The sequence below is a fragment of the Pinus tabuliformis genome, chromosome X, assembly GCF_031772625.1.
Source record: "Pinus tabuliformis cultivar Carrire ecotype Pingquan chromosome X, CPIR1, whole genome shotgun sequence".
Lineage (NCBI taxonomy): Eukaryota > Viridiplantae > Streptophyta > Pinopsida > Pinales > Pinaceae > Pinus > Pinus tabuliformis.
In genome coordinates this window covers 483,253,052-483,397,230 of record NC_142308.1, presented here as the reverse complement: position 1 = coordinate 483,397,230, position 144,179 = coordinate 483,253,052, and positions in this window count along the sequence as shown.

Sequence of the window (144,179 nt, the reverse complement as noted above, 5' to 3'; positions counted from 1 at the left end):
GGAGTATGTTTTAGAGAAAGTGAACATTCACTTGGAGAAGCTATTGGAGAAGGCTAATAGGGAAAAAGAAATGCTGAGGTGCATGACTTACCATTACATGGCCCGAAACATGAGCTCCAAAGTGAGAATCAGGAGCCTAAAGGCGAAATTGAGGAAGGTGACAAAAAGACAAAAGAGGCAAAAAGAGAAAGAGCGGCTCCGAATCTTGGCCGAGGCCTCTTTGGCCCGGCATGACATGTGATGGAGAGGGTACAGCCCAAATTTCAAGAAATTTGGAGCACATTTTTGCATTTTGAAATTTTTTGCACAAAAAACAGCGTTTTTCTCCCTGTGCGTCGTGCCACCTGGCGCGCGCTTTTGATAGGGAGCTCCAAATCACAAAAATTTTATATTTTTGGATTTTTCATGAAAAATCATGACTTCTAGTGCATGGCCAAGAAGTTTGGGCAAGTTTAGGTCAAAAACACCCAAAAAATGACCTCTTTGCCCCTTTTTTGACACACAGGAAGCAGTCTTAGGAAATTGAAGTTTTGGAGGGGCAAATGGCATCCAAATCCAAAAATTCCACTTGTATTGGAATGTAGACAGGCTGTGCTTTCCAACAAGCACACGTGGGCTCAATTTGGACTTCAGGAAGTGCCTCAAAACCATCTCCAAAGTGGCGCAATGCATACATCTTTTGGCGCAGCGCACAGAGACCCAAAGGCCAAATCACTTCCGCTCTGCGAGAATTCGATTTGTTTCAGTGCGATTTTCTCCAAGTAACTTTTTCAAATCATGTTCAAATGATTTTTGGCTATGGTACTGTGGTTTAGAAGCGAAGACAATTGAATGTGAATATTGGCGCATGGGTGAGTTAAACGAAAATTGCAGGTGGGCCCGTTCATTAACAATATATGTTTTCTCTTCATTAAAGGCGCATATTATTTAAAAGCCATGTTATTAAAATGATAGTTGTTATTCAAACGGCCAAAAGGAAGGTGAACAGTTGCCCCAGAAGATCTACGCTACATTTTTGTTTTTTTTATTGGTCATCAGAGAAATTAAATGTAACGTTGCTCCTGTTACTGATGGTTGGCTTTTCATTTCCGTTTGTAATGATTAAACAATCCCCCAACTTTGGGTCGATCCACTTTCTCATGGAAAAGCTTATTTATTGTATTGAAAGTCATTTGTAAAGGGTTGGAGTTTCTGGGAATAGCGTGGAGAAAAACTCAGCACTTTCATTGTACAGTTTTGGCTTGGAAATTAATAGAATGATGCAGCTCTGATTCATGAGATCCCTGTGGTGTGAGTTTAGAAAATGTGTTTTTCTTTCTATGTTTCATATGTATTTTGTTATGTTTACCATCCATTCATAATCATTTCTGGTTGAATGCTCTTAAGTAGAAGAGGTAGAATTCAGTTTATGCTCTGCCTTGTAAAGCATTCATATTTTGTATATCTTCTTCTGTCTAAAAAGGATTCATGTGTATGCCATTTTTAGCTTTTCTCAATAGTCTTTCCACTCCATTTTATTTAAATCTGATTGCTAAACCTCCCGCCTATCTTGCCTCACGAAATATCCTGTGTCTTTGATTTAATTTCCCAGCTTATGCGGTCCTTTGGTCCCACACAGTCCGGAAAATTCAGTCATTCAAAAATCGCCTTTTTCCATATCTATTTACTAGCCTAAAATTAGTATTCAGTTTAAGTCATCTCAGACCATATTGTTTATTCCTCACTGAGCGTGACCTGGAGAGAGCCCTCTCCTATTCTGGTAGGGCTAGCTACCAGTCTGAGTGTGGTTTGTGGTTACCCTGAATTTTGCCTTCTTTCAGCCTAAGGCAGATTTAGGCGCTAACATAGTGGTGACTCCACTGGGGACGAAATTCTTTGTTTGTTAGTCTTCTTCATTGCGTAAACGGCAGGCTTAACCTACAAACACCCCAATACTTCTGATAATTCTAAGCTTCCGGATGATGAGTTTAGAATTTGATAGGCTGAGTAAGTTGTTCATGTCCTTTTGGTTTTTTGAAAATAGCGCTCTGGCTTCAAGAAGATATACCAGAGCTAATCCAGATCCAGATCCTCCTCATATCTACGAAAATCCCAATTTGATTCCAAGACTTCTTCATCAAGAGAGCTCTATAACTCCCGTGTTCAAATCCCATTCATGTCCTGAAGAGCTTGAATTTGATGAGCAGTTTGAAATATCATTGTTTGAGACCAAATCCGAAAGGGCTGTTGACTCTACCGTCCCCAATCCGCAGTTTCTTGTAGACCTAGAAACTGAAAGGAATAGCTAGTCAATTGATGATTATATTGTGACACAGCTTCAAACTCCAATTGTTAATTCCCTACAAGCTGCACACACTTCTCCAACACCTCAAAGACCAAACCACCAAGAGTGATGGCTGCTCGTTTTGCACCTCTTGTGCTGCCTCAAGTTTTAGATGATATGCTCACAGATTATCAAAGCAAAATCCCTTTGTTTGATGGCACTCATAACAGCATTACCGCTCAGCAACATGTGGAAAGAATGGCAGATTTCTGTGACCTTCATGAAATCGATGTAGAAAATGTGACAATGAGACTCTTTGTACAAACATTTGCGGGTGAAGTTAGGAAATGGTTCAGAGGTTTGCCGGATGCACGTATCACTACCTTGGCCAACCTGCAAAGACAATTTTTAGATCCGTGGGAAGTGAAAAAGAATCATCTTCAAATTCTGGCTGAATATGAGAAAATCAAACGAAACGCTGGTGAGTTGGTCCAAGACTACTGCATTAGATTCAATTATGTTTATAATGAAATTCCCGATCATCTAAGGCCACCTGTGGGACTAGCCATGATGAAGTTTCCGGATGGTTTTGATGCTGACATGGCTTATCAACTAAGAGAGAGAGCCGGCCACAATGGAAGACATGCAGAAAATCGCGGTCAGCGTTGAAGCAAATCTGCTGACCAAGAGGGCTAGAGCAAAAGCAGAAAAGAAGGTCACAGTAAAAGAAGAGTCTTCCTCGATGGATCAATTACTCTGGAAGGTAGAGCAGATGCTTGAAAGGGTGAAACTTGACAAACCTGAGCCACAAGTTAGAAATCCTAACTTTCGTGGCCAGCAGCAGCCACAATATAGAATAAGGCAAAGAGATCAGCGAGCCTAAGATCAGACAGCACAACAGCCAGTACAGCCACCTCTGCAGCAAAATTTTGTGCATGGACCGGAGTCTGATGAGGAAGGGAATGTAATAGGGGAAGAGAACCACTTCTTTACTCCTGATGATTTGCCTATTTACATTACTGAAGATGAGGAGTATGCAGAAAGTTCAGCTACACACAAAGACACAGATTTCATTCTAGCAAGTGACACAGTTTTGGAAGAAGAATCAGATGAGTATCAAAGAGGCTATATGAATGCTCTGTCTGCTCAGCAGCGGCAATATTCACTTAGAAATAGAGATGTGTCGGTTAACCCAATTCAGAAGAGGAAGGAAGTTTCAGCATCAAAGAATGATTCATCAGTTGCACAAAAGAAAGGCAAAGAGGCACTTGATCCTGATAGCAGCAAATCACCATCAGTAGAAAAATCAAATCAGCAAATTGTATCGAGAGAAACAAAAAAGAAAGAAGTCCTAGTCAAAGAGGTAGAAAAGACTTCCGCTTTTAGTTTAGAGAATGAAATTTCTAAATTGAAGGTATCCATTCCCTTGACTGAAATAATGAGGAACGGCAGTTATAGAGGGCAAGTTTCTAAAATTTTGAATTTTGATCCAATGTCTGATATGGTGAATGTCGAAGATGATCAACCCGAGATGATTTTTGGGCCAGCATTGAATGGTGAGTCTCCAAATAGTGATGTGCCACCTTTTTATATCAGTTTAAGATTGCATGATTTTGTGTTACATAATGCCATGTTCGATTCTCGAGCTTCTCACAATCTCATGCCAACGGCTATCATGGATAAGCTGTTTGGACGTCACCCGAAAATACCATGATCTCTATTCGTTTGATTCCAGTAGAGTAAGATGTATCGGGCTCATCAAAGACTTGGTTGTGAGTCTGGATCAAATCCCAATGAAGAATGTTTTGATGGATATTGTTGTAGCGAATATTCCTCCCAGGTTCAGCATGCTTCTTTCCAGGTCTTGGGTAGCAAAATTGAAAGGGACACTACAACTACATTTCTCCTATGCAACGATTCATGTGTTTGGCCAAATGAGGAAACTGTATCGGGAACAAAAATGAAATACATGATTACAAGCAAGGAGAAACCCATTAATCGTCCGATTAATTATGTACATACAGATCTAGAGTCTTTTGTTTTGTATTCAGATAGTTTCAATGATATTGATAGTCAGTTAGTAGAAGCAGAAAGTATTCCAGAAATAGCAGAAAATTTCAGAGAAGTTTTGAAGAAAGAAGGACAAGAACAGCAAAACACCGTTGAGAAATCAGCTGAAGGTAACGGACAACAAGCAGGAAAAACAGAGCCAGCAGAATTTTAGCACTTGGAAGAAGAGGAAGAAGGTTTGTGGACCATGGATTTCGACAGTGCAGTGGGAAATGATGGTGTTGGAATTGGTATTTGGGTACGCAATCCTTTCTCTGCCCCGAACAAAGTGCCTAAAAATGTGTGGGTATGTTCTTACAAGTTAGATTTTGATTGTTCAAACAATGAAGCTGAGTATGAAGCTTTGATTGCTGGCCTAAAAATTCTAATAAAGTTGAATGCTAAGAGGATTGCAGTATATGGCGACTCCGAATTGGTGATCAAGCAGGTCAGAGACGAATATCAAGCAAAGCATCCTCGGATGCGGGCTTACCGGAATGCAGTTCTAGACATCTTGAAATTATTTTCAGAATATACCTTGACATGTGTGCCTCGTGTTCAAAATAGCATTGTTGATGCTCTTGCTAAGGCAGCCAGTAGTTTGAAGATTCCAATGAACTCCAGTAATAAATTCGAAATCCATGTCAAGCATCGTCCGACTGTCCCCGACAATCAGAGATATTGGCAAGTTTTCCAAGATGATGAGGAGATTGATGATTTTCTGCAAAACAAAGGTAAGTTCAAAGAAACCTCAATTGATGTAGAAAATGATGATGGTAAAGATGATGTGCAGATCAATCAAATGGATGTGTTGCAACTAAAGGATAACATTATTCCTAAAGGCTTGATACCTTTAGAAGAACTCTTTGATCAAGATGACGTAGCCCGCAAACCAACATTGCAGCCAACAGAGAAGGGTGTTGAAGAGGTCAATATTGAAACAGCTGCTAATCCTAAAATGGTAAAACTGTCTAAAGCATTTCCACAAAAGATAAAAGCCAAATATATCAGTTTGTTGTCTTCATTTGCCGATGTGTTTGCTTGGGACTATTCTGACTTGAAGACATATGATACCAATATAATTCAACACACTATACCCATTAAGCCTAATCAGAAACCTTTCAGACAGAAGTTGAGAAGGCTAAATCCAAAATTGTTGCCATCAATTGAAAAGGAGATAAACAGGTTGTACAAATCAGGAATCATTGTTCCCATCAGATTTTCGGACTGGATCTCTAATATGGTGCCCGTACGAAAGAAGACAGTGCAGATAGATCCGGAAGGAAGACGAGGCAAGTGGATTGCAGCTTTGTTGGAGTATGATGTGGAAATAAAGCCCACAAAGCTTGTTAAAGGATAGGGATTGGCAAAGTTAATGGCCGAATCAAACTTGCACGCCTTAGACATAAATCTGATCACTGCTATGTCTGATGAGAATGAGGAAAGTTCGTCAATTCAGGTATCTGAAATGTTTGCTCTTTCTTCGTGGTATTCAGATATCATATATGTGCTTCAAAATTTGTCACCACCACCCGGCATGACTAGAAAAAAAAGTAGAACTCTCAAATTAAAGGCTGCTAAGTTTTGCATTCTAAATTCTACACTTTATTGGAAAGATCCCAGTGGTGTTCTTTTGAATTGCTTGGTGGAAGAAGAGGCAAAGCAGGTCATGGAGGATTTCCACGAAGGAGATTGTGGTGGTCACATTTTTTGGAAAACAACAGCAGATAAAGTTCTGAGAGTGGAATACTATTGGCCGACATTGTTTTCTGATGTATATAAGGTTGTCAAGAGCTATCATAAATGTCAGATTTTTGAAGGAAGGCAAAAATTACAGCCTTTGCCGCTTAAGCCCATTGAGGTGAGTGCCCCTTTTCAGCAATAGGGGTTGGATTTCATTGGTGAAATTCATCCCGCTTCTTCCAGTCAGCATCGGTGGATTCTCACGGCAACAGATTATTTCATGAAATTGATCGAAGCAATTCCCACCAGACAAGCTACAGATGCGGTAATTATTTCATTCCTTGAAAATAACATCTTGTCTCGCTTTGGTTACCCGAATAAGTTAATCACTGATAACGCTGCAGCTTTCAAATCAAAAAGGATGGTAGAGTTTTGTCATAAATATCACATCATTTTGGGTCACTCAACTGCCTATCATCCGCAAGGCAATGGGTTGGCAGAGTCTTCTAACAAATCTTTAGTCAACATCATTAAAAATTCTATTACTGTGAATTCTCCGGTCAAAAATTCAAAAAATCATTAAGAAGCTGCCGGAAATCAACAAGAAGAGCTGGCATAAGAAGTTGGTCAATGCACTTTGGGCAGATCGGGTCAGTCAGAAGAAATACATTGGTATGTCCCCCTTTGAGCTTGTGTATGGAGTTGATACAGTTTTTCCTACCTCTCTCGCAGCTCTAGTAGTCAAACTTCTTCAGGAGGCCAGCAGTGAAGACAATCCTATGCAGAGAAGATTGAATCAAATGGTCCATTTGCAGCAGACTAGAGAAGAAGTTTTCCAAAACACGTCCAAGATGCAGGAGAAGATTAATAAAATTTATGACAGAAAAGCAAAGGCGGACAAATTTCAGTTGGACGATGTGGTGCTGAAGTGGGATGCAAGGAATGAGGAAAAGGGTAAGCATGGTAAATTCAAGAATCTCTGGAAAGGTCCCTTCAAGATTGCAACATATCGAGGTCAGAATGCCTTTCTTCTGAAGGAAATGAACGGGGAATATTGTCCAGGAGGGCCAATCAATGGTCGGCTACTCAAGCGGTACCATTTCTAAGTTGTTTATGTTGTTTCCATTGTCACTGTAAATACCATTTTATTTCAGTTTTGGTTTGAGTTTGTCTAGTCAGTCTTCGAGTCATTTTAAGTCCAAATTTGAGTCAGTTCGAGTCAAGTTTCAGTCAATAAATGAGTCAAGAGTTTTGTGTTGTTTGTCGAAATAATGACTCCATAGCCCAATGGACGAAGGCACTGTCTGCTCTCCCAAAGATCTGTCGTTCTTGGCACCTCTAAGGAGCTACCATCCCCCATTGGAGCCAATGTTAGAGTCGGTCTTGTCAGTCCTCCGTCGAAGATCAAAACTCTTTCTGCATTTCATTTTTAGGTGTCTCACTCAATTCACTCAGCTGCATTCCGCTAGGGGCATGCCATAATCTGACGGAAGGGTCTTGTCAGTCATTACCCCTCATGCTTTGTACCTATTGGCTCAGGTCTATTCATCAAAGTTCATTAAATGGCAGTCAATATTTGGTCTTTTGATGGGCAAAAAATCATGTCAGTCATAGGTCTAGGGTTTCATAAGTTGTGTTTTCAAAGTACCCATGTTACACTAAAAAATGTCACCATGACTATTTACAGTTAGTATGGCTCAATCAACAGTCATGCTACCCTCTTAGGCAAGTCTTATGCCTCTGCTCTCCATGTCAAACTCCAAAAAAGAGAGAAAGTCTTGTATAAATGTATTTATCTCTGGGGACGCAGGTTCTCTCAACCTTACCTGCGGGGACGCTCCCAATGTTCACAAAAGCTGCGTCCAAAGACGCTCTGTATGTAAAGGGACAGGTGCGTCCCCCTGTAAAGGTTAGAATGCGCAAGTTTCATCTTTAAAAAGTTACTTGTGGTCATTTCTAGAGCATTCTAGAAGGTTGTTCGACGTGTATTGGGCGCCTCCAGATGGTTCATGCACTCCTATCAAAGAGGAACTTATCCCATCAATAAGGGAGCTATCCCACCCAAAGAGGGGATTATCCCATTGATGGTGGACCTGATTAACCTCCTCTTGAGCACTATAAATACAGGCATTGGGCCAGAAGGAGGAGGGGTTGAAGCTATACATTTTCTAAGGGTAAATGCTGCAGGAATTAGGACTCCCATTTAGAAGCTTGTGAGGAGAGATTGCCATCTTTGCTTGTTCTATTTGGAAGTGGGTGTGCTTTGTCAAAGTAAAGGAGAACTCTTGACGGACCCTGGGAAGGACTTGCACAACACCAAGGCTCAGGTTGTATTTGTTCTTTTTGTTACCTATTAATGCAAATGAGTCCATTCTTCTCAATAACTTGTTGTTTATGAGTTATTTCATGTGCTCCTTGGTCTACATGTTGAATATGCTTTGTTTTATGTTATAATCAGGTGCTATTTAATTGTTTGACTGTTGGTGATTACAGGTTTTGGAGAAAAGGAGGAGCTCATCCAGATCAAAAAAGCTTGGACTTCTACAACAGCGTTTGGACAAAGGTAAGAACAAAACACTTGATATCTCATATCATAATGCATGTTTAGAGAAGGATAGATCTTGTTTGTCTTGTTTGTCACTAGAGAGTCTTAGGCTCCTAGGGAGGTTGGTTGTGTCCGCACAATCAACTCTTTCCCCCTGACAAATTGGCGACTCCACTGGGGAATCCATTAATGTGAAAAGTCTTTTCCTTTGTATGAACTTTGCTCTGCGAAAATTAGTTTATTTTTCTGGTTTTTGGCTCTGTGACTTTGTCTTTGGGTGGGTTAGCTTAGAGTTAGAATCCTTTTAGTTTTTCTTGAGTTTTTCAGTAGGACGCACCCTCTGAGTGCTGCACAGTGCGTCCCTGGACGCACTGTTTCTGTGTGCACAGAGCGGGCCCGCACCTGTTCTAACGGGTCGCCTGCGTCCCCCTGCTAAAAGTTGAGAAAACTCCATTTTTTGCTTTTTTACTCTTAGATTTTGTTTTTTCTTAGTTTTTACTGCCCAGATTCATTAGTCCCTTGTCAAAGATCTTCACCTGAACTTGTTTCTATAGCATTGAGTGTTTTAGTGGATTTCATAGAAGTTTAAGCCCTAGGGTTTGATTTTTGAGTAGGTCTTGTAGTGACTTTGGCGGTAGAAGTTGTCAAGCCTTAGATCTCTCTGGTTTTGTCAACATTCTTAGAAGTCAGACCTGTCATAAAGTCTACCTGTGTGAGCAACTTACCATTGAGTTGTCTCGTTGGCGAATTTCGAAGTGCTTGTTGATTAAGTCTTGAATTCCATTTTACAAAAAGAACAAAAAGATTTGAGTTTTGTTTTGACTAGTCTTTTGATTCTGCATTAGCTAGTCCTTGATTTGATTTTGATCAAGTAAAACAACCTAGAATCATCTTTGTGAGCTTTTGCCTTGTTAGGTTTGTTTAGAGTAATTTCTCTTTTGATTTGCTTGTGAGTCAAGTTTTCATAGTTTTTGTAGCTTTTGAGATTGTTTTGTGTTAAGATAGGTTTATATGCTTTATTAAAAAGAGAAAATACAAAAATATCTCCTTTGAAAAGTTTTGTTTCAAGTAGCTTTGAAAGTTTTGAAAGAAAAAGAGTTTTTCGTGCAAGTAAAGAGTAGTCATGTTTGTGTGCTTGAAAAGAAAAAGAGAATTGTTTCTTTGATTGTCTTTTCTAAGGAAGTTGTTTTCTCTAAAATTTGCATTCTCTCAACTCTCTTAGTTAAGAATTTCATTGAAAAAGCAAAGTAGCATAAATCATCTTAGGTGCATCTTTGTAGTGGTTGGAGTCGAGTCTACACACCGTTGGTTTCACTTCCACTACCTTGTGACTTTAAAGAACAACCATAAAAGTAACGCTTAAAGTAAAATCGAAATAGTAATTTTATTTACTAGGGCTCTGAAGCACCAATTTAGATCAGGCTAGTGTCTTGGAGTAGGTGAGTAATTAACTCTCCAAGACAACAAAACCAAACAAGTAGCTTATCTTGTGATAGATTAAATCCAATTGTCTCATTTGTACTCTGGGAAAGCTCCTCTTAAAGGAGAAGCACGAGCTCGTGTCCGAACCAGTGAGGGGATCATTCCCCCCTCGTTGGGAACGACGCCAGACACGCACGTATTACAAACGGTAAACCTCGGATTAACCATTGTCGAGGAGCCAGGGGTCACTTGTCGGTAAACCTTGGATTATTGTCAAGGAGCCGGCAAGGGGATTGAGCTTGCTACTCTGCCCTTGCGTGCTGTCGGAGTTTAGACTGTTCCCCCAGGTGCATTTGTTGCGGTTGGTAACCTTAGTGGCCATTATCTTTAGGATTCTACCGAGGTGACGGTGGAGGGAAGGTCCCACTGTACCTGGAGCAGACGTCGGTTATACTCACTTGGATTTTCTGGGGGGTTCACTTCACTCGAGACGGTTAAAGTGGAGGAACTTGGTCCAGTCTATTCATTAAGCAGGTTGCTGGGGTAACTGTTCCACCCGCCATTTCTGTACTGAATCCAGCGAGGTTGGGCTTCATCACCAACTAGCGCTTTTGGTTCGGAAGACTACTGTTTGTTTTTGGTTTGACGCCCTAGATTCTTTAGGCGTGTGATTCAAATTTGTTTGGTGTTTTAGAGGCTTTAGGTGGTTTGATTTGAAATTTTATTTTGTTTTCGTGTGTAGTAGTTAAAAGTTTTTAGCTGTGGCGGAATTACCGAGACAGTCCCGTAGACTTCGGGGCAAGTCTCCTGAGATTGTTACTGGAATAGATTTGTTAAGAAAACTCCGTAAATCGCGGGGTGAACCTCCTGAAGATATTCCGGGTCAGTACGAAGGGTTAAAGGTCCTTGTAACTCCTCCTAGTGACAGTAGAGTAGGTTCACCTGAAGAAGGAGAATCTTCCTTGGTAGTCCATCCAGATTACCAAAGTTTAGAGACAGGTTATAATCCCGAAGCTGTTTCAGTTTCTGAACTTGTTGGTAGTTTTTCGTCTGCTAGTGATACAGGCGAAGAACCTAAAATATCTGAACCTGTTACTCCAACTTCTAGTGTTCCAGATTCACCGAGAATAGAAAGAATTATCACCGAAAATCTTCCTACTGGTTTGATTGCTATAGAAGAACTTGCTCCAGAGGAGGATATAGGTGTCTCTAACCTTGAAGGTCAACTTACTATTGATCTAAGGGAGCGTGAATCCATCTTTTACAGTCCTCCTAGAAGTACTACTTGGTACCTTTCGTTAACCAATTATTTAGACAACTCAGGGGTAGGTTTTTCTCCACCTCGTACTCCTTTTCCACCTGGAGGTATTTATACTCCTGTAAATATGTCTGGTCAGTCGTCGGTGTTTACTCAAAGTCCTGAATCTTTCTTACACGGCGGTCCTTCTGTCCCCACTGGGTATCAATCTCTTTCTGGTACCTTTGCGGGAGCATCTCCTCAACCCGTTGATCATGGGTTATTAATTGGAAACAGTGGTAATGTACCATTGGGTGTAGGAGACATTTACATGATGTCAGGTTCAGTTCCCGTTTCTCAACCTCAAGGTGGCCAATTACCGCCTGGGGGGCAACCTCAAGGTACACAAATCGTGTCTGGGGGGCAACCTCAAAGTCAGTATGTACCTATGGTGCAATACGCGCCTCAAGGTCAACCCCAGCCTCAATATGTACCCCAGGGTCAACCTCAGTATCAATATCAACCTCAAGGATGGCAACCTCAAGGATGGCAACCTCAAGGGTATCAACCCCAAGGTTATCAACCTCAAGGGTACCAACCTCAAGGTCAAGGTCAACCCCAGTATCAGTATTTACCTCAAGGTTATCAACCTCAAGGTCAATACTCGAGTCAAGGTTATCAACCGCCTCAAGGTCAGTCATATGTTCCAAGTATGGGAACTGCACCTTACAATTATCAATCCTACCCTCAATCCGGTTATGGATCTCAGTATCCTCAACCTGTTACGGGTCAATACCCTGGAATGTTAGTGTGGGATCCATCACAGGGTCAACAGGTGTTGCAGCCAAGTATACAGATGGTTCCTCAAGCTGGACAACCCGTAGTTTCTGGTCCAACCCAGCAACCGCAACCTGTCCAGTCAAATGTTCAAACTTCTGTAACTTCGGTAGTTACTCAGCCGCCAATTGCACCTAGTACTCCATCTCAAACGGCTGCTGCAACTACCGCTACATCTACCATACTTACTTCTGGAGTATCGACGGCTCCAGTTTCTACTGTCCCTGTTACCACACCTCAGACATCTTTACCGTTGTCTGGATCTACGATTCAAACCACGGTCCAGATGCCTGTAGGTCAGCCTGGTATAAGTACGGTTGTCACTACTCAACCTCAATTTGTTCAACCTCCGTACCAGGGACAGTACCAACATGGGCAAGCTGTCCAACAACCGGTTTACCAGTATCAACCGTATCCTGGGTACACTTATCAACAACCTCAACAACCCCAGTACGGTCCGGTTAATCCTGGTTTTCCAGGAGGATATAATATCCCAAATGCGACTCCTGTTCCTAGTTATCCTGGATATCCTCCTCCTGGGGCTGGTATTGTGACCCAGAGTTTTAGAGATCCTAACCGGCAGTTACCGTTTATCGCAACTTTGGATTTACCAGACTTGACGCGCCTAACGAACGATCCAATTCAATATCTTCAGTTCTGGCCGCCAATGCCAAATAAGTTGCCCAGTGATATACCCAAGTTTGAAGGTAAGTCTGGAGAGGATCCGTCCAATCACGTGATGACTTACCACCTCTGGTGTGCTTCAAATTCTATCTCGGATGATTCGATCCGCTTACGTCTTTTCCAGCGTACACTCATTGGTCTCGCGGCCAAGTGGTACATTGAGTTACCACGGGCCTCTTTTTACAACTTTAGCCAGTTAGCTACCTCGTTCTTAACTCACTTTCAGTTGCCGGTCAGATACGATAACGGAACGGAGTTATTAACTTCACTAAAACAATCGACGTCCACGTATATTTCTGATCACATTCATGAGTGGAGACGTCGAAGAAGGCTAGTGAAAGTTTTTATCCCGGACCAAATCTTAGCTGAATGGTTTGTCAAATCATTATTACCGAAGATTACTGAAGATGTAGCTAAGGCCGGAGTAGTTACTGAGGAGCAAGTCATTGCTCAGGCACAATACCTTGACTTAGTTTACACTCAGTCGGGTACGTTACACGAGAAGATTCTGGATCTTCCAAAGTCGAATCAAATCGCTGCTGCTCCTTCGGGATCTCATGCCGCTGATGGTATGATTGGTATCGTGAATACAAAGAGCAAGAAGAAGTCTTCCAAGGCTTCAACTACTCCAATTATCACTTTGCCTGATTCTCCGACAGGAGAGTCTTCTCCTGAACTTACCGCCGATATTCACGCTGTAGAGTCATCTACGGCCAAATCAAAAAACGGTGGAAAGAAGAAAGGAAAGAAGAAGGCTAAAGCAGACAAGGCTCCGAAGGAGAAAACAGAAAAGTCGGAAACCAATGACGAAAAGCGCAAACCTCGATATCCTTGTCTTATTTGTGAAGAGGATCATTTTACGAGAGATTGCCCTCATCGGGCCGAGGTTGTGAAAATAGTCAAAGGTTCTCCCACTCCTGCTGTGTTAAAAAATCCATTTCCGGAGCAGGAGAATAAGATGATAGGTTCTTCTTCGAATGCCAGTGAAGAACCCATTTTGATGATGTCTCATGTGAGGATTGCGACTCGATCGCAAGATTATGGTAGTAAGAATCCTGTTGATGGTAAGGAAGCAGAATCTTCTCATTCTAATCCATCAACCTCAGCTCCTGGTTCCGATCCACTACAGATCGAAAAACCTAACCCGGACTTAGTAATTAAACCGCCCGCCAAGGGTGTACTTCGAAGGTCTGCTTTCAATCCACATGCGAGAGCGGCCCAGAATTACAACATTGTTGAGGACTTAGCTGTTTCACCCTCAGCAATGTCGGCGTTAGAAGTGCTGCAATCATGCCCAGCACAACGAAAATTGCTTTTGTCGGCTATCGGAGCTGTTGATGTTCAGGATCCGAATCTAATGATCTTCGATCTAGAAAATAGTACACCACGTCTCCCCCATCAAATGGCTTTCCAAATTCCAGTGATAGTCAAAAACAGGCCTATTCATCGGACTGTGATTGATGAGGGAGCTTCTACGTGTATTATGTCGATTCAATGTTGGAGATCCCTTGGTTCTCCTTCGTTGAACCAATCCCCCACCATCCTTAAGGCCTTTGATGGCCGTGGGTTCCGTCCGTTTGGTATTCTACAAGAATTGCCTATAGGGGTAGAAGGTAAAACCGTTAGTCTGGATGTGGAAGTGGTTGATGCCCCTCTAGACTACAACCTTCTTTTGGGTCGAAGTTGGTCATATGCTATGACAGCGGTCGTTTCATCGGTCTTCAGAGTAATTAAGTTTCCACATAACGGTAAGATCGTGACTATTGATCAGCTGACATACTTTTCATCCGACCCAGCCTCTTCAGAGAGTATCCAGCATGTCGGTAAGACGACAATCCCTTATAGGGACGTTGGTGTAGGTTTAGTTAAAGATTCCGGTTTACTGGGAACTTTTCCTCTCCCTCCACTCAGCGTAGATCCTTCGTTTGCAACAATTCATATGATTACATCAGAAAACATTATTTATGATGATCCTTGGTTTGTCCCATCTGACTCTGAGATAGACTCATTCGGTAATGCTATGCCCTTGAGTCCATATGAAATTGCTTATGAAGCTCTCATGTCTTTTACCGACTTTCATTCAACCGAGGTCGACCAAATGAATGTGGTCAGTGAAGAGTCACTTTTCACCTCACCCTTAGAACGGATAGCGTTTCCCGAAGTCGTGTCATCTGACGAACAACTTCGCGAAATCCTAAGTGTAGACGATCTACCATGGGAGGATCTCCATCACAGATCTTCGTTTTTACCTAAGAGTGATGCTTTTGAAAATGATTTTTCATCTATCTTTACCGCTGAATATGTCAAAGACGCTCAGGATCCAACGAAACATTCTGATTCAGAGTTGAATTTAGGGAATATTTCTCGTACTATTCCCATTGATATTTCAGTGAAGCCCGGAATTGAGGAAAACATTCATATAGGTGCCGCATGTACAGAAGAAGAAATCCAAACTTACAAGGCCCTATTCCAAGAATTCCGCGATGTGTTTGCCTGGTCTTACGAGGAAATGCCGGGAATCGATCCTGCCATTGTTGTTCATGAAATAAAGACCTACCCGGATGCTAAACCCGTCCGGCAACGGTTGCGTCAGATTCACCCTCGAAAAGCGGCTGCGATTAAAGCAGAAGTCGAAAAGCTGTTGAAAGCAGGTTTCATATATCCGATCCCGTTAACGGATTGGGTATCGAATATTGTTCCGGTCAACAAGAAACAAGGAACAATAAGAATCTGTATCGACTATAGGGATATAAATCGAGCTTGTCCAAAAGACAACTATCCTACGCCTTATATCGATCAAATTATTGATGATTGTGCCGGAAGTGAAATGTTTTCCTTTATGGATGGTTTTTCGGGCTATAATCAAATCAATATTCTACCTGCCGACCAACAAAAAACGGCATTCATTTGTCCATGGGGGACATTTGCTTATTGCAAATTACCTTTTGGGCTTAAGAATGCCGGGGCCACTTTTCAACGGGCGATGTCTTATGCATTTCATGACATCAAGCACATTGTGCAACCGTATCTCGATGATTTGCCTGCTCATTCTTTACATCGAGCTGATCACCTTGTCCACCTACGAGCAATCTTTATGAGGTGTAGGCATTATCGAATTCGGTTGAATCCCCACAAGTGTGTTTTCTGTATAGAAACAGGTCGATTGCTGGGATTTGTTGTTTCAAAAGCCGGCATTCGCGTCGATCCCTCGAAAGTCGAGGCTATCATCAAATTGCCTCCTCCTTCGAGTTTGCGCCAACTCCAAAGTTTGCAAGGGAAAGCGAACTTTTTACGCCGATTCATCCCAAACTACGCCGAGGTCACTAAAGGTTTTACACGGTTGTTGAAACAGAACGCACAATTCTTTTGGGACGAGATTGCTCAACAATCTTTTGATGCACTTAAACACGCGTTGACCCATGCACCGTTGTTGCATCCTCCCAACTACAACCAGGATTACTTCTTATACCTCGCAGCTTCGCATTCCACCATTGGAATGGTGTTAGTTCAAGAAGATGAATTCGGAGCGGAACATGTGATATATTATCTTAGTCGAACCTTAAATTCCACTGAGTTAAAATATTCGCATGTGGAGAAATTGGCCCTGGCAGCCGTTCAAGCTGTCCAGCGTTTCCGTCACTACATTCTTCTTCGTAAAACTACAGTTATTTAGGATTGCAACCCTATGATTTATATTTTGACAAAACAACTGTTAGGGGGCAAGTACTCTAAATGGATGGTTATCCTGCAAGAGTTCGACTTGGAGTTCGAAAGTCCAAGTCTAAGAAATCCTTAGTTTTTGCGGAATTGATGTGTGATTTCCCGAGTGCTGACACAGAGACTGTGGCAGAAGAGTCCATTGCGGACGAATCTTTGTTTCTTATTAGTACTGTAGATCCGTGGTACGGGGATATAATCATCTATCTCCAAACCCAAACCTTTCGGCCTGAAGCTTCCAAAGCAGAACGTCGAAAAATTCGGTTTCAATCCCAGCAATACAGAATTATTGGAGATACACTTTATCGTCGGGGGGCAGACTTAGTTTTTCGACGTTGTTTAACTCACGAAGAGGCTGAGAAGGTTTTGATGATTGTCACTCTGGAGCATGTGGCGGTCATATGTCTGGGTATGCCACAGCTCAGAAGGTGTTGCGCGCTGGCTATTTCTGGCCGTCTATGTTTAAAGATTGTATCATTGCCGTCAGGAAGTGCCACAACTGTCAAGTGTTTGATCGCAAGATGCGCGCTCCACCTGCTCCTCTCCACCCTATAATTTCCGTTGGTCCATTCGCCAAATGGGGTATCGACTTTATTACTTGTAACCCTCACTCGGCCGGGGGGCATGCGTATATCATCCTCGCGGTTGATTATTTTACTAAATGGGCCGAGGCGATGCCTACATTCGACGCAAGCGGAAAAACAGCTGCAGTTTTCGTATTCAATCATATCATAACTAGGTTTGGTGTCCCACAAGCAATCATTACTGACCATGGGAGCCATTTTCGAAACATCATGATGACTGAGCTTACAAGCCAGCTTGGTTTGCGCCACGATAGCTCTACTCCTTATTATCCGCAAGCCAACGGTTTGGTTGAGTCTATCAACAAAGTTCTGGTTATCATGATCCGACGAACCATTGGTGTTCATCGGTCGAATTGGCACAACATGTTATTTTCAGCGCTATGGGCATACCGAACTTCAGTGAAGAATTCAACAGGGTTCACTCCTTTCCAGCTAGTTTATGGCTTGGAAGCTGTGTTACCCATTGAATGCGAAATCCCATCACTTCAAATGGCTGTCGAATTACTTCCAGCTACTTCCGAAGAGGAGAAACGTTTATTGTACTTAGCTAAATTAGATGAGACTCGACGTGACGCTACATTGGCAATCGAGACTCACGCGAAACGAATGAAAGCTCAGTATGATAGAAATGTAACCCCTCGAAGTTTTTTGGAGGGAGACCTAGTGCTATTATATGATCAAGCTAACGATAAGCTAGGTGCTGGAAAATTCGTTCCTATGTGGCATGGACCCTACATTGTAAAGCGAAAGCTAGCAAAAGGGGCTTATGAGCTGGTTGATTTTGATGGGGACTCTTTGGGTAAACCCAGAAATGGACTTTACCTAAAGAGGTATTATGCTTAAATGGTGGGTATGGAGAAATTTTTAGATAGGATAGATTTTCTTTCTAGCTAGCGTGTTTGTTAGTTTAGTCAGTGTGCTTAGCTTAGAAAGTGTGTTTTTCGTCATTATTCTGGCTTATCTTGGTTTTACTCTTGATATTGCAGATGTCAACGCCTCTCCAAACATACATTGAATTTGCTGATGGTGCTTGTCGTAGTACACGGAATATCTCTTCCGCAGCTTGGGTTATCTATTCGCCCTCTGATGAGTTAGTTTCTATGCATGGGGTAAGCCTCGGTCAAACAACGAACAACATTGCAGAATACAGTGCAGTGGTTGAATTATTATCCGAATCTATTTCATTTGGAATTCGACGTTTGATAGTGAGGTTAGATTCTGAACTTGTTGTATTACAGCTTGATAGAGTTTATGCCATTAGAAATCCTGTGTTATTAAGGTTGTTTTTGAGAGTGCGTCTCTTGGAACGTGAATTTGATTACATTGAATATCAGCATATTCCAAGGTCTTTAAATACATTAGCAGATGCAATTGCTTCTCGAATGTTGGACAGACATTTACGATAATCATGCAAGTAAATTCAAAAACATTTCATCACATATGTTAAACAAGATAAGCCGGTAATAGTGATATATATATATATAGATAGGAGTGTGCCAAAAAAATATACATCGTCTTCGATCATAGGTTGAAAAACACCTTATGATCGGCAAAAATGATAAAGTACAAAAAGCCAAAAATGTCATATGTGTCTACAAAAGTGACTAGTCAATCACTGGTGGTGCTCCCTATACGACACCACTGCATGGGCTACCTTACGCAAAAATCTCCTAAACGGTCCAGGGACTGCGACTACAAAGTGCTGAAGCCTGATAGGAATGTCATCCATAGTAGTCTCAGGCACATCTGCTGTCAGACGCTCTAGATCATGCTCCAACGCAGCTAGTACTTCTGCAGCCGCGTCCTGTGGGGCCGGTACCGGGGCAACTGGGTGTCTCCTCTCAAAAGGCCGGAGGTTGGCTGGGCGCTGTGGACCAACATCTGCATTTTGAAAATTTTTACTGTCAGTTTTGAGACGATATATATAAAAACAAAAAAATACATAATTTAAAAACTTGTGAAAAATAAAGTACCTCTATCATCCCATTGTTCTCCCTGTGGAAGAACCATGTCCGGATCATGTCGAAAATCTACTCCGGCGTACGGAAAGTCCTGGATCGAGAAAACATGGTCTTCCAACCAGTGAAAGTAACTATCAAAAAATCGAACAACTGCCGCGCCCTCGTCAGGATGCCGGGCCATCACCGCAACCCATCGTACCAGCTTTGGCTCCCGAGGACCCAAGATATCAACAGTGAGTTGCTGAGGGATCAGCATCGGAACTCTCTCTAAGGCAAAGCTCACGACTAAAGGCCCATATCCAAAAGTTTTCAGTCGTCCGTTCTTTGCCTTAGTCAGTTGGCTCTTCACATTAGCCGACACAGCATCACACCAGTTGAAAATGGTGCCTTGGTAACAGTCAATTGCCATCCGCATTTGGGACCCAGAAGCAATGTGTAAAGCGGCTGCGCCGCAAATTCTGGTAACCGTGAACGCTATAACTTTGAGCTCACGCAGAGAGATGTGTTTGATCTCCACGCCTTTCGAATGGTGTGCACCAGGTGTGCACCAATCTTCCCGGAGACTAACAAGGGATTGGCCACCCGGCCTAGTCCCGGCTAGATTGAGTTGCTCGCCTCTGTTTGGCAAGCCAGTGAGAAAGTATACATCCGAGGGCTCTATCTCGAGCTGGTGCCCTCCTATGTAAAAGCATTGCTCTTGAACGTTCCATCTCTCAACCAGCCATTCTAAGAATCTTACCTGAGCCCTCATGCCCGGTATGGCCCAGTATTTGTATAACCCGCATGCTTTTAGGGCATCCAGGGAAGGTTGGTGTTCTATTGCAGCTTCATCAACCTCTTCATGCTATCTTTCTCTCCAATCCAACATGGTGAGTGTCCTACACACCAAGAAATAATGATTAGAATTAATTTGGGGAATTTTGAATGGTTATTTGTGAGGATTGAGGTTTCAAATTCCGCGTTCCACGGAGGACGCACCCCGCGTTTGGAACACAGGGCGTCGGGACGCAGCTGGTCTGAAGGTGGGCTGCGTCCCTCGACCATTTTCCTGTATAGGAAAAAGTCGGGGGACGCAGGTCACCCGAAGAGCACCTGCGTCCACCGAGGAGCGCATTTTGAAACCTAAATCCTCCCAAAAAAACAAAACTAAAACCTAAAAAACAATTTTAATCGGATAGAAATGAAGAGTAAGATGTTGTAAAATACCTGGAAGAGACGGCGTTCGATTCTGACGGTCGGATTTTCCGCAGCAACCACGGGAAGTTTCTTGCCCAAAAGCCCTTTGTTCAACCTCAACAGTAAAATGGTAAAAATGACATGGTAAAAAGTCTTTTTATAGGTTTTTTGGATGAATTTGTTCATTTTTCACCCCGAAAAGATGTTTTTCGATGTATTTTTGCCTATCTTAAACAGGTATGAGTAATGTGTTGCTTTTGTGCAGGACAAAGGGATTTAGAAGGAAAATTGTCATTTTTGACGAACCAAAATATCAGAGTCATCTTTTAAGCCCTTTTCTGACTCCTAAAATATGAAAAGATTGCCGAGCGTTTCTTTTACACTCGTTAAAACGGAATTAAAAGGCGGTCCCCTTATAGCTCTTTTCTGACCGTAAAATCAGGAAAAGATTGTCGGGTTTTTGTCGTTTCAAACTCGATACGGAAATAAAACGACGTGTCCTTGATCGCTTTTTACTTTTCAGGTCAGTGGCACTAATTATGAAAGTACTCCTTGGTCGCAAGATCAAGCGGTTCCCCCAGGTATTATTTTATACTTTTTCGGGCTTGAGGGACACAAATCTACGAAAAAGTTCAACTTGGAGTCTTCTTAAGTTTTTCAGACTCTCTAAAATTGAAAAACACCGAGTTTCTCCTGTACTGGGCTCGTTAAACATTTCACAGTAAAGGACCTGTTCAATTACAAACAGGAACGAACCACTCCTTCCCAGGGTTCGAATCAAAACTAGGTTGGACTCATCCGAAGGATGAGCTTATAATCAAGCATATGTTATCCTCCTCAAGCTTGTTAAAAATAAAGAGGTACTTGCCAGAAATGGTGGGGGAAAAGAGAGAAGAATGAACCTGTTTGTTACCTTTTGTCTCAAAAGAAACTTTATTACCACTCTTGAACACGACACTTTTCATTCACCTGGGTTGGGAAATCTTTTACCTCACAGTTGATCAAACCACTTTGAAAGTCTTTAACCGGGTTCCGGGGATTAACTTTGAGTTATTCGTCACCAAGCCATCTGTCGTGTCGTTATGTGTTCAAGAGGTCTGCAAGCAAAACTTTCATCTGCAAAATACTTGTCATCCATTTGACCATCCCTGAGTCAGTCCTTACAGCAACATTTCTTCAACTTGAACAATGATTTCGTGTTGCGGGCTTGCCTGCAACGAGTCGCTTTCTATTGACATCAGCACATTATCTAGAGAGATGACTTAGAAATCGTCAGTACCTTGAAGTCTGCATGCATCAATGGCAGGTTTCTCGCCTTTGACGTCAGTTTACATCATTGACTTTCGATCGAAGGATTCCGTGAAATGTTCGACATCAACTCATTCATTCACATCTCATGGATTGTACTGGGTACTTTGAGAACCATTGACATTACTGGTGGTCTCTCTCACGCTTGTTAACAGTTTACATCATCGACTGGTAATCAAGTGGTTTCTACCATGTTTGACATCAACTCATTTATTCGCATGGCTAGAATCGTACCGATTCGGGAAGTAGAAATGAAGACCCTGAAGACATATTCTGACTTGAAGACATATGATACCAATATAATTCAACACACTATACCCATTAAGCCTAATCAGAAACCTTTCAGACAGAAGTTGAGAAGGCTAAATCCAAAATTGTTGCCATCAATTGAAAAGGAGATAAACAGGTTGTACAAATCAGGAATCATTGTTCCCATCAGATTTTCGGACTGGATCTCTAATATGGTGCCCGTAGAAAGAAGACAGTGCAGATAGATCCGGAAGGAAGACGAGGCAAGTGGATTGCAGCTTTGTTGGAGTATGATGTGGAAATAAAGCCCACAAAGCTTGTTAAAGGATAGGGATTGGCAAAGTTAATGGCCGAATCAAACTTGCACGCCTTAGACATAAATCTGATCACTGCTATGTCTGATGAGAATGAGGAAAGTTCGTCAATTCAGGTATCTGAAATGTTTGCTCTTTCTTCGTGGTATTCAGATATCATATATGTGCTTCAGAATTTGTCACCACCACCCGGCATGACTAGAAAAAAAAGTAGAACTCTCAAATTAAAGGCTGCTAAGTTTTGCATTCTAAATTCTACACTTTATTGGAAAGATCCCAGTGGTGTTCTTTTGAATTGCTTGGTGGAAGAAGAGGCAAAGCAGGTCATGGAGGATTTCCACGAAGGAGATTGTGGTGGTCACATTTTTTGGAAAACAACAGCAGATAAAGTTCTGAGAGTGGAATACTATTGGCCGACATTGTTTTCTGATGTATATAAGGTTGTCAAGAGCTATCATAAATGTCAGATTTTTGAAGGAAGACAAAAATTACAGCCTTTGCCGCTTAAGCCCATTGAGGTGAGTGCCCCTTTTCAGCAATAGGGGTTGGATTTCATTGGTGAAATTCATCCCGCTTCTTCCAGTCAGCATCGGTGGATTCTCACGGCAACAGATTATTTCATGAAATTGATCGAAGCAATTCCCACCAGACAAGCTACAGATGCGGTAATTATTTCATTCCTTGAAAATAACATCTTGTCTCGCTTTGGTTACCCGAATAAGTTAATCACTGATAACGCTGCAGCTTTCAAATCAAAAAGGATGGTAGAGTTTTGTCATAAATATCACATCATTTTGGGTCACTCAACTGCCTATCATCCGCAAGGCAATGGGTTGGCAGAGTCTTCTAACAAATCTTTAGTCAACATCATTAAAAATTCTATTACTGTGAATTCTCCGGTCAAAAATTCAAAAAATCATTAAGAAGCTGCCGGAAATCAACAAGAAGAGCTGGCATAAGAAGTTGGTCAATGCACTTTGGGCAGATCGGGTCAGTCAGAAGAAATACATTGGTATGTCCCCCTTTGAGCTTGTGTATGGAGTTGATACAGTTTTTCCTACCTCTCTTGCAGCTCCAGTAGTCAAACTTCTTCAGGAGGCCAGCAGTGAAGACAATCCTATGCAGAGAAGATTGAATCAAATGGTCCATTTGCAGCAGACTAGAGAAGAAGTTTTCCAAAACACGTCCAAGATGCAGGAGAAGATTAAGAAAATTTATGACAGAAAAGCAAAGGCGGACAAATTTCAGTTGGACGATGTGGTGCTGAAGTGGGATGCAAGGAATGAGGAAAAGGGTAAGCATGGTAAATTCAAGAATCTCTGGAAAGGTCCCTTCAAGATTGCAACATATCGGGGTCAGAATGCCTTTCTTCTGAAGGAAATGAACGGGGAATATTGTCCAGGAGGGCCGATCAATGGTCGGCTACTCAAGCGATACCATTTCTAAGTTGTTTATGTTGTTTCCATTGTCACTGTAAATACCATTTTATTTCAGTTTTGGTTTGAGTTTGTCTAGTCAGTCTTCGAGTCATTTTAAGTCCAAATTTGAGTCAGTTCGAGTCAAGTTTCAGTCAATAAATGAGTCAAGAGTTTTCTGTTGTTTGTCGAAATAATGACTCCATAGCCAAATGGACGAAGGCACTGTCTGCTCTCCCAAAGATCTGTCGTTCTTGGCACCTCTAAGGAGCTACCATCCCCTATTGGAGCCAATGTTAGAGTCGGTCTTGTCAGTCCTCCGTCGAAGATCAAAACTCTTTCTGCATTTCATTTTTAGGTGTCTCACTCAATTCACTCAGCTGCATTCCGCTAGGGGCATGCCATAATCTGACGGAAGGTTCTTGTCAGCCATTACCCCTCATGCTTTGTACCTATTGGCTCAGGTCTGTTCATCAAAGTTCATTAAATGGCAGTCAATATTTGGTCTTTTGATGGGCAAAAAATCATGTCAGTCATAGGTCTAGGGTTTCATAAGTTGTGTTTTCAAAGTACCCATGTTACACTAAAAAATGTCACCATGACTATTTACAGTTAGTATGGCTCAATCAACAGTCATGCTACCCTCTTAGGCAAGTCTTATGCCTCTGCTCTCCATGTCAAACTCCAAAAAAGAGAGAAAGTCTTGTATAAATGTATTTATCTCTGGGGACGCAGGTTCTCTCAACCTTACCTGCGGGGACGCTCCCAATGTTCACAAAAGCTGCGTCCAAAGACGCTCTGTATGTAAAGGGACAGGTGTGTCCCCCTGTAAAGGTTAGAATGCGCAAGTTTCATCTTTAAAAAGTTACTTGTGGTCATTTCTAGAGCATTCTAGAAGGTTGTTCGACGTGTATTGGGCGCCTCCAGATGGTTCATGCACTCCTATCAAAGAGGAACTTATCCCATCAATAAGGGAGCTATCCCACCCAAAGAGGGGATTATCCCATTGATGGTGGACCTGATTAACCTCCTCTTGAGCACTATAAATACAGGCATTGGGCCAGAAGGAGGAGGGGTTGAAGCTATACATTTTCTAAGGGTAAATGCTGCAGGAATTAGGACTCCCATTTAGAAGCTTGTGAGGAGAGATTGCCATCTTTGCTTGTTCTATTTGGAAGTGGGTGTGCTTTGTCAAAGTAAAGGAGAACTCTTGACGGACCCTGGGAAGGACTTGCACAACACCAAGGCTCAGGTTGTATTTGTTCTTTTTGTTACCTATTAATGCAAATGAGTCCATTCTTCTCAATAACTTGTTGTTTATGAGTTATTTCATGTGCTCCTTGGTCTACATGTTGAATATGCTTTGTTTTATGTTATAATCAGGTGCTATTTAATTGTTTGACTGTTGGTGATTACAGGTTTTGGAGAAAAGGAGGAGCTCATCCAGATCAACAAAGCTTGGACGTCTACAACAGCGTTTGGACAAAGGTAAGAACAAAACACTTGATATCTCATATCATAATGCATGTTTAGAGAAGGATAGATCTTGTTTGTCTTGTTTGTCACTAGAGAGTCTTAGGCTCCTAGGGAGGTTGGTTGTGTCCGCACAATCGACTCTTTCCGCCTGACAACCCAATAATGCCAGCAGGCCAGAGGGAGGTTCAACATGTTTCATCTCCAGATTTTCATCATCCATAATGCTCAAGGGTGATTCCTCTTCAAAACTCTGTTTTGAATAGGAAATCGTCAAATTAATGTTTATGATAAATATGTAAAGTTCTCCACCATGAAGTACTTCAAAAGCAGATTCTGATCATCCTTTGCCAAATTCCATGTCAGCTACCCCTGCAAAAAATTGCCAAAAATTTCATAATTTTAGTCAAAAATACAAAAAGGAAATGTGAAATACAGAGTTGCATTAAATTGTGGAAAAAGTGCCAAAACAAAACATTGCAAAAGTGGGTTTTGAAGAAACAAAAATCAAAACCATGTCTCCATGTCTTTATATAGATTTTCTCATAAGGATCAAGGTCATTTTAAATGCCAAGGTCGGAGAGAAGCATTTCAAAGTGAATTGGGTGAGCCAGCGCACGTTTTGGGTAAAGTTGGAGGTGTCTTGACAGGCACGGCGCATACAGTAGGTGGCGCGGCACACTAGGCCAGCGCGGTGCATTAGGTGTGATCCTCTAGTGCAATTTTGAACGGGCGCGGCACACCGGTAGCGCGCGGCGCATAGAACAGGCGGTGCAGCGCATATAGTCTAACACCCAAAAAACGCCCGAAATTCCTCCAAATCACCATTGAATTGCTTGGACGTGCTAGGTAAGGTCGACATCTCAGTGGTTCATCCATTTTTGTGTGTTGTGTGATGGTGGTTTATGGTTCCAAATGTTTGAAACAAAATTTCCAAACCCTACCTCTAAAAATCCTTATGTCAATTGTTGTTAAGGGTTGCAAATTCATCATTTTGTTACCAAGGTTCCCCTTCCATCCCATCTGTCCCTTTTTCCTTCATTCCCTTTTTCCTTATACCATATCCCTTTGAATGTCATTGTTCCCTATCCCCTAAAATTACTAAACCCTTATCCCCAATTCCCTTTCACCCATTGCCCAATGTAAAACCCCAAACCCTACCCTATGCAAAGTTCCCAAACCCTCCTACATTGCCCTAAATAAAATCTATCCTAATACTCCTAATCCCTTCATATTTTCCCTCCCTAACGGTCCCTTGTTACATTGCTCCCTTGGTGACAGATTTCAACCATATTACCACAGTAGTCCAACACAGTCTTGCGACCAGCATTCATTTCTCCAAGCAGTTTTCATAGCATCAATTATGTCATCTGATCATTCATCCGACTATGAGGTGGAAACTCAAAGTGACTCACCCACGGAAGAACATGCACCCCGGAGGCCTCATAAAAGTGGCAGACATGTTAGAGAAGAACCGACTACCCTCACAGAATTGCAGGCCTGCCCTCTTGCTGTCTCTTGTTTTCAGTTTCAGTCATGCTATGAGTTTTGTGAAAAGGTTGCAAATGTTCAATTTCACCATGAGTTGGCTTCCCTATTTGTTCTACATTTACATGGTGCTCAAGTTACTTTGGTCGGTGTTACTTTCACACTTACACCGGACTCTATCTCATCAGCTACCGGCATGCCTAATATTGGAGAGCCATGGAACAAGAGACAAAAAGTTGACCGACAGCATTATGAGCCATATGTTAAACCTGGTTTCTTGAGGAGCTTAAGAGGATGTTTCCCTTCCGATATCTTAAAGATGAATATGCCCCTCTAATGAAGCTAATTATGAAGTATTTCAGTTGTGAAGGCCGTTTCTCCCGGTTATATGCTTATCACATCAGGTTGCTCATGCATTTCACCCAGGTATGCATGATGAACATCCCATATTTCATATGCTGAAACATAGAGAGGATGACCGCCCTTGTGCAACACAAGACCCCTGAGCAGCAATTCAACAACATTTGTCATTTTGCTCTCATCAAGATTTTGGTGGTGCATCAGCTTGATTTACAGGGTATCACTTGGGAAGATTTCATCTCTCGTGAATTCTTCTGAGCTTCACAGGGACCTTCAGAGACTAGATTTGAGACATGTAGACCTTCTCATCAGCATGAAAGCCATGACCCACACACTACTACTGTGCCGATTTTCATTACCTACCAGAAGGGCACCAGGCAGTTGTTTGCGGTAGCCAAGCGAGTGTTATCTCCACCCGGGGTGGAAGGGGCCTTGCTTTTGACATCAACACCACAGGTACAGGACAGAGGCAAGATACCAATGCAGGATGAGGGGCCATCAGGTGAACGAGAGACCGACTTCATTCTCCTTCATGATGATGATCCAAATATGGGTCCGCAAAGTGCGCAGCTTAAAGAGATCATCCAGGAGCAGCAAACAGAGATCCAAGCCTTATTCCTTGACTTGGAGAGAGCTAAATGGAATATGAAATACCTAGATTAGAGGAACAAACAACTTGAGGATCGGCAAGCTGAGATAGAGTTGCACCTGATCAAGGAAAACCGGCAACACATCATGGCAGCACAAGGTAGACCTATGGAGCAAAGAGATGAGGACCGGGAGTATGTTTTAGAGAAAGTGAACATTCACTTGGAGAAGCTGTTGGAGAAGGCTAATAGGGAAAAAGCAATACTGAGGTACATGACTTACCATTACATGGCCCGAAACATGAGCTCCAAAGCGAGAATCAGGAGCCTAAAGGAGAAATTGAGGAAGGTGACAAAAAGACAAAAGAGGCAAAAAGAGCAAGAGCAGCTCCTAATCTTGGCTGAGGCCTCTTTGGCCTTACATGACATGTGATGGAGAGGGTACAACCCAAATTTCAAGAAATTTGGAGCACATTTTTGAATTTTGAAATTTTTTGCACAAAAAACAACGTATTTCTCCCTGTGCGCCGCGCCACCTGGCGCGCGCTTTTGATAGGGAGCTCCAAAGCACAAAAATTTTATATTTTTGGATTTTTCATGAAAAATCATGACTTCTGGTGCATGGCCAAGAAGTTTGGGCAAGTTTTGAGTCCTCAGGAGGTCAAAAACACCCAAAAAATGACCTCTTTGCCCCTATTTTGACACACAGGAAGCAGTCTTAGGAAATTGAAGTTTTGGAGGGGCAAATGGCATCCAAATCCAAAAATTCCACTTGTGTTGGAAAGTAGACAGGTAGGTCTTTCCAACAAGCACACTTGGGCTCAATTTGGACTTCAGGAAGTGCCTCAAAACCATCTCCACAGTGGCACGACGCATACATCTTTTGGCGCGGCGCACAGAGACCCAAAGGCCAAATCACTTCCGCTCTACGAGAATTCGATTTGTTTCAGTGTGATTTTCTCCAAGTAACTTTGTCAAAGCCTATTCAAATGATTTTTGGCTATGGTACTGTGGTTTAGAAGCGAAGACAATTGAAAGTGAATATTGGCGCGTGGGTGAGTTAAACGAAAATTGCAGGTGGGCCCATTCATTAACAATATATGTTTTCTCTTCATTAAAGGCGCATATTATTTAAAAGCCATGTTATTAAAATGATAGTTGTTATTCAAACGGCCAAAAGGAAGGTGAACAGTCGCCCCAGAAGATCTATGCTACATTTTTTTTTTATTGGTCATCAGAGAAATTAAATGTAACGCTGCTCCTGTTACTGATGGTTGGCTTTTCATTTCCGTTTGTAATGATTAAACAATCCCCCAATTTTGGGACGATCCATTTTCTCATGGAAAAGCTTATTTATTGTATTGAAAGTCATTTGTAAAGGGTTGGAGTTTCTAGGAATAGCGTGGAGAAAAACTCAGCACTTTCAATGTACAGTTTTGGCTTGGAAATTAATAGAATGATGCAGCTCTGATTCATGATATCCCTGTGGTGTGAGTTTAGCAAATGTATTTTTCTTTCTATGTTTCACATGTATTTTTTTATGTTTACCATCCATTCATAATCATTTCTGGTTGAATGCTCTTAAGTAGAAGAGGTAGAATTCAGTTTATGCTCTGCCTTGTAAAGCATTCATATTTTGTATATCTTCTTCTGTCTAAAAAGGATTCATGTGTATTCCCTTTTTATCTTTTCTCAATAGTCTTTCCACTCCATTTTATTTAAATCTGATTGCTAAACCTCCCGCCTATCTTGCCTCACGAAATATCCTGTGTCTTTGATTTAATTTCCCAGCTCATGTAGTCCTTTGGTCCCACACAGTCCAGAAAATTTAGTCATTCAAAAATCGCCTTTTTCCATATCTATTTACTAGCCTAAAATCAGTATTCAGTTGAAGTCATATCAGACCATATTGTTTATTCCTCACTGAGTGTGACACGGAGAGAGCCCTCTCCTATTCTGGTAGGGCTAGCTACCAGACTTAGCGTGGTTTGTGGTTACCCTGAATTTTGCCTTCTTTCAGCCTAAGGCAGATTTATGCACTAACACAGGTAAGAACTAAATTAAGTCAAGTATTTTGTAATGAAACATTGTAGCTTGTTATAAGCCCTAATTCTTGATACTATCTATTCATAGGTTAAAATGGGAGAGACCAATATGTTCAAATATCTTTTAGGTTCCCATTACCCTTGGTAAATATTCCTATTATAATCACTCTCTCCCACCCCCTTAGACTTCCCAAGACATTGTGGGAAGTGTTACTTTGCTTTAACCCAACTTCAATTGTCTTGTCATGAAGATGGGGTCATACAAATATTTTTTTTACCAACCTCGTTGAAACTTAAAATAAAATCCACCATCACATTCAACTCATTGAGAGCTCTCCGATGATATAAATTTGATCAAAATCCAATCCCCATAACAAAAGTTATGGCCATTTAAATTTTGACCATTAACCCTTATCACATCATAAATAAGCAATTCCATGTGGTTTTATGTGGCTTATATTGTGTTTCCACACCATTTGTGGTCCAACGTAGCACCCACCACATCACTACACCATATCGCCACTATGCCCTAGCGGTGTTCCTTCATAATTTGTCTGGCTTGACATCGTGGTGTGAGGATGATTTTCACATAACTTGCCATGGAGATTTCCTGTCCATGTCTCCCATCAACAAAGGCCTCCACTGTTAAAACCATCTCTACTATAAATAACCTCCTTGGCATTATGGTAATATCGTTATCAAAAGATTAAGATGACTTCCCATCTCAAGAGACAAGGGAACCCACTTATAAAACTTCTCGTGATCTAAGATCCAGAACAACGTGTCACCAAACCACATTAGCACTATGTAGCACCTTCCCATCTAGGTGATTCCACAAGAATTACACCAAATGTCTCCTAGATGCCACCTCATAAATTTCCCATGCCCATAGGTCCAAGCCAAAGCCTATAGTGTGGAAATTTCACATTATAATAATTTTTTGAGTATATGGACCAAATCTATGTTTTATTGCTTGAACAGGGTCTGCACCTTGGGCCCTTGGATATCATCTCATGATACGTAGATTCTAGCCTAACCGACACCTGAGCCCGAATATCTACATTTAGAATTTCTTTACCAGAGTCTAGAACGTCAAGACTTCGCATTATATTGACACTGTGGTGATCTTAGAATTGGCCCACATCTAAGCATTCAAACCACTCCACTTGAGTCCATCCCTACACCTACCTCTCACTACGAGGGTCCCACTTTGGCCTCCATTTAGTCAATTCCACCTAGCAGTTTCCTAAGGCCAAGTAAAACCCATCCATATTTGGTCCAAATGGTGATGCCCCTCTTGCCAATCATTCTGATGGCCAAAACCTCTGAACCTTCCAATCTAAACCAAGTTTGTCCCCATTTTATAGGAAATTTCTACCTATTGAACTAGAATTAATTTTCTAGGTCTTTCTAAGTTAACTCTGGGAATTAACCATGCACTCGACCAAGACCTGGTTCTACCCATATCTTGCATAATTTCATGAATTCACATCCATTCATAAATATAATTAAATACAAATATTAACCATGTGTTAGAGTCGGTCTGGTCATCCCTCCGTCAAAGATCATTTCTCTTTTTGCATTTCATTTTTAGGTGTCTCATTCAGCTCGATAATCTGCATTCCGCTAGGGGCATGCCATAATATAATGGAAGAATCTTGTCATTCATTACCCCTCATGCCTTATCATTGATGGCTCAGGTATGTCCGTCAAAATCAAGTTTTAAAATCACTTACAGTCCTGTTTTAGTCTATTGATCAGCAAAGGTCATTTCAGTCATTAGGTCTAGGGTTAGTCAATTTGGTCTTCAACAATGTCTAATAATGCCAGCTGACTAATGAGGGAGGTCCTTAATAGGTTTTCATTTCCAATATTTTCATCATCATATGCTCGACTATGACTTTTCTTCAAAACTATGTTTTGAAGAAAATTCATCATTTCACTTTGTAATAAATTGTCATGTAATTTTCAAAAAGTTTTTCAGTTGTTGAAATCTCCAGGCACAACCCTGGTCTTCCTTTGTCAAGACATGCCACTATCCCTGCAAAAATTGACAAAAGACTCATCACTCAAGCCAAAAAATCAAAAGGGAAACAAAAAGACAGAGTTTTATTAATTGTGGAAAAAGTGCCAAGTCAAAACATTACAAAGTGGGTTTGTGAGAAGAAAAAATCAAATCTATCACTATAAGATGTTCTCATGATTTTAAAACATTCATTTGCATCTAAGAGGTCAAAGAGAGTTGAATTTTAGTGTTGAGAGGGAAAACTTGCAAAGTTTCAATCCAAAGCTATATTCAAAGCCAGCACGGCGCACTGGGGAGGCGCGGTGCATTGGGCGCGATCAGCCAGTGTAAATTAACACGAGCACGGTGCACTAGGACGGCGCAACGCGTTGGGCAAGCTGCGTGGCGCACTCAGCTGTCTAGCCTGAAAAATGCCATAACGGTCTCCAAACGCCAAAATCATGCCAATTTCCTTTGTTTCAAGTAGGTGGAGCTCCATTTCTCTTGTTCATTAAAGTTTGGTAGTTATGCTATGATGGTTGATGTGTTGAGATTCCAAACAAACAATTAAACCCTATTATTTTGAATTCCTCAAATATAAGTTGTTGCCTAGGGTTTCAAAAAATTGTTGGCCACCAAGCTTTTTCTTTTTCCATCATTTATTTTCTCCCTGATTCCATTTGTTCCTTGACTTCATTGTTCCCTGTCCCCTAAAATTACTAAACCCCTATCCCAAATTCCCTTTCCCAAACTTTTAAATGTGAAACCCTAAACCCTATTCCCACACATAAATCCTAAACCCTCTCCCATATTTCCCTAACAAATCTATCCCGATAGTCCCTAATCCCTTAATATTATTTCCCCTTCCTAACAGTCCCTGTTTCATTTGTTTTCCCCTTGGTGGCAGAAATTAAACTCATCACAAAAGAGCAGTCCAGCATAGTTTATATACAGCAGCATCTTTTTCTTCAAGGTATTTTGTACAGCAGTCATGGCATCTGAGCATTCATCTGATTATGAAATGGAAACCCAAAGTGACTCACCCATGGAGGAACATGCACCCCGGAGGCCTCATAGAGGAGGTAGACATATCAGAGAAGAACCAGTCACCCTCACTGAATTACAGGCCTGCCCTCTTGCCATGTTTTGTTTCCAGCATCAGTCATGCTATGAGTTTTGTCAAAAGGTGGCTAGTGTTCAATTTCATCATGAGTTGGCTCGTCTATTTGTGTTGCATTTACATGGAGATCAGGCTACCTTAGCCGGTGTCACCTTCACACTTACACCAGAATCTGTCTCACTAGCAACCGGCATACCAAACATTGGGGAACCATGGACCAAGAGGAAGAAGATTGACCGACATCATTATGAGCCATACATTAAAACTGGTTTCTTGAGGCAGCTCAAGAGAGTGTTTCCATTCCGATATCTAAAAGATGAATATGCTCCACTAATTAAATTGATCATGAAGTATTTCAGATGTGAGGGACGGTTCTCTCGTTTATATGCTTATCACATCAGGTTGCTCATGCATTTCACCAGGGTACGGATGATGAACATTTCGTATTTCATTTGCCGGAACATCGAGAGGATGACCACCCTTATGCAGCACAAAACCCTTGAGCAGCAACTTAACAGTGTTTACCATTTTTCTCTTATCAAGATTTTGGTGGTTCATCAGCTTGGATTGCAGGGCATCACTTGCGATGATTTCATCTCTCGTGACTTCTTCAGAGCTTCACAGGGATTATCAGAGGTTAATCATGAGATAGGTGGACCTTCTCATTAGTATGAGCACCATGAGACCACTAGTGTGCCGGTATTCATCACATATCAGAGGGGCACTAGACATTTGTTTGCAGCAACGAAGCGAGTGTTATCTCCACCCGGTGTGGAAGGGGCCTCGCTTCCGACATCAACACCATAGGTACAGGACAAAGGAAAGAGGCCAATGTAGGATGAGGGGCCTTTAGGTGAACAAGAGACTGACTTCATTCTCATTCATGATGATGATACAGATACGGGCCCACAAAGTGCACATCTTAGAGAGATCATTCAGGAGCAGCAAACAGAGATCAAAGCCTTATCCCTTGACTTGGAGAGGGCTAAGTGGACTATGAAATACTTGGAGCAGAGGAACAAACAGCTTGAAGATCAGCAAGCAATCATGGAGTTACAAAACATCCGCGAGAATCGCCAAGCTGCACAAAGGAGAAGGGTTGAGCTCACTTCATTGGAGCAAGAGATTAATGATGATCGAGAGTCTTGGCTCGAAAGAGTCAACATCCACTTAGAGGGACTGCTGGACAAGGCTGATAAAGACAAAGCATTGCTGAGACACATGGCTTTCCACTACATGGCGCGGAACAAGGTCTGCAAGGCACGAATCAGGAATCTAAAGGCAAAATTAAAGAAGGCAATAAGGAAGCAAAAGAGGCAAAGGGAGCTTGATCGTCTTCAGATATTGGCCGAAGCCTCTTTAGCCCAGCATGACACTTGATGGAGAAGCTCCAACCCAAATTTCAAGAAATTTGGGGCATTTTTGGCATTTTGACAAATTTTGGCACAAAAAACAGGGTTTTTCTCCCTATGCGTCGCGCCACGTGGCGCGCGCTTTTGCTAGGGAGCTCCAAATTGCAAAAAGTTTACATTTCTGGATTTTTCATGAAAAATCATGGTTTCTGGTGCATGGCCAAGAAATTTGGTCAAGTTTTGAGTCCTCAAGAGGTCAAAAACTCTCAAAAAATGACCTCACTGCCCCTATTTTGACACACAGGAAGAAGTCTTGGGAGATTGAAGTTTTGGAGGGGCAAATGACATCCAAATTCAGAAATTCCACTTGGGTTGAAAGTAGACAGGCAGGGCTTTCTAGAAAGCACACTTGGGCTCAATTTGGACTTCAAGAAGTGCCTCAAAATCAGCTCCAAAGTGGTGCGATGTATACATATTTTGGCGTGGTGCATAGGGGATTTTTGCCTATTTTTCACTGTTCAACTCAGCAATTCACCCAGTTTTGACCAGTTTTGCTTCTTGATATTACTTTTGACCTTTCATGATGTAATTTGATAACCATGATGTAATATTGGCACATTTTAACTTGTTCTAGAGGATTCATTCACTAAAAGGTGAAAATTGAATGAATGAATCAGTTTCCTAGCATATAGGGGTAAGTTGTTTGACTACCTAGATTTCAGTTCCTTGTTTAGAATTAGTTCAAACAGCTCCTAGAATGATGAGCTCGACCCCTAGAGGCAAGGGAATAGGTTTGGCTTGTCTATATTATGTAATTTCTAAGTAATTTTCAGGGTTGGACACTTGGGATTGCTTAGCAATCTATTGTACATTTCATTTCTGCAATTTTGGCAAAGGAAAGACCCGGGTTTTGCAGCACTTGTTGGGATCCATGTGGCTCTATGTTTTGATGGTGTTTTTCTCTAAGTAATTTTAAGTTCATTGATGTTTATGTGTATCATTTTCCCTTCTCCTTTCTTCTGCAATTAAACAAAAGAGTGATTGAGGTAGAGTTCATTGGACTGATATGCTATGCATGGATATTTTGTTTAATTCTTCAAGTTTTCATCTGTTTGAGGAGGACTCTTGAAACCCTCTTGCCCTCCTTAGCTTCTCACCAGTCTGATCCATCCATTCATTCAATTCAAAGCATCAAAACGATTTCCTTCCTTGCCCCAATCAGAACTCTGCAAAAACTAGGCCTCATCCCCGGACCCAAAATTTGCCTGTCCCTTTTTTCCAACAAAACCCCCAAAAACTTAAATCTAATCCTTGCACTTCATACCTAGCCTAATATTAGCTTTTATTATAGTCATCTCGAGCCCCGTCGATTATATTTTGCCGATATTGACCCGGAGAGAGCCCTCTCCTGTCCTCGTAGGGATAGCTACGAGGCTGAGCGTGGTTTGATGTGGACCTAGAACCTTGCCTTTTTAGCCTGAGGAAAATCTAAGATCTAACACCATGAAATAAACAAATTAATGTAGATATAAACCTACCTACTACCCAAGCATTACAATCAAGCTATATCCATGGTTATTGTACTTTGTAGCTCCGCTAGACTTATCTAATGTGGGTCCTAGACAATTTCCTCATGCCTCTTGGCATACTCATGTATAAAGCATTTCTCCAAGCATTGATACAAAACAAGGAAACAATAATCAATAAACAACAAGGATTCATGTTGATTTATAATAGGAAACATCCATCCCTAAAAAAATATCCAAAATTAGGAATACCCAATGCATAGATCCCCTGAAAGAATAATAGTTAAACCATGACAACAGTCTAACTAGATTTTCAATAGACAAGATAAATCATGTGAATAACCATGCAAATTAAGAATTATATCAACATACATAGGAAGCCTCAATCCCCTAACATCTTTGAGTACAATCATTCAATATATGTCGTTTCAAAGTTATATATGAATACCCATTCCTTTATTGATAATGTTGACACACATCCAACGTTATACTACAATAACATTCCACATTCAGCGGTATCAATTATATAATTAAACACTTATATTATTATCTTTGAATGGATGGAAACTGAGGGATGGAATTCAAATATCCACCCAACTATAGGCCAAATACACTAAAATATTTCTTGTAGCTGACCACCCCTAAGCCATATTTTCAGTCATAGTAGGTAAGTGATCAAGGGAAATAACTCGATTCCAATTAGTTGACTACATAGAAATCCATAGTCCACTCCATCTCCACCTACCTAATTTAGGATTCATACCCCCTAGTGTCTCCACTTGATGACCTAGGAATATAGAGAAAACCGATAACCATGTACTATTCTCACAGATAACAAACACACAGGGCTTTCCCTTGCAAACTAGAAATCTAGAGAACACCAAGTTTCCACTTTCCTAACTCGGCAGGAAACGAAAACACATAGTGCCTCCACCTGTAATATTTCTATAGATATTAATCACTTAGGAGTCCAAAGGACACTAAGTTTCCACCTTCCTAACTTGAAAGCAATCTAGAACACATAGTGTCTCCACCTAATATCCTTATTCACCCATGCCTTTTTGCCAATCCTTGTATGCCTAAACTGGAACATAGGGACACATGTAAAACTACAACCTAGCCTATGTTCTTTAGTATATTAGTCATGGTAAATCCTAGCATGTTGTTTCCTGGTCTTCAGTTGAACGTAGAGCCCCTTCGTTCATCAACCAATCTTGCAGATGAGATCATTGTTTCCCACAAGAAAAAACATGCATTTTCCAATTTGCAAATGAATGGTCTCTGTTAGAATGAACAAGTCTTTTCTTCTTGTCGACTCTCTTCTTTCAATCCCCTTGTGACCCCCTGCTGGTTGAGTTGACATCACATACCATGAGGTGTGATAGAGAAGAAGTATGGGCCGTTTATCCACTTAGGAAGCCCGTGATATACCTACTTGCCTACTGTCAAGCTATTAAATTTTTGGTCAGAGGCTAGTGGCCATTAATGCACACCCATTATTCACCAATTTCCCAAGAAACTCCTCCTCAAAACTATAAATCCATGTCTAATTCTCACAACTAGTCATTTTTTTTACCACAATATTTACATGATTTCATAGTTCATAAGGATAATTACAAGAGGGTAAAAAAAAGGGTTGTTACAAATTCTACCCACTTAGAGGAACATCATCCTCGATGTTCTATGACCAAACACAAATACAAACATGCTCTATACCGAGAAAAATAATTCAATATGATATTTATAAACACATCTATTTACATTCATTTACATTTTCTCAGCCAACAAAAAAAATGGGCAATGATACCCTCATTTATTGATCCATATCCCATGTGGCTTCCTCTGGTCAAAAGTGCCTCCACTATACCTTGAACTTTTTAATTAGTCAATTCTAGAGTGTGATCTACCTTTGATATAGAATTTAGATTGGTTCTAGTTGGAATTCCCCCAGATTCCACATGTATCATAGATTATTCAATAACATGATTAGCACCATGTACATACTTTTTAAGAAAAGAAATATGGAAGATAGCAGACACATTCATTGTGGGAGGTAATGCTAATATTTAGACCACTATACCCACTCTTTCTAGAATTTGAAATGGCTGACAAAACCATGGTGCTAACCTTGCACATGACCCAATCCTTAAAGAAATTTCCTTGTTCTGATTTAGAGATAAACACGATCCCTCACTTTGAATTCCTTATGCATGATATGTTGATATGTATATCTCTTCTACTTGTCCTAAGTTATTTTCAATTGTTGTCTAATAACAATTGTTTCTTGTTCCAACTCCTTCAGTATATCAGGTACAATATGTACCATGTTCATTGGTTCACACTAGCTAATAGGTATATTACATTTTATACCATAGAGAGCCCCAAATGGACTCATATTTAATGACTCTTGGTACTCATTATTATAGGCAAACTCTACCAAAGCTAGAAACTATTCACACCTCTTTTATTAGTACATGAAATGAATTCTTAACATGTCTTCCAGAAATTTTCTTACCCTTTTAGTTTGTCCATCCATTTGAGGATGATACGTTGTAGTGGATTCTAATTCTATCCCAATACGAGAAAACAATGCTCTCCAAAACATAGAGGTGAACTTAGCATCCCTATCTAAGATGATCTTCTTTGGCACATCATGCAATTTCACTATCTCCTTTATAAAAATCTGGGCAATGTCACTTACCTTATCAACGTATTTAACAACTATAAAGTGAGCTACCTTGATCAACTTATCTACCACCACCATTATAGCATCATGTTTCCTAACTCTCCTTGGTAGATCAGTAATGAATTCCATTGACATGAATTCCCATTTCCATTATGGAATGGGGATTGGATGTAGCAATCCTGCTAGATGTTTACATCCCACCTTTACTTTTTGGCATTCCAAGCACTTGGAAATGTACTCTGCCAAATTATTTTTCATCCCTAACCAATAATATGTTTTTTTCATGGCTTGGCTTGCTGGGGCCTGACCTAGGTTCAATGTTATCTGCACCAACCAATAAAACTGTAATTGTTGGTCCTTTCGGCAACAACATGTGTAGCATAGGCTGCAGCCTCACCTGAAGTAGTATTGGGGGATGACAGAACCAGGTTTCTACATCCATAGGTCTGTGTGAAGGGTTCTTATGGTTCATAGGGCTTAGATCTATCTTCATGAACCCTAACCCTTCTGAAACAGATGATTGCCATAAATTTACTTAAATTATTTTTAGATCTTCATGAAGGCCTTCAATTATTCATAACATGCATAAATTATATAGATCTGCTACTTTCGCGCACAAATTAAGCATTTTTTCATATATTCTCAATAACAGAGCGAACATATAAAATTGTAGAAAGAAACACAAAGATGCATATACACATGATAGGTCTTCAAAATAGTATTTTTATTAGATATTCTTCAAAGTACGGACTTCCTTTCCTTACACACTCAGTTGCAGGGGCCTACGCACTTAGCCTACGGACTTACCAAGGTCTTCGTGCATTCAGCTGTAGGAGCCTTCCCCTTTCACCTAAGTACAGGAAACAAACCTTTCCTTCCTTAGTTCCTTGTTGAAAGCAATGATATTCTTTCTTACTTAATTCTCTAGACTCATCTATATATAACATTTCGCTTACAATACCATGGTCTGTGGAACATGGGCAGTTCTCAAAACCTTTCTATCACTTACCCACCTAAGGGACTAAAGTCCCTTTGACTTAACTATCTTCGTGCTCTGCTTCCATATTTCGTGGAGACTTTACATTTTATACAAAATTTGACCAAAACTTAACCCAGGGACCCTGTCCCAATAGGCCCCCAACATAATTTGGGTGACTCATCCTTGAGTCACTCGACTGCTGCTACAATCTTATCTTAGAGTTCACAGAACTCCAGCTTTAGAACCTGTAAATCAATAATACCCTGCATTGCGGCTTGATGTACTTATTCAACAAGCTTCTATGTGGTAGGTCCTTCCACCGTGAGGCCCATTGTTCTTTGTGTTTGTTTAATGGTCTTTAACTTATCTTGAACTAACAGAGTGAGCTGGCTTGCTTCCTCCACCCACGATTGTGTTTTATTCCTCAAGATGGCCACTTTATGACACAGCTCTTCAATTTCTATTTGCAGCTTCTTCCCTTCCTGTAGTCGTTTGAAGTGATGGACTGACACCAAAGTGTGCACAATCAACCATATTTCATCAAACTGTTGTTGCTTCTCCCTAATATCAGTACCGATCTTATGCAAAGTGGATTCCTCCTGTAGAGATGTCCAAAGTTCCATGGCCTCCTCAAATAAGTTGGTGAAGTCCTTGACTGCTTTGCCTAATGTGGCCATCCCCTCCTTAATCATCGCTCTGCGCTGCTCCCAGACTTCTCGCAGATTGGTTGGCTGCAACCTCAACTACAACTATGAGATTTGTAGTTGAAGTTCAAATTGGACTAGGCCAATTTCATCCTTTGATTCCTTGACTGCTGCAACCAACTTCTGAATCTTCTCTGTTGACTCTGCCTTTGCGGGAATGTTGAGCTCTGGCAGTGTATTACATTCATGTGTAATTGTTGCTTCCAAGTTCTCATTGCACGTGGCCATTTATTCCTTCTCCTTCAGCGTCTGTGCCTTTTCTGTGAAGATCTGCCAGTTGTTGGTTTTAACTTCAGTGATTAGCAGCAACGCGCTCTGTTCCCTAACCCTTAGCTTGTCAGATACTCCTTGGAGTAGTTTGTCGAGGGTCTGGATAGGGAGTGCCGCGAGATTGACACCCAAATCCTTAAGCTGTGACAGTTGGGCGTTCACTTTTTATGATTGGGCGTGCATGGCCCCATCCAGCAATTGAATGACTGCGAGGTCCAGAGTCTAATTTATATCCAGCACGGTCCCCATAGTGCAGTTACCTTGGTGCACCTCATCTTGGCACCCTGCTTTCCTCCATCACGCAGCCCTATTTCTTCTTTTGTTCGCGATTTGGGCAGATTAGTTTAAAGTCTCATACCTCCTTGCAGCTTCTCGGAGTACATCCCACCATCATATAGTCATTGTGCAGTGCAAGATCACCCTTGTACAACTTTAACTAGTTGCCATTAACTTTTCCTAGGAACATCTCTCCATTCAGCTTCACGAGATGAACTACACCACCATCTGTAATTTCTTTGACAATATACAACCCCAACCAATGCATTTGAAATTTTCCAGGAAACTTCATGAATTTTCTATCATAAAGTAACACTAAATCATTTACCTGGAAGGTGCGCTACTTAATATGTCGATCGTGTCAGGACTTTCCACACTCCTTTTGCACCTGCTGGTGAAATCCTACCAAAAACCAATCTTCCTTCAATTCCATTAGATGCACGAGATGCTCCTCCATTGTGTCACAATCAGCCATATCAATGAGTTTTTTAATTTTGTGGAAAAAACCTGTGAACAGTTTATGAAACCAACTTTTTAGACTAACTTAGTGAGTCCATCATTAGGGCAATGTGATTTATCTTTTAGAAATGTGAGATTCGATAGATATCTAGCTCTAGAAATTCTCATCTTCTCAAAATTTAGGACATTGTTCATTATGTCCCTTCCATGGTGGGACTTAATGGTGTTAAAGAGAGAGTCCAAACCAACCTGTATGGACTCTCTCTTTAACATATCAATGAGTGTTGCAATCCACATACTCAGCACGATATACTCCATAGGCATCAAAACCTCTATCCCATAGACCAACCTACAGGGAGTTTGGCTTGTCAACTTTTTACACGTTGTCTTATATGCACATAGGACTGCTAGTATGTGTACATCCCAATCATTCATTTTCATGTTGTAGACCTTTGTCAATGCGCTCTCCAAGATATTATTGAATGCTTTAACCATACCATTAGGTTTAGGATGATAAGCCATGCTCTTCTGGTGATAAACTCGGAATTCGTCCAACATCGCAGAAATAGCTTCATTTAAGAAATGCGTACCCCTGTCGCTCATCAATATCTTAAGGCAACCAAACTAAGTTAAGACAAACTTGAAAAGTAACTTTGTAGCTATAGTAGCAATATAATCTTTGACTAGTTGTGCTTCTTCCCATCTCGTCAAATACTCAGTCGCATTAATAATGTATCACACTCCCATTTTTCCCTGGTGGTTGTATCAGACCCACAAAGTCAATCACACATTTTTCAAACACATTCAAAGAAATATGTGGGTTTAAGGGCAGTTCGTCCCTCAGTGAGGGCTTCCTCATCCTTTGACAAGCATCACATGCCCTGCAATATGCCTTAGAATCATTATGCATTATCATCCACCACAATCCTGCACGCAAAATCTTCTGCACAGTTTCTCAGCTTGCATATTGTCCTCCCACCACTCCTCCATGTGCTTTGGCGAGGATGCTGGATTGTTAAAACTCCAGAACATATCGGCGCAATATTTCATCGGAGCCCATCTTATACAAGTGTCTAGCGATCACAGAAAAATCAGTCACATAGACCACCAATTCCTTTTTCTGTTGTGTAGAATATTCCTCCAGGGCTATTCCAATGGTTAAAAATTGGATTATGTCAACAAAGTGATCATTTGCGACATGTACAACAAAGAGCTGCGCATCCGGAAACCCTTCTTCCAAACTAGTGGGCTCTTCGCCTGTCTCAATTCTGGATAAGTGATCTGGTCCCACATTCAATCGTTTGGGCTTCACAATCACCTCAAAGTCATATTCTTGAAAAAGAAACAACCACCTATAGATCTTCCCCCCCAACAGGCTTGTTGACTAGGTACTTGAGAGCGTAGTGATCTATATACATTTTGAAATGCGCACCTAATAGGTAATGTCTAAATTTCTATAGCGCATACACCATTGCCAACCCTTCTCACTCTGTAGTTGAGTATTAATTCTCGGCCTTTGGAAATTTCCTTCTCATGAAGGATATAGGATGATCAATTTCACCTTCGCCTGGCTGGCTTAATACAACACCTAACACAATACAAGAGGCATCCACATGAACATGAAATTCTTTCTTCCAATTTTGGAACACCAAAATGGGTGCAATCACCATCTTTTCCTTTAAAACATCCAAATTGTTCTGACACTTCTCATCCCAGCAGAAATTCACATCCTTCTTTAGTAATTTCTCCATTGGCACAGTGATCTGCGCATAAGCTTTGATAAACTTCCTATAGTATCTGGTGTGGCCCAGCGTTGCGTGCAATTGCTTTACATTCTTTGGAGCCTCTAAATTGACAATAACAACTATCTTCGTAGGGTCATACCATTAATCCCTACTTGCATACCACATGGCCTAGCAATATCCCATAGGGCACACAAAAGATACATTTCTTCAAATTCAGGGTAATCTAGTATCTACGACAAATATCCAACATAAGGCACAGACTTGCAACGTGGTGCTTTGCCAATCGAAACATAGTCTAGTCATCAAAGTAAACTTCTAAGAATTTATGGATGAAGTCCTTAAAATTTGCAATCACGACCCTTGAGAAGATCATGGGCGCATTCTTCAGTCTGAATGGCATCATTGTGTACTAGAAGAATCCCCACTCCATCACAAAAGTGGTCTTGTTGCGGTCTTCCGGGGTGATCTTAATCTGGTGGTACCCTGAGAACCCATCAATGATTGAATAGGTTTGCTACCCGCCAACATTCTCTAAGACTTCATTTGTAAATAGCATTGGAAATTGGTCATGAATGCATGCATCGTTGAGATTTATCAAATCTATGCATATCTTGATTTCATATTGTTGCTTCTTCTTCTGAACAACCATAAGGCTCACCCAATCAGACTCTTCCACTGGCTCAATGATTCCAGCCTCCAACATTTTGTCTAGCTCTTTTCACACCTTCTCCTTATACTTTGGATTTAGATGGTAGGGTCTCTGTTTCATGGGCTTCACATTGGGATTTAGGGTGATCTTCATTACACCTAGATCCCCTATTATTCGCTTCAGGTCCAAGAACTTGGTAGGAAATAAGTCTTGGTATTCGTGTAGTAGTTCCACAACCTTATCAACTGTATCTTCATCCCAAAAATTGACCATCTTTGCAAACTTAGGCTACACATTGGATCCAATGTTCACTTGCCTGGTCTTCAAAGGTTATGTTATATCAGGGTTTGCTTCTTTGGGTCCTTCAACCTCGCTCTATGCTTCGGACTCTGGAATGTTGATATTTCGTGGATCCTCTTCTTCTTCTTCTACAGTCACGTTGTAGCATTCCAGCACATAGCACAGTTGTGTATTCCATTCTAGTTGAACCCATTCTGTCGATTCCTTAGGCATCTTGAAGATTGCAACCTTAATTTCTTGAAGCACTTCATCAATACACGCAAATCCATCCTCAAAGATGAAAGTTAACAAGAAAATTTCCCTCAAGATATCCCACGCAGTCATCCCATCGTGTAGCTCTGTTTCTAAGTACCAGTTCATCGGAATAGTATCTAGGGTGTGACAAAAGATATGTACCCATTCAAGTTGAGTCTAATCCCCCCAAGCTTTAGTCCATCTGTGCCAAGTGCTCGTGTGAATCATCCTTTCCTGAGTATTTCTCTGTCAGGTGGGTATTCACGTACCCAAAACTTAGCTTCATCATTCACTTGTACTCTTTCCAGTTAGTGAAGCTATCCTTATGCGTCCCCCACCATCGTGAAGGCATAGCGTGTAGCGCCAGATCCAGCACCTAGAACTGATAGTCCTCTGGCACTTATTTTTGAAACTGATCCAAAAAAAATTTGACATCATTCAGACCATCATAATGAGGTAGATTTCATACTTCTGTAGACACATAGTGAAACGATTTTTTCATCATATTGCAGTGTAGCATTGAGACTTCGTGCAACCTATTCTTCTAATGCTCGAGTTCTTCATCTAAATCTGAGGTACAGGAACTATCTCTATCACATGTAATTCACCCACCTGTAGTGAAATTGATCCAATCTTCATCACACGTAGTGATCTTGTATATTTGATCCAAATCATTTTCTCTTCATAGTCACGGACTGGTTCAGTGTAGCATGCTCCTTCATGGTATCCAATGGGACAATAACCCAGAGTGCCTTCTTCTCAAATGTCATCCTTCGATTTTTCGGATTAATTACCGCATCCATATCGAAGGCCCAATCAATTCCTAACAGCACAGGGTAAGGATTATTGGCATCCACTATTTCAATTACTTCAAAGTCGGCCAAATCACTTTCCCCCTTAATGTCTATTGTTACCCCATACAGGCACCCCATAAGAATGATCTTCTCTTGATTGGCCATGCGTAGTTGTATAAGAGACCATTGTAGCATAGGTCTCCCCATGCTTTCCCATATCTTCTTAGGCAACATGTTCGCATCAGAGCCCAGATCTAGTATGACTTGATCCATTTCATACTCTCTAATCTGCGCGGTTAGCCTCCTTTCGTGCCCTATCCTCTTCTTATATTTACCTAATTTCCTCACAACTTTTTGTTTTGGAGGAGTCTTTATTTTACCCGTACAGTTGTCAATTAGCTCTTGGAGCCCTTCCACCACCTTCCTATCCCATAATAGCTTCATACAGGTTTGCAAAAAAGTAGCCAATAGCAAGGGATCCACATCTCGTGCTTCATTGCTTTCAGTCGATTTCTCCTGACTTCTTAACATAGAAGCCTCAACGAAGTTCTTCTTGGCTTCGATAAAAGTTTCTTTAACCTTGTTGAGATCAAATTTTACCTCTTTTTTGGTAGCCTTGTGCATCCATCCTTTAGTTTCTGGTTGCTTTCCTTTATCTTCTCCTATGGAAATGCCACTTCGCGTCACGATATTAATTCTATGGTCCTCTTCACAAGGCTCCGCCCTCATCATATGTATAATTTTCATGGTTGGTTGAGTATTTTTCTCCTACATTTTGATTATTAACACTAGGTAATCCTTTATCACATGATAAAACTATTTGCAATACCGACATAATGGATGCAATGGGTTATGACAGTCACGTGAAAAATGTCCTACTTCTCCACAGTTTTAAAAAATAACTTGTCTGCGACCTCTTCCATCCCCTCCTACTCTTCCTCTTCCATGGCCCTATAATCCTCCACGCACTGCACTCGTGCCCTGATCCCGAGGTCGAGTTTCTGCTTGCATTTGATATGTGGGCATCCAATCCATCATAAATTCATAGCTTGAGCAATTTCGGTCATCATGCACAACTAATTTACATAAGGTACAAAAAAACTGTTGCAGAGTCTGTACAATATTTTGCAAGAGGTGACAACGGTCAGTCACTTGCTTCCTAGATATCTTGCTGATAGCACACCATAATAATACTCCTGCAATGTTCTTAGGCTTAAAAGGAATAGGGCCTCCTCCAATCAAGTAATTCTAATAAACAGGAGAATGATCCTTATCATGTCCCTTATCTTTACATTTTATGCACCAAACTTTTGTACGCACCTTAGGCTGAGCTTCCTTTCTTGTCTTCAAGCTCTGCAACTCCATGTGCAGGCTTGCTAGCTGCGGCTAAATCTGTTATACTCCAATGTTCGTATCCTACACTAGTAAGGCTTCCAACCTCATCGCGATCTCCACAACATATTCTTACGTTCCTATTTTCTATTGTGATAATGGCAATCTCAAATGAGGTAATAGCGAAGCAATGTACCAGTCTCTATGTTGATCAATCGTGATCTTCATATTAGCCTTCCAAATCATGAATTTTAGCCTTTGATCGAAGTCCAATGTGGACTCATTTACCCTTTGTTGTATTTCCTTAAACTCTGTTACAGATTGCTCCTGAGACTTAGGCTTTTTAAACTCATTACTTAGTGCATGATGAGTCTCCGTCATCGTTGCACCAAGTTTATTCGTACAGAACTTGATGTACCAAGTCTGTAACCAGTTGCGCTTTCTTCATATTATCATCAGTAATTTTTTGTGCCTTCCATACAACATCTTCAATGAACCAGAATTGTTCGGGGCCCTCACTTCCCACCCCTTTAAATATTGGCATCTTCATCGTGTTCACCATATTGAATGGTTAATGCAGAGGTGGATGTGGAGGTGGAGGTGTAGGTGTATGTGGTAGAGGTGGAGGCAGTGGTGGAGTTGATGGATGGGGTATCCATGGGATACCCTGGCTTACTATCTGCAGCGTGCTTCGCGGTGTTCTCAGAATAGTTCCTTCGTCGTCGCTATCAGGAGATCCGAATAGCAAACTGTATTCTGAGCCTGATTCTTCATTTCTTCTGAAGGGTTTTCCACTTCGCGTAGTCCTAAAAACCAATGTAATGGCATAACCTGCTTTTCACACAACAACGTCTTAATCCATGTCTTCAAATAGTTTAAGTACTTACCTCTTGGCCCCTTGAAGAATCTACGCTCTCCTTCACTATAGCTGATGTTTGTATTGATCATGAACTCAGTTATGAATCCTCCTAAGATATGATCGATCCTGTGATCACTGACCTATGCGATATTATTTTCTAAAGCCTCCAAGCGCTTCACCAGTTCTGGGGTCCACCCAATAGGGTCATCAAGCTTCCACGTACCCTAACTATCTACTAACCTAGATAGCCACTCGTGCAATTCATAAGGAGAAGAGCAAAAGAATATTTCAAGCTCATTTGTGTATAGGTATCTATTTAGCCACTCTTCCTCGGACAAGCATGGATTTCTGTTTTCCTGTGCTGCAAATGCATGCAATTTTTGATCAATCCACTTTTCAATTTCTTTCTTCGCCGGGAGCCATTTATCACACATCCCTTTAGCAAGATCCTGGTCCCAGCAACGAAACCATTTGTTGGCTTGGTGGGGCCTGACCCAGGTTCAATGTTATCTACGCCAACCAAAAAACCCTACCTGCTAGCCCTTTTAGCAACAACCCACGTAGGTAGGCTACAATCTCACATGATGCAGTATTGGGGGATGATAGAACCAAGTTTCTACATCCATAGGTTTGTGCGAAGGGTTCCTGTGGTTCCTAGGTCTTAGATCTATCTTCATGAACTCTAACCCTTCCGAAACAAATGATTACCATAAATTTACTGAAATGACTTTTAGATCTTTGTGAAGGCCTTCAATTATTCATAACATGCATAAATTCTACAGATCTACTACTTTCGCACAAAAATTAAGCATTCTTTCATATATCCTCAATAACTGAGCGAACATATAAAATTGTAGAAAGAAACACAGAGATGCATATACACAGGATAGGTCTTCAAAATAGACTATTTATTAGATATTCTTCAAAGTAAAGACTTCCTTCCCCTATGCACTTAGTTGCAGGGGCCCATGCGCTCAACCTGTGAACTTACCAAGATCTCCGCGCACTTAGCTGCAGAAGCCTTCCCCTTTCGCCTAAGTATAGGAAATAGACCTTTCTTGCTGTTATCACTCAGGTTGTCCTTCTGGTTGGCAACAAAAGGATACGGCCGAGGTAACCACAGAACAATCTTTGGACTGCAGGTTCTAGCCCACCTGCAATCAGAGAGGGCTCTCTCTTTCGGATTTAGCTTTGTTGATAATTTTTTAGGCTAGTTATTGAGTTCAAGGGGTTTTGTTGTGTTTTTGGTGGGAAGGATGATGCTTTCAAGTAAAGAGGCAGGGATAGCATGAAAGTTTTAGAACCATTGGGCGTGGAGTCAAGGAGTATTTTTCCTGGTCACAAGAAGGAATATGGAGCAAGCTAGCTGTATATGAAAAAATCATTCAAGGTAAAAGAGGTGGATTAAAGGCTAAGGAATGAGGGGAAATTAAGAATCTCTCATTCAGGTTAGCAAAGAGAAGACAAATCAGCCCTATCTAGGAGCAGTTAAGAATTCCTAAATAACAGTCATCTATATGTGAAAATAGGTCAAACATGAGCCATAACAGAATTCATATTTATGCCTAATTCAAGAGGAAAACATTAAGAAGCCACAGAAACTGAGCATAGAGTGCAACCAAGCAAATTCTAAGCCAATCCTTTGTTCTGTGACTTGAGCATATGTGAAATCGAAATAACAAAGGTAAGGAAAACTTATTGATTCATATAGCAGCACAAAAATTCCGTATTTAATTCTTCAAACCATTAGACACAGAGCAAACAGTCATTCCTCCAAAGCTTTTCAACAATCTTTGATTAAGTAAAACATCTCATCTATCCAGTGCGAGTCTCTAATGAGGATTATCAACCAACCAACCCTTTAAACAATACAGAGGGTCGGTATATATAGGGAAAATTATCCAAAAATTAATCTATTACAGCCGACCTAAACAGGTCTGAAAGAAAATGATTACTTTAACCTAATCTTATCCAGAAATAAATGCATGAAAATATCTTTGAGCTACGCTGAGGGCAGCTGTATCAAAACTGAGTTAATGTCTGTCCTGGGTGGCTCGGTGCAGTCCTCCTGTAATAATTGTGATTTGTCCTTTATCTCCACCTCTAACTTGGTTTTGCTGCTGTTTTGCTGGCATTAATGTGCACTAATCCCGACCAGATAGGCTTTTAAATGGCCTTAACTGCTTTGCTGACTTTGATGAAGGTTTTTAATTTTCACCTGATTTGATGTTGCTGAACTGATACTCTTTGCCGCTTCTTGATACTCTTTGGCGCTGATCCTGGAGTCTTTAATATCTTCTGAATGGTTTAGACTATCCCATCGATCCTTCATGGTAGTTGTTCAGCCTTCTGTTGCTTTAAAAAGTTTGTTTGCCCCTTTCTGAATGCCTCGCGAAGAAAAATGGGTCATTCTGCGCCTTTCAGGCTTGCTGGGGGTTGCGCGATGAGGGGCTTTCCATTTTGGCCCATTTCCCGTAGCCATGCGCGATTAGTGCTAGGTGCTAATCGCGCATGAAAAACTACCTCAAAATCTGAATTCGGGCTTCCTAAGCACAATTTTCACCTTTCGCGCCTCTTTGAGTGATGACGTCAGCATGACATCAGCAGAGGGTCCCAGTACGGAGGTGACGTCAGCAGATGACATCAGCGGTACGGCCGGGTGACGTGGCGGTATGGCGGAGGAGCTGACGTGGTGGTACATGGTGGCAGTGATGTGGCAGTGACGACTTGGCAGGAGGCCTGACGCAGGTTGATGACGTAGCAAGATGACGTCACTGGGCGAAGGCGGTTTTCGGTTTTGGGCGCACCGCCTTTGGGAAAAAGTGGTATTGGCAGAGGGGGCTCCGCCACAGCTGAGAGGGTGATGCGTGGCGGGAGTACAACGGTAAAACCACCGATTTCCCGGGCATTAACCCTTGGCGGCTTCGCTGGGGAAAGGACCCGCCCACCGTTGATCTGCGGCGTACCAGATCTAACGGTTGGCGGCAAAGATGAGGCAGCGGAGGTTTAGGGATGGGGCCCACGAATATTTGAATCTTAATACAGCGCCGCGGGGGTCCAAAACCTTGGGTTTGCGGAGTTTGGGGGGTTTTTAACAGGTTTTTAAGGCATCGGAAGGGATCCGAAAGCCTAGAAGGGTGGATTTGTGTAGTTTGAGAAGGGTTTTAAGGAAAAACGAGGGGTTTGTGCCTTGGGAGGGTGAAAATAAGTGAAATAAGACGGTTTTTATACACATTAAAGGAATTTTATGCTGTGCGGTGGAGTAATATGCATGAAGAGATAGTTTGAGGGTGGAGATGAGGGTTCTTGCTGAGTTTCAGATAAACTTAGCAATTCCCAATGAACTTATGGTTATGTTTCAAAAAGGGGGAGGGGATAAGTATATAGGGGAGCTATTAACATAATTTTAGTAGGGGAAGGGGAACACAGATAGGGATTTACATAATAGAGTCAGTAGTTAATATGGAAATGACAAGAAAGCGCTAAGTATGTGGATCTTAGGCTAACAAAAGGGGAAAAATGACTCATAGAGGAAGAATGGAAATCTTTGAGTGAAGCAGATCTTCACCAGGCAAATGATATGGAAAATGATGAAACTAAGAGGAATGAAGCAGATCTTGACCTCTTCAGGGAAATTAGTGAGTGATTTTGGGGAAGAGGAAGAAGGGGAGGTTAGAGATGTCCAGTTTGAGCTCCTCCAAATGAAAACTGCCTTGTACCTGTGATCTAAAGTACAATATCACTTTAAAACACAAAACTGATCACATATCAACATTCTGCAACCTCAAAAACTACCTACCCGGCCTACTTACCTAGCATTTTTTCTTCTTTTTGTTTTGGGTGCACTTAGACTTGCAGACCCTGCTTTATAATTTTTCTTTTGACTGCCCTCCTATCTAAATTTATCCTTATTTCTTCCAAGGGTCCAGATTAAGCAGTTGGACTCCTTTGTTTCTCTACCTATCTACAAATCTGTCAAGATTAAGTTGTTTGGACAGATATCAATTCTCTATATTCTAAAAAAAGAAATTGAAACCTAGGGAAGCCAAGATTAAGCTGTTTGGACTTCCCTTAACAGAACATTCTTCAAAAATGGTTAAGTCATCAAAATTGGAATACAGCAGTGGCATTTGGACTGGCACACTTTCATGGCCTCTTCTTTGGCCTTTTTCTGGAAATATGGAGCATTGCAAGATGCAAAGTACGACATATTTGGCATGTAAAACTGTCAATCATGAAAGATGAACACCTGTTGCAACAGGAGGCTAACACTTGCCTTAGCTCCTTGCCCAAAATAATGATATTATTTCTTACTTACTTCTCTAGACTCGCTATGAGTCATCTATATATAGCATTTTGTTTGCAATACCATGGTTTGCGGACCATGGATGGGTCTCAAAATGTTCCTATCACTTACCCACCTAAGGGAATAAAGTCCTTTGACTTTAACTATCTTCGAGCTACGCTTCCATATTTTGGGGAGACTTTACATTTCATACAAAATTTAACCCAAAATTTGACCAAAACTTAACCCCAGGGACCCTGTTGGCTTGTTGGGGCCTGACGCAAGTTCAAAAGTGTTTTAGCCAAACAAATCCCGAAACTACCGTCCCTTTTAGCAACAGTCCGCAGAGCGCGGACTGAAGTCTCACCCGAGGTAGTATGGGAGGGTGCTGGAACCAGGTTTCCGCACCCTAGGGATGTCTTGATGAGGTCTAGAAGGGTCGAGAACCAGTCCAGTACGCTTGCTCTACTCCGCGCAGCTATCTGACCTTCGTGTAGCTCTGTACAGAGCATGAAGAGGTGTTGCCTAGATCTGTTACCCTTACGGTGTTATTATGATAGATCTGACTTAATTTTGTGGGCCCAGTATTCTTATTTACTCATTTAACATTTATAACTAGTGTGCACAATCATAAACTATAAAGAGATGCATAAACATATAACAGAAGCATAAACATACAAATCTGCAAATAGATGCACAATATTTCAGAATCAACTTATCTCTTATTAATCTTATGTTCCAGTACAATCCAATTCCACCCTGCGCACTCAGCTACAGGGGTCTGCGCACATAGCTGTGGACTCTATCATGCCTCTGCGCACAGAGTTGTAGAGCCTCTTTCTATTCCTACAACCCAAGACTCGGACTTACAGACTCAGAGTGAATATCACATTCAAAAACCCATAATACTCAAGATCAACTCTTAACCACTAGTTCGGGGACGGATGGCATGCTTCCTTGACGATTTGCTCCAATTGTTGAGTCTGCGCTACCACATCATCGTGTTGGAGGCTCAGCTGCTCGATGTTGATTCACTATTCACTAAGCATCTGTACTGTGTGTCATTCCCTAGCACGAAGCTCTGTCGTTGCTCCATCCTGTAGCTGGTATAATATCTCGTGCAGAAGGGCAGCCAAGTTTAGGGCCAGTCCCTTGAGCCGACCTACCACGGCTCTGTCTTCCGCATTGTCCACTGTCAGTGCTCCTTCTGGCAGTGCGATGGTATTAGCCATTTTGGCCCACAACAACTGCTCGGTTGCTAATGTACCCATAGCCCCATAGGTGGCTATCATTCCCTGTTGTGGAGGCCGCACCTGAATTTCCTGGAGTTGCACCCTAAGCGCCCCCAACACATTTTGTGGCTCTGTCATTGCCTCCTGGAGTGCCTCCTTGGTGACTTCACGCACTATGTTTCTGATGTCATATAGGTCACCCTCGGTCAGTGTAATAGGGTCCCCATCCAACTTGGAAGCCTTGGTCTTCTTCCGTGGCCTTGTTCGTTCTGTCACGTGTGACCTCTTTAATTTTGTAGAGGTGGTGCTCGAGTCCGCACCTTCCGTTGTATCATCTGTGCTAGGCCATGTGGTCACATTCAGGCCTCTTTCTTCTTGTCACATAGCGGCCCCTCCTGTTGTTGCCTTTTTTGCGGCGGCCTTCGCTGCCTCTCGGGATGCCCATACTTCTTCAGCTAGCTGTTCGTTCTGCTTCTGTTGTGCTAGCAGCTTGGCGGTAGCCTTCTGTCTTTGAATCTCCATCTCATCGCGCACCACCACATCTGGTGCCCACCATTCTGGTAGCCATGTGTCAATCACCGCAAACACAACGTCATCTATTGCGATGAAGGGGAGTGTGGTCCACTTCTGCTCCATATCCTTCCACGCTCTGATATACACATGGTGCATATCTGCTTTAAAGTCTGCAAAGTTCTTCACACTGTCGTATACCGAGGCGGATAGGCACGACCATTTGTTGATCCACAGCCGTATGATTGCCTCTATCAGTACCCAAAATATCTTGGTTTCTCGAATTTGTGTGGCATCCTTTGTCACCAATAGCGATGCATATTTTTCTACCTCTCACCAGTCCTGGTCAAGGGAAGGAAAATGACTATCCTCAGGCAATTCACTTGTAACCGACAGTATGGATAAGAGCAACCACACATAGTGGAAGATCTTACCCTATTCTTGGGCCTCCCTACAGTTTGTCAGGAACTCTTCACATAGGAACTGCATTGCTTGGCCAGCGCGATGACCGTTGCTAGCACCTCATTGCCTCGGCATTTTCTCATCACCTTACCTACCAACAATTGGGTGGCGACGCGGACCCCTTTGTCTTGAATACTAGTAATAACGTACCCCCTCTACTTTTTCTCAAACTTATATTTCTTTTTCATGGCCTCCACAAGCGCAAAGTCTCCACTTGTGCCAGTTATTTCTGCGTGGTTCCTTCCCACACATGGAAGCCGATAAATCCTATGAATGAGCTCCGCCGTGATGAGAATGGGCACTTCTAGCCACAAGTACCCATCGTGCACCAAGAAAAGTAGTTGCCTAATGAAAAATATCGTGATTGGGGCCCAATGAAAGTGTGGAATCGATAGGAGGTGGAGTAGCCCAGCCTCCTCCACCTCGCATAGCCATGACCGTGGTTGCAGTGTTGTAATGGCCCCCTCCGTGCTTTGTTCCATCAACTGACTAGTTTCCAAATGAGGAAACTTCTCGCTATCCACGAGGTCCCAGTCTTCAAACTTCATAGTGGGAATGCTACCCATAGCCGAGCCTTCGAACAGAACTCGTGTGGGGAGGAACGGGATGTTGAGTGTGCTCTTAACGAAATCCAAATCTTTAGGTACCTTTACCCTCCCTTTCCGTGGAGGGACATACTTGGGCAACTTTGTTGTGGCGCATACTAGTTGGATGTCTTCTTCCATCTCTTCCTCTGGTTCCATCTCTTCAACAAAGGTTAGAGGATCCTCTTCCTCATTGTCGCTCTCAATATTAACTATTTTTCCCTTTTCTTCCATCGACAGTTTGCCGAACCGCAGATTTTGCGAAGACATACGGACCGGTCCTGCTACCTGTGGGTCCTTCTTGGGCTTCAGTGTTTGGGGTGATTTGGGGATTTCTGGTGCATCCCTTACCGGTGGCATAGAACTTTGTGTGGCTCCCTTTGTTGTTGACATGATTTTGATCAGGGACTCCTGTGTATCCTTTGACAACGCTTCAAACCACAGACTCGCTCTTACAACCTCCTCATTCATCAGGTTCATGCCTACTTGATAATGCAACAACTTAATTTGAAAAATGCCAAGGGTTGTTCGATGGAGGGCCACCTGTGATTTATAGGCCCTTTTGAATTCAAATTTGATCGTTCCCCTCGGATTCGGCTCATTAATGCGAGATTGGTGGCAGATAGTCGCAAATCTAGTTCTGATTCTATGTCTTAATTACCCACCGTCTACTCCTCGTTGTCTTAAATTGGCCATCTTGTCATGAACAGTGACACCAACGGTCACTTTCTAGCTTATACATGTGGCAGCGCAGTCCCTTGTGCGCGAATGTGACCTATGCAGCATACTAATCCTACGCGCAACTTCCGTGTCGCACAGCTCCCATACAGACTTGTTTATAGTCCCGCACCCTCTTTCAACTGCTTGGAGCGTTGAGACTGTGCTTCCTATGGATAGTCAGGTGGTCGCACTACTGGTGCGAGGCTTCAAGTCACTACCCGACCCAGTCCACGAGCCTTCCTTAGTTACCCTTGAGCCCATCAGCGCCTCACATTTTCCCTTATGCGAAGTGCTTCCTTGGTTGCTTCGCCTGATAAGGTGCGGTCATAGCCATGGTAGTATAGCCAATAACTCCCGGCAACAATGTTTTAGCGCAGTAGTGGGGTAGCCCATACATGGCCCTGTCTTATTATCGTGAGTAATTCTTGCGAGATTTTGGTTTCCAGTTCTCTAATATCCTCGTCCATTAATAGGATTTTTTGCTTCAGTTGTACCTTATCTTCTTCAAGTTCACGAAGCTCATCGTCCCCCCGCTGAATGGCTTCTTGAATCTACATATGTTTTTCCTCGTGCATCTACGTAATTTCTTCATTCTAGTCCTCGCGTGTTAGCACAATTATGGGAGTGATTGTGTAAGGTTTCTTTTCCAAAACGATGGCCTTGACTCTGCTCGTCGTCTTTGAAACCCTTTTCACGCCCCGGGTCCCACACATGGCCCTATATGCCCATCGGACCATTGGCATGCACAAGTCCCATTCAGTTTTTCCTGTCTAGTACACTCTGTTCATGATCCCACATAGCTTTGTGAAGGCGCTGACGTGAAATTTTTGTGGCATGCGTCGCATTCCCTTATTTTCGATCCCTAGTCTGGGAGGTGCTTACACAGCACACGTTTGCACCCATCGACACAAGTGGGCACACAAACTGTTGCATTCTGACTGCCTGGCTTGCATTCGGGGACTTCTAAATCATAAGCTTATCCGTCTTCTACATTCATGCTAGTTTCCCATAGTCTTCTGAGGTGTATGCCCGCACCGTGTGGGTGTTGCGTGCAACACCCCTTCTAGCGCACCACACTGCTGCTATTTCGGTACAGCATTTTCAAATTTTTCTACATATTCATCCACTCTTGTTACCCCATCATCTGTTAGCAGTTCCCTTGATTCGATCGTCATGTGCCATAGTGATCTAATCATCATGTTGCAATTCAGCATTGTCACTTCGTGCACTTGATTCTGCCAGCACTCAATTTCTTCATCTAAATTCGAAGTACAAGAACTGTCGCGTCCCCACGAGATTCTCCCATCTGCAATCGGGTTCACCTGATCCTGGTCTTGCGCCGTTATCTGGTAAATGCAATCCAACTCATCTTCACTATCATTGTCGTGCACAGGTTCAATGTAGCACGCTCCTTCGATTGGATCTAGCAGGACTACCACGCGTAGAGACTTTTTCTCAAATATCATCTTCCACTTCTTCAGGTTGATGACTCCATTCATATCAGTGGCCCAATTTATTCCTAGCAACGCTGGGTAAGGGTTGTTGTCATCCACAATCTTTATCTCCTCAAAGTCCGTCTGCGTGCTCGCACCTTCAATGTCCATTGTTACCCCTTGCAACCTTCCCATGGGCAAGATCTTTTGTTGGTTCACCATTTGTAATTGAATAGGGGACCACTACAATGTGGGCCTGCCCATGCATTCCCATGTCTACTTTAGTAACACATTCGCGTCTGAACCCAGGTCTAGAATTACCTGATCCATTTCATATTCACCAATTTGTGTCATCAATCTCATTTCCCCCCTAGTGCGCAATGCATGCTTTCCCAGTTTCCGGACTATGCGCGGTTCCCCACCTAGTTATTAGCTCTTGTAGTCCTTTAACCACCTTATTATAGTGCAACAATTTCATGCATGTCTCTAAAAAGGTAGTAAGCATAGAAGGATCCATTCCTATTTCTAGTTGATCCTTACTACCTAAAGTAGAGGCCTCCGCAGAGCTCTTCTTAGCTTCCATAAACGTCTCCTTTGCGCGTTCCAAGCCAAACTCAGGTTCCTTTGTAGGAGCCTTGTGAACCCATGTATCTTCCTCGAGCTGCTTCCCTCTCCTGTGGTCGCACCACTTCTGAGCATCATGTTCATGTTGGGGTCTTCTTCGCGTGATTCAGACCTCATCATTTGGATATTTTGATTCGAAGTAGGCTGTAGTACCCCTTTCTTGTGCATCTATGCGATCAATGTAGGACAATCTACCATTTCATGATCAAACTACTCACAGTACGAACAAGATATTCTCGTTGGGTTGGTACAATCATGGGTGAAGTGTCCCGGTCCTCCATAATTGTAACAGATTAGTTATCCACAACCCCTTCCCAGCCCCATTCCTCCTCGTCCTTGCCCTCGCCCTTGAAATCCAGCGCGTGCCATCCCCGCGGCTAGGTCAAGGCCTTGCGTTTCCATCTGCTGGGGTCTGCTCCATCATTAACTCGTAGCTGCGACAAGTACACTCATTGTGGCCCACCGATCTACAAAAATTGCAAAATAGCTATTGGGGAGTTTGTGTATACTTCTGTAACAAATGACAGTTGTCCGTCGTGTGCTTTCCTCCCACCTACCAGATCGCACACCATAGCATGGGTGCTGCACTTGGCCCTGCTTGTGCCTCTGGTCTCAATGGCAATGGTCCCCCTCCTACCAAATAGTTCACGAATACTAGACAACGATCCTTATCATGGCCCTGGCCTTTACATTTTCTGCACCATTCTTCTTCACACGCCTCCGGTCGTGGCACCCTATCCTGCTTCAAACTTTGCATCTCCAGGCATAGGTTTTGTAGTTGTGCATGGATCTATTGGACTCCCAATCCTGGATCCTGTATCGGTGTTTCATGCAACTTTATTGCCATTTCCAATGCTTCTTCCTGGGTCGAAAACTTCTGCTGTGATAGCGTCGTCCTAAGGTGTGGTGCCAATGATGCCACAAACCACACATGGTGCTACACATCTGTTACCATCATATTAGCCTCGCGGATCGTACTCTTTAGTCTCTGATCCAAATCCAAGGGGGTATCACAAGAGGTAGTATGGGAGGGTGATGGAACCAGGTTTCCGCACCCTAGGGATATCTTGATGAGGTTTGGAAGGGTCGAGAACCAGTCCTGTGTGCTTGCGCTACTCTGCGCAGCTGTCTGACCTTTGTGTAGGTCCGTATAGAGTGCAAAGAGGCACTGCCTACATCTGTTACCCTTACGGTGTTATTATTATAGATATCACATAATTTTGTGGGCCCAGTATTCTTATTTACTCATTTAACATTTATAACCAGTGCACGCAATCATAAACTGTAAAGAGATGCATAAACATATAACAGAAGCATAAACATACAAATCTATGAATAGATGCACAATATTTCATAATCAACTTATCTCTTATTAATCTTCTGTTCCAGTACAATCCAATTCCACCCTGCGCACTTAGCTGCAGAGGTCTGGGCACATAGCTACAGACTCTACCAGGCCTCTGGGCACACAGCTCTAATACCAATCTCCCACTTGGAGACTGATTATAGCAACTACACCACTGCTTCATTTGCTAGACAATGACTCCACTTTGGACCTGGTTGTTTCTCATATTCTTCATCATACTTGAAGACCAGTTGAAACTAAGCAGATTCTCAGTTTCTCCCTAGTTACAACTTTTGTTAGCATATCTGCAGGATTCTGGCTAGTGTGTATCTTTTCCAGCTTCAACTGTCCATCTTCCAATGCTGACCGTATGAAATGGTACTTGAGCTGTATATGTTTAGTCTTGGAATGAAATGCAGAGTTCTTTGCAAGATGTATGGCACTCTGGCTGTCACTGTATAACCTGCCCAACTCCTGCTTCTTGTCCAATTCATCCAGAAACCTTTGTAACCAAATCATTTCTTTACTAGCCTCTATAGCAGCAACATACTCTGCTTCTGTTGTTGAAATTTCAACAACACTTTGGATTTTTGAAACCCAACTGACAACTGTTCCACCTACAGTAAACACATACCCTGTTGTGCTCCTCCTGTTATCTCTATCACCTGCCATATCTGCATCAACATATCTCTGTAGAGCAATGTTTGAACCACCAAAGCATAATGCTTGATTTGTGGTACCTCTCAAATACCTGAGAATCCACTTCACTGCCATCCAATGTTCTTTTCCTGGATTTTTCATGTACTTGCTTACAACTCCCACTGCATGTGCAATATCAGGCCTTGTGCAGACCATTGCATACATTAAGCTTCCAACTGCTGATGCATATGGAACTTTAGACATATGAGCCATTTCTTCCTAAGTCTTGGGACATGCCTTCTTACTTAATTTGAAATGGCTAGCCAAAGGTATACTAACTGGTTTTGCATTCTGCATATTAAACCTTTTCAACACCTTTTCTATGTACTCACTTTGAGACAATGTTAATTTGTGATTCTTCCTGTCTCTAGTTATTCTCATGCCAATGATTTGTTTTGTAGCACCCAAATCCTTCCTTACAAATGAGTTTGCCAATTTCCTTTTAAGCACATTTATTTCCTGCATGTTAGAACCTGCAATAAGCATATCATGTACATACAATAACAATATAATATAGCTGCCATCATTTTGCCTTTTGAGATAAACACAATGATCAGAGTGACATCTAGTGTAACCTTGTTCAGACATAAACCTGTCAAATTTTAGATACCACTGCCTTGGAGCCTGTTTTAAGCCATACAAGCTCTTCTTCAACCTGCACACTAGTTTCTCCTTCCCTTTTACCTCATACCCTTGTGGTTGCTGCATATATATCTCTTCTTCCAAATCCCCATGGAGAAAGGTTGTCTTTACATCTAACTGCTTAAGATGCAAATCTTCAACTTCTACTAGACTTAAAATAGTTCTGATTGAAGTCATTTTAACAACAGGAGAAAATATTTCATCAAAATCAATACCTTTCTTCTGTGCAAACACCTTCACTACAAGTCTAGATTTGTACCTCTGTTTTCCTCCATCTTCTTCCTTCAGCTTGTAAACCCATTTATTCTGCAATTTTGTTTTACCTGCAGGCAACCTGAATAAGTCCCAAGTCTAGTTATGTGCTAAGGAGTCCATCTCTTCTTTCATGGCTTGCTCCCACTTCTTCCTGGTTTCTACCTGCACTGCTTCTTCATAACATTCTGGTTCACCAAAATTAGTCAACAATACATAATATAATGGAGTATCGTTCACGGGGTCTACTTATCTTGGTAGATCTTATAACACCATTTTCAGGTGTTTGAAGAGCTTGTTGTTGTTGTGGTTATTGTTCTGGCTGTTGATCATTATGATTTTCAGGCACCATCACTTTTCCTGTGATATCATCAAGCACTGTGTATTCTCTGTTTTCTTTTTCCTGTTTCTTTTCCTGCAACTAATTCTTATACGAGACCTTTTCATTGAATATTACATCTCTACTCCTAATGATTTTGTGATTTTCATAATTATATAAGCGATAACCAAAATCATTAACACCATATCCAATAAAGGTACATTTCTTTGATTTTGCCTCAAGCTTTGTTCTATTTTCTTTGTTAATATGGATAAAGGCCTCACAACCAAAAGGCTTTAAAAAAGAGTAGTTTACCTTTTTACTTTTCCATGCTTCCTCTGGAACACCACCATCCAAGGAACTTGAAGGCCCTCTGTTTATTAGATAAACAGCAATATCTACAGCATCTGCCCAAAATTGTAAAAGAAATCCTGCATGCAATCTCATGCACCTTGCACGCTCCATGATTGTTCTGTTCATCCTTTCTGACACACCATTTTCTTGTGGTGTTCTTGGAACTATCTTCTCTCTCCAAATTCCATGCTCTAAACAATACCTATCAAACTCTTTGCTACAATATTCACCTCCATTGTCTGATCTGAGACACTTCAATTTCTTTCCTATCTCAATCTTAACCAAAGCTTTCCATTTCTTGAAAGTATCAAATACATCAAATTTATTCTGAATACAATAAATCCAATTTTTTCTAGTTGCATGATCAATAAAAGTAACATAATAACGAGAGCCACCAAGAGATGATACCTGAGAAGGTCCCCATACATCTGTATGCACAAGCTCTAATTTTTCGCTCTTCTTTTCTTTCCCAACTCTGAGAAATCTGACTCTCTTTTATTTTCCATAAATGCAATTCTCACAGAAGTCCAAATCAACATTCTTCAAACCCGGCAACAAATTCCTTGAGTGAAGGATCTTCATCCCCTTCTCACTCATGTGTCCGAGCCTATGATGCCATAATGCTGCATCTGCTCCTTTGGAAGTTAAAGCATTAATAGAGTTACAAATACCATTGCATAAATACAATGTACCAACCTTTTCGCCTTTTGCTATTACCAGTGCTCCTTTAGTGACCTTCCAAGATTTATCTATGAAAGTTGTCACACAACCTTCACCGCCTAACTGCTCTATTGAAATTAGATTTTTCTTCAGATCTGGAACATGCCTTACCTCCGTTAGTAGCCATTGGTTTCCATTATGCTATTTTACAAGAACCTTACCCATTCCAACAATTTTACAGGGTTTATCATCAGCCAAACGGACTTGTCCAAAATATCCTTGAACATAGTCATGAAAATATTTCTTATCAGGTGTGGCATGGAATGAGGCCCCTGAATCTACCACCCAGGAATCAGTAATATTTTCGAAAGAAAGAATCAAAGTATCTTGTAACACCTCACCTGTCACATTTGCTTCATGATTTTTTTCTTGTTGTGCATCTCTTTCTTTTCCCTTCCGAGATCTATAGTCTTTCTTTAGGTGTCCTTTCTTTCTGCATTTCTAGCACACTATCCTGATCTGGACTTGGATCTGCCTTTCCTTGATTTACTGCGATATCCTGAGCTCTTTCCTCTTTCCATTTTTCTTCCCCTAGAATCTACACTCAAAGCATGACCCGATGTCTCACCGGAGCTTTTCCGCCGCATTTCCTCGCTAAGGATAGCACCGACAACATCATCAAACTTTAAAGTACTAGATCCAGAAACAGAGTTACTAATGGCCATTACTAAACCATCCCAACATTTTTGCAATGAGCACAAGAATAACAGAGCTATAACTTCATCATCAAAGTTTACCCCTACAGAACTTAACTGACTTGTCACAGTATTAAAATCATTTAAATGGTCTGCAACAGATCCACCTTCTGACATCTTAATATTAAATAAACGCTTCATAAGAAATACCTTATTTGAGGTCGAGGGTTTTTCATATAGTTTGGCCAATGCCGACATTAAACCTTGTGTTGTCATTTCCTTTGAAATATTAAACGGTACCGATTTCGCTAGGCATAGCCGTATTGTTCCAAGTGCCTTTCTGTCCAGAATATCCCATTCTGTGTCTGTCATACTCGTCGGTTTCTTTGTCTTTCTGCTCAATGGTAGGTACAGATCTCTCTGATACAAATAATCTTCCATTTGCATCTTCCACAGCTGGTAGTTTTGGCCGTTGAATTTTTTGACCCTAAACCTACCATCTTCCGGCATTGCTCCCACTTGAACCAGGAACCCTTCTCTCCTGTGAGTTTATCAGCCAAATAGACCTTCGGATCTAATACCAGTTGTTAGAAAATTATATATTACAGAGCAATGGAACACATAAAATATTGCAAAAATATAAACACAGAAAACGCATAAAGCAAGAGAGACACAGATATACGTGGTTCACCCAATTTGGGCTACATCCATGGAGAAATAGCCAGTCCTTCTTTTATTATATTATCTAGCAAACTAAAGAGATACAACCTACAGTAGATCTGTTGTAACACCCTCTTCGCTCTCAATCTCCTCTCTCTTCCTCACTTAGAATACAGATATATATAGATGCAATACAATTCCCTCATATATAGTGAGGGGTTGCCTTCTAGGGAAAAAACCTTAAATTAAACATAACTTCTACTGTCAGATCATCCGCTTAATGAACGGTCCAAATTGACTAGAAATTACTAGACTTTTACAAGGTAATTTTACATCTATTTTTTGGTTCTGGGTGCTGCCCCCAAACCCTCGCCAGGGGACCATTGGCCCCCGGACCCCCCAGCTGAGGGGGATTGACCCGCCCAGCGGGAAGTCCCCACCGCACCTCCCCGCGTGGAGGGGTGTATAGTCTTCCTGGGGTATACATCTAGCTAAAACCTTTGAATACAAAAGATAATCAGGCTCCACACCCAACACAGTATTCGTATTTACTCATTTAACATTTATAACCAGTGCGTGCAATCATAAACTATAAAGAGATGCATAAAAATATAATAGAAGCATAAACATATAGATCTGTGAATAGATGCACAATATTTCATAATCAACTTATCTCTTATTAATCTTCTATTCCAGTACAATCCAATTCCACCCTACGCACTCAGCTGCAGGGGTCTGCGCACATAGCTGTGGACTCTACCAAGCCTCTGGGCACACAGCTATAGAGCCTCTTCCTATTCCTACAACCCAAGACTCAGATTTATAGACTTAGAGCAAATATCACATTCAAAAACCCATAATACTCAAGATCAACTCTTAACCAAAAAACTGACTTCTACACTTAGAGCCTCGCTCTATTTATACATTTCCATGGTCCGTGGACCATGGGTAGGCCGACACATTCTATATTAATTTACAATATTTTTGGGTAGACAACCCTTTGACTTGACTCATTACAATTCGCACTCCGCACACTTCGCAGAGCCTTTACAATACCATTACCTAAAATTGTGGGCTTTAAGCCCAAAAACCGTTACGCGGGGGATCCGCTGCCCAACAGACCCCATCCCAATATAATGTACCACCTTCCTTTGAACTTTAGGAGTCCATAATTCACGAGTCTTTGCTCAAGGTCCCTTCCATCTCTTGCTACAAGCATTCTTTTATCTGCTAGTAATACTCATCTTCCTATTTTGCCTCCTTAATCTTTTCTTGAATACTAACTTCACAAGAAATGATAGACACCACATGAGCTACTTGTAGCCTTTTGCGGAGTGATTCAAATACCTTATTCTCCTTTCATTTGAAGTATTTCATTTCAAAATAAAATTCACTAATCAAGGTCAACCATATTTCTTGCTTGGCATTCAAATTAGGATGATCAAAGAGATACATTAGCACTCCATGACCTAACACTAATACAATTTTCCTCCCAAGGAGGTAATGCCTCCATATTTTCAATGCAAGGACTATTGCTAATAGCTCTAGATCATGAGTAACATAGTTTTGTTTGTGCTCATTAAGCTTCCTAGACTCATAACATACCACTCATCCTTCTTGCATGAGGACTCCACCGAACCCCTACTAGCAGGCATCTATGCCCACCACAAAATATTTATCTAGGTTTTCTATCCTTAGTATCGATGCAGGTGTGAGAAAATATTTCAATTTCTCAAATTTGGCTTGGCATTTTGGTTTCCACTTAAGTTTAATTACTTTCTTATGTAGCGCTATGATTGGATGCCCAATATTTAAGAAGCTACTAATAAACCTTTGGTAGTACCCATTCAAACCCATAAAGGATTTGACCTCTATCACATTTTGATGGGTAGGCCATTTTATAATGGCTTTAATATTCTCTAGATTCATTGTTATCCTTTCCTTGGAGACAATGTGTCTCAAGTACTAAACTTGTGACCGGAAAAAATCACAATTTTTTGGCTTAACGTAGAGCTTATTCTCTCTCAGCATTTGTAGTACTTCTGATAAATGATTTACATGCTCATCCTCAATTTTTTGAATAGACTAGGATGTCATTGATAGAAGCCAACATCAACTTGTCCAAATATGGATTGAGAACATTATTCATTAAACACATTAACATTGTTTGGGTGATTGTGAACCCAAATGGAATAACTACAAATTCATAGTGACCACACTTTGTTCTAAACATTGTTTCATGAATGTCTTCATCCTTGATGCATACCTAATGGTACCCCGATCTCATATCAATGTTTGAGAGTTGTGCATCGGGAAATCCTTCATAAATACTTGTCGTTTCTTTGCCATTCTCAATCCATGAAAGGTGATTGGGTCCAACATTTAATCTATCGGGCTTCACAACTACTTCAAAGTCGTATTCCTGAAATAGCAGTAAGCACCTACAAATTCCCCCCCACCCCGCTAACATAGGCTTGTTGACTAGGTACTTCAAAGTGGAATGATCTATGTACATTTTGAAGTGAGCACCCAACAAATAATGCCTGAACTTCTAGGACACATATACCATCACCAATCCTTCATGCTCCATGGTTGAATAATTCTTCTCTGCCTTAAACAACTTCCTACTCGCAAATGCAATCAGATGGTCAATGTCTCTTGTGCCTGATTGGGTTAACATTTCTCCTAATTCTATGCAATATGCATCTACATGTACACGAAATTCCTTCTTCAAATCGGGGAACTCTAGAATAGGTGTTCTAACAATTTTTCCTTCAACACATCTAATCATTTTTAGCAATCATCATCCTAACAAAATGTCACATCCTTCTTTAATAATTTTTTCATGGGTGCAGCGATCTGTGCATATGCCTTGATGAACTTCCTATAGTATCCTATATGGCCCAATGTTGTGCGTAGCTACTTTACATTCCTCAGAGGCTCCAAATTGATAATTACTGCAATTCAGACCCAGGTTCAAAGTTTGTTGCGCTAACCAACAAAACCCTACACTACTGGCCCTTTCGGTAACAACCCACATAGCATAGGCTGCAGTCTCACCCGAGGAAGTATTCGTGGATGCTAGAACCAGATTTCTACATCCAAAGGACTATATGACATGTTTCTATCATACTTAGGGATTTATCTTGACCTTCGCGAACCCTAACCCTTAAGACCCGGAAGTTACAACAATTAATAGCTAGCAATTCTATGCCCGTTGCCAACTGCGCTAAACATTCATAACATCATATAAATTAACAGATCTACCTCTTCACGAATCTATTAAGTACTTTTCTTGATTAATTGTATTCAATACATAAAAAATACAGTAAATTCAGAGATAAAAAGTAATACACAGATACACAGATAATTCTTCAAAACAAACATTTATTATGCTTGAGATCTTCAATTACAGTCCTTTCCAACCCTGCGCACACAGCTGTAGGGGCCCGCACACTTAGATGAGGACTTACCAAGGTCTCTACGCACACATCTACAAGAGCCTTCCCCTTCGCCTAAGTACAAAATAGACAAAACAGACCCAAGTCTTGCACTTCTATCCTCTTAATTAGCTATATTTATGACTCTTCTATGACTCCTTTTTATATACTTCTTCATTACAATACCATGGTTCGCGAACCATGGGAGGGTCTCAAAAAAACTTGAATCTTAACAGACTAAGGAGATTTTACCTTCCTAAAGCCCCTTTGACTCCTATCGACCTGTGCTACTCATGCTCCGCTCCTTAAAATGCAAAGACTTTACAATATTTGACAAAACTTTACAAAATTTGACCCCAAGGGACTCGATCCCAACACAGGGTCCAATGTAGTTGTAACAAGGGGATCAACCAGATCAATTCCAGATTGTTGTAGTGGGTCCACCACCTATTCTACATGAGCCCACAGTATTATAGTAATAGATTCAATGTCAGTAGGTGTAGACAGTCATCCAGATGACAACTACATAGCTAGTTGCAGTCAGTGCTCGGGAGACAATTGCAGAACTAGTTGCAATGACACAAGTAGTACAAATTTCCCAATTGCAATATGCAGGTGCAATTTCCACCAGGAGATTCCCAGCACAGAGCTCTGTAGTCCAGTTTCCAATGCAGGAGGACATTGCAAGTTTCCAGGAGGGAGTATAGAGATTTCCCATAGAGAGATCGAGACTCAAAGGGAGTCTAGTTTCATAGGGAGCAACCTTATGGAAGCTAGTGCTTTAGGATCTGAGAGATCAAACTCATTATTGCAGTAGTTGCGGCAACAATGTAGAGGTAGAAGTAGCAGTATGAGTAGATTAGAGTCCCAGAGTTGAAAATTTTGGCCAGGGTCCATTGAGGTGTTTTTTGTCTCATGAATCATTACCTTACTATGGGGGCCCACAGTATTCAGCAGCGAGAGGATCAATGTCAGTCAGATATTGAGGAAGTGCAGAGCATAGTTGACAACAGAGCAGGAGGCTCTGTAGTAGATTCAACAATAACACAATTTTCCTAGTAGATAGTTGCAAACACAATTGATTCAGTTTGTTTTGTTTGGATCCTTTTTTGTTGCAAATGTTGTAGTGGCAACAAAAATAGTGACAATAGTTGCATGCAGAACATTCCAAAGGTATCATATTGGGATAGAGTTGAATTCCTTTCTTGTTGAGAGGGAGTGTTGAAAATAACAACAAGAAATGTTAAAAATAGCATCAAGAAAAATCCTAATTTAATGTCCTTGAATTAAATTAGGAATTAAATTGTAATTATAATTCTGATAGCAACTTGTAATAGTTAACTAAGTTAATTTGACTTAGTTGGCTCAGTTAGTTCAAGGTGGGAGTCTATCTAGAGTCATGTAGAGTGATCCCTAAATTTTAGGGGCCTAGGTTAAGTTCTTTTGAGTTGTAATGATTTAATTCAGTTTAATTGATTTAAATTTAGTTAAACTAGTTCCAATTGATGGAGGAATTAGTGGGAGATCCAGTAATGGGATGTAACCAGCTCAACTAGTAAAATGAAGATTCACTCATAATTAACTCATGCATGTCAGATCAAAGAAAGACCCAGTTGAGATTGGAGTTCAAGGATAATGTCCTATTAGTTGTAAAATCATCTAAATTAAATAGATGGTGCATGCAATGAGAATAAATCCTAAAATAAATCATTCCTTAATTAGAAAACTCGTTAATTTTAACCATTTGAATTTCCTTTAAAAGTAGGAATGAAGGCACAAGTTTAACCATTGTTTTAGTGAGCATGATTTGGTGAGACCAAGCAATAGGAAGTATAAGTTTGTGCGTGGAGTTTGGCAAGTAGCAGATTTGGCTAAGTATTAGCTTGAGCTTGTTTATGAAGTAGTGAGATAGATTGTACTTGTGCAAAGATTGTTCGGGTTGAACAAGCATTGTATTTTCTTTTCAGATCTTCTGATTAATGCAATATACATATAGCAGGGGTTTTTAGTTGTGGCTTTCCCCATAAAATTATTATGTTATGTGTGATTGAGATTCTTCTTTTTCTTCTTTGTGATTTCATCGATCAATTTTTGTTTCCGCTGATGAGTAGAGTAGATTCAAGTTAATTGTTTTATCATAGTACAATATGCAATTTGAATTTACAAGGAATTTATACATATCTAGGTTGAAGGGCTAGGAGAACACCAAGATTGATAGTGTGCATTATGTTTTGTATTGAAAAGAGTGGTAGTTTATACCTTGTTGAAACTGCTTAGGGGCTTGTGGCCTTTTTCTATTAACAAAGAATAGTTTCTTCATGCTCCCTTCTACTCCTTGGAATACAACTTTCAAACCTAGAAAAGATGGACATTTTTTAGTAGAGTGGTTTTCTTCACACACAAAACATATTTCTGTGAGATCTAAAGGACACTCATTGCTAGGATTGCTTTTAGTGCATTTAAGGAAAAATATAGCTAATGCCCTTTCTACTTCTTCTTGTTTCCTCTTGATCTGTAGTGTATCTATATGAATAGAAAAGGTGTGTAAGATATCAATTTCATGTACTCTATCACACCTTCTATCTCATTTTTAGTAATTAAGGAGGAGGAAGAGGGACTTACCAAACTCCTATTTTCTCTACCTCTTTTTCTAGTAGCCCTTGGGCGATTTTTGAATACCATTTTGATATCATCATAACTGAGCTGATATATGTCTCCATTGGATAGTAGGTTGAGTGTTTCCAATAGTTTCTCTATAACTCCTCGTAGTAGGACTAACTTCAAGGAATTTGGATCTAGAGTGTAGTTGTGTGATTTTATGTAACTCAATTGAAATATTTCCTCAAAATTTTCCATAGCTTCATCTACTCCTTGAGTCATTCTAAATAGCTTATCTCTATTGTCTCCTGCTCAACAATAATCCCATTACTCTTTGTTGAAATCTTACTACATTTTCTCCCATGAAGTGATGATGCCCCCTTCTAGCCTCATGAACCATTGAAGCGATGCATCCTCAAGAGTGGAAGGGAACAATTTAAGCTTGTTCTTGTAAGTTGTGTAGTCATAAGTCCTGCAAAATACAACAAACTCAAACATAAAAGTGTCAATATATTTAGTAGTAAAACCATAAAAGTGTGGAAGGAAAGATAGATCGAGGTTATTCATTTTGGATTCTCCATCTATCTCTCTGATAGGGAATCTGAATGATTTAGGTTTTCTATTTCCAACCATGGTATTTACAGGTTGTGAAGGTATATCTCCTTCTACAAGCTCCTTAGAAATACTTGATTTCTCACCAAAAAGGGCCTCAATAGTCCCTATGGACAGGGTAGGAGGATCACAATTAGCAAAAAGGGGTTGATTGTTAGTGGAAGTGGGGATTTTTGGTAAGAAATTTCCTATTTTATCCCCAACTCTTCAAGGAGCAAAAGAAAATATATTTTTCTATTTTTGTAAAAAATTTGAAATGAAAATGCAAATGCAATTTTTCTATTTTTGTACATTTTTTGGAAACTAAAATGCTAATGCATATTTTTCTTTTTTCGGAAAGTAAAATGAGCAGGTCAATGAGGGAAGAAAATAGTAAATACTTTGACATCTCCCCAAAAATGATGCCAAATAGTGATGGCCCTCAATATTACAACAATGACGCTACAAATTCCAAGGGTATCAACTTTAAATGTCAACGTGAGGTTCATACAAACATAAGAGGGGTCGACATTATGTGTGTAGTGATCACCAGTCTTTTATCTTGCTTAATTTTATATGGGTGGACATGTTGAGATGAGATCTAGTTAAAGAAAGACCATTCTAACTGTCTTATGCTATAGGAAAAGAATTGAAATTGTAGGGAATTAAAACAATAAGAAAATTTATGCTAACTGCAATGAAATAAAGAAAACCATAATAACTATAATGAAATGAAAGCATATCAATTCTATTGTGCAAGGAAAGAAAACACACAACTGAAGTAAAAAATTTTAAATAGCAAACCATTATTCTATAGAAAAAAAGGAAATTTCTACAACAAACTAAGTCAACACATCTACTTGGTCTCTATGATTCTCAATTCCATATTAATGTTTCCAGACACATTGTAACACATCAAAGAATTTGAATCATGATTTAGATGCAAGTTTGCACAAGTTTCAGAGGGAAAATGCAAGCTTCTACACGAATCTTTGTTTTTATATAGGAGATAGCCCAATGAGCAAAAAATTTTGTTAGATGTAAGGTTGAGAAGCAATGGAGGCTTATTAAGGCTAAGAAATGATAAAGCACTTGTTTCCACATCATCACATCAGAAATAGAAGGATTTATTCAACAAAACATGTGGCTATAGGGTTTCATGTAGACAAAATGAAAAAAAATTGATAAAAATCAAATAAACAAAAGTACTTGAAGTGAACTAAAATGCATAATAAGGAATGCTACTTGCAAAATATAACACTACCAATGCTACCATATAATTCTCAAAATCTTTGCAAGGAAAGACTATTCATAAATCATCTAACTAATCATGCTTAAAAGCAATATTCATAATTAAATTGCAAAAATGAACAAATGCATAAATAATAATGGTAAAAAAGGTGTCTGGAGAACCTAGGGTGGGCCTACACCCAAGGAAGCTCAAATCCTTGAAAGAAATCAAATTAAAAATTGGAACCAAAGATGAATTTCATTAATTGAAGGATTGCTTACACAGTAAAAAATTTCAAAACTTGAGAACTAAACTTCCTAATGCTCTCGACTACTATTATCATGCTTCGACTTTTTTTCTTTTCTAATGAACTACTTGAGCCCTCTACTTTTACAAAATGAATGAGGGATATCCCCCTTGAAAAGAGGTCTGCTTTCCTTGCAAAACTGCTAGAAAAATCGATCCTGCTCCTTAAGTGACATCATAGCTACAAGGATGAGTATTTATTCTCTAAAGCCAACCTAGTTTGAACCTTTTACAGTAGGGGAAAGGTACCGTCAATCACTTTGGCTTAATATCCTTGTAATTTGTGAAAAATCATTTTAATATTCTGCACAATAATCATATTAGGCACATAAAGCATGAAAAATATCTATAACCACCCTAGGAACTCATTTAAGCTAAGAAATTGTTATTAAGTGCAATAAGGAAGCTATAATGTGACCTTTATGTTCCTAGGAAAGGTTAGATGGGCCTCAGGTTTTACCTAATTGGGGGGCACATCAATCGAACCTCACGATATCCAAACTTTAAGTCCATCTTGGTGAAGTATTTTTCTTGATACAGTTAATTCAATAGATCATCTATCCTAGGAAGGGGGTACCTATTCTTTACTGTACTTTTTTCTAATGCCCTATAATATATACATGTCCATAATTTCCCATACTTCTTTGGTGCAGTGATTATGGGTGACCCACATGGTGAGGTATCTGGTCAAATGACACCTTGTTCTAGTAACTGCTACAACTACCTCTTCACCTCACTTTCTTCTATAATGGACTACCTATACCACCCAATGTTTGGTAATGGGGAGTTCAACAATAGCTGGATCTTGTGCTACACTTCACTCTTGGGCGATAACCCTTTAGAATTTTGGAGCACATCCCTATATTCGTATAAAAACTCTTCTATTTGTTGCTTGTATTTATTAGTACACCCCTCTAGGGATGACTTTTCTCTCATGGAATATTCTACAAACTGGTTTTCTCTTAGAAATAGTAAAAAATACTTGTTATTATTGGTTAGTTTCTCGGTTTGTGGCACTTATCAATGAAATTTTGGAATTTCCCTTATGCATGTTAATGGTGAAGGATTTTTCATCCGTAATGAGGTTGTACTGGTTATTTCTCTGCATGAAGATTACATCCTTCTTGTATATAGGGACTTCCAAAAACCACCCCACATACATCAAGGGGAACTACATCAATTTCTACTTCATTAATAAAATCAAGATTGGTATCAAATCTAATTTTTCACTATTTGGTTACCTTTATTTACACTTCCTTATTTACCCATCCTAATGGATATGGGATTGGTCTGATTGGATGATCATGAACTTTGAATCCAAATTTGTTGATCAACCTTGTTGCAATGATATTTTCTTATGACATTGAGTGGAATAGAGCAACAATATTTATCTTCTTGACATGTATCTTTATATGGAATATTTTTGTCTTTTTGTTATCTTCCTATTGCCAAAGGATACTACGATTCACTTCCTTTTGCACTAATGTACACATGATCTTCTCATCCATGTATCAGCTGAATTCAACTGGGTTGTTTGAATCAATGGCCATGCAATTCTTCTTCTTTGCACATTTCTTTCTATTCTTCAAGTCAGGCTTTGGATGCAACTTCCAACACTTCTCTCTATATGGCCATTAATGTTATAGTGGTTGCAATAGTTGTTGGGATATTTGCATTGATGTGTTGTGGTTTCAAACTTTTTGTGTTTTCCTTCTTTCCACTTCTTCCTCCCCTCAGAATCATCTTGGTGCTCCTTTTTCTTCGACGCTCTTGACTTCCCTTTATTTTGTCCTATGTTATCTAGGTATTGTTCCTATACACATGTTGTAGCAGCTACAACCACCCTCCAAAATTTTTCCTTCGCTTCATTTTGGAGCCTCCCTCCTAAAATCTTTGCAGCTTGTCTTACACTGCTTAGGTGCTTGTGCTTTCATTTGAATTTATCTATTGCTTTACAGCTTGTGCTCACTTACTTTCTTTGTTGTCTTACCACAAGCTGACTCCCCGTGACTTGGTTGATCCAGTTCTTTCACTTCCTTGAAAAACTACGCATTCCTAATGGGCAACCATCCTTGCTCTTAGGAATTGTACTAAGTAGCCCAACAGTGAGCCTTGCTCTCAAGAATTGCGTAGATTAGCCCAGCAGTGAGCTTCGACTCCAGAAATTTGTAGACCCAGTTGGCACATTTTCTTCAACTAGGAAATTGCACAGAGCATGAGAGGCAGCCAAAGCCACTCAACCCAAAAATTGCACAGAAACATTCCCTCAGCTGATGCCCGATGCGTGTACCGACAGGTTCTCGGTTCCCTATGGAATTGCACAATTTCTCCATGCATGCATGGCATCCCTTCCTAGAAAAGAAAAAAGAAAAAAGAAAAAAATTATCCCTAAAAAATAGGGACATATTTTTAGCAGTGGGAGTTTCACTTGAGCTAATTTTATAAACTATCGTCACTTGTCACTTTTTCCTAGATTTTTGGCATGCACATCATAAACCCTAAATTGAACAAATCTATTTAATGGAAGCTGCCAGAGCTCATTTTCACATTAGATATTGGATTTTTTCCATTCCCAAAGCATCTAGGAACCTTCGACATGATTGACACATATTTTCCAGGTACATTTTGATTTTCACGTCTTTTGCTACTTTCTCTGGTGTTTTTCTTTCTTTGTCTTGTGTGAGTGTTGTTTTGCATGTTTTATTGAATGACCACTAGAATTTTAGTTTTTTTTAAATTGTAGAAGTGTTGTTTCAATTTTTTCATTGCATTTCTTAAGCATCACATTCATAACCCCATTTTGCACTAACGGTCACTGTTGCGATGACTCTCCCCACTAGCTTTGTTGTTCATCTGTTTGATTGATTTTTTTCATTTCTTTGACTACATGCATGACCATTCACTCATATCTGCACCATCCTTTTCTCATGCATTCAGATATACTCATTTTAAAGTTTCCCTTGCGAAAATATGGGTTTCCTTGGCTCAGATCTAGATTCTCTCGGTATGCACTGTGCATTTTTGGAACTCAAGTATCCGCCTTGGCTATGAGATGACACAGAGGCTACCAATGACTGGCTCCAGCTATGCTCTACATAGTTCCAAGAGACAATCCCTAGTCTTTCCCACTGGGATTATGAAATGTATAGTCCCATCCAACATCAAGTCAAACTGAACTGCATATTGTGTAGTTCCAATCCATAAAAATCCATATTGGACTCCACTCTACGCAGTTCCAGTCATTAGTATCTCTCACTGGAAACTGGGACTGCACAATTCGCATATCTAGCTGACAGTCTCACACCTATGAGAGTCATAACTATGCAATCTTGCCTAGTAGTTGCTCAGTTTGTTGCATGATTGATCCTTGAAGTGCTTTGTGTTTTTAAGCTAACATTTGTTTGTCGTCAGTGTCTGCTCTATCTCTAGGTACATCAATTGTTGAGAAGCTTCTCAGTAGTACAAGCATCATGGTTTCCAAGAGAGTTGGATCAAAGGATACTATAGAGAGAAACACTAGAGACATGGTTGAATAGGTGCCAATGAACTTGTCTATCTATGCAGACACACAATTTTTCGTAGAGAAGGACATGAAGATTACATGGAAATAAATAAAGGACATATTTGTAGGCAATTTCAAGGAAGATCTAGAAGATTGACAAGTCTATGTCAACATCCACAAGTCAGGCTTCTACAGGGTTGCATGCAGGTACCTCGCCTTCCCATGCATGGATATCATTCACTGGATTGTCTCACATATCGATCCCGAGACGATGACACTAAACAGTACCAATGGAACACAAATTTCCACCTTTAGGATGGAAAAATACCATTATATGTATCACTTTCCGCAATTGGTGAACTACATGGATGTATTTTTCTACACTCCCAACAATAATGTGAACACTAGGGACATAATGAAGTGTTGGGTAAAAGAGCTATCAAAGTTCAAAACGAAACCCAACCAGGTCTACAAGACAAAGTCACTTAGGAAGGCTTACCAACTCTTTGTTATCTTTGCATGCGTCTTGTATGGCCAAGAAAGCACGGAGACCTTCCCACAAAGTTGGGTGGTTATGTTGGAGTAGTTGGAAAATGAAGGAAGGCCATTAAATTGGTTTGACATGTTGGCTATTCAGCTGAAAGTGCATGTGTCTAATTCCTTGAGTCTAGCTAAGGATGAGCAATTAATATTCTTTATGTCTGCATACCTGCTTGATGCAATCTATGCCCAGCAGCAGTTCCATGGCATGGGTTGGACATGGACACCATCAGAGGATGTTGTGAACATCTATTGCAAGTTGCTATCTAAGTGCAACTACCAAGGAGTCATCAAGAATCTGTCTGACCACTTCATCACCTCATTTTGTAAGATGATATTTGAACAGGATCCACCTTACATGTCCCAAGAAGTGATGTAGGCATTGCTTAACATTGCAAATTGGTATGCCTCACCCGGTGGCACCTTCATCAGGATGTTTGGCACAGAGAAGCCTCTACACAAGCTACCGAGGTTTACCATGGACAAGTTGTTCATGCAAGAGGTTGCATACCACATCTCCACAAGGTTATTAGCAGGATTGCACATGAGGAAGAAGGAACCATGGCCTACTCTTCCTTTGTAGATTGGGTTGTACGAGATCTGTACCTTGAAGGATGCGGATGTCGAGGCCGAGGACTTGAAGAAGTTTGGGTTCGACACCAAGATTTTTAATCCATACGATCCCCACTACATATGTAAGAACCACTGTGCGAAGGTGTATTACCCATGGATTCACGGGGCATGTCATTGGCCAGAGGAAGAGCCTTGGAGGTATTGCTATAACTCCTCTAGGCTCAATGAATTGGTCAACATGGTTGTAGAATGGAAAGAGGCACTACAGGCAGTAGCACCACATGAAGCAACAACAACAACAGTAGTGAGAAGAAAACTGACGTAAGACAAAGGCAAGAGGAATATTGTCGAGAGCGTAGAGGTTGAGCAAAGATACAAGTTTAGAGAGGATACTCTTGTTGAGAAAATAGCTTTAGAGATAGAGGAAAATAAGCGACAACGTGAAAGGAGAGTAGAATGGAGGAAGAGAGATAAGCAAAGTTTGGAAGATGTGGAGAGGAAGTTGCAGGAGACAGAGAAGAAGCTAAAAGAAGAACAAGAGCTCAAGAAGAGGGAAAGGGAATAAAATCAGAAACACAAATAGGAGGAAAGGCAAGGTGCACTGATAAAGAAAACTACGCATATATAAGTTGAGACAGTAGAGAAGCCGACAGTTGAAGAAGAGGGTGAGCAGGTGCAGTTTCGGGAACTTGCTCAGTAGGTTAAGCAGATGGTTGAGGCAAAAGACATGGAGATAGAATAGGAGCCATAGTACCAAGACACTAACCTTAGGCCAAGAGCATCCGAGGTCACACCACAGTCTTGGCCACCTCCAAAATCACAATTGGTCTTGAGAGAGAAAGGAGAGGTTGTTCTCTTTGACAATGATTCAAAGATGGATGTGTACAATCTATCATTTGATAAGTCACAACACAAGATTGTATAAGCACGTAGAAAGTTGCTCCCAGATGATCACATATGACCTGCACACATAGAATAAAGGATGATCGTATCAGATGTTAGAAGACATCCAAATGCCATGGCCGAGGCTTGTTAGGCTTATGCAGAAGCCACGAGTTCGACGATCAATTTCTTGATAGCGCAGAATGATCAGATGGTGAAGTACTTGCAAGAGGCCAAGTAGAGAACAAAGAAATCCACAGGATCCACTATGGTAGAGATGAAGAAATAAATACATGCAGAGATATCAACTTTGGATACCACCACGCAAATGATGTATAGAAGATTTGTCATCGTGCAGAAAGAGGTTTTCCATTTGTACGGTTTTCAACAACAATGTGTAAAGACAACCCAAAATCTCAAAGACATCCATGCTGCCATTGCACATGTACATGAATGGACAATGAGGTACAAGGGGGCCCCACTTTACTTGCACAAGATGATGAAACCGTAGGCAGAGCTAGACGAAACAAGGATTGAAATGTTGATCCGGACCTATGAACATCTCCCTCCGCTCATCACCAACATTGAGGCTTCCTATCCACAGTTGTTTAGGATTTTGGATGTCATAGTGAGGGAACGCATGATCCCTTCCATTGGAACCCTCACTTAAGCCATCAAGAAGAACAAAGTCATGCTAGAAGTCGATGGGTAAATAGAATAGTTGATGTGAGAAGCCACCAATAATGACTTGTAGCTGAGCGCAGAGAACATGCAGATGTGCATTAGTGGTCTAGCCACACTCAGGATAGTTCTGCACATGCTTTAGGATGAGCTAGATAGAGGTTTTAGAACCAAATACCTTGGAATACATGGAGGCAAGAGTCTACTTTGGTAAAGACATCACCAAACAGTACAAGGACATGATAGCGTAGTGCCAAGGTTGGTATCAGTTCATCACCGAAGAGTATTGTGAGGAGCTTACCAAGTTGGTCTTTCCCCAAGACTCCTGCTATAGGATAAAATGCATGGTGTATGGAGAATGGAGATACCCTCAAAGGTCTTCCTGGGACCTTTGGTAGACTATAAGATTATCTGCAGCTGTCACAAAGTTACATGCATGTCTATAAACAATAACTAACTATCAAAGTGAAACATATTGATTACCTCAAGCCTCCTTGTAGATTTGCTGGAGAGCGCAATGCAGCTAGGTGGAAGTCCCCTGAGCCGGCTCCAGATCAAGTCTTGCACATAGAAGAGACAAGCGTAATCACAACATATAACCTTGATAACTAATACATGAATACATACAAGACATCTAGTTACACATAACTAAGCTACTCATGCTAAAAGGTATTGGACAAACAAGTAAATGAATGATAGTACCAACACCATGGAGTAGACAGTAAAACTACATTTCTATATTAATGCCGGAAGAGTGATTACAACCATCTATTGAATCAACCTTCCCTTACCCCTCCAGCTTCTCTCTCTCTCTCCCTTCTTACCAACTTCATATGCTTAGATTTGAGACTATGCTCGACAATCAAGTAAGTTATCCTTTAAAATGATCTGATCTCTATCACCATAGCCCTAGCTTTGCTTATGTAGCAATTGAGTTAGGGTTGCCAAGTTCCTCCATGAGTCTCTTAAGGTAAAAGAAATGATGTTTCCATGCTTGTCAGCTCTTTCCCATTTGCCTCCTTCATTAGGATTTAGAAATCCCACAAATAGGTTGAACTTTAGATGTTTCCTTGCTTTTTTGAGTAGATTTAGGAAGGAATATAGAGATATTTATGAGTCAATTCACTCCTTTGACCTCTAGATTCTCATTAGGATCCACTAACGTTGTCCCTGAACCAACATGTAGAGTTACTAGGGTCACTAACGCTCCCTTAGGCTTATAAAGAAGCTTTATAAAGCATGTTGTCAGTGTTTAGCTAGCGTTAACGTGGAAACAAGGCTTGTGATCTTGAAATTTGCTTCAGCTATCATGTCTTTCCCCTCTGAGCTAATGAGGGGGTCATTTTGCTGTATAACATATGCCCCCTAAAGTATGAGATCAGAGGCTGCAATGACGGCCTAAATACTTTACTTAACTGTAATTTCCCTTCTTCGACAAAAAGAGAGAGTGGATCGGAGCTTCGGGTGGTACAGGAAACGTGATACAACACACACACACACACATATATATATAACAACTAAAATCATGTCCTGAGTCGGGAATTCCCATACTCAGTAGCTATGTCAGAGTGATTTTCTCATAAAAGAGATATGATGATGTTGGCCGCCGATAAGCACAATGTGGATCCGGTGTCATAATAGGATCATTCTGATGAGCTGTCTCCAAAAAAAAATATACGCAACTTGGGAGAGGAAGCAAGGCTGAGTGATGCAAGCCTCTACCCAAGGTCTTGATTTTCGCTTCACTGAATAGCATAGATCGATACATGTGAATATATGCGTTGATGTCAAACATGCACGAAATCATCTGATTACCAGTCAATAATGGAGACCGTTAACAGATGCAAGGAAGGCCACCAATAATGGTGATGGTCTCCAAGATGCATAGTACAATCTAATGAGTGTGAAAGATGTTTTTGTTGTCGAACACCCGTAGAATCGCTTAACCAGGAGCCAATAATGAGAACCCTTGATCAAACACAAGGCGACCTGCCACTATTGTTTTCAAGTACCAAGGCACTAAATGTGTTTCTGGGTTGTCTTCTTAGATAGAGTGTTGAAGTCGATAGGAAGATACCTGCCGAAAGGTATGCAATAATGTGTCCTATATCAATCAACATGAAATGGGACAAGAATGATTTGTTTTTTGAGGAATATTTGAGCATTGGGCCTAAACGACAGAGGGCATGATGAAAGGATATGCTTGATGGGTTGATGGAGGAAACAAAAGGTTAACCCTTGAACAATAGAAGGCACGACAATGGTTTTAACCATGCAACACTAGACTCATGAACACCAAAGAGTGTTAGGATACAGAGATGCAAGAACATCAGGGTATTTAGGCTAAAACTCATAGGATGGTAGGATTCATATTGAGAGGCCGTCACAAGGAAGGTTTATCTGAGGGAGTGCCATGTTCAAGGGAATGATTGCTGCCAAACCACGCTTTCTAATACTGAATGCAGTTGTATTGTCTACTTTCCCCATCTGATTAGTTTAAGGAGTCTAGACGGGTAAACTCGTCGACCTCTTCATATTTTAAGAGTTTGAAAAGGACCACAAAAAGAGTGACTCTATGCCCTATCTGATTAGTTTAATGAGTCAAGATAGGCAAACTCATCAATATTTTCATGTTTTAAGAGTTTGAAAAGGATTGTAAAAAGAGAAACTCTATACCTTGTCTGTTTAATTTAATGAGTCTAGACGAGACAACTCGGTGGTATTTTCATATTTAGAGAGTCTGAAAAGATCGTAAAGAATGACTCCAGAGTGGTCCCTTTTTCATAGTTGTTAACCGGGTGTGACAAAAGATTAATAGTATACCTGGATCGGTTACTTTTCCGTGAGTTAATATACTAAATCCGGATAAAGAGAAACCTATGTTCAATATATGTTGACCTCATTTTGTTACGAGTATGAGGAGACAGACTAAACTTGTTTTTTGTTGTGAATTTTTAATGAGTCATGTGACGACAAACTTAATACCTTCATCAAATTTAAATGAGTCAAATGAAGAAAACTCAAGGTATATTTTTCAGTTTATTGCCGAGGAAAAAGAGGTAAAACAAATACTCATTCCTTGCTCGTAGATTTAACGAGCCCGAAGAAGGTGAAAAACTCGGGGATTTTTTCGATTTAAGAGCGAGAAATGGTCCCAAAAAAGCAAGTGCTCCAGTTGCTGTTGTAGATTTTTGACGAGCCCAGTGACAAAAAATCGAGATTTTTTAGTTTAACGAGCAAGAAAAGTACCTAAAAGAATTCTCAGGTCATAATTATAAATTTTTAACCAGCCTAAAGACAAAACTTGAGATTTTTTCAGTTTTATGAGCAAGAAAAAAGCACCTAAAAAGAATGTTCTAATGATCTTTTTCAATTTAATGAGCTAGAAAAAGAGCAAAAAAGAGTTGCTTGGACTATCATCGTATGTGTTTAATGAGCCCAACGATGAAAGACTGGGGGATTTTTCAGTTCAAGAGCAAGAAAAAGTCCCAAAAAAGAACATGCTCATATCTTCTTTGTAGTAGTTTAACGAGCCCAAAGAAGTAGACTCGAGGTTTTTTCAGATTAACGAGCAAGAAAAATACCAAAAAAAGAATGCTCAACCTTATTCATGGTAGTTTAACAAGCCCGAAGAATGAGACTTGAGGATTTTTCAGATTAACAAGCAAGAAAAATACCATAAAAAGAATGCTCGATCTTTCTTGATCTCATGCTTGACAATAGAAGGCTCTATGCCATGAATTTCTTCATAATACCAAGGAAAAACATCGCAGAAGTCCTTAAAAGGGTAGGTGAAGGTCCCAATTTCCTGAAGATTGCGATTGGCTCCAATATGTATGTTTTCCACGATGCCTATCTTGACTGAAATATCGATTAGTAATGTCTTTGAAAGATTGCCCATGTTTCCCTTCGAATCCAAAGTTTGGATAGTCGTATAGGGTGAGGAAATGATTTCTAGTATCTCAGGTGACAGGATTTGAAGAGGCATCATGTCTAAATTAGATATCTAAACACGATGGTGCAAGTCCTCCCAAGGTCACTCTTCTAAACTCATGATTTCTCTAATAGCTTCGTCCGTAGGTAGGACTTGATTGAGTGGATTGAAAGGAGCCATTATGGGAGGGGCAGTGGTACCGTTGGTCGTAACCAAAGTGATCAGAGATTTAGATGTAGATTGAATGACTTGGTAGGCAATTCATTTAGTGACAGCGGCATTTGTTCTCCGTAAGTGTCAACGTCTGAAGGAGCCGGTAGGATCCATGGATTGGTTTGTTCATGAGGAATGGATGAAAGCATATTGACCGTCTATGAAACCTTGGGTGGCTGAAGAGGGAAACAACCCATCAGGGAAGAAGACTTTAGTAGACTAGCATCGATACTGAGGTAAGAGTCGGGTACACCACCTACTAGGGGTATAGAGTTGCTTGGTAACGGCGAATAATCAGGGGTGCAAAAGGATAGCTAGTCCACTGTGACTATGGCCATCATGGCATATGTCCAACTGTGACCCAACAAGAGACTATAGTCAAGATTTTTATCTATGACTTCTATGTCCACCGTTACCATTTTCCCATACAAGGTGATAGGGTAGCTAGCTAGGTAACCTTTTGGGATGAAAGTGTGGCCATTGAAAGCTTTAAGGGAATTTGACGATGGGGATAGGGTTGGAGAAGCTAAAGCGAGCCAACATGAAGTTGACATGATGTAGGTAGAAGCACCTTGTCTATGATAGTTCTATGTATACCTTTACCTTTTGAAATTATTTGCACCTGAAATGTAAGCTGGTGGGAAAGGGGAGGTTTACATTTTTCCATGTCGAAAATTGCAAGCATGGAATCTGGTGGGTCGATACTACCAACAGCCAAAAGCAAAGCTTTCCCTTATGCTGGACATGTTTGTAATACTTCGAGCACCGACATAGCCGACAACGCTTGCGCCAAGTCTTCTACAATGTTGTAGTTTTTGGTGACACGTGCAGATGTATTGTGCATTGTGCATTGAAGTGCCCCTTTAGGGGGGCGAATCACAAGGTTAGCAACTGGACTTTCGATATGCAAATCATTGGGCGGCTATGGATTTTGACTTGAGGAAGGTTCCTTTGCATGAGTGATAGGAGCTCCATAGGATTTGGCTCTTGTTTGTAGATCTATCGTTTCAAAGGTGTAAATGGTAGAGGGTCCTTCACCAACTGAAGGATGTTGTGAACCACCATTGCCCCCTTGCGGGGGTTGGGTTGGTTTGCAATCAGGTATTGCTACTGCTGAGCAGGGAGAGGATTATTAAGGACAGTGTGGGTCCTACCAGTATCCTTTTTAGCAATGAAATCTATGCATTCTTGAAGACGTGGGCAGAGATAGGTCATGTGGTCTTCAGCACAAATTTTGCAAGGGAATCTGGCGGGTTTATCCTTTCCATTGTGAGGAGGCGTAGTGGCCTTCTGCTTTGGGTTTTGCTACTTTGTTGACTACTCTTTAGAAGGAGTGGTATTTTTCTTATTCTTCTTGTTCTTACCACCGAGTTTTTGCGTAGACTGCACAGAGTTTATCGCGGTGGTAGGAAGAGAATTCAATTTGGTAGAGGGGTCCACTGACATCAGGGAAATGTGACTGCTAAGTTGTTTTACAGTAACCCTGGAGTTTGCGTCAATAATCCCATCGGCATGCGCTCCAAGGTGGTGAGTAGCGAGAGCATTGGAGTTGCGAGGGGAATTATGGATTACGTCATAAAGAGTGCCAGGTTGTGAATATATCAGATCTAAGTGCTGGGCATGACGTATGGATTGGTCTTCTGTGGCTGCACCACCTAAGGTGACATCTTTTTCGATTTGGGGGAGTAGGGACTTGCAGAACCAGTCTGCTAAGAGATAGTCTGGGAGGGGAGCTTTGAATAACCTCCGCCTACATCTCCATTCATGTATATGATCAGAGATGTGGGTGGCAGTATCTTGACGTAATGAAGTGAGCAGTTCCATCCCAGTCTCATAGCGGATGGGTAGCTGAAAGTGCTTTAAGAATTCCATCGCTAGAGCGTCAAAGGTATTTACTAACGCGCGTGGTAACTCAATGTACCACTTGGCTACGTTGCCAGTAAGGGTGTGGGGAAAAAGACGTAACCAGATACTATCATCCACCATGGAGTTAGAAACACACCAAAGATGATAGGTGGTGATATGGGTACCCAAATCCTCCCCTTGTTTCCCTTCGAACTTGGGGATGTCTGTCGGTATTTTATGCGGGATTGGCAGCCAGAGTAAGTTATGATAGATGGGGTCATTTGTAAGTTTGTACAAGTCGGGGATATCCAACGTTGCCAAAAAAGGCAGAGTGTGTGATGCCCCCAACTCGGACCAAGGCGATGACATATGACTTGAGGATCCTTGCGGTCCTCCCATCGTTTGAGTCCCAATATTATACATAGGTTGCGTGGTATAGTAGTTTCCTTGAGGAATGGAATTGTAATGTGGATTTCAATGGGGATTGTGATGTTGGGGTATATCATGGCCCCCAGGATAAGCAGTGCCCCCTTGACTCATTTGAGGTTATGAGTAGGGTGCACCCATGGATTGGGTGGGACATCCTTGAGGATTCTCGCCTGCCACAGAACTAACCATATCTCCTTGACTAACATAAGGAGTGCTCATGTCAGTCAATAACTGACCATGCATACTTGAAAATGGAGGGGGAATTGTTACATTCCCGATCGGTATATGCATATTGGGAGTGCCCCTAGATACTTGAATCTGGGGGTTAGAACTATACAATGGATGCCAACCATATTGTTGGTTGAAGGGACCCGAGCTAACTGTGCTATATTGAGCGTTATAAAGAGCACTGTATGTAGCACTTGTAGAAGGCATAGAGTTTGACACTAAGGGGGTGGAGCCTGGCATAGGCTGGGTTCCACTCATGGAGGGTGTCATGTGAGTGTTTGTACTTGGGACAAATGGGATAGCAGGGTTGCCATCAATGGTGTGGTGGTGACTGTCGATTGGGGAAGTGGTGGGGGACCAAAAGTGTCCACAAAGTTCCACGACCTATTAGTCATCGATGGGATGGATGGAAATGTTGCAACTAAAGACACAAGGGGTAAAGGTGCCATGCGAACCAAGATTGGGTCCAATGGATTCGTGATTGGACGGTTGTAGTGAGGAAGAAACCTGTAGTGAAGAAATCCTATAGTAAACTTGAATCGTCGATTGTCCAAACAGATTCTGTGTGAGATCTTGGAGACTGATTTCCCAAAGATGGGGAATTTGGTTCACTGGAGCTCGGCGAATCTTCCACAATGAGTGGAAGAAGTCCAAACAATCGTCTAGATTGATGACGAGGGCCGAATGTAGCCATGGTGACCATTAATTTTTATCAATAAATTTTATCGTGATATTTGTTAAAGTCTCAATGATAACACTCGAGTGCCTAAAAAATAAAAATAACAATAAAAAATACACTAAGTGAAACAATCAGAAAACAGAGGGAAATGACCCTGTCTGATAAGCACTAATCACTGGAGATGAAACCCAATATCATAATGAATAATAGAGAGGGCCAGCCAAATGTATAGTTACGATTACTCTAGAGCTTCGCCCAAACCTCAGATTGAGGGGCCAAGTACTCTCGTGAAGACGAGCACCCTCCCAAAAAGTAAAGACAGAGTAGGTTCGTTTTTGTTAGGTACAAGGGCAGCCCGCCCCAGTCACCTTGTGTAAGTCCCTAAAAGTATGGCCACTAAGGATACCTCAAATCATAGACACTACCGGGGGGGACATAGTCACAGATAATACGCTGTGTAGGCAGGATACCTAAGTCCCCGACTTAGCTCCTAAATCCCCGAAGGGATTCCCAATACACATAATACCCAAAGGAGTTGTAAGCGAAGGAGGGCTACCTTCACTTACAGTCTGATGTTTTCTTGTATTTAGCTATGCTTTGACTGGAGTGGTCCCGGTAGTATGAGTGCAGAAGGAATTATCTCTCTTTTAATGACACTAGTTTTGGTTTCTGATCTTGGGCAGTTTACTCACACTCCCTATCCCAAGAATCTAGCCTGAACTAATGTTTGTTTTCTATATAAAGAGTTACTGATTTATTTTAGCTAAATTTTATGTGTACTTTTTTAGTGTCTTCGGTAGGGGTGTTGATGTAAGATATGTGGTGGGACTCTGACTCAAAAATCATGCAAAATACAATGCTTGAAAATATTCAATTCGATGAAATAAGTTGTATTCTACGAGAGAGGGGGAGAAAGAGATGGAGTTGGAAGGGGAATAAATACATAGAGAGAGAAAGGTGGAGAGGGAGTGGCAAGGGATAGAGTTAGAGAGAGTGTATCTTTTGGGGGTGAGAAGGAGAGACAATGGGAGATAGAGATATAGATGGGGCGGGGGAGGAGGTAAAAGAGAGGGAGGAAGGAAGAGGGATAGATGGGAGATAGAGATATAGATGGAGGGGGTAGAGAGAGAGAGAGAGAGAAGGGGGGGAGAGATAGAGAGGGAAAGGAAGAGGGAGAGATAGATGGATAGATAGATAGATAGAGATGGGGGGAGAGAGAGAGAGAGCATGACATATGTTTAGTGGGTTGAGATAGAGAGACAAATAAGGAGAGATGGAGGGAGGTATAAATATAGATGGTAGGGGAAGAGAGGAAAGAAGAGAAAGATAAAGAAAGTTAGGGAGAAGAAGATAGATTGAGACAGGGGAGAGAGGGAGGGGAAGAGAGAGAAGGAGAGGGGGAGGTATATAGACACATAATGCAAGGTAGAGAGAGAGGGAAGAAGAAAAAGCCTCACAGAGACAAATACAAACATAGAAATTAGATCTAGAAAGTCATGAATATTTTAGATTTTCACTAAAATAGAAGTATTGATTTCAATGTAGTTGTTTATTTCTAATCCTATTTGATCACATGCACTAAATGCATTGATTTCAATGTAGATGTTGATTTATAATTCTATTTAATACCTTACACCAGATGCATTGATTTCAATGTCGATGTTGATTTCTACTCCTATTTGATTGCTTGCACAGGACGCATTGGTTTTAGTGTAGATATTTATTTCTAATCCTATTTGATCGTTTACACTATATGCAATGATTTTAGTGTAGATGTCGATTTCTAATCATATTTAATGCCTTACACTAGATGCATTTATTTCAGCATAGATGTTGATTTCTACTCATTTTGATTGTTTGCATTAGATGCATTGGTTTTAGTGTAGATATTTATTTCTAATCTTATTTTATTGCTTGCACAGGATGTATTGGTTTTAGTGTAGATATTGATTTCTAATCCTATTTAATTGCTTACACTAGATGCATTGATTTCTAATCATATTTAATACCTTACACTAGATGCATTGATTTCAACCTAGATGTTGATTTCTACTCATATTTAATTGCTTGCATTAGATGCATCGGTTTCAGTGTAGATATTGATTTCTAATCCTATTTGATTTCTTGCACTAGATGCATTGATTTCAGTATAGATGTTGATTTCTAATCCTATTTGATTGTTTTCACTAAATGCATTGGTTTTAGTGTAGTTGTTTATTTCTGATTTTATGCAACAAGATGTATGATGTACATTAATTTCAAAGTAATTAGATTAATCGTATGCATTGATTTCAGTGTAAGCACATCTCTACCTCCTCCATCTATATCTCTATCTCCCATTGTCTCTCCTTCTCTATCTCTCTATATCAGCCCCTAAACATAAAAGCTCTCTCTCCATATATATCTATCTCTCCCTCCCTTCCTCCCTCCCTCCCTTTCCCCTCCCTCTCTCTCTCTTCCCCTTCTCTCTCTCTCTAAAATTTCTCTCTCCATATCTATATCTCTTCCTCCCTCCCTGTCTTTGCCTCTCACTTATTCCCTCCCCCCCCCCCCCACCCTCCCTCTCTCTCTCTTCCCCTTCTCTCTCTCTCTAAAATTTCTCTCTCCATATCTATATCTCTTCCTCCCTCCATGTCTTTGCCTCTCTCTTATTCCCTCCCCCCCCCCATCTATATCTCTATCTCCCCTTGTCTCTCCTTCTCACCCCCAAAACATACACACTCTCTCTCAGTGTAAGCACATAAAAATTATTTAACCATAAATATAATACTTGAATTTTCATCCTAAATAAAATGTTTGCTTACCCCAAATGTTTGCTTCTTGAAACTATAAACTATTTATAATTGGGTGCATTCTTCCAAATGTTTGCTTCTTGAAACTATAAACTATTTATAATTGGACACATTCTTATTATTCCCATTTTCCATTACTCACCATTGTTAGAAAATAACTACCATTGAAAATTGTTTTGGGTTTAACACTTCATAAGTCGTAATGACTGAATTTGGAGAAAACTACCATTAATATTGGAGAGAAACAGAGACAAGGTATGTTGTTTACTACAGTAGCTAGAGTTGAATATTTGAATGGTCTATGATTCCAACTACTCTTTTCATATGATCGATATGAGAAAATGGAAAAACTAATAGGTGTGACAATAGGAACAGTAGAAGAAAATACTTTAAGATTGATTGCAATGAAGATTGTTTGTAATTGAATATATTCTTAGTATTCACATTTTCTATCTATCAAAATTGTTACATTGATACTTTCCACTCAAAATTTGTATTTCATCATTTTTCATCATTCAAGTTACTAACAGTCTCTCTCATCTCAACAAACTGAGGTAACTAAGCAAATTTTAAATTAAATTGACCAAATTAATCTTAGACATATTTACCATATTTAAAATGATCAAAATAATTAGATGTTAAACAAATTTGTTAGGACTACACGTGACTAAAACTAGCCTAGATTCAACAACCACTTTTTTATGATTCTATGTTCTCCATTAAATCCATGAGATGTATATTCTATAGGCTAAGGTGGTCTTCAAGAACCACTTTGTTGATGATCCAATTCTCTAAATTGAAGTCGCAATATGTTTGGATGCAATCTTCATAGCATCAAGTCTTGTTCTTAGTGAAGACAAATTTCAATTATAGTTTATTGGATTTAATGGAACTCTTAATTGACTAGCATTATACGAGAGGAATGAAATGCCATAAAGAGTGTGATATGTCTAGGTATTCCCTTTGACAACCACCACATAATGTTCTAGGTTAATTTTTAATTTTTAATATTATTGGATATCCTCATGAATTTAAGAAACTAGGATATTGGCTTGGTAGGTTAGCAATAGCATCGTCAAAATTATTGGTGATCTTATTGATATGTAAATTGTCATGGATATTCCACTAAACAGTTCGTCATAAGAGATATGATAAAATTATATTTAAAATCTGAAAACTCTACACTACTACAGTTTTATTTCCTTTTATATTTTTGCATATATATATATAATATTTTTAATAGTGCATGCATGTGAATTAAAAAATTATGCAGAAAATAGAGAATAGAAAAATAAAAAGATCACACACACATTTGACACAAGATATGACCTGGGAAATCCTTTTGGGAGAAAAACCCAGCTACAAGGTAAGGTCTCTTTCTCTAAATACAAAATCATTCTATGAGTACAAAGAAGTATGTCCTATGGCCTGTGATTTATTGTAATGCAAAAATCCTTTCTATGTTCTCTATCTCCTATCCCTATCGGTTATTTTTGGCTCAGTTATCATGGAACAAATTCACTTGAAACAAAGGAAAATCTTTTCCTCCTAATGGCTCGGTTATAACGCAGCCCGATAGCCCAATAGTGGTTAGGTTTGACTACCTCAACTCTTGACTAGAGTTACAATATAGACACTCCTATAGTATTCTTCATCAACACTTTTTACATGAATAATGGGGGTTTATGTGGAATCCTTTCTAATTATGGTGGTGAAAATAGGAAGGTCAAGTTATGAGTGGAATAACTTTCGCATATGGACTATGATTGACATTATTGCTACATCGTTGGAAAGGTCCCTATGTGCATAATAGGAAGAAAATGTGCTACACTAAAGACGAGAAGTTTTATCCCCAAAAAAAGTTGTTTGATGCCTAAAAATGCTCCTCAAAGGTTTTAGACATGGTTTTCCCAAATTGGATCTTACAGATAAAAATGGTCCTGTCAGTACATTTCTCCATTATTTCAGCCCTAAAAGCATCAAGATGGATGAAAAATGATATAATGATCCAATATGGATCACACATCCCTATTTTTAGAGGCTTTTGGTCCCTAAAATCTTCTACTAATTAAGGTGAGTAAATCTTTCCTCCACCTTCTCTCAGATGTACCATTTAGCTTTGCCTGGAATTTTTCCTTTCAACCAAATCTACCACAATTCATGCTACCCTTGTCTTGTATTTCTAGACCTCTTCTACAAAACTATATCTTTTGTCAACTCTCCCTGAACATCTAGTGCTAAATCCTCCATAGAAGATAGGACTTGTTCCTCAATCTAGCATGGAAGGATCATAGAGTTTCAGATTCTCTACATTCTCAACTAAACAAATGCACATGTATGGTGGTAAACTGAGTTGATAGGAATTATCACCCACCTTTTCTAGTATCTCAAAGGAACCATACCTCGAAGCCTTGTTTTTCTTACCAGACCCTTGTAGCCTCTCGTTGTTCAATTGCAGCCATACTCTATCTCCCACCTTGAATGATTTCTCTGTACTATGTTGATCATGCTTGGCCTTATATTTCTCCTGTGACTTATTCAGTGTCTCTTTTACCTATATATGGATATGCTTGATATTTTCAATAAAAATTGTATCCCTCAAGGAATCTGCTATAAGATATTCCCTCACTCCTCCTCGTTTCCTATATGCAATTTCCAAAGGTGAAGGCAATAAATATCCAAAACAAGTTTCAAATTGGGACTTTCCTATAGAATTGTGGGTTGCTCTGTTGTAAGAATGTTGTGTATATACCATATTTTCATCCTAGGTCTTAAAATGATTCTAGTTGTATCCCCTCAGAAGATGCACCAAAGTCTTGTTGACTATTTTTTTCCCATCTATCTATGGATGGATTGTTGTAGATATATTCAACTTCATGTCCATATTATCTCACAATGTATTCTAGAATGCACTAAGAAATATTGTGTCCCAGTCCTAAACAATCCTCCTTGGTATCCCAAAGAGCACCCAGACCTATCCAAAGAACAATTTGGTTGCTTCTTTCCCACTGATGGTCTTTTGGAAAACACACATCTTATTGAACCTGTCAACTACCATGAATAGGTATTCATGTCCCTTTTTGGTTACTGGTAAACATCCCACAAAATCCATGGAAATTCTTTCCCAAGGACAAGTGGGAATAGGTAAGGGATGATATAGACCTTGTTTCTTGTTTCTTGGCTCATTGCTACAACAAATCATGCATCCTCTTATGAACCTAGCTATATTTTCTTTCATCTTGGTCCAATATGCATATCTATGCAAGTTGGCGATGGTCTTCCATACACTAAAGTGCCATGCAACCTTGGAGGTGTGAGCCTCTCTAATAAACTACAATCGATTTAGGAACACATAGCTTATCCAACTTGTAGAATAACCCATCTTAGAGATGGTAGTCAATAATGTTGTCTCCATCATGCACATAACTATGACTCTACAACTGCATTAATACCTCCTCAAATTCCTCATCCTATAAATATGGCTCTTTGTATGCATCATGGTTGAATGGCACCATGTGCATAAGAGTTCCCAAAACTATTATCTTTGGTTTCAGTGGCCTTGAAATCATGTAGCTCAACTTGTTTAGGTTTCCCTTCTTGTATTTTATCACTAAATTAAATCGTTGTAGAAACCCCATCAACTTGTAATTTCTTGTATATTGTAACTTACTTGAGGCCTGCAGGTAATGTAGTGGTTGGTGATATGTGTGGATTATTGTCTCCTTTCCCATCAGATACTAATTCCACTTCTTCACATCTTGTGACAGGGCATATATCTCCTTTTCATACTAATGGTATTTAAGAATTTCCCCATGAAATCAGAATGGTAGCATACAGGCCTTCCTCCCTACATCCAGACCGCTCCAATAACATACCCACTCGCATCTATATTCACTTCAAAGAGTTGATGCGAGTTTGGTAATGAAAAAATTGGTACTTGACTGATCTTCTTCTTTAGCTCATAAAAATCCATCTATTAACACTTTTCCCACTAGAAACTATTGTCACTTGTTGTTATGGCATGCAACGGTGTTGCTACTACTGAAAACAAGGTTATGAATTTCCTTAGGTATTGTCATTCCCAAATGAAACTCGTGACCTAAAAAATTTCATATGAATTGCCCATTTCATGATGGCCTCCATCTTAGAAAGATTTATCTTTAGATCTCCTCCACCTATCACATACCCCAGATACACCAAATACTATTCTGCAAAAACACACTTCTTAATATTTGCTAGAAGTTGGTGCTTATTTAATGTCTCTACCACATGTGTCAAATGCAGGATGTTCTCTTCATAGGTATCATTGTATACCAATAAATCATTCAAATAGACAATAACAAATGAATACATAAAATGGTGCAGTACATAATTCATCAATCTCATAAGCATAGTCGGTGCATTGCATAGGCCAAATGGCATGACTAACCACTGTTGGGCGTGGAATCCCCCCATAGTATTTTTTGGGGCTCAAAGCCCAGGTTTTGAGTACTATTATTGTAAAGACTTCGCGAATTACGGGCGCAGAGTGAAAATAGTATGTTAGAGTCGTAGGGCTGTCTGCCCTAAGTTTTGAATGTAGCGTTGGCCTACACATGGTCCGCAGACCATGGGATTGTATAAATAGAGCGAGGCTCTAAGTTGTAAAGTAGAAAGTAGCAAACTGAATGGAGTCTAGAAGATAGCGAGCATAGAGTAAGAGTCTAAGTGCTTTGGGTCGTAGTAGTAGGAAGAGGCTCTGCAGCTGAGTGCGCAGAGGCCTAGTAGAGTCCACAGCTAAGTGCACGGACCCCTGCAACTGAGTGCACAGGGCGGAGTCGAGTCTGTAACCAAGGAAGAAGAATAATAAAGAGAAGTTTGATTCCAAATCTTGTGTATATGTTCTTGTGTTATTTCCTGTTTGATACCATATGCAATTATATTGTTTTATTTATCGCGCGCACTTATATGAATGTTGAACATTGTTAAGTATAACTAGACACATACAAATAAGCTAAGTGATCAACTAATATTGGGTTAATAATAAGGAATTGGGTAATAACACGGATCGGGCACCAAGTAGGGTTGTGCGAAGGTAGCATCATAGGCTGCGAGGCATTGATAGGTGCGCATAGCGATGTGCACGCAGGGTCAAACCACGGACCACCTAAAATCATCAGACATCTCTAGGGTGTGGAAACCTGGTTCTAGCACCCTCCCATACTACTTCGGGTGAGACCTCAGTCCGCGCTCCGCAGACTGTTGCCGAAAGGGCCAATAGTACCGGGATTTGTTTGGCTAAATCACCTCTAAACCTGGGTCAGGCCCCTACAAGCCAAAAAATGGTTCTGTTGCCAGGACCGGGATCTGCATAAGGGATGTCTGATGATGTGTCACTAGAATCCAACAAAGAAATTAATTGAAGGGTGGTTGGACAAGAAGATTCACTAGTTCGCGGCGCAGGAAAACAAGAATCCGCGAGTATCTAAGGAACAGTGGTTGGAACGCTACTTATATACAGAAATCCACGAAATTTTCTTTGCATCCTTTCCTTCTGAGATGTATGAGTGGATTGCGAAGTTAGCAGACAGTCAGGAAAGGTGTAGGCTCGAAAAACCAATCGTGTGGACCCTGAAATTAGTGTGCAGACTAGAAGCGTCAGAAGGTAAGATTGTGCGAGCTGTGGACCATTGGCTCAATCGAATTATAGGAGGATTTATCACCGAATTCACAGGAGATATGACCGTTAGCTACAGCGAGGCAGAACGATGCTTCCTCAAAGGACTGCAAGGTAAGTATATTAAATCTTTGAACACTTGGATTAAGATGTTATTGTGTGAAAAGCGGGTTATGTGAATAAATTAATGTTTGGGACTACGTGAAGTGGGAAGATCTACATAAACGGAAGTAGTGAAGAATTAGAAACTAGTCCCTTAATTTCACCCTCGCGGGAAAGCGAGGAAGAGCTCGCGAAAGTTTCTCCGAGAAGCGCGGTCAGTCTGATAAGGCAGCGAATTCTGCGCTTACCACCTCCACCTACACTGCCACTAGTCTCACCATCTTCACCTCCATCTCTGCCCACCCCACCTCCGCCACCACCATAGTTCAGTATGGTGAGCGCGATCAAACTGTCGGTATTCAGAGGAGTAGGGAACAAAGATTCGGACCAATTTTGGTTCGTGGTAAGGGTGGTATGGGAAGCACAAGGAGTCGTGGATGACAATATAAATAAGGCTATGCTGGTAAGTGCATTGTAGGATCGTGCATTAACATGGTACATTAAGCATTCTAATGACCATCCAAATGCAGGAATCGCAGAAATCCAGGCTGCGCTGAACAAGGAATTTAGCAGGCCAAAATCAGAGACACAATCAATTATCGGGTTTAAGGAAATCGCGATGCTCCCAGGTGAGAACCCCTGGGATCTAGACCAGAGACTGAAGAGTATGATTCACGAAGCCAACATGACCTTGACGGATGGACAGCACCGTGCATGGTTTGTAGTGCCACTAACATCGCCTTTAAGGACGGCGCTGTCACAACAAAAGCTTTCCACCCAGGCTGAAGCTTTGGAGATGGTAATGAGATTGCATGAGTCCCCTATACAAGATCCTGGTCTGGGATTCCAACAAATCCATGCGCAACTGCAAAATTTGTGTCTGGAAATGCATAGTTTGAAACAAGACAGGACACCTTGGGAAGAGGCACACAAGGAGATATGGTGCATAAAATGCAAAGGCTAGGGGCATGACAAGGACCATTGTCCAGTTTTCACAAATTACTTGGCGGGAGGAAGGCTAATGTCGTTAAGACCTAAGGCATAAGCAGGACCGAGCACAGCACTTGCATTTTGGTGCACGATCTATCAGATAGGAGGGAAACACACTACGGATAATTGTCATCTATTGCAGAAGTACACACAAATGTCCCAACAATTGTTTTGTAATTTCTGCAGGTCGGTAGGCCATGATGAGCACACCTGCAGAAGCTACAAACTAATGATGGATCGGACTCCTACCTATAGAGTACAAACCGAAATGCGAGCTCTCGACCTGAATGCAACAATGGCGCGCACTGTATTTAAGGGGTGTGGATGAGGTCGAGGTGGAATGGGACTAGGAAGGGGTTGCAGACAACTAATTTGTTATAATTGTGAAGGGCAAGGACATTATGCCCGCGATTGTATGAATCCGACGAGAACATCATGTTTATATTGTACTCAGTTTGATCATGAGGCATAAGACTACCCTACATTGATAGCGAGGCTACACGCTTGCGGATTTCGAAGTAATAGAGATTTTCGACGATAGCAATCCCTATCCAGTGCTACTGGACATAGACTGGGCCACTGATATGAACGGAGTCATAAATCTGAAGAAGCGCAAAATGATTTTTGAGAAAAATTCACTATGCTTAGATGATCATTTCCCTTCCTATGCGCAATGCATGCTTTCCAAGTTTCCGGACCACACGCGGTTCTCCTAACCCCGCACACCTAGTGATAAGTTCTTGTAGTGCTTTTACAGCCTTGTTGTTGCATGGCAGTTTCATGCATGTCTCCAGAAAGGTAGTGAGCACTGAAGGATCCATCCTTGGTTCTAGTTGATCCTTACTACCTAAAGTGGAGGCCTCCATGAAGCTTTTCTTAGCTTCCATGAATGTCTGACGATTTGAGGCCAAATGGAGCAGTTGGCAAGCATTTAAGACAAAAGTTATGGGTAAGATTTTGGAAAATCTACCTCCAAGGAAGCATTGATGGCCTGGAAATGGGGGGAACAGTCAAATTTGAATTCAAAGGGTGCTACAAAACTCCAAGATCTAGCCAGCAGACAACACTTGGTCATTTGAGACTTGAGCGGTTGAATAGAGCAGAGTGTTGAGAGCCGAGCGATAATAGAGCCCCCTGGGTTCGCGAAATACTACATAAAATGCAGAAATGATGACGGCCACTAAGGATGGGTTGGGCATTGAAGAAGGAACCACTGGCGAGGCCGCACAGACCCCCATGGTACACGATGTTCCCGAAGGCACTGGGGTTGGGGCAGAAATCCCTAAATCACCCTGGACGCCAAGACCGAAGAAAGATAAGTAGGCAATGGGACCAGTACACATGTCCCTGGAGATTCCACGCCACAGTAAGTTATCAATGGAAGAAAAAGGAAAGGAAGTCACCATTGAAATAGATGAAGAGGAAGAAGACTTGCAGGCTCTGATTGCCACCGTAGAGGAAGAAGAAGACGTGGAGGAAGACATCCAATCATTGCGCTCTGCAGCAAAATTTCCCGAGTATGTCCCTCCATGAAAAGGGAAAACCAAAATACCAAAGGATCTGGATGCAACGAAGAGTGCACTCTAGACCCCGCTCCTCCCCGATGGAATTACCTTTGAGGGCTTGCTCCTAAGTCGTGTGCCCACCATGAAATTTGAAGGGTGGGACCTCACAGATAGTGAGGGGCCGATGATAACGTTAGAGCCATGAAAATGGTTGCGCAGTGTGGAAAAGGTCGGGTTGCTTCATCTTCTATGGATACCACATTTCCACCGCACACCCATCACCATTTTCGTCATCAGGCAGCTGCTCTACCTGGTGAATGATGGGTACTTATGGCTGGAGGAGCCTATTCCCATCACGGCAGATCTCATCCACCGAATTTCTTGGCTTCCCTGTAAGGGGAATGACCCCACGACGATAGCCAAGAAAAGCAGTGATTTGGCTCTCGCGGAGGCCATGAAGGCAAAATATAAGCTCGAGAAGAAAAAGAGGGGTTACGTTATCACCAGTATCAAGGACAAAGGGGTGCACGTAGCCACCCAACTCTTGGCTAGTAAAGTAATGAGAAAATGTCGCGCCGATGAAGTACCAGCGGCGATGATTGCACTGGCCAAACAATGTGTAGAGAGGGTCCAGTTCAACTAGGCCGAGTTCCTTTGCGAGGAGTTTTTGCTCAACTGTCACAAGGCCCAGGAGTAGGGTAAGACCTTCCACTACATGTGGTTGCTCTTATCCATCTTGTTGGTAGCAGGAGAACTGCCGGAGGATAGTCAGTTCCCGAGCATTGACCAAGACTTACCAGAGGCCGCGAAGTACGCTTCGCTCTAGGCCACCAAGGATGCGAAACGGATTCATGATACCAAGATTTTCTGGGTGCTCATGGAGACGAGCATCCAGATGTGGATTAATAGGAGGCCGCGCGCAGACTTCAAGGCAGACATGCACAACATCTACATCAGGGCGTGAAAGGATCTAGCGCAGCAGTGGACAAAGCTCCCATTTATAGCCACTGACAACGTGATCTTTATAGTGTTAGAGACATGACCTCCCGAGTGGCGTGCCCCAGATTTGGCGGAGCTAGAGAAGATGGAAGAATAGAAAAGGAAGGATGATGCCAAGCTGTGTGTCACCCAACTGGCTGAGAGAAGGTGGAATGAAAAAGCAGCAGCCGAGGTAAGGGCAGTCCACAAAGCGGTACAGGAAGCCACAGAGCAGAAGAAAGCCACAGAAGTAGCAGCAGCAGTGCAAACAGCAGAGGCCGCAATAGTGTAGGAAAAGGAGGGCCAAGAAGCATCCGTAGGAAAGGGGGCAGAGGACACAAAAATTGCAGAAGAGAGCATGGACCCAGGGACCACCTCTACATAGCTCAAATGGTCGCGCATCACAGAAAGATTGGGTCCAAGAAAGAAGTTCAAAGCCTCGAAGCTGGCCATCGACCCGATCACCTTAACTAAAGGTGATCTCCATGACATCGATGAGACAGTTCGCGATGTCACCAGTGAAGCGCTCCAAGAATTTATGACGGAGCAGCAAACTGTGTCAGGGGCCCTAAGGGCACAGCTGCAGGAGTTACAGATGTGGCCCCCGCAGGAAGGTATCTTGTCTACCCACGTCGTAGCAGGCACGTTGGTAACAGAACAGATGTTATGCACGAAGATGAAAAATACGATAGTATTGCCAGATGGAGCACTAGTCTCGGAGAACACGATGGATCTGGTGACGCTCAATACAATGAAAGGCATTGGCCTTAATTTGGTCGCCCTCCCTCGCGACACACTATATTAGCTATAGGATGGGATAAGAGCAAAACTCTGTGCCAGAGAGAGCCGTGCGATCTAGGTTCTGAACGAGCAGAAGATTAATATAGAACAGCTTAGCTTGCAGCATGACGAGTTGGTGTCACAGAACCGACAGTTGGTGCAGACAGTTGATGACGCTTTCCGGCACGTCCCAGAGTTGTTCATTGTAGCAAACCTACCGGTAGAAGTGCAGATTCATTGTTTGGAAAGTGGAGTCCGTGACGCGCAAGAAGAAACAACAAGAGTGCAGCTGGAGCTGAATCTCCATATTATTGACCAGTGGTTGAAGGCACAACCTTTCACTCCCCCAGAGGTCAGAGAGCAGCGCACCAGCATTATTGCAGCAGGGATGGAAAAGATTGGAGGTGCAGTCTGCGACTGTACCAACATGTTGGAGCAGGTGCTTGAGGTCCTCACGATGTTGCAGGAGAACCCCAACATCCAGTGGCTAGAAACCGAGGCACGCGAACTCTAGCAACAATATGACAGCATTAGAGGGACTGCGCAGACAGTAGTCCTTACTCAGCGACTTGCAAGGATGCAGCAAGCCAAGGCATTAAAAGAGTAGGTGGACATAGCACGCCACAAGGAAGCAGTTCTAAAAGTGCGCATCCAGCCATGGATTGATGAAGCCTTCACAATCACGGTAGATATTGAAGGAAATCTCATACAGATTCAAGGGATGCATGCACAGATGCAACGCAGCACGCCGGAAATAGAGGGTTCAGAAGCGAGAATGCAGCAGGTTCAGCAAGTAGTAGCTCAGTGCGCTACCAACATCCAAACCGTTTGGGACCAGCTGGAGGGACTCTGCACCAAGATCTTTGCGCCGACAAAGTGACTCGAGGGCAAGTCATGATGTTTGTGTTGGGGGCCTGTTGGGCATGGAATCCCCCCACAGCATGTTTTGGGGCTCAAAGCCCAAGTTTTGAGTACTATTGTTGTAAAGACTCCACGAATTGCAAGCGTGGAGTGCAAATTGTATGTTAGAGTCATAGGGTTGTCCGCCCTAAGTTTTGAATGTAGTGTCGGCCTACCCATGGTCTGCGGACCATGGGATTGTATAAATAGAGCGAGGCTCTAAGTTGTAAAGTAGCAAGTAGCAAACTGAATGGAGTCTAGAAGATAGCAAGCATAGAGTAAGAGTCTAAGTGCTTTGGGTCGTAGTAGTAGGAAGAGGCTCTGCAGCTGAGTGCGCAAAGGCCTAGTAGAGTCTGGGGCTAAGTGTGCGGACCCCTGCAGCTGAGTGCACAGAGGCCTAGTAGAGTCTGCAACTTAGTGCGCGGACCCCTGCAGCTAAGTGCGTAGGGCGGAGTCGAGTCTGTAACCAAGGAAGAAGAATAATAAAGAGAAGTTTGATTCCAAATCTTGTGTATCTGTTCTTGTGTTATTTCCTATTTGATACCATATGCAATTATACTGTTTTATTTATCGCATGCACTTATATGAATGTTGAACACTGTTAAGTATAACTAGACACATACATATAAGCTAAGTGATCAACTAATATCGAGTTAATAATAAGTAATTGGGTAATAACACGGATCAGGCCCCGAGTAGGGCTGCGCGAAGGTAGCATCACAGGCTATGAGGTATTAATAGATGCGTGTAGCGACGTGCGCGTAGGTTCAAACCGCGGACCACCTAAAATCATCAGACATCTCTAGGGTGCAGAAACCTAGTTCTAGCACCCTCCCATACTACTTTCGGTTGAGACCTCAGTCTGCGCTCTGCGTACTGTTGCCGAAAGGGCCAGTAGTGCCGGGATTTGTTTGGCTAAATCACCTCTAAACCTGGGTTAGGCCCCTACAAGCCAACAACCACTCATACAAACCTTACCTGGTTTTTAAGGAAAAATTCTAGGTATCTTTTTATTTTAATCGAACATGGTGATATCTAGAATTTATGTCCAACTTCGTAAAGTATTTTTCTTGTTGCAACTGATCTAGTGGATCATCTATTTTGGGCAGGGGGTACCTATTCTTAACCATGATTTTTTTCAATGCCCTGTAATCTATACACATATGCCAAGTCCTATCCTTCTTTTGCACAATGATGATGGGTGACCCACATGGTAATGTACTTGGTTGAATTATACCCCATTCCATTAGTTTTTGCAACTTTTTCTTCACCTCACTTGCTTCTATAACATATCAATGTTTGGAAATGGGTAGTATGTCAATCGTTGGATCTTGTGCTCCACTTTCCTCTTAGGTGGTAACCCTTTAGGCTCCTGGAACACATCCTTGTATGCTTATGGAAACTCTTCCATTTTTTGTATTTGTTTCTTAGTACACCCCTCTGAGGATGCCTTGTGTCTTACTAGCTCTTCTACAAACTAATTTTCTCTTAAAAACAACAAAACATACTTATTATTCGAACTGATCAATTTCATGGCTTGGTTAATCCTCACCAATGAAAGTTTTTACTTTCCTTTGTGTGCATTGATGGTGAACACTTTTCCATCCTTGAAGAGTTGGTATTGGTTGGCTCTTCATGAACATTACATCTCTCATGTACATGCAAGGACTCCCAAACATGACTCCACATACATCAAGAGGAACCAAATCTAGTTTTACTTCATCAATAAAATCAACACTAGTAGAAAATCTAATTTTGTGACTATTTTTCTACCTTCAATTATACATCCTTATTTACCCATCTCAAAGGATATGGGTTTGGATGATCACAAACTTCCAAGCCAAACTTCTTGGCCAAATCTGTTGCAATGAGATTCACCTACAATCTTGAGTCAAACAAAGCATTAATCTTGGTCTTGTTGACCTATATATTTATATGGAGGAGTTTGGTCATTTCTTTCTCTTCATCTTGCTAAAGGCTACTCATATTCACCTCCTTATGCACTAATGTAAGGATGATATTCTCATCCATATCTGATTTTATTTCAACTTGGTTGCTCAAATCAATGGCCATGAGATTCTTCTTCTTATTGCCTTTCTTTTTGTTTGTCAGGTTAAGCTATGGATGCAACTTATATCACTTCTCCTTTGTATGGTCGTCAATGTTATAGTGGTTGCATAGGTTGATAGGATATTTGCACTAGTGTGTTGTAGTTGCATATTTTTATATTTTCCTCCTTTCTGTTTCTACCTCCCCTCCTTAAAAGCACCTTGCTACTCCTTCTACTTCAATCCACTTGACTATTCTTTCTTCGGACCTATGTTTTCCAGGTATTACGCATGTACATAAGCCTTGTCCATTGATCTAGGCTTGAAAAACATCACTTTTTTCTCGCAGACGGCAGTTTAATCCACCTCGATACTTGAGGAGTATATATGGGTTCTTTGGGGAGATACTTAGCATTATGGCCATCTTTCTGAACTCTATGGTGTATTTTTGCACGCTTTTCCCCAGATTTTTCTTGAAGTAGTGCCACCGAATCCATTGGTTCTCCACACACCTAATAGGGTAAAACTTTGACTTAATGAGGTTTTTAAATTCCTCCCACTTAGTCATTGGAGGCTTTCTCTCCAACCTAAGGGTATCTATGTGGATTTCCTGCCAAGTCAGGCCATAACCCTCTAATTTCAGCTGCGTAAATAAAATCTTTTGTTCTTCCTCAATGTGATGGACACTGAAATACACTTACAGTTGTAGCAACTAGTGATTTAGCTTCAAAGCATTGATCTTGTCGTGGTATGGATTTATATCAACCTTCACTTCCATTTTGAACATGGACTATGATTGATTCACAGCACTTGAACTGGGTTGATCTTTATCAGATTCTTTCTCTAACTAGTTCCTTGTTTCTTCCTTATCTCTTGATCCCCCTTTTGATTTGTCCTCTACATTAGAACCCCCATCTTCTCTGAATATCCCAATATTGTTTCTCAATGTCTCCATGAGGAGATTTACATTACGAATTATATCCGAGACTTGTTGTTCTAGACATGAAAACCTCTCCTCTACAAATCACGAGGGTTATTCACAGATTTGTCAAACATGATTAGAATTTTATGACTTTTGGCCTAGCTGATATAGATCCCCTATAAATCTCCACAATATGCCCAAAGAAACCTGCTCTAATAACAATATGATCCATAAATTGTCATGGATATTCCACTGGACAGTTTGTCAGAACAGATCTGATAAAATTATATTTAAAATCTGAAAACTCTACACTATTATAGTTTTATCTCTTTTTAGATTTATGGATCTGTAGAATATTGTTAATAGTGCATGCATGTGAAATTAAAAAAATATGCATAAAATAGAGAACAAAAAAATAAAAGTTCACACACACATTTGACACAAGATATGACATGGGAAACCCTTTAGGGAGAAAACCCCAGTTGGAAGGTGAGGTTGCTTTGCTCTCTTTCTCTAAATAGAAAATGTCTATGAGTACAAAGAAGTATGGTATGTGTCTTGTGGGCTACTACAGTGCAAAAAACCTCTCTATTTTCTCTATCTCCTATCCATCTCGGTATTTTCTCTTAGATATGGAACAAATGCACTCAAAAGAATGGAATCACTTTTCCTCCTAGTGGCCCAGTTATAACATAGTTTGATAGCCTACTAGTGATTAGGTTTAACTACCTCAACTCTTAACTAGAGTTACAATATAGATGATTCTACAATATTATTCATCATGATCATGTGGCTAGCCCTTTTTCCATGAATAATGTGTTAGAAAATTATATATTACAGAGCAATGGAACACATAAAATATTGCAGAAATATAAACACAGAAAACGCATGAAACAAGAGAGACACAGATATACGTGGTTCACCCAGTTTGGGCTACATCCACGAAGAAACAGCCAGTCCTTCTTTATTATATTATCCAACAAACTGAAGAGATACAACCTACAGCAAATCCGCTGTAACACCCTTTTTGCTCTCAATCTCCTCTCTCTTCCTCACTCAGAATACAGATCTACATAGACGCAATACAATTCCCTCATATATAGTGATAGGTTTCCTTCTAGGGCAAAAAAGCCTAAATTAAACATAACTTCTATCGTTAGATCATCCACCTAATGAACAACCCAGATTGACTAGAAATTACTAGACTTTTACAAGGCAATTTTACATCTATTTTTGGCTTCGGGAGCGCTACCGCAAACCCCCACTGGGGAACCGCCGGCCCCCAGACCCCCCAGCTAGGGGTGATTAGCCCCCCCAAACCCCCGTGGGGGGGACAAGTCTCCCCCACCCCCCCGCGAGGAGGGGTGTACAATCTTCCTGGGGTATACATCTGGCTGAGACATTTGAATATAGAAGATAATCAGGCTCCACACCCAACAATCTCCCACTTGGAGACTGATTATAGCAACTCCACTGCTGCTTCATTTGCTAGACAATGACTTCACTTTAGACCTAGTTGTTTCTCATCTTCTTCATCATACTTGAAGACCAATTGAAACTTAGCAGATTCTCAGTTTCTCCCTGGTTACAACTTTTGTTAGCGTATCTGCAGGATTTTGGCTAGTGTGTATCTTTTCCAACTTCAACTGTCCATCTTCCAATGTTGACTGTATGAAATGGCACTTGAGTTGTATATGTTTAGTCTTGGAATGAAATTCAGAGTTCTTTGCAAGATGTATGGCATTCTGGCTGTCACTGTATAACTTGCCCAATTCCTACTTCTTACCCAATTCATTCAGAAACCTTTGTAACCAAATCATTTCTTTACTAGCCTCTGTAGTGGCAACATACTCTGCTTCTGTTGTTGAAAGTGCAACAACACTTTGGATTTTTGAAACCCAAATGACAGTTGTTCCACCTACAGTAAATACATATCCTGTAGTGCTCCTCCTATTATCTCTGTCACATGCCATATTTGCATCAACATATCCCTGTAGAGCAATGTTTGAACCACCAAAGCATAATGCTTGATTTGTGGTACCTCTCAAATACCTGAGAATCCACTTCACTGCCATCCAATGTTCTTTTCCTGGATTTTTCATGTACCTGCTTACAACTCCCACTGCATGTGCAATATCAAGCCTTGTGCAGACCATTGCACACATTAAGCTTCCAACTACTGATGCATATGGAACTTTAGACATATGAGCCATTTCTTTCTGAGTCTTTGGACACTCCTCCTTACTTAATTTGAAATGGCTAGCCAAAGGTATACTAACTGGTTTTTCATTCTGCATATTAAACCTTTTCAACACCTTTTCTATGTACTCACTTTGAGACAATGTTAATTTGTGATTCTTCCTGTCTCTAGTTATTCTCATACCAAGGATTTGTTTTGCAGCACCCAAATCCTTCATTGCAAATGAGTTTGCCAATTTCCTTTTGAGCACATTTATTTCCTGCATGTTAGAACCTGCAACAAGCATGTCATCTACATACAATAACAATATAATATAGCTGCCATCATTTTGCCTTTTGAGATAAACACAATGATCAGAGTGACATCTAGTATAACCTTGTTCAGACATAAACCTGTCAAATTTTAGATACCACTGCCTTGGAGCCTATTTTAAGCCATACAAGCTCTTCTTAAACCTGCACACTAGTTTCTCCTTCCCTTTTACCTCATATCCTTGTGGTTGTTGCATATATATCTCTTCCTCCAAATCCCCATGGAGAAAGGTTGTCTTTACATCTAACTGCTCAAGATGAAAATCTTCAACTGCTACTAGACTTAAAATAGTTCTAATTGAAGTCATTTTAACAATAGGAGAAAATATTTCATCAAAATCAATACCTTTCTTTTGTGCAAACCCCTTCACCACAAGTCTAGCTTTGTACCTCTGTTTTCCTCCATCTTCTTCCTTCAGCCTATAAACCCATTTATTCTACAATGATGTTTTACCTGCAGGCAACCTGACTAAGTCCCATGTCTAGTTATGTGCTAAGAGTCCATCTCTTCTTTCATGGCTTGCTCCCACTTCTTCCTGGTTTCTACCTGCACTCCTTCTTCATAACATTCTGGTTCACCAGAATCAGTTAACAATACATAATATAATGAAGGAGAGTATCGTTCGAGGAGTCTACTTATCCTGGTAGATCTTCTAACACCACTTTCAGGTGTTTGAAGTACTTGTTGCTGTTGTGGTTGTTGTTATGGCTGTTGATCATTATGATTTTCAGGCACCATCACTTTTCCTGTGATATCGTCAAGCACTGTGTATTCTCTGTTTTCCTTTTCTTGTTTCTTTTCCTGCAACTGATTCTTATACAATACCTTTTCATTGAATATTACATCTCTTCTCCTAATGATTTTTTGATTTTCATAATCATATAAGCGATAACCAAAATCATTAACACCATATCCAATAAAGGTACATTTCTTTGATTTTGCCTCAAGCTTTGTTCTATTTTCTTTATTAATGTGGACAAAGGCTTCACAACCAAAAGTCTTTAAAAATGAGTAGTTTACCTTTTTACCTTTCCATGCCTCCTCTGGAATACCACCATCCAAGGAACTTGAAGGCCCTCTGTTTATTAGATAAACAACAGTATCTACAGCATCTTCCCAAAATTGTAAAGGCAATCCTGCATGCAATCTCATGCACCTTGCACGCTCCATGATTGTCCTATTCATCCTTTCTGACACACCATTTTCTTGTGGTGTTCCTGGAACTATCTTCTCTCTGCGAATTCCATTCTCTAAACAGTACCTATCAAACTCTTTGCTGCAATATTCACCTCCATTATCTGATCTAAGACACTTCAACCTTTTACCTGTCTCATTGTCAACCAAAGCTTTCCATTTCTTGAAAGTATCAAATACATCAGATTTATTTCGAATACAATAAATCCAAGTTTTTTTGGTTGCATCATCAATAAAAGTAACATAATAATGAGAGCCACCAAGAGATGATACCTGAGCAAGTCCCCATACATCAGTATGCACAAGCTCTAATTTTTCGCTCTTCTTTTCTTTCCCAACTCTAAGGAATCTGGCTCTCTTCTGTTTTCCATAAACACAATTCTCACACAATTTTAAATCAACATGCTTCAAACCTAGCACCAAATTTCTTGAGTGAAGAATCTACATCCCCTTCTCACTCATATGCCCGAGCCTATGATGCCACAATGCCGTATCTTCTCCTATAGAGGTTAAAGCATTAACAAAATTAGAAATACCATTGCATAAATACAATGTACCAACCTTTCCTCCTTTCGCTATTACCAAGGATCCTTTAATGACCTTCCAGGTTTTCTCTGTGAAAGTACTTATGCAACCTTCACCTCCCAACTGCCCTGTTGAAATCAAATTTTTCTTCAGATCTGGAACATGCCTTACCTCCTTCAATAGCCACTAATTTCCATTTTGCTATTTTATTAAAAATGTACCCATTCCAATGATTTTACAGGGTTTATCATCACCCAATCGAACCTGTCCAAAATCTCCTTGAACATAACCATGAAAATTTTTCTTATCAAGTGTGGCATGGAATGAGGCCCCTGAATCTACCACCCAGGCATCAATAATATTTTCTAATGAAAGAATCAAAGCATATTGTAATATATCACCTGTTATATTCGCTTCATGGTTAGTTTCTTACTGCGTGTCTCCTTCTTTTCCCTTCCAAGACTTGCAGTCTTTCTTCAAGTGTCCTTTCTTCCCACATTTCTAGCACACTATCCCCAATCTGGACTTGGATATGCCTTTTCTTGACTTACTGCGATATCCTGCGCTCTTTCCTCTTTCCATTTTTCTTCCCCTAGTCTTTGCAATCAAAGCATTACCTGATGTCTCACCGGAGCTTTTCGTCGCATTTCCTCGCTAAGGATTGCACTGACAACATCATCAAACTTTAAAGTACTAGATCCAGAGACAGAGTTACTAATGGCCATAACTAAACCATTCCAACTTTTTGGAAATGAGCACAGAAATAACAGAGCCCTAACTTCATCATCAAAATTTACCCCTAGATAACTTAACTGACTTGTAACTGTATTAAAATCATTTAAATGATCTGCAACAGATCCACCTTCTAACATCTTCATATTAAATAAACGCTTCATAAGAAATACCTTATTTGAGGCCAGGGGTTTTCATATAGTTTGGCCAATGCCAACATTAAACCTTGTCTTGTCGTTTCCTTTGAAATGTTGAATGCTACTGACGCCGCTAGGCACAACCATATTGTTCCAAGTGCCTTTCTGTTGAGAATATCCCATTCTGTGTCTGTCATACTCGTCGGCTTCTTTGTCTTTCCGCTCAATGGTAGGTACAGATCTCTCTGATACAGATAATCTTCCATCTGCATCTTCCACAGCTGGTAGTTTTGGCCATTGAATTTTTTGACCCTAAACCTACCATCTTCTGCCATTTCTCCCACTCGAACCAAGAACCCTTCTCTCCTGTGAGTTTATCAGCCAAATAGACCTTCGACTCTGATACCAATTGTTAGAAAATTATATATTACAGAGAAATGGAACACATAAAATATTGCAAAAATATAAACACAGAAAACGCATAAAACAAGAGAGACACAGATATACGTGGTTCACCCAGTTTGGGCTACATTCACGAAGAAACATCCAGTCCTTCTTTATTATATTATCCAGCAAATTGAAGAGATACAACCTACAGCAGATCCACTGTAACACCCTCTTCGCTCTCAATCTCCTTTCTCTTCCTCACTCAGAATACAGATCTACATAGATGCAATACAATTCCCTCATATATAGCGACGGGTTGCCTTCGAGGGCAAAAAACCCTAAATTAACATAACTTCTACCGTCAGATCATCTGCCTAATGAACGGCCCAGATTGACTAGAAATTACTAGACTTTTACAAGTCAATTTTACATCTATTTTTGGCTTCGGGGGCACTGCCCCCAAACCCTCGTCGGGGGACCGCTGACCCCGGACCCCCCAACCGGGGGGGATTAGCCCCCCACACACCCCCCCCCCCCCCCCCGCATGGAGAGGTGTACAGTCTTCCTGGGGTATACATCTGGCTAAGACATTTGAATACAGAAGATAATCAAGCTCCACACCCAACATAATGGGGGCTGACGTGGCATCATCTCGAATTATGGTGGAGAAAATAGGAAGGTCAACTTTTGAGTGTCATAACTTTTGCATGCAAATTTTGTTTGATGTTATTATTGCATCATTGGAAAGGTATATGAGTGTAGAATAGGATAAAGAAAGGTACTATGCTAAAGCCACAATTTTTTACCTCCAAAAAAAGTTGTTTAATTCCTCAAAACGTTCTTAGAAGGTTTCAAACCTTGTTTTGCCAAACAGGGTCTCGCAAGTCAAAATGATCCTATGAGTTGATTCCTCCACTTTTTCCACTCTGAAAACATCAAGATGGATGAAAAGAAAATATAATGATCGAATCTGAATCACTTATGGGCTATGGGAATGATATGTTCTTCATGAGAATATGATAAAATCATAAGAGGAAGGGATTTACACTATGGATTAAATAGTGGATGTAAGTATAACTGATATATGACATCAAGGGTGGAAATTTTTAAGGATGTTGGGGTCAAAGTATGTGTTTTCTAAAAAAAGGTAGTTCGATCATCAATATTAGGGAGCATACAGAAAAATAAGGTTGGTCTATTAACAAAATTGGTGGTTAGTACATCGTCAAATTATCTATATTGGAACACTATATTCTTTGTCATCGATATTGAAGCTTTTAGAGTGGAAAAAGTCGAGGAATCAACTCGTATGACCATTATTACTGGCAGGTCCCAGTTTGGGGAATTGGACTCTGAAACATTTTGAGAGGATTCTAAGGCATTAAATGGAATTTTTTGGGGATAAATAATTTTTTTCTTAAGCACAACATTTTTCTATGTTATTCTACACACAAATAGCTCTCCAACGATCCAAGAATCACCTCAATCAAAGTTTGTATGAAAAAATTATGCCACTAGAAAGTTGACCTTCATGTTTTGAACACCATAATTTGAGAGCATGGCATGTCAACCCCATTATTCATAGAAAATGAGGGGCTAGCCACATGATCATGATGAACGATATTATATAAGATTCCATATTGTGACTCTAGATAAAAGTTGAGGGAGTCAAACTTATCCTCTGGTAAGCTATCGGGTTGTGTCATAACCAAGCCACAAGGAGGAAAACAGGTTTTATTCTATTTGAGAGAATTTTGTTTTAGAGATGAGTAGAGTAGTTGAGGGTGGATAAGGAAATAGAAAATAGAGACGATTTGTGCATTATAGTGGCCCATGGACCATAGGCCTCACTTCTTTGTAGTTGCATCCATTTTCCAATTAGAGAATGAAAGGAGATCGATCTCACCTTCCAACTAGGTTTTCTCCCTAAAGGATTTCCCATATTATGTCTTGCATTAATTTATGGTTTGTGAGTTTTATTTTGTTGTTCTCTATGTTATGCATAATTATAATTTGCATGCATACAAAATGAATAGTAATTTACAAATCTGGAAATCTAAGGAGAAATAAACCCTCATAATTCATATTTTTATTTTCAAATATATTTTAGTAGATATGTTGTAATGAATTGTGCAATGGAATATCCATGGCAGTTTATAGATCATACTGGTATCAGAGCAGGTTTCTTTTGGTATATTGTGCGGAGTTGTAGGGGATTTACACTAGTTACATTAGAGAAATTTTGAGGTATAAAATGGACCTCCTAAGGAATATCATAAAATAATAGTGGAAATAAGAAAATAATATTAGATTACATCATCAAAATTTAGAGGGAAAAAAAGTAAAAATTATTGTTTCAACTTATCTTCCTACAATTTTACTCAAATTTCAAATGGGAGAACTTGTTGGATGCAGAATTTAATTCCTCATCCAAGGAGTACCCATGCTGCATACTTTCGATGGAACCTGCTACACAAAAAATGATAAATACATGAAAAAATGTGATTGCAATCACAATCTTTTCATGTATTTCTCATTTTTTGTGTAGTAGGGTCCATCGAAAGCATGAAACATGGGTACTCCTTGGATGAAGAATTAATTTGGATCGAACGAGTGCTCCGCTCGAAATTTGAGTAAAACCATAGGGAGATAAATCAAAAATATGAGTTGAAAAAATTAGTTTTTATTTATTTTATTTTTTAATATTTTTATTTTTTAACTCCAAAAATGGTGAATCATCCCCCATGGTTGACATCATCATATTGAATCCTATTGATTCTTATAAAGTTGATTTTGGTTGTATATGTTTGTTTTGAGGCCCATTTTTTACCTCAAAATTTATCTAATGAGTTGAAAGTCATAAGACCCCAATCATGGGTGAAAATTTTGTGAATAACCCTCATGATCCCATAGAGGAGAGGTTTGTGCAGCTGGAAGCACAAGTCATAGATATAAAATATAATGTGAGCCTCCTCACAATGGCCCTAAATCTTTGGAAATTCGGAAAAGATGGAGATTCTCGCGTGAAGGTTGGATAGAAGGGGAAATTTGCAGATCATAAAGAACTAGAGAGGGAATCTAAGAAAGGACCTAGAAAGGATCAACCCAGTTCGAGTGTCATGAACCATTCACATTCGCTATCCAAAATGGAAGTGAAGGTCGACATCATGTTGTATCAAGGTGATATTGATGCTCTAAAACTAAATCACTAGTTGCAATAGTTAGAGGTTTATTTTATTGTTCATATTTCTTGGTTGAAATTATAGATCCGTGCCTTGATCTGGTGGGAAAGTCACATGGATAACTTGAGGCTGGAGGGAGATCCTCCCATGACGAAGTGGGGGGAATTTCAAAACCCTCATAAATTCACAATTTTACCCACAGGGACTTCACTCAATGAACCTCTGACATATCACGTGTGCTCGTGACATACTAAGCAATAACCTTAATTTGACTACATTTTGGAAATACCTCTAAAAATCACACTATTTAACCCCCTACCAATATAAACCCAATACACCTTCCCAATTTTATAAACCCCTACTTTCACTAGATATTATAGGTATCCATTTTTTCATTAACATTTTACACCCCTTTATATTTTTTCATTGACTTTGAGTGCCATTTTTAATACCTGCCAATATAAAAATTATTTACCCCAAATTATATGCTCAATACATAATGTCTTTTTTTCCTCAATGTATATCCCCCAATATAAACACGCGTGGTATGGTATTTCTCCCCTAGTGAAGCCCCTGTGATTTTACCCAATTGGTTATGAAGAGGACCACTAGATCTTGTGGCATTACTCAAGGAAAATGGAAGAGAAGAGTGTATAAGAGTACATCACATATTTTAGAAAGATGGTCATAACATTGGGTATCTGTGCAAAGAACTTAAACATACTCCTCAAGTAACTTATGGGTCGACACAACCATCTGTAGAAACAAATGATGTTGTTCACACCTAGATCGATGAAAGAGGCTTGTATACAAGAACATTACTTGGAGAACATAGGCCAAAAGAAACGGAAATAACATGGGTATAAGCAGAAGAATAACAAAGAAATTTCTAAGGGAAGAAGAAGTGAAAAGCTGGAAAATATAAAAACATGGAAACCACAACACACCAGTGTAAAGATCTTATCAACCATTGTAGCATTAACGGTCATAAAGCAAGAAATGTTGGAAGTTCCATCCAGAGGTCAACCCAAAGAAAAAAACGAAATATGCAAAGAAGAAGAACCTCATGGCCATTGATTCGAGAAACCAGGTTGAAAGTAGCTCAAACGTGGATGAGAATATTGTTTATACATTAGTGCAGAAAGAGGTGAATCTAAGTAGATTTCATCAATAAGAAGAGAATGAAAATCCCAAACTCTTCCATATAAAGATACAGGTCAAGAAGACAAATATTGAGGCTTTGTTTGACTCAGGATCACAAGGGAATCTCATTGTAGAAGAGTTGGTCAATAAATTTGGATTGAAATTTTGTAATTATCCATGCCCATATCCATTAGGATGGTTAAATAAGGATGCAAAAATAAAGGTAATCAAACAATGCAAAATTAGATTCACTATCAATGTTGATTTTATTTATGAAGTAGAACTAGATGTAGTTCCCCTTTATGTATGTGGAGTGTTGTTTGGAAGTCCATATATGTACATGCAGGATGCAATCTTCATGTGGATAGCCAACCAGTACCACATCATCAAGAATTGAAAATCCTTAACCATCAACACACACAAGAGAAAGTCCAAAATTTTGCTAGAAAGTGTTAATCAAGCCAAAAATTTTATCAGTGCTAGAAATAATCGTGTTTTACTTTTTTTAAAGAAAATTAGTTTGTAGAAGAGTCAGTGAGAGAAAAGTCATCCCCGGAGGGATATACAAAGAAACAAAACCAGTGACTAAGAGTTGTTATAGGCATATAGGGATGTGTTCCAAGAGCCTAAAGGGTTGCCATGAAGAGGGAAGTGGAGCACAAAATCCAAGTATTTTCAAGCTCCCCATTGCCAAACATTGTCTTGTATAGGTAGTTCATTAAAAACGCAATTGATGTGAAGAATAAGTTGCAGCAACTACTAGAATAGGGTGTCATTTGACCAAGTACATCACCATGTGGGTCAGCTATCATCATTGTGCCAAAGAATAATGGGTCTTGGTGAATGTGTATTTATTACAAGGGGTCAAACAAAATTAGGCTAAAGAATAGGTACCCCCTTCCCAAGATAGATGATTTGTTGGATCAGTTGCAGCAAGCCAAATACTTCACTAAGATGGACTTAAAGTTTGGATATCACTAGGTTCAAGTTAGAGGAGAAGGTACATGGAATACTCACTTCAAATCCAAGCAAGGTTTGTATGAGTGGTTAGTCATGTTATTTAGCCTATGAAATGCACTAGTGATGTTATGAGGTTAATGAATGATATATTGCACCATTTTATAAATTCATTTGTTAGTGTCTATTTGGATGATATATTTTCATATAGTGCTACTTGGGAGGATCACACTCATAGTTGATGCAGGTGCTAGAGATATTAAAGAATCACCAGTTACTGGAAAATATCAAGAAGTGTGAGTTTACATAACATTGTTTGGTGTATTTGGGGTATGTGATAGGTGGAGGAGAGTTGAAGATACATCATGTCAAGATGGAAGCCATCATGAATTGGTTGGTGCCCAATAAGGTTTCTAAGTTCGTAAGTTCCTTTGGGGTAGGATAGTACTCAAGGAAATTCATAGCCTCGTATTTAACTATAGCAGCACAACTCCACACCATAACAACAAGTAGCAAGAGTTTCTAGTAGCAACAACAAAGTGCCTTTGAGGAGTTAAAGAAGAAGACCAGTCAAGCACTATTTATGGCATTACTGAACTTGCAACAACCCTTCTAAGTGGAGACAAATGTGAGTGGTTATGTTATGAGAGCGGTCTTAATGCAAGGACGAAGACCTATATGCTAACATTTTGAAGTATTTCATGGGGAAATCCTCAACTAACCTACCTACAACAAGGAGCTCTATGTCTTAGTGCAAGATTTGAAGAAGTGGAAACACTATTTGATGGGAAAGTGGATATTAATACATAAATCACTAGTCATTGTAGTGTTTACAAGCCTAAAGGAAGCTACAGCAAATCAGGGATTACAAGTGGATGGCATTTTTATAGCAATTTCATTTAGTGATCAAGTATAAGAATGGAAGAACAAGCAAGTTGGCCAACATGTTTTCAAGGCCACCCACATCAAAGATCACAGCTTTGGAAACTTTGATGCACATAGAACCATTCACTCATGATGCATACAGAGAGTCATATTTAAAGGATGAGACTTCAAGGATTTGTTTCATCAATTGCAGAGCCAGAGTCATATGCATGAGGGAGAAAACATAGTTGGCTAACATCTCCAATATGGGTTACTCTACAAGCTGGATAAGTTATGTGTTCCTAAAGTTGAGCGACTAAAGTTGATTAGAGATTCTCATACCTCAAAGGTTGTAGGGAAATTTGGTATAGATAAGATAGTGGCCAATTTGCAAAGGTGTGTGTATTGGCCCACAATGAAAAAGAATGTAGTTAGGTTGATAAGTTGATGGATGATTTTTGTACTAGAAAGCTTAGTAACAGGAAACAAGAAATATACCATCCTTTTCCTGTACCCACTCGTCCTTTGGAAAACATTTCCATGGACTTTGTGGAGGTTTACCAACAACTCATAACTGACATGACTACCTATTCGTGGTAGTTCACAGTTTCAACAATATGTGTGTTCTAATGCCCTGTAAAAATACCATCAATGGGAATGAAGAAGCAACATTGTTCTTTGGACAGGATCGGGTGCACTTTGGGATACCTAGGAGCATCATTTCAGAAAGAGACACAATATTTATCAATGCGTTTTGGACTACATTGTGGGAGAAAATGGACACGAAGTTAAAGAGTTCAACAACATTCCATCCATAAAAAGATAGGAAAATAAAAGAAGTCCATAGGACTTTGGTGAAAATTTTGAGGGGTTACAATCAAAAGCATCAGAACAATTAAGACAAAAATATGGTATATATCCAGCGCTTTTATAATAGAGTAATCCACACTTCTACTGGTAAGTCCCCATTTAAAAAAAAAAAATGGATATTTTCCACCTTCACCTTTGGATATTGAATGTGGACAACAAGGAGTGAGGGAGGATCTTATAGGGGATTCCCTAAGGGAAAAAAAATTGTTGAGAAGATCGGGAAAATCCATATACAAGTACAAGAGGTTAAAATTCTAGTGATGATGTGACTAGAATCGTTTTTCAAACTAATAACTACTTCTGTTGATTTCAATTTCATCACCTTTATAATTTTGTCAATAAGTAGTTATGAAAGAAAAAATTCAACCAGTAGTTTCTTTAACAAGAGAAATAAATGGAGATCGTAGTAGATTATGAGAAATAAACAATAAATAAGAAACAAGAGACACCAATATTAGGCTCACAGTTAAGAAAAAACCGACAAGGGGAAAACTCAAGAAACCTTTCCTTATGAGAGAGCTTATGTCCTTCAACAGTAAATTAAATGTTCCAACAATATACTTAATATAAGTTTGCACAAAATGAGAGAGATGTCACTCTTGTCCAACAAGAGAAGTTTGTATAAGAAGGCTGAAATTATATTCATGATGATGTTATCATAGAAGGTTGAAGACACCATTGAAATTATCAACAAATAGAGTAGATATATACCCAAATAGAACTCGACGAATCTTTAGAAATAATTCATAATATAGAGTGAGTCTTCTTGCACTTTTTTCAAGGACCAAAGTATCAACAAAATAATGATAAAACTGATTTGAAGTCACTATGTAAACGAACCCTTGAAGGAAGTAAAAAACGCAGTCAAAAAATCCCTTGAAAAAGTTCTTCACACATGTGAGTAATCCTGTAATATAAGTCTGAGCTCTCTTTTAATTGTATACCAAATTGATGAGATTCATGATGGACGAAATTATGTAATTGATCACTTATTATAAGTGACAAATGAGGGCTAATTAGCCCTAGTAGGGCTGACATAAAAACCTCTTATGGAGCTGACTTGTAGAGGAGAACGAGAAAATTTGTAGAGGTGATTGAGTTGATTTATAGGTCATGTATTCTCCATAATTTTTATGAAAAATTTTGACCATAGTTACCTTATATTTCAACACTCCCTCTTAGCTAGGGAGGTAGTTTTTCATTCTCTCTCAAGATCCATCTTCCCTACCAATCCATATGTCTCTCGGCACATAGCCTAAGGAACAAAACACAATCCAAGTTTCTCTCTCTCAAACTCATAATAAGGAAAGATACATAACACCTATCTTAACACATCTCCCTGACCACAAGGTATCACAACACACAGCCTAAGGGAGAAACCAACAAGGCATCTCCCGGACCACGAGGTCTCTCGACACACATCCTATAGGAGGAATTAAAATTACATCTCTCAGCACACAGCCTACAAGAGGATTAATCCATAATACGTCTCTCGAACAATAATGTCTCTCATCACATAGCCTACATGAGGAATCAACAATATATCTCCCAGACAACAATGTCTCTCAGCACATATCCTACGGGAGGAATCAACAATACATCTCCTAGACAACAATGTCTCTCGGCACATAGCCTATAGGAGGAATCAACAATACATCTCCCAAAAAAAAAAAAAAAAATCTCTTGGTACACAACCTATAGGAGGAATCAACAATACATATTCGAGACAACAATGTCTCTCAGCACATAGCCTACAAGAGGAATCAACAATACATCTCCCAGAAAACAATGCCTCTCGGCACAAAACCTACGGGAGGAATTCATCTATACATCTCTCGAACAACAATGTCTCTCGGCACATAGTCTATAGGAGGAATTCATCAGTACATATCCCAGACAACAATGTCTCTTGGCACACAACCTATAGGAGGAATCAACAATACATCTCCTAAACAATAATGCCCCTCGGCACACAACATACAGGAGCAATCAACAATACATCTCTCGAAGAATAATTTCTTTCAACACACAGCCTACGATAGAAATTCACCAATACATCCCCTGGAAAACAATGTCTCTCGACACACAACCCACGAGAGGAATTCATCAATACATCTCCCAGGCAATAATATATCTCGGCACACATCCCACGGGAGGAATTTATCAATACATCTCCTGGACAACAATTTCTCTCGGCACACATCCTACAAGAGGAATTCATCAATACATCTCTTGGACAACAATGTCTCTTAGCACACAACCTACAAGAGATGGTCTAATCATGATGTTATGTAATCAGTGCACCCTCACAAGGGGATTCTCATTCATTCTAGTTTCTTCACATAAACATCAGCAACCGGTTCATCATTAGAAATGCAGTCATGGTGGATTTCAAATATTTTAGAAAACAACAACATTTAGTTGTTCATCCATCTTCAGTCGAGTATTCTCTCAGAAGAAACCAGTAATGATAGCAGACCACAATCAAATCCAACAAATAATTAGTGGTTTCTCACATAAACAAGCATTATCAACCATAGTAGAATTCAGCATACCATAATCGAATCCAGCAAATATCAGAGTCTTGCAGCTTCTTCAAATCATTCATCAGGAAGATATTAATGGACCTGTAGTTCATTATGCTAAGGATATCACCAAGTTCATGCCTTAAAAGCAGTTCCCTCTTACATAGAAATCATAGGCCCATTTTTATCATATCTAGATCAACATTAGTCTTTAAAGCTTCTGGCCACCTTTATGAGAAAAACCTTCTATCAAGATGATCGTGTTTGTTCCCTCTGAGTACAAAGCCTATCACGAGTCTTCTTTTCAGATTTTTCTTTCGTCAATTCCAATTATATGCCACACCTTATAAATCTTCATAATGTAACTACAAACCTCACTAGGATGCTATTGAAGAACAATAACACCCCAGCAAGCCAAGAGACTCATAATGAAATAATCAATAGAAATAATCAAGATAATACTTATCTTTTGAGAGCGTGTGAAATCTCTCTTGATCTTAGCCTTCCACGTCATCATTAATATCAAGAAATCATATCTTCATCATCATCAAGAAGTCTAATCATCAACGTATCCACATCATTATCATCAACAAGCAGTCATCATTATCATATCATCATCATCATCATCAAGTAGTAGTACATATCATCATTTAGAAATTCATCTAAGGAGTCCAATCTACATCATCGTCATTAATATCATCAACAAGTCCATATCATGATTATCAATATCATCGACAAGTTCACATCGTTATCACCATCAACTATTCCACATTGTTATTATCGTCAACGAGTCCACATCATTAAGGAATCCTCAACATCATCATCATCATCATATCATCACTGATTTCATGCCATCGTCAAGAAGTTGACATCATGAAAGGGTCCATCATCCATATCATCAAAGAGTTCACATCATCAAGGAGTCCATCATACACATCTTCAAAATATTTCACATCATCAAAGATTCCATCATCCACATCTTCAAAATGCTCATGACATATCCCTCTTGATCTTCAATCTTCTTAAATCTAGTTATTAATTTCCTCCTTCCTGTAGAAATTTGATTGAAATTACAACTGCTCAAGATTTCAAACTGAAAAACAAGAGACACAATTCTAGTCTATTGAACTATGGAATGGAAATCGCAATTTAGAACAACATGCATAGACATGCAACATGAAAATCCACAAGTACCCAGTGATTTCTAGGGGAACCCAACTGGGAAAAACCTCTCAAGCCTCTTTGCATTAATTAGTTGAATAGAGAAACTATTACAATTGTTTGCTCTATCTATGAGCACAACCTACAAAATAATAGTTGTTCTCTCTATTGAATGAGATCCTCTAGCCAAAAATTAGCTAATTTCCTACTCCCCCAACCTCCTATTTCCTTACGAAAATTTGAGCAAATTCGAGCTCCTAGACAATAGAGAATTCCATATTTCCTTGCATAATTCCCAAGGCACTGGTCACCTGACTGCATGCAACAATTGTACACTCAACTAGTATACAACTCATGTTACACTAGCCTTGTCTCTTGCACCTCAACTGAGCGATTTGAATTCCATGCATGCATGATCTATTTTGGGATGGTTGATCAGTTAACTAACATATCTTTGAGTTATACTGTTGTCCCACTGCACAACTGACTCTATCAATAGTTAGAGGTCAGTTAATTGAATATAACTAAAAATAATTGAACTATACTTCTAAAATTTAGTAACCAAGCATGACTAAACTCCAATCCTCTAACTCGAATTTAATGAGCTAACTGAATGACAATAACAATGTCACACTAGTTAACTATCTCCAAGTTGTCTTGTTGATGTGGAAATTCGATTTACTCGATTTGACTAAGGCTAAAGTCAAATTGAGTCTTTCTTGCTACATTTTTTTAACACTCCCTCTTATCAAGAAAGGGATTTTTCACCACCCCTATTTTGCACCTGTGGAATTCGAATTTACTTGTTGACAATGTCTTTGTCAATATGTCATCATCTTGTTGCTCAGTTGGAATGTATTGTAGCAACATGATTCTCCTCTATACACAGCTCGGGAAATAATGATATTGGATATCAATGTGCTTGGACTTGTCATGAAATATCGTATTCTCAAAGATTTTAATGCAACTCTAATTATCACAATATATCACTGTCAGATACATCTCCTTACTAAAAAGACCCACAAGTATTTTCCTCATCCATATGGCCTCACTTGTTGCTTGATTTGCAGCCATGTATTAAGCCTTTGCTAAGATGAGTGCCATAGACCTCTGCTTCCTATTGTACCAGGAAATAGTTGAAGACCCAACAATGAATATAGCACCTGAAGTACTTTTCTTGTCTGATGGACTCCTTTCCCAATCTGCATCGATGAAGCCTTGGAGATTCACTCCCTCTATCCTCCTGTACCATAATCCATACTCAGTATTACCTCTGAGGTACTTTAACAAATGCTTTCTTTCCTTCCAATACATCTTGGTAGTGTTGATTTTTGGTAGCATCGGATGTGCTCTAAGCCTCAAAATTTTCAAGGAGGCTTGGACACATGTATTCCACAATACCCATAAATCATTTTGGGAAATTCCACCAAAAGGCAGTTTTATTAAAATAATTAATTATTTTTAATGGGTGCCTAAGTCTAAACTTTAGAAATTAAAATAATTAAACGATATTAATCTAACTGTCAATGAAACTTCTAGAAGAATACAAGGATCAAGCCAAAATGATCTGAGCCATTTATTAGGATCTAATCTAGGTCATTGGTTCTCAACAAGAAGGATTATAAGAAGACACTTGATGGTCATTTGGAAAACACATCGAGCAGAGATCAAACGATCAAATTTCTGAAGCGCAGCAGTTGTCGGGAGAGAAATTCGAAGTGATATTTTGTAGTGAGGGGCATGGATAGTTCTGGTTTGGAGACTTCTCCTAATCCGGGAATACTCAGTAGAGGAGGCAGAGAGAGATCTGGGAGAGGCAGCACAAAGACTAAGTTAGCCAGCGTAAGCTAACACGGAGGTAACGTAGAACGTTGAGGAGGTCCATATTTTTGCTGGAGGAATCGATTTTTGAAGTCGAAAGTTGGGGTGTGATACCGGGAGGTGGAAATCGAAGTTCCTAGGAGGCAAATCAATCAGCATAAGGAGTGACGCTATCCCAGGACGTTGTGAAGTTGGGCTGACGAAGTGACTGCACAGAGGCAACAAGGGGAAAGCCATTATGTGGTTGGATCAGTCAGATCACTTGTGATAGTGTGAGGTCATTATCATTATTCTTCTGTCAATAATATTCTCTATACTGGATAGCCAGCAAGGCATCCAGAGATTGTATTTAGAACTACTGCATAATAATAAAACCCTTAGTTGTTGCACTGGTTTTCCCGCATTGGGTTTTTCCGGGGACGTTTGTCCAAAATAACTGTGTAGATGTGTGTGATGTTTATTTCTCTCCTGTGTTGTATTTAGTTTCCAAAGTTTTATTTTGGTGTAGGCTGTAGAGTATGTATTTCATTATTTTCAGTAGAAACCTACAAGTATTGTGTTCAATTAATTTAACAAGTAGGTGAAATATAATCAGTTTTTTGCAGTAGGAATTGGGTAACCGACTTTTCACATGGTAACATAGCACAAATCGTGAGAAGAAGGGATCAAAAGCAGAAAGGAAGAGGAGTTCAAAATTACTGCAAAAGTAGCAATTCAAAACCCTAGAGGCAGCGCAGTTTGTGGGCCAAGGAGGTCGAAGTTTTGAGGAGAATTCGATTTCTCTGAGTGAGTCGATGAATAAATTCAATCTCCAAATCGAAGCTTTTTAGATGCCAAAGTGAGCATCGTACTTTTCCTTGTAGAGCAAATCTTCAGTTGGGACGCAAATATTTTGCAACACTTGCTAGAAAAATAGAGTCAATGGGAGAGAAGGAGACACACTTGAGGGAATTTCTTCCTCGGAGAATTCCTAACCAAGGAATTCAAATTCTCATTTGTTGAGCAGCAACAAGGGGCAACAGATCTACTGACTGCAGCAGGGGGTGCGTAGGCTAGCCCAGCAGCAACATAGAGGAGAGAGGAGGTCATTCAACTTTTTCGATTAGTAGAGATGGCAGCTAGTGGGTTGAGAGGTCAAGATCGGTTGGATGGTGCATCCAACTATGTGATATGGAAGGTGATGATGGCATGCCTTCTGGATGAACATTTTCTCAAGATCTATGTTGACAGTGTGGTAGTTGATCCCACGGATCTAGATCTACCCAAGAAGTAAAAGGGAGAGATGGCAAAGGCCAAGCAGATGATCCTCGATGGAGAGAAGGATCATGTAGTATGTCACATATCAGGAAAAGGGACTTCTAAGTAGATGTGGGATGCCTTATACACGCTATATTAGGGATCTTCTGAGTAGCGGAAGATGTACTTGGAGAAAAATATGAGATCCACACAGATGCAGAAGGGCGAACACATTGATCCATTCCTTATAAAACTTGAGGAGACCCATGATGAACTGTGGGGTCAATACCTCAACCTACCGATATGGTGAGGTTGGCCCTAAACTCAGTTTCAGAATAGTGGCAATTATTTGTCCAGAGCATCCTAGGTAGGGAGAAATTGTGAGAATGGGAAGAGATGTGGGCCTCTCTTCAGCGGGAAGAGATGAGGAGACACTTAGTCAAGTAAAAATTTGACAGTAGCAATAGCAGAAGTGGGAAGAAGCCAAGGGAGGAGGATGAGAATGCATCCCTTGCATCTAAAGGGCAGCAGGAGTAGCGGAACAAGAAGAAAGATATTTCAAAGATCAAGTGCTTCCAGTGTGGCGAACTTGGTCGCTACGGTACATAGTGTCCTCTCAAGAATAAGGGAAAAGATGAGAAGCATGATCCGAAGGTTGCATCCACACAGATCGAGGAGAAGAAGTTTTCCATGATCACCAAGAGGTGGGGTGATATAGAACTGTAGTTTGAAATAACTGCAGATGGGCAAGATCCTTGAGGAGTCCACCTCTCGGATCAATACCTTGCTACGGGACCCTAGATCAGTAGCAGCAAGATGGATTGGGTCAGTTGATGCAGAGGAGTGTTGGAGTGACAGTTGAAGTGTGATCTGGTAATGAGATCTAAGACAATAATAATGTATTACAGACTTATGTGCATGGATGTGCCTATGTTATTTTATGCAATGGATCGATCAGATTGTGAAATACATAGACTTTGAAGCAGTTAAAGACTATAATAGATAAAACACATAAAAACACAGTAGATTTAATAAGGATTTCACCCAATACTCCTGGGCTACATCTCCTGGTCCAGCCTTCAGTGGTGGCCTCTCTATTAAGTCTTCAAACAGAGTTTTTACAATAGTGAGCTCAGTTTGAGCCTCACACACAACAGATGCATTTATAAGAGCCTCACTTGAATCCCTCAAGCTTCCTCTGAGTACACAGACTCCCTCACAGCTCTCAATCTCTGTCCTAACTCTGTCTCGCACTTGCTTGCCACACTGCCTCCTGTTTGCTCTCTGTTTGTGGCTTTTTAAGCCAACTTCGCTACTTGTTAGTTTCATATCCTTAGCTCTTAGTCTCCCCAGCCTCTGAACACTTTGAATACCTCTGCCAATGTTATACAATCATTGCTTAACGCATGGAAAGGAGGTGGCCACCCATTCTGCAGCGCTAGAGTGCCTCGGGTCCCTGAAACGTCTGAAACGGCCGCGCTCTATTTTTCAGTGAAAATACATTTTAACAAAAAAAATTCCGCCAAAACTAAATATACCGGACTTCAAAGTCCTTTAAATATGATTCATTCCCCTATCAGGTCCGCCCCCAGGTTGCTATTGCATATCAGAAGGAACCATTCCTTTGTATTTTGGGAATACATGAAAATCGCAAAAATACATTAAAAAGGGCTTTGTTATGGACTTGAAATTGTATCAAATTTCCTTTATAATGCTATCGCATCCAATTGTCGCATGGTGTATTGATATTGGCTCCGCTCCATTATCCGATGGGATATCGGATATCGCACATGACCCCCCACCGATTGTAACCGCTCCTCTACATAGTTTCGATGCGATGCGACGATGCAATATATCGCAATCGCTCATCATGATAACCCTTGTGGCGTTGTAAGTGCTCCGCTGCATCCTCCGATAGCGACCCGGCAATGTAATATGGGTCGTCGATCTGCGCGCTTAATTGACGGTCCATATTAACTCCGCCATTCGTCGTCGCCATATATCTGTGTTAAGCGCCGATCTCTGCTGAAGGTTACCACTGATTGCGATTACCGATCCGATCTGGATTTTTGATCGGCCATATTGGACAGCCACTATGCATCACTTGTTCCGCCTTCAATTACTCTGTTTTTTTCATTGATTTCACGGGTTTTGGGCCTCCCGATATTGTTTTTGTTCATTCTGAAAGTTTTCTCCGCCATGCTAAGGTCATCCCTTTTGCGATATTTCGATCCTTTAAAGGATTTTGGGCCTTGGGAATGATTTTTAAAAGTTTCATGAAGACTTAGAGAGTTCTCTGGATCCATTTGGGTCACGCCTTCCCACTGAAAAAGGCTTTTGGACCACCTAAAGTTGGTTTTCAAGCATCAACCAAGTGAGGATACAGCTGCCTCACTTGTCCAATCTCTATCCATTTTTCACTGCTGGGTTTTGAACCTTTGAGTCCAATCCTTAGGTACTCAACATCTCCTCTATGCATTGTCCTCACCTTCCTGTCCAGAACTGTATCTTCCTGCATCCCATTGATGTATTCAGGCAACAGATCATCAATGGAAGGCAATTGACTTTTCTCTTCAGGATCTTCAATTAATGAAGGTTCAAACAGTCTTAAATTTTCTGCATTTACTACTGAATAGATGTGCATGTATGTTGGCAGATCAAGGCAAAAAGCATTCTCACCAATTTTCTCAAGTACTTTAAAAGGCCCATACCTTATTGGCTTCAGCTTCTTCCCTTCACCTTGCATTTTGTCCTTGTTGATATACAGCCAGACTTGGTCACCAACTTGGAAGTAGTGCTCCACCCGGTGTTTATCATGACTTGCTTTGTATTTGGCTTGGCTCTTTTCCAGCTATTCCTGCACTGCCTGGTGAATCTCTTGGATTTTTTCAATGAATCTGGTTGCTTTGTCCACATCACAGTGTCCAGCAATTGCTATGTCTTTTTCAAAGCCAAAATCCAAGGGAGACCTTTGTATAAAACCAAAACAGTTCTCAAAAGGAGATCTCTGTGTAGAAGAATGTTTAGCACTGTTGTAAGCATGTTGGACATAACATAAGTGTTCATCCCAAAGCTTGGGATGCTTGCTGCAATAACCCCTGAGTAACTAGATCACTGTCCTGTTGACTACCTCTGTTTGGCCATCTGTTTGTGGATGGAAGGTTGTGCTTTTCTTCAGCCTGGTGTCCATTAATTCCCATAGACTTGACCAAAAATTCCCAACAATTCGGGAGTCTCGATCAGATACTATGGAAGTGAGTAACCCAAAATGCACCCAGACATGCTAAAAGAACAATTTCGTTGTTTGTTCAGTTGTAATCTGCTTATTACAAGGTATTAAAATACACATTTTGTTGAACCTGTCCATAATAACATACAAATAGTCATGACCTTTTCTAGATTTTGGCGGTCCTCCAACAAAGTCCATGGAAACACTTTCCCAAGGACAGGAAGGGACTAGTAGTGGAGTGTACAAGCCTAGTTTTCTATTGCTGGGCTTACTTTTAGCACACATGATACACTCTCTTACATATCTAGAAACGGTTTCATGCATTCTTGGCCAATAGCAGTATCTTTTTCGTTGTGCAATTGTTTTACTTACACCAAAATGACCTGATATCAGAGAAGTATGTGCTTCCCTAATTATATTAATTCTCTTTGTTTGTGGAATGCATAGCTTTCCCAAATTATACAAGAGTCGGTCCTTAACATAGTAATCCAATTCTTCTACCTTTTTCCCATTACTTAAAGCTGCATATACATCTTTAAAGTCTATATCTTGAGCATATTGTTCAATGTAGCTTTCATGCATTACTGAGTTATGCTTAAGTATAGTAGATGCATTTATAATTGGTCTGGACAACATATCCACAACTTTATTGTGTATGCCCTTTTTATATCTGGTGACTAAATGAAATTGTTGTAGGAAACCCATCCACCTATAGTGTCTTGATTGATACAATTTAGTTTGTGAGTGCAAGTATTGAAGTGGTTGATGATAAGTATGTATAACTGTTTCTTTGCCCATTAAGTAATGTTTCCACTTTTTCACACTCTGGACTAATGCATACAATTCTTTATCATATGTAGCATAATTAACTACTGCAGAATTAAAAGTCTTAGAATGGTAGCATATGGGTTTACCATGTTGCATCAACACTGCTCCCATGGCATAATCACTGGCATCGGTTTCGATCTCAAATGGTTGTTGAAGATTTGGCAATGTTAGTACTGGTGTTGTACTAATTTTTTCTTTCAAGGTGTCAAAGGCTTTATGTTGTTTGCCTCCCCACTGAAACACCTTGTTCAATCCTGTCAAAGCATGTAAGGGAGCTGCAATTAAGGAAAAGTTAGAAATAAACTTTCTCCAATATTGTGTTGCCCCTAAGAAGCTTCTAACTTCTGTAGCAGACTTGGGCTTAGGCCAATTTACAATGACTACAACCTTAGAGGGATCTATCTTCAATTCACCACCCCCTACAATATGACCCAAATACTTCAAAGATGTTTTACCAAATTCACATTTGGATAATTTAACATAGAGATTTTCCTTTTTCAAAACATTTAGATTCTGCTTCACATGCTTCAAATGTTCTTACTTGCAGTGGGTTTTGATGATCCCCCAATCTCTGGGTTCACATTCTTGCCTCTAGCCTCTAGATGGGTAGCCTGAACAGATACCTCATCTATGCCAGTAGGGTTAAACATGAGAATGGTATGTCTCAAATAACTATGTAGACCACCTATATTCTTCAGCAAAGTTTCAGGTGATTCTAACGAAATGCCTAGAATCAAAGCTCTTTTTCTAAACTCTTGGGTGTAGCCTTGTACACTTTGTCCTTTTAAATGGCGAAGAGTTTGCCAACTCATCATAGCTTGCTACATATGAGCTAGTGGATAGAATTATTTTTTAATTACAGAAACAAATTCACTCCAGACAGAAATTATTTTACCATGCTTCTTCAATTCAGCTTGTGTTCTACCTTCCCACCATACCAAGGCAGTTCCTCCAAGGAGTAGGCTGGCCAGCTGAATTTTACTTCTATCTGAATCAATATTCTACACCCTGCAATACACATCAATCTGTCTGATCCAGTTATCTAGCTTCTCTGCATTTAACTCTCCATCATAAATAGGTAAATCAAATTTAACATCTAATTTAATCAAAGATGTTTTCTTCTTTTTAATTTCAGGGCTGTCAAGAGGTGTGGACAGAGGAACCTCTTTTCCTTTCCCTTTTCCTTCAAAATGGCCATCTATAAGATATTCTTTTGTTCCTTTGTCTTGTTTGGAAGTGGAAGAATCTTCAATCCGACCTTTCTTAAATTCTCTATACATTTCTTCTACCATGGCTCTCATGGTCATGAAACTGTCCATGAACTGAGAGTCTGATTCCAAGGGAATTTCTTCTGACATTTTCCTCCTAAGATAGACTCTACCAATTTCTGGGTTAGTTTCAACCAATCCTCCTTCTCCTAATTTAAGCTTGGATCTAGTTATCATACACTAACAGTCCAGCACAAGCTTGTCTAACCTTAGCAACCTAAAGCTCTGATACCACTTGATCTGATAATGAGATCTAAGACAATAATAAGGTATTACAGACTTATGTGCATGGATGTGCCTATGTTATTTTATGCAATGGATCGATTAGATTTCGAAATACATAGACATTGAAGCAATTAAAGACTGTAATAGATAAAACACATAAAAACACAACAGATTTAATAAGGAGTTCACCCAATACTCCTGGGCTACATCTCCTGGTCTGGCCTTCAGTGGTGGCCTCTCTATTAAGTCTTCAAACAGAGTTTTTACAATAGTGAGCTCAGTTTGAGCCTCACACACAACAGATGCATTTATAAGAGCCTCACTTGAATCCCTCAAGCTTCCTCTGAGTACACAGACTCCCTCACAACTCTCAATCTCTGTCCTAACTCTGTCTCGCACTTGCTTGCAACACTGCCTCCTATTTGCTCTCTGTCTATGGCTTTTTAAGCCAACTGCATTGCCTATTCGTTTCATATCCTCGGCTCTTAGTCTCCCCGGCCTCTGAACACTTTGAATCCCTCTGCCAGCATTATACAATCATTGCTTAACGCATGGAGAGGAGGTGGCCACCCATTCCGCAACGCTAGAGTGCCTCGGGTCTCTGAAACGCCTGAAACAGTTGCGCTCTATTTTTCAGTGAAAATACATTTTAACAGAGAAAGTCTGCCAAAACTCAATATACTGGACTTCAAAGTCCTTTAAATATGATTCATTCCCCTATCGGGTCCACCCACAGGTTGCTATCGCATATCGGAAGGAACCATTCCTTTGTATTTTGGGAATACACGAAAATCGTGAAAATACATTAAAAAGGGCTCTGTTATGGACTTGAAATTGTATCAAATTTCCTTTATAATGTTATCGCATCCGGTTGTCGCATGGTGTATTGATATCGGCTCCGCTCCATGTTCTAACGCGATATCGCATATCGCACATGACCCCCCACCGATTGTAACCGCTCCTCTACATAGTTTCGATGTGATATATCGCAATTGCTCATTGTAATAACCCTTGTGCCATTGTAAGTGCTCCGTTGCATCCTCTGATAGCGACCCGCCGATGTAATATGGGCCATCAATCTGAGTGCTTGATCGATAGTCCATATTAACTTCACCATTCATCGTCGCCATATATATGTGTTAAGTGCTGATCTCTGCTTAAGGTTACCGCCGATTGCGATTACTGATCCGATCTAGACCGTTGATTGGCCAGATCGAACGGCTACTGTGCATCACTTGTTCCACCTTCAATTACTCTATTTTTTTCATTGATTTCACGGGTTTTGGGCCTCCCGATAGTGTTTTTCTTCATTCTGAAGGTTTTCTCTGCCATGCTAAGGGCATCCCTTTTGCGATATTTTTGATCCTTTAAAGGATTTTGGGCCTTGGGAATGATTTTTAAAAGTTTCATGAAGACTTAGAGAGTTCTCTCGGATCCATTTGGATCAAAGTGGCTAGGAGCACCAGAGACTGAGCAGCGCGAAGCTAGAGTTGACAGCAGTGCAATTGGCACAGAGCAGAGTCAGTCGCAGCACAGAGGCTTCAAAGGGTTAGCGCAGAGACTAGAAACAGTCAAAACTACAGCAACAGATGCATCATGTTGAACACCAGTTTAGCAATTTTGGATTTTTTTTCCGTTTTTGATGCAGTAGTAGCAGCAGTTGGAGAAGGATGCAATGTTGGCAGTGGCAGGGCCAGCAGCAACATGGATGCATAATATGAGAGGGAATTGCAGTAAGGATGCATTGTTGGTAGAGGCAGTGTCAGTAGCAGTATAGATGCAACATTTTGTGCAGTATTTGGTGGGCAACAATGTCAGAAATCAGCGTCACATAGGGATATGTTACAGAGCAGGGTGATGCTTTATTAGGTTGCATGACTAGAGCACATTCCTCACTAATAGGGAATGTTGATATTTGGCAACATCACATGTGCTTGCCCACGGGGCTTTGGATTGACAGTGAATGGGTGCGCTGTTAAGGCACTCCCTGCGATAGGTCACCGGTTCAATTCCCCGTGGGTACTTAGTTTAGTCTTAACATAGAAAAAAAAAAACATCGCATGTGCTCTAAGCCTCAAAATTTGCAATGAGGCTTCGACACATGTATTCCACAATACCCAGAAATCGTTTTGGGAAATTCCACCCAAAGATAGTTTTAATAAAATAATTAATTATTTTTAATGGGTGCCTAAGTCTAAACTTAGGAAATTAAAATAATTAAAGGGTATTAATCTAATTGTGGGTGAACCTTCTAGAAGAAGACGAGGATCAAGCCAAAATGATCAGAGCCTTTGATTAGGATCTAATCTGGGCCATTGGTTCTCAACAAGAAGGATTATAAGAAGAGTCTTGATGGGCATTCGGAAAACACATCGAGAAGAGATCAAAAGATCAAATTTATAAAGCACAACAATGTCCAGGAGAGAAATTCGAAGTGATATTTTGTAGTGAGGGGCAAGGATAGTTTCAGTTGGAGATTTCTCATGATCCTAGAATTCTCAATAAAGGAGGCAGAGAGAGATCTGGGAGAGGCAGCGCAGAGACTAAGCTAGCCAATGTAGGTTGACACAGAGGCAACGCAGAGCCTTGAGGAGGTTCGTATTTTTGCTGGATGAATCGATTTCTGAATCCGGAAGCCGGGGTGTAAGACTGAGAGGTGGAAATCGAAGTTCCTGATAAGAAAATTGATTATCAGAAGGTATGACGCTGTCCCTAGACCCTGTGACATTGAGATGACGTAGTGACTATGTAGAGGTAGCGCAAAGGCAGCAAGAGACAAGCCATTTTGTGGTTAGATCAGTCAGATTGCCTATGATAGTGTGAACAACTTCTCACTATTCTTCTGTCAATGATATTGTCTGTACTGGTTAGCCAGCAAGGCATCCAGAGATTGTATTCAGAACTACTGCATAATAATAAAACCCTCAGTTGTTGCACCAGTTTTCCTGCATTGGGTTTTTCCGGGGACATTTGTCCAAAAATAACTATGTGATGTTTATTTCTCTCATGTGTTGTATTTAGTTTTCGTATTTTTATTTTGGTATAGGTTGCAGTGTATGTATTTCAGTGTTTTTCGTAGAAAACTACAAGTAGCTTGTTTAATTAATTTAACAAGTAGGTGAAATATAATAAGTTTGCTGAAGTAGGAATCGGGTAACCAATTTTCACAGGTAGGCCTCACCATAGCTTGACTAAGTTGGTTTGTGCATAACTCATGCTGGTTCTTGTGTTCACAAGATACAGCAAAGACTGCACAAGCATCCTGTAAATGGTGGCATCAACCTCTTCACTTGAAGTGGCATTCTCCTTCCTGTAATTTGTAGTTAGAGGTGTTTCCATATGCTTACAACTCTCCATGAGAACTATCTAAAGTATTTCATATGCATACTTCCCCTGAGACACGAAAAATTCACCATCACCTTGCCATACTTCCAGCCCGAGGAAGTAATGCATTAAGCCCATATCTTTCATCTCAAATTCCCTTGCAAGATCCTCTTTAAAAGAGAAAATCAACTACTCATCACTATCAAGATTAAATCATCAACATACAAAACAAGAATAAGCAACTTACCATCGACCACAATGTGATAGAGGTTCGCATCTGCTTCACTTTTGGTGAAGCCCAATCCACTGAGATAATTGTCAATCTATGTGTACCATGCTCAGGGTGCCTATTTGAGACCATATAATTCTCTCTTAAGTATGCACACATGTGACTCCCAATTATATGTCTCAAATCCTTCTGGTTGCTCTATGTAAATTTCCTCCTCAACAATACCATTGAGAAAGACAATCTTCACATCCATCTGGTGGATCTTCCACCCCATCTATGCAAATAATGCAAGAATTGATTTGATGGAGGAATACCTTGCCACAGGGGCAAATGTTTCCTCATAGTCAACTCCCTCTACCTAAGAAAATCCTTTGGCCACAAATATGGCTTTGTACTCCTCGATGCTCCCATCATCTGCATGCTTCACTTTGTAGATACATCTGGAACCAACCACCAATTTCCCTTCTGGTCTTGGCACCACCTCCCATACATTTTTCTTCATGATGGATTCATATTCTTCTACCATGGAATCAACCCAAACAGGTTGAGAAACTACTTCCTCAAAGAAGCCTCTAACTCAATGATGTTTGTCATGAGAACCATGTAACCAATGTACCTTTCAAGTGACCTCCTCTTCCTGTGTACTGATTTAGGGGGTCCCACATTCTCCATAGCATCTTGCAATAATCTATCAGCTTCTGTGGTTCTCTTTCTCCCCTCTCTGGATGATTCTGGTTGAGTGGGTTCCTCCACTTTGGCTCCTTTCTGCTCCACTGCATGTGGCTACTCTGCAACCTCTTGAAGCTCATCCTGAGGCTCTTCCTTTAGAGCTAGAGTCTCTTTCTCTGATGGGATACTTAGCTCTTGTTCCAGAGAGCATCTCATAGCCTTCTCCTCATCGAACTTGACATATCTCCTCACAACTACCATCCTCAATGAAGATAAATACACCTAGAAATTGTGTGGAGTTTTGGTGTATCCTACAAAAACTCCCAACTCTATTATAGACTCAAGTTTCTTCCTCGAATCCTTGGAGACATTGTTAGAAAATTGAAAAGGAATAAAGATTTTCTTATACTTGATAATTACTTGTGAGATTATTGTGTTATTATAAACTTTCTTATGTTATTCTTTTATCTTAGTTCATCAAGAAATTACCAAAACAATAGCATGAAGATCAAGGACACCAGATATAGGCAGACAGCCAAGGAAAAACCCCAATCTTGGGGAAACCTAGTCAACAACTCTTCCTTCAATAGTTTTCTTGAGATAATCCAAGACTATTGACATAGACACAGACTTCCTCCACACCAAGTCAACCTTTCCTTTTTCAGTGGATGATCACTTTCCAATACTTTCTTCAACCTAGATGCAGCAGTAGCACTTTGATGTAGTAGTATCTTCGACCTAACAAATTCAATCTTAGCACTTAGCTCTTCAACCTTGAAGCAGCACTTCTATCTTGAAGCAGCACTTTGAACGTGATGTCATACTTTGACCTTGATGTTGTACTTCGACCTTGATTTTGTATCCCAGAAAATCATACATTTAAGAGAGAGAAAGAGAGAGAGAGAGAGAGAGAGAGAGAGAGAGAGATAACCCAAAATCTTTGATCCTTCAATTCTCCTTCTTCCACTGCAACTTCGCACTTTTTCACAACTGCTTCTAAGAGATCGAACCTGTGTGTGTGATTTTTCCTCCAAAATAATCGAACTACTTCAATATATAGGCTTCTGGTGAGGTCGAATTACCTTTCTTGAGGCTGACTTGATCTTCTTGAGGCCGACTTGGTGTGGAGGTGACATAATTCATTTTTTACTCAAAAATCATTATTTTTAGATGATTCAAAAGCCCAAGAGGTGTCTCTTTAAATGTACAATGACTCTAGTAGCTTAGAATAAATATTATAAGTCCTCAATGGGGACTTTGACCTAAAACATGATGACCCAAGCATGGAACTCATGATTTAATAAGTCATAATAATAATAAAAAAAATTATTTTCATTATTTTTCATATGTGCTTTTATTATGACTCAAATACAATTATGAATACTGAACCTAGTTACATTTTTCAACAGACATGACAATAAACTAAAGCTCCAAAAATTCTTAAATGAAACACATCAGGCTTTCTCCTAGAGAAAGCTTCATTCAATGTGATCATACCAAGTATTCTATGAGGAATATGGTTCTGCAAGTAGACTGCGGTGTTGCATGCTTCTGCCCATAGATGTAATGGCATCCCATGATCATGCAACATGGCTCTTGCTACTCTCACTATGCTTTTGTTCTTTCTTTCAGCTACCCCATTCTGATGTGGGTTAAGGGTTGATATCAGTTCTCTTTGAATACCTTCTTTAGCACAGAAATCCTTGAAGGCATTCAAAACAAATTCACCTCCATTGTCACTCCTGAGAGCCTTCACCTTCTTCCCAGTCTCCTTCTCAACCAATGCTTTGAATTCAACAAATTTTGAGAAAACTTCATCGTTCTTCTGCATGAAGAAGATCCAACATTTTCTAGAGAAATCATTAATAAAAATAACATAGTACTTATGTTTTTTTGTGGACGTTGTAGAAAAGGGTCCATAAACATTAGAGTGGGCTCGCTCCAAGATTGCATCTGCTCTGTTATCTCGGCCATGGAAAGTGGATTTGGCATATTTCCCCAATGTGCATCCCTTGCAAACATCCTGCTAGTCAATGGGAGCCTTTAGGGAGACATTAGATGAAATTTCAGCCTAAAAGTGTCCATGAAATTTTCACGTAATTTCCATGTCATAATATGTAAACCAATCAAAATCCTTTAAATTTAAAAAGAGGTACATGTATTAAATAATTTTAAATTGTTTAATTTGGGTGTCTATAATTTGGATATTGGTGAAATATTTTATTATTAATTTGTGTATCCATGAAATATTTTATTAATATTATTTACCTACCTTACCCATATGAATTACGGGTTTCTGATGAAAATCACCTCAAAGATTGAAAAACCCACCTCCATAAGGTTTTTAATAAGAATGGTTATAGCAGGTCCCAGTGTCTTAGAGCCTTCCTTAAGGCAGAAAGAGGTCCTAGGAAGAGGAATGATCCCAAGGATCGATTTTTTGGAGTGCACCTTCCGTTTATTCAAGGTACTGTGGATAAGATTGTAAGGGTCCTAAAAAAGCATAATATTCCGTCGACATTTAGGCCCCTTAGCACTATTCAGAGCTCTCTAAGATCGGTTAAGGACCCTGTGAACCGCAAAGACGGGAAACGTGTTTACATCATTCCTTGCTCCTGCGGGACTCCATATATTGGTGAAACTGGTCGAGCAATAAATCAAAGGATTTATGAGCACACTGTCGACATCAAGCATGGTAGGTCTCGCTCTTCTGCTTTGGCAGAACATGCAAAAAATAAAAATCATCACATCTGCATCGAAGAGGCTAGGGTCGTTGCAAGGATTGACCATTTTCATCATCGTAAATTTAGGGAGGCCTTGAATATTGAAAACAGACCTATAAATCTGAATAGGGACGATGGTTGGAGTATCAGTGGGTGTTGGATCCATGCCCTATCTTCCTAGGTCTTTTTTATTAAGTTTGACTTTATTTTGATTGATAACCTTTATTATTAATTTTGACTTTATTTTGATTGATAACCTTTATTATTAATTTTGATTAGAAGTTATTTTTTATTGTATTTTAATTTATTCCTTATTTCTTTGTTAATAAAAATATTTATAATAATAACATTATTATTTTCTTTATTGGTTTCTTTATTTTATATGTCATGTTTGGTAATATTATTATTATAATCAATTTTTAATGTTTTTTATAATAATAAAAAAATTACTACTAATTATTTTTAATAATGCTATTGATAATAAATTTATTTTGATCAATTTATTTCTATGAATTTATAAATATTATAAATAAATATTGTTTATAATAAATTTATTTTGAATAATTTATGGTAATAAATTATTTCTTATTATAAAATAATTTTTATTTTATTAATATTAACAACGGTTTTTGAGTCCGTTATAATCTTAGTATATGTCTTATTTGGTAATATTATTATTATAATCAATTTTATTAATAATATTATCTATAATAATAAAAAAATTTACCAATAATTATTTTTAATAATACTATTTATAATAAATTTCTTTTGAACCATTTCTTTCTATAGATTTATAAATATTATTTATAATAAATATATTTTGAATAATTTATAGTATTAAATTATATATATAAAACACGGTTCTTGAGTCAAGCTAGTCGTTATAATCTAATGGTTATTTAGCTTTCCTCTACATCTATTTATTTCGATGCTTAGATCGGGTTCCTCATCTTGTCCTGAAGATGAACCACACTAGTTGGTTCGAAATGCGTAGACGAGATTTTCTCCTATGGATTTTTGCCGAAATATTTTTTTGTCAAACATATCAAAAAGTTATTAATACAATGTAAATCTTGATATTAGTGAGAAAATATAAATTAAAAGTGCAAGCTCATTTGAAATTAATAACCATGCCCCAAAAAACACCAAAAAATAATTAAATATAAATTATACAAGACAGTTAAATATAGAATATAAATATAAACAGTTATAATTAAATATAAATTAGTTAAATAGTTAAAAACATATTCCAAAAATGACGAATTACCGGATTCCCAGATTCCGGCCATAAATATTTAAATGTAAAATATACATAGAGAGTTAAATAATATACATAGAGAGTTAAAATAAAATATAAATATAGACGGTTACAGTTAAATATAAAATAGTTAAAAATAAATTATAATTATTGTTAAATATAAAATAGCTAAATAGTTAAAAAATGTATTCCAAAAATGACAAATTGTTGGATTTCGACCATAAATATAAAATTGTTAAAAAACATATTCCAAAAAGGATAAATTACCAGATTCCAACAAAAAATATAGAATATATAGTTAGATATAAAATAATTAAATAGTTAAAAATTAGTGAAATATCAAATAATTAAATAGTTAGAAAACATATTCCAAACAAGAGAAATTACCGTATTCTAGCCAAAAATTTAAATTCTAGGCAAAATTGTGACTTGAGCAGACAATGTCGTTAAAAAAAACACCCAAAAATAGTTTTATATATATATATATATATATATATATATATATATATATATAAGTTCCATATTTTGAGCGATTTCGATAAAAGTAAAAAATTAGAAATAGCATATTAAAAAATATATATTAAATCTCGTGTTAATAAATATTGTGGAACATAGATAAAAGTAATATCAAAAAATTGTCTACATCGCATCTTGTATTAATATCTTAATTTTTCCTTAGGAGGCCACTTTTATGCTGAAATTTTCACTAATGTCAGTGATAATTTATTGCATGGTTTTTAATGCATCATGGTGTAAATGACCCAATCTTTCGTGCTAGAGTTCTCCAACATCTCTACTATGCACCCATTAGGGGAATTTTGAGGTCTAAAATGTGCCTCCTAAGGAAATTATAAAATAATAGTGGAAATAATAAAATATGATTAGATTACATCATCAAATTTTAGAGGGAAAAAAGGAAAAACTATTTTTTCAACTCGTATTTTCAACTTATCTCCCTATGGATTTATTCAAATTTTGAGTGACAACACTCACTGGATGCAGAATTTGATTCCTCATCCAAGGAGTACCCATGTTGCATACTTTTGATGGATCTTGCTACACAAAAAATGAGAAATACATGAAAAAAGTGATTGCAATCATGTTTTTTCATGTAGGAAGGTCCATTGAAAGTATGTAACATGGGTATTTTTTGGATGAGGAATTAAATTTTGCATCCAACGAGTACTCCCGCTCGAAATTTGAATAAAACCTTAGGGAGATAAATTGAAAATATGAGTTGAAAAAAATAGTTTTATTATTTTATTATTTTTTAATATTTTTACTTTCTTACTCCAAAAATGGTGAATCATCCCTCATGGTTGACATCATCATCTTGAATCTTATTGGTTCTTATAAATTTTATTTTGGTTGTACAATTTTCTTGGGGAGCATATTTTAAACCTCAAAATTCCCCTGATGTTTTTTGCCTTGCTCCTCAATGCAGTGCATTCTCTCACCTCAAGTTTGTATAGGTTCTTCACTCAAATTCGAATCTGTTTCACTTGCTCGGTAGCTATGTGTCTCAAAAAGGCTTTCCCTTCACTGAAAATAACATCATAGCCTCTATCCTCCAATACTACTAAAGAGATTAGGCTCTTATTTAGCCCAGGTACAAACATAACATCTTTGAGGCTAAGATGAAAGGTTTTCTCCCTCTCAAAGGTGACAGTACCAATTCCTGTAGCATTGTACCTCTCTCCGTCCCCCATTTCAATATGCATCTAGATATCCTTCTCCTTCGGGCTATTGAAAAACTCCTTGCACCTTGTCATATGGAATGAGGCACCAAAATCAAGGTACCACACACTCCCCATAACATTGCTAGCGATGCATGCTATTAGGGTGAAGTGTAATTTGAATTATGAAGTCAATGCTTCACCTCCTGCTCCTCCTGAAGGCTTCTTGTTAGACTTCTTGTGCGGACATTTTGTTACACAGTGCTTGTATTCATGGCTATGGAAACATTTTATCTTGCTCAAGTCTTTCTTCTTGCCATTATTTTGGCTGAATTCAAGTTTGCTTAGGGTCTTCTTTCTTTTCTCCTTCTTCCCCTTTCCAACCAAGGAAAAATTATCTTCATCCTCAGCTCTGAATGAAGTTCCATCTCTGGTATTTCTCCTGAACTCTTCTTGAACCAAATCGAACCACAACCTTTCCCAATTTGGTAATTTCTCCCTTCCACTCATAGAGTCCTGGTAGTTGTGCTAGGAATTTGGAAGGCCTAGAAGAGCTATGTTGAGATTGCAACAAGATGATGGAGCTTAGTGAAAAGAGTCGCCTTCACTAAGTGGGCCCGTGTTGGGTCCCTATAATACTAGTGATTACCCCATTACTATTGTAGTTATACCCCTTATTTATATTGTTGTGCCCCCATTACCCCCATATTGTTATTAATGTGCCCATAGAATCCCTCTATTGTTATTTTTGTGGCTTTATATTATTATTGTTAGGTCGGTTGGATTATATTGTGACTCCATAGACTCCTATATATAGAAAGGAGGTTTTGTCATTTGTATCATCCAAGAATTGTTCATTTATGTAATGTAAAGGAGGTTGCCCCCTCGAAGAGGCTGAATTCTAAGGCGTGGATCTCTCTTTTCTATCTCTTTGTGAGCTGGTTTCATAACATTTGGTATCAGAGCTTTGGATTCTAGGGTTTCGCTGCTCCAAACAGGTCATTGTGGCATTTTCACTATAACTTTTTTTCTGTGACGTTTCAGAAGTCGCAAAAAAAACCCATTTGAGAAGAAATTGCGTTGAACCTTGGGTCCGAATTTCAGAGCTTTTCGCGCGATATTTTCAAAGATATGATCTCAGGAAGTTGGTCTTTTTGCAGACTCCTGAATTACACTCAAAACAGGTGACCTGGGGAAAATCGTCATAACTTTCTTTCTAAGCATCGGATTGAAATTTTGTAAGAAGGTACAGAAAGAGGACGGACTGTAATTTTCTTTTATATATTTTTCAGAGTCAAAGGTTGAAACAGTGACACGTGGCACTTCATACAAGTTCGCTCTACTAAACTAGTCTATAATCAGGTCACTGCGGGAGATTGGGCATAACTCTTTCTTGGAGAATCCAATTTGGTTCAGACTAGTGGCATTGGAAAGAGGACATAGAAGGCTACTACAGGTCACAAATTTAGAACTGGATGATTCGAAATTACAGAGATACATCAGATTCAATATCAGGCTTCTACAAAGTAAAAAAAGGTGTGTAGTTTGTATTTTTTATTTTTGCATAATCTTGGTTTGAAGGAATTCAAAGGGCATAGTAAAACATTATTATCGGTAACTGATGCCCCGATGAAAGAAAATGAAAACACCTAGTAGGGAACCTGAAAGCTCCAGCATGACTCATGAAGAAGAGGAAGAAATGCAACATGATATATCAAAATTACAAGACCAAGTGCAACAACTGTCCCTTGCACAAAAGGGAACAGAATCTAAGATGGATGGTTTAAAGAAAGATGTAGAAGCTAAGATGGATGGTTTAAAGAAAGGTGTAGAAGCTAAGATGGACTGTTTAAAGAAAGGCGTGGAAGCTAAGATGATTGACGTGGAAGCTAAGATGGATGATTTGAAGATAGATTTGAAGACAGACATGGACGAATTGAAGATAAATATGAATAAGTTGCTACAAGAAATCGTCCTAAGGGTGAAAGGGTACTAAAGGAAACTCATGATGAGAACAAAAGAAATGTTAATCATGATTCCATAGACGCTAATGTTGGATCGAAGAATCACCATATTCCAAAAATCGATATGAGGAAGTTTGATGGCAAGGATCCCGCCACATGGATATTACAGATGGAGCAATTCTTCGATCTCAATAATGTGCAAAACACACAAAAGGTACGTATGGCAACTTTATATTTGGAACCAAATCAGTTTGTATGGTATCAATGGCTTTGCTCTCGTAAACAATTTATCACTTGGGCAATTTTTACGGAAGAATTGATAGCACATTATGAGGATACAAAAAGCAACACTTTTTTTAGCCAATTGATAAGTCTCAAACAAAAGGGTTCAATAATGGAGCACATTGAGGAGTTCCAAAAATTGAACATAAGGGTAAAAGATATTCCAGAGGAGCATAGGATTGATGTGTTCATAGGGTCTTTAAAGGATAATATCCAACATGATGTTCGCCTTTGGGAACCTGATTCATTAGAGAAGGCATTCAGGTTAGCAAGAAAAATGGAAAGCAAAATTATGGCAACCAGGAAGCATACCACTCACAACTATAAAGACGGAAGTGTTGTTGCCCCTAGTCTTCCACAACCTATAAGGTTGACACCACAACAATTGGAAGAAAAAAGAGCAAAAGGGCTTTGTTACAATTGTGATAGCAAATACACTAAAGGTCATAAGTGTGCTGAGAAGAAATTATTCTACATAGATTGTGAAGAGGAAGAAGAAAAGGAGCAAGAAAGGTCAAAAGAAGAGGATATATTCCAGGAACAAAGCCTAGATGAAGAACAAATAAATCCGACCATATCTTGTAATGCATTGGCGGGAATTACCACTCCTCAAACCATCAAGATAGAAGGACAAATCAAGAAGAAAAAGGTAATAGTGTTGATTGATTCAGGAAGCACCCACAATTTTATTCATTGTAGGGTAGCAAAAGAATTGAATTGCTTCCTATATCCAGCACCAGAGTGTCAAGTGATGATTGCAAATGGAGGAACAATAAATTGCTCTGGAAAGTGCCATAATATCAAGCTATCCATGGGAGAATATGTATTGACTAGCCCAATGCTTTCCATTCCAATGGGAGGTGCTGATGTTGTACTAGGAGTCCAATGGCTACAATCCTTGGGTACAATAGCTTTTAATTTTCAAGAACTTTTCATCAAATTTTCTGTGGAAGGAAAGGAAGTTGAATTAAGGGGTATTGCAGGGAAACCAGGAAAGATAATCAGCTCTAATGGTATGACAAAGCTTCTAAAAAAGGAGCAAAGAGGTGTAATTGCACAATTATGTTCGCTAGATGTTTCCACATTGGAATCATCTATTTCTCCAGATCTCCAAAAAGTCCTGGACAATCATTCCAAGGTATTTGAGACTCCCAAAGGTCTCCCACCTATGCGTGATCATGATCATGCTATTCATCTGATTCCAGGAAGTGTTCCTCCAAACATCAGGCCGTACAGATATCCCTATGTCCAAAAAAGTGAAATTGAACGTATGGTTGCAGAAATGCTAGAGGCTGGTATAATTCAACCGAGTCAAAGTTCTTTCTCTGCTCCAGTAGTATTGGTGCACAAGAAGGATGGATCATGGCGCATGTGTCCGGATTATAGGGAGCTCAACAAGCTCACTATTAAAGATAAGTTCCCCATTCCTGTCATTGATGAATTACTGGATGAATTGCATGGATCAATTTACTTCACCAAGTTGGATCTTCGTTCAGGATATCATCAAATCAGAATGAAGATTGAAGACATTCCGAAAACAGCATTTAGAACTCATGAGGGTCATTATGAATTTTTGGTCATGCCTTTTGGCCTTACCAATGCACCTTCAACATTTCAAGGTTTGATGAATTCAATTTTCAAACCATTCCTTAGAAAATTTGTGTTAGTATTTTTTGATGATATACTAATCTACAGCAAGTCTTGGAAGGATCATGTTGAACATGTTGACAGGGTGCTACAACTATTGGAGGAGAAACAATTATATGCAAAAAGATCCAAATGTTTCTTTGGAGTCCAGGAGGTGGAATATTTGGGTCATATTGTATCTCATGAAGGAGTTAAGGTAGACCCTAGCAAAATTAAAGCCATTAAGGAATGGAAAATCCCCACATCCATAAAGCATCTGCGAGGATTTCTTGGGTTGACAGGGTATTATCGCAAGTTTGTTAAGAATTATGGGAGAATAGCAGCACCTCTAACAACATTATTGAAGAAAGATGCATTTTCATGGACTCCGGAAGCAACAAAGGCCTTTGAACATCTTAAAGAGGCAATGTGCCAAGCACCGGTCTTAGCTACACCGGACTTCACAAAAACCTTTATTGTGGAATGTGATGCTTCAGGAAATGGAATTGGTGTTGTTCTAATGCAAGATGAAAGACCCATTGCTTTTGAAAGTCGTCCAATCAAGGGAAAGTTTTTAAGCAAAGCTATTTATGAGAAGGAAATGTTGGCAATACTCCATGCACTTAAGAAATGGCGACCCTACCTAATGGGAAGACACTTCAAGGTAAAAACGGATCATGATAGCCTTAAATACTTTTTAGAACAAAGATTATCCTCTGAAGAGCAACAAAAGTGGGTCACAAAGATGTTGGGTTATGACTTTGAAATCATCTACAAAAAAGGGAAGCAAAATGTGGTGGCAGATGCACTCTCAAGAAAGGATGAGGATGTGGAAGCATTGTTGTGCGCCATTTCTATTATCCAACCAGATTGGATAAATGAAGCAAGGGAGGAATGGAAGAATGACGAAGAAGTGTGGGCACTTATTCGAAAGCTACAACAAGATTCCAGTACGTCTGATACATTTAGCTGGAAAAATGATTCGTTATGGTACAAAGATCGCTTATACCTCTGTAAGAATTCCCAGCTAAAACAAAAGATTCTTATGGAATTGCACACTTCTCCCTTAGGAGGGCACTCAGGATTTTTAAAAACTTACCACAGGGTTAAGAAGGAATTTTTTTGGGATGGCCTTAAATCAGATATTCAAAAGTTTGTGGCGGAATGTTTGGTTTGCCAACAAAATAAAGTTGAAACAATTAAGACACCGGGTCTATTACAACCTTTATCCATTCCAAGCCAACGTTGGGAGGAGGTTTCAATGGATTTTATCACAGGTTTACCCAAGTCTGAGGGAAAGAGTGTCATCATGGTGGTAGTTGACAGACTTACCAAGTATGCACACTTTTGTGCATTATCACATCCATTTAAAGCCAGTACAGTTTCTACTGCATTTATGGAAACAATTCAAAAGCTACATGGAAACCCAAAGATTATTGTAAGTGACAGAGATCCCATTTTCACTGGAAATTTTTGGACAGAATTATTTTCTTGTCTTGGTACTCAGTTAGCTCATAGCTCATCTTATCATCCTCAATCTGATGGGCAAACTGAGATAGTAAACAAATGTTTGGAAGGATATCTTCGTTGCTTTGTATCTGATAAACAGACACAATGGGTCAAATGGTTGCCTCTGGCTGAATGGTGGTATAACACTTCCTTCCATACAGCAACAAAAATGACCCCATTTATGGCACTTTATGGGTATCAACCACCATCCATCACATCATATTTAAGAGAAAATTCTAAGGTTCAGGCAGTGGAACATCACATCGAACATCAACAACAAGTCCTCCAACTCTTAAAGGATAACCTCGTGTTGGCACAGAATAGAATGAAACAACAGGCAGATCAACATCGCAGTGAAAGAAGTTTTGATGTAGGTGATTGGGTATTCCTACGGCTACAACCATATAAGCAAATGTCCCTCAAGCAAGCTAAGAAGGATAATAAATTATCACCAAAGTATTATGGTCCGTACAAGGTGTTGCAAAAGATTGGTACTATGGCATACAAATTGGAGCTTCCTGCAGCTTCTCGATTGCACCCAGTTTTCCATGTTTCATGTTTAAAGAAGGTTATAGGCGACAAGCTCCCAGTTCAAACAATATTGCCAGAACTTGACGAGGAAGGAAAAATTATATTGGAACCGGAAGCAGTCACAGAAACAAGAACTCGACAGCTACGAAATCGATCAATTTCAGAGTATCTTATCAAGTGGAAGAACTTATCCGCTGAAGATTCCACATGGGAGGATGAGAATTTTATGCAGAAGTATCCAGAACTACTCAAGCGTTGAGGACAACACTTTTTTGAAGGAGAGGGGCATGTTGGGTCCCTATAATACTAGTGATTACCCCATTACTATTGTAGTTATACCCCTTATTTATATTGTTGTGCCCCCATTACCCCCATATTGTTATTAATGTGCCCATAGAATCCCTCTATTGTTATTTTTGTGGCTTTATATTATTATTGTTAGGTCGGTTGGATTATATTGTGACTCCATAGACTCCTATATATAGAAAGGAGGTTTTGTCATTTGTATCATCCAAGAATTGTTCATTTATGTAATGTAAAGGAGGTTGCCCCCTCGAAGAAGCTGAATTCTAAGGCGTGGATCTCTCTTTTCTATCTTTTGTGAGCTGGTTTCATCACAGCCCGCAGGAAAATTATGGCGCAAGTTCTATTTTTTATCACAGTGTGAGTGATCACAATGTGGGTGACCAAAGTGTGAGTGATCACAGTGTGAGTGATCAAAGTCTATTTTTAGACTAGGTGTCAAAAATAGAAAAGTCAAATATTATTGTCTCATAATAATATTTGGACTATAAACTTGATCTTATTCTCTTGGAGCACTTCAGGATGCGCTACGGATGTGGTACATGCAGATCCCAGAGGGAAATACGTGGTTACCTATGGGATGACTAATATTTGCATGCATGACTTCAGTTAGAACTCAATCAGTTGAGTTTGGTGGAGTTGATTGTGGAGTTGATGGAGTTGTGTTCAGTTTGCCTTGGTTAAACTAGTTGTAGTTAGTCTAACTGCAAATAGACTAATGATGAGTTGTTAAACTAATTATTAACTCATAATACAACTATAGAATACATCAGTTAACTCATTTGCATGTCAGTGCATGTTTAGTTCAACAGGGACAGGTGTTAGAGAATCAGATTGCTATCAGTTGTGACTATAGTTGTGCATCAGATCTTGCACAATCAAGGGATTGAGTATGCCAATGAGTTTGCTCATGTATTTGCCCAGTTTGTAGCTTCTGCTCACGTCTTACACATTATGAGTGATTCTTTGGAGGTGAAATACGAGTTTGGTAGACCATTCTCATTCATTCTTGAGCAGGTATTGAGCAGTGGAGGCAGGCAAGCAGTGGAATAGATTTGGAGATCAGATCTTAGCTGTATTGTGTGTAACAGGTGGAGCTGGTACCGGATTGCTTGTGATAAGCATTGTACTTTATAATGTTGCATGGTCTCAATCATTAATATACAGATAGTGTGGGGTTTTTAGCGAGATGCTTTCCCCGGGTTACATACTGTGTTAATGTGTGGATGCTCTTGATGTTTTATTGTTATTGATGCTGCTATATTGATGATCAACGTAGAGGAGCTTATGTATTGTGTATGTATTCCGCAATAGTACATGATCAGGATAATCTCTGTTGAATATGTGTTAAATTATTCAAAATTTCTACATGGTATCGGAGCGAGCTAGATAATTGTAGAAAAATTTCTACATGGTATCAGAGCTATTGATCATCAGATCTACTATTCAGGAAGTGTTTACATTCTATTTCTTCAGACAGAGTCTGTAATCGGGCCAGGTAGCCTCTGGATTCATCCTTCCTTTGGAAGGTGAGATATCCGGTGAATGCCCATACAGTCAATCTCTGTACGAGAAATATTGTGTTCTCACGAATTTTAGATCGGAGGTGGTTGAGTTTGGAGCTGGTGGAAAATCGAATTTGCAGCAGTGGTGTTGAAATGTCTTTCAACGGATTGCAAATGTTATTCCAAAGCAAGAGCAACCTGGCGCTCAAGGATAAACTCAGAAACAATAAAGGTGAGAATGGATCTTCATCAAAGGTATCTGATGAAGAGAATTGTGCTTTGGCTGCCAAAGCAAAGAAAGGGAAGAGCAAGAAAGCTTCTCAGTCTGGTGCAAAAGGCAAGAAGCAGGATATGTCCAAGGTGAAGTGTTTTCACTGTCACCAGCACGGACACTATGCCACTAATTGTCCGCAGAAGAAGAAGAATAAGCAGGCTGCTGGATCTTCAGCAGGAGAGGCTCTAGCCTCACAGTTTGAGCTTGATTTTTCATTGATCGCATGCTTGGTTTCAAGTGTGATGGGATCAGTGTGGTTCTTGGAAAGTGGTGCGTCTTTTCACATGACGGTAGATAGAGATTTGTTCTCTGATCTGGAGGACAAAGATCTTGGAGTGCACATCGAGATGGGCGATGATGGTAGATACAGTGCAACCGGTATCGGTACCATTTCCTTTAAGAGGGAGTCTGGTAAACCCTTCGTATTGAAGGAAGTCATGCATGTTCCAGGATTGACGAAGAATCTCGTCTCAGTGGCGATGTTAGAAGACAAGGGGTATGATGTTGTTTTCAGCGAGGGAAAGACTTTCATGCGCAGCAAGACAACTGGTGAGACCCGGAAGATAGGGGTTCGAGTGAGGAACCTTTATCAGTTGCATGTAGATGGATTCGCAGCAATGGCGGGCAAGGCAGAAGGATTGGTGAGCCGGGATGATGGCGAGTTGTGGCACAAGAGATTGGGTCACCTTCACCATGGAGCCTTGAAGATACTGCAGCAGATCACTACAGGGCTTCCTAAAAGCACACTTGCGCAGTCAGATCAGTGCAAGGGGTGTACTTTGGGGAAGTTTGTGAAAGCCACCTTTCACGAGAAGGATAGCCGCGCCATGACGATCCTTGAGAGAATTCACACAGACGTATGTGGACCTTTCTCAGTTGCTTCGACAGCAAAACACAGGTATTATGTGATTTTTGTTGATGATTTCTCTCGTAAGTGCTGGATCTTCTTCATGTAGAAGAAGAGTGAGACATATTCAAAGTTCTGTGAATTCAAAGCACTGG